The sequence below is a fragment of the Rhinopithecus roxellana genome, chromosome 5 (assembly GCF_007565055.1).
Source record: "Rhinopithecus roxellana isolate Shanxi Qingling chromosome 5, ASM756505v1, whole genome shotgun sequence".
Classification (NCBI taxonomy): domain Eukaryota; kingdom Metazoa; phylum Chordata; class Mammalia; order Primates; family Cercopithecidae; genus Rhinopithecus; species Rhinopithecus roxellana.
Window position 1 is genome coordinate 13,547,672 of NC_044553.1, and position 144,179 is coordinate 13,691,850.

General features: G+C 36.7%; 2 protein-coding genes across 3 annotated transcripts; one reads left to right on the plus strand and one right to left on the minus strand.

Annotated features, from left to right (window-relative positions):
• Positions 1-26,747: 26,747 nt before the first annotated feature.
• On the minus strand, positions 26,748-91,291 carry EXOC5 (exocyst complex component 5). Its single transcript, XM_010356234.2, has 18 exons — positions 90,905-91,291; positions 70,142-70,236; positions 69,225-69,372; positions 66,658-66,852; positions 62,422-62,486; positions 60,265-60,293; positions 58,633-58,742; positions 56,889-56,933; positions 56,643-56,783; positions 55,544-55,626; positions 54,387-54,596; positions 52,622-52,769; positions 45,365-45,473; positions 42,323-42,443; positions 41,012-41,098; positions 32,902-33,010; positions 32,515-32,730; positions 26,748-31,752 (listed from the first exon to the last, which is right to left on the minus strand). The coding sequence occupies exons 1-18, from the start codon at positions 90,929-90,931 to the stop codon at positions 31,564-31,566; spliced, it is 2,127 nt and encodes a 708-aa protein (XP_010354536.1). The 5' UTR covers positions 90,932-91,291; the 3' UTR covers positions 26,748-31,563.
• AP5M1 (adaptor related protein complex 5 subunit mu 1) lies at positions 91,150-116,499 on the plus strand. 2 transcript variants are annotated; one of them, XM_030929793.1, is made up of 8 exons: positions 91,150-91,352; positions 96,770-97,415; positions 102,660-102,887; positions 104,530-104,669; positions 105,374-105,459; positions 105,554-105,672; positions 109,762-109,858; positions 112,345-116,499. In XM_030929793.1, the coding sequence occupies exons 2-8, from the start codon at positions 97,353-97,355 to the stop codon at positions 112,425-112,427; spliced, it is 816 nt and encodes a 271-aa protein (XP_030785653.1). In that variant the 5' UTR covers positions 91,150-91,352; positions 96,770-97,352; the 3' UTR covers positions 112,428-116,499. The 2 variants fall into 2 exon arrangements, with proteins under 2 accessions (XP_030785653.1, XP_010354535.1); XM_010356233.2 differs by having other exon boundaries at positions 91,175-91,666; positions 112,345-113,618.
• The last annotated feature ends 27,680 nt before the right edge of the window (positions 116,500-144,179 follow it).

Below are 144,179 nucleotides of genomic sequence, written 5' to 3' on the forward strand. Positions count from 1 at the left end.
ACACCACACCCCCCCAACACACACACTAGCAGTGTGTCCTTCTCAGGGGGAGCCACCAGCATAAAAGTCTGGAATGTGCTTGGCTTTGCACCCATCACAGCAAGGCATTAGAAATATTGGATTTAGTGTTGTGCGTCCACAGATATAAAATTAGGCCGACAGAAGTCTGGATCTGGGCCTCACTCCATACTGCTAACTTGTAGGGCACCAGTAGCCAAAAGGGTTTGGAACGGTTGTCTCTCTACAGATGCTGCCATTCATTTCTGTGGGAACAAGACCACTTACATCTAATTACAGTTTCTGCTTAAATTAACAGGACAGATATGACAGCAAAAACTTCTTCAGACTAACTGGTGGGGAGACCTTTAGCTGACACAGCTTATGAAGTAGTTGGCTTGCAGCAAAGCAATGTCAATTTTTAAAGTAATTTAGAATTCATGATTCCACCCAGCAATTTGTGGCAGCAAAATACTTGGGGTGGGGAGGTGGGGCAGTAGGTGGGCAGGCAGGCACACACAACCTTTTAGAAAGAAGAATAGACTATCTTACAGAGTAGATGATTTGAGAAAGATTGGGTTATTTTATACATTACCATTACACACTAATAAGTGGTGGAGCTGCCATTTGAACCCTGAGAGCCAAATGGCAGAGCTCTTGCTTTTAACTTTGACTGCCTCCAGGGATACCTCAACCCCGAATGCATGTTGAAAATGCCACTAACAAACAATTAAAGGAGATTTTGTGCTTAATACTGGTTTGATGACAGTTTTACCAGCGTTCATTCTGGCCAGTCCACTTTATTCTATGGAATCCGAGGTGAACTGGATCCCTCAGGAACCTACAAATCCCTAGAATGGGTCACTGCATAACCCTCAGGATAGTCCTTATGAAAGCCTGCCTCCAGTCAGTAAATGGTGCAAGGGCAACTTTGCAAAGCGATATCCCAAAAGACATGAAATTCAGGATTCACAGAATTTGCCTCTGAACTGCTCTCTTATCAGTATTACACCTTGCTCCATCTTCCTTCTTTCAGTTTGCTAAACCTCTCTTATCCATCTACCTAACTTGTCCACTTGATAGCCCTTACCAGACTCCAGTTCTTGCATTCATGACCTGGGCTCTGATTACCATCTCTTTACTTTGATTAAACAACCGAGCAAATGACCACTTTGGCAGGGGGCAGTCTTAGCATAACAGATACCCACATACTGCCCTGTGGACAGCTCTCACCTGGAACAGACCAACTCTGGAATCAGACATATGCTGGATTTGGGATGTCTGTTTCACTTGGTGCCTACAGAAGGACAAGGAGGAACCCAGTCTTGTTATTTGTGAATGCAGCTAACAAAAATAAAGTTTGCAGCAGTCATTACAGAGTTTCCAGCATATTAGACAGGTATATTTTAGAAGCATAGATAACTGTATACAATGGAGATATACATATAAACATGCACATATGTGATACATTTTTTATGAGAAACAAACCCCATTTAAAAGTTGTATTTTTAAATGAATCACTTAAAATTTTCTTAATCACTTTCCTAATTCAAGAGCAGGAAGTCTCTCTTTTTAAAGCATAGTTCTGGAGACTGAATCACAGAAGTCAGAGATGTGAAGTGATAGCTTCTTGTCTACAGCTGACTGACCTTCATATTTTTCCTCCAAAGCAGAATCATATAACAAATTTACCCGAAAAAATTCTTTGATTAGAAGTCAGCAAACCATGGCTCTTGGGCCAAAATCTAGCCCACTGTTTTTCTTTGTAAATGTTTTATTGGAACACAGCCATGCTCCTTTATTTATATATTGTCTACAGCTACTTTTGCACCACAGTGACTGAGTTGAGCAGTTGTGACAGAGACCTTATGGCCCACAAAACCTAATATATTTACTATCTGGCCTTTTATAGAAAAAATTTGCTGACCTGTGTCCTAGATGAAAAATACAGGACACAGCTTGCAACATGGATTTTTATTATCAAAAAGAAGCTTCTTAGTAGGTCTACTCTAAGCCTTACAAAAACACTACACTTGATGTACAGAACTCAGGATACACTGTTCTAAACAGTTGATTTTTTATTCCTATAAAGTCAAATCATTGAAACTCAACCTTGAACTCAGATACTAAGATATTTTTACCAGTTTACTTTCTGCAGAGTGTATTCAAGTTATAAGATCAAATCATTCATTCTTTATTCCCATAGTCTCAGACTAGAAAGATTAATATTTGCCTGGTTGATTTAAATAATAAAGAATAAGTGAAGAAAAGCAATTAACAGGTTAATATAAAATCTTGCCTAGGCGCAGTAGCTTGTAATCCAAGTACTTTGAGAGGGCGAGGTGGGAGGATCATTTGAGCCCAGGAATTCAAGATCAGCCTAAGCAACATGGTGAGGCCCAGTCTCTACGAAAAATAAAAAAAATTAGCCAGGCATGGTGGTACACACCTGTAGTCCCAGCTACTCAGGAAGCTGAGGTGGGAAGATTGCTTGAGCCTGGGAGGTCAATGCTGCAATGAGCCCTGGCCGTGCCACTGCATTCCAGCCTGGGTGACAGAGTGAGACTTCAACTTAAAAAAAAATAATAAATCTCCATTTCTTTGAAAGTGAAGATAAAAGAATTGGGGAAATAAATAGTGATAAAATTGATTCTTCCTTAGAGGAAAAAAAATACTGCTTTGGACTACTTCAAATAATTGCTCATTTAAATAGCATTTGGCTATGTGATAATGAGACAGGTTAATGTTTTCCAATCCATTCCAATCTCTCCTAGACACAAAATAATTTCAAAACATTCTCAGTAAACAAAATGAAACACAGCTTTACCTATGAACTTAAAGAGGGTAACAAGGGGGACTTCCTGAAGTTGAAGCATACTGGGGTTGAAGAAGCAGAGCTTGGGAATTACAAAAGCATGTGCTGGACTCATGGCCATGAATAAAACCATCTCTGAAACTTTGGGCACATACATAAAAATCTGTCACCTTTTGAGTCCAATTCACATTTGTTATTTTAACAAAGTGTTTCTGTTTTTATTAATGCTAGACCATTGTTTGGACTACTTTGTGTGGGGGAGGAGAAAAAAATGGTCAGCATCTCAGATATGTAACTGACATGCTACCTGACATTCATTGCTTCAAAGTACAGGTGGAAAAGGATTTGGGCTAATCGCAAGCAGTTACTCTCATCTCATCTCCATTACTGTCTTGCTGTGTTATCTTGGACAAGCCATTTGCCTATTCTGTGCCTCAGGTTCCTCATCTGAAAAAAAGGAGATCATGAAAATGGCCACAACCTACCATCATGTAAAGCTGCAACAAGAAAATGAGATAGAGAATAAATTAAAGGTTTCATCAAAATTAGAATTTTTCTTTCAGGAGTATGTTACTTGTATTTGCAACTCAATTTAAACATAACTGAAGCATTTTCTTACCTCTAGTTGTGCTAGCAGTCTAAATAGAGAAAACCCTCATTATTCATTAGTTCGAATATACCAAGATTGGCATTCCCCCAGCCCTCATGCTCAGATGGGCCTGGGCAAAGTTCTTATCTTCCCTAGGAAAAGGGTGAGGCCTCAGGGAAAACTCTGGGAAGCAGGGACATAGAGAGTGGGATCCCACCTTCCAGGAGCCTCCCAGGCCAATCTCAACACTGGCCAAAGAAAGGAGAGGCAATCATCTGGGAGAATTTTGGAACTGCTGTCATTGTCCTGTCAGTCCTACACAGTCACCAGACTTAGAATTATTCCTATTGATAACATAAGTCAGAGTGAAAAAATCACCACGGGTGGTGCCAACCAAAGTTGGCAAAGGGATGGATTTGGATGGTTCATTTTTAGTACTCAGTAGCTAGTCGAACAAGTTTGCTCTGGCCATTTTCTTGTAACCCTGTGACCCATATTTTAGCCAATTTATTTTTTTCAGCCCCTATTTGTCACATTATGATGGGTAATGATGACAAAAGAAAGGCTTAAAATGGGGTGAAAGCCAGAGATCACTGTCTCTCTCTCTTAAGTATTTGTTGGTGAAGAAATGAAAGAATCTAGTATTTTCACTTTACCATTAAAGCTTTGATACAGGGCTTGTTACCACACAGCAGAGTCTTGAATTCATTATTAAATGAAGAGGGAAATCTTACTTAGTCTTGGACTTATCTCATAGAATCTTAGAGTTGAATAACATTCAGAAACTGCCTTTGAATTTGTAGGTCTTGAATTTCTCTGTCTTATCAATTAGAACCTGAGAAATAATCTTTTAGGACTCAAGAATAATAATAAAGTAAGAAAAGTGTTTTTCCTATGCCTCCCTAATGTGACTAGTCAGATGTTAATATCAGAGGGGTAATCATATGCAAAACAAGAAAATATACATTATTAGCTATTGCTAAAAAGTGCCATTTTACACAGATCTCTAGCACATTCTGAAAGCAGAAACTGACACAAAGCCCTACTTAGAGAATATGACCAGCAGTCCTTCAGATAGCCACTCCAGTGGGTAAAGTGATAGAAATGGAAATTTTAGCCTTTAGCACACTGGTACTATCCTCCTTGAGGCCACCAATATGCGTTATGATCAAAGGAAAGGCAATTTAAATTTGTTGGGCCGAATTTTTTTCCCAGCCTATGGGCAAACCTGTTTTATTTGCTTGACCCTCTCTACTCCTAAAACTATTTATGGTCAGATATTACGAAACGTGTGAAGAGCCACAGAACAAAATTACATTTCTTTTAACCAAGGGTAGGGGAAATAAGTTAATTTCATGCTATTTCTTGAGGTCAGATAACAAAATGCACATTTACCCAGGAAGAGAAATGATAGGCTTTTCTTCCCAAAATTGTGAGTCCTGAAAGTAAAAGCAGCTGAATCCAGGAAGTTGATGAAACGACACTTTGAGAGAACAGCTCCTCAGATGGAGAATCCTATGGCAGCCATTAAGTTTGTGCCATTAAGAGGGAAGCAGACAACTGAGATGAGTACCAAGTACTTTTGGGACATGGAGGAATTAATCCATGAACTTCAGAGCTGGAAGAGAGACCTGAGGGATCGTGGAGTCAAACCCCTTTTTACAATTGTGGGAACAAAGGTCCGGAGAGCTGCCTTGCCCACTATACACAGCAAGCTGGTAGGAAGGCAGGACTAGAACACATGGCTCTGCACACAGGTCAGTCTTCTTTCTACCAAGTTACATTGTCTCTAGTTCAGGAAGGTTAAAGTGACTTTAAAAATAAAGGAAATGCTTTCCACTTACATAACATTCTGATCAGAAATTAAACTCAATTAGGTAGGCTGCCCTGGCCTCTGTTCTTTACATGTCTAAACCTTGGAACTGAATCAAAATTATGACTCTATTGGTGGGAATGTAAACTGCTAAAGCCATCATGGAAAACTGTATAGATATTCCTCAAAAAAATTAAAAATAAAATAACCATGTGATCCAGCATTTACCCAAAAGATTTTAAATCAGTATGTGGAAGAGATGCCTGCATCCCATGTTCAGTGTAGCACTACTCACAATAGCCACGTTATGGAATCAACCTAAGTGTCTGTCAACAGATAAATGGATAAAGAAAATGTAGCATATACAGACAATGCAATGCTATTCAGCCTTAAAAAAAGAGCAATGTTATCATTTGCAACAAAATAGATGAAATTGGAGAACATTATGCTAAATGAAAAGAGCCAGGCACAGAAAGCTAAATGCCACATGTTCTCACTTACACATGGAGTCTAAAACAATCAAACTCATGGAAGCAGAGAGTAGAATGGTGGTTACCAGGGGTGATGGGATGGGGGAAATGTGTAGCTAATGGTCAAAGGGCACAAAGCCTCAGTTAGATATGATGAATAAGTTATTTTCTTTTGAGAGCTATTGCACAGTGCAGTGAATTTCAAAATTGCTCAGAGTAAATTTCAAATGTTCTCATCACAAAAATAATAAGTATTTGAAGTGCTGGGTATGTTACTTAGTTTTGCTTAATGATTCCACATTGTATTCATAAATCACGACATTACTTTTTACCGCATATATACAACTATAAAGTAGATCCATTTATAATAAAAATAAATTAACTAACTTAAAAAAACATTTTCTTTTTTGAAACAGAGTCTCGCTCTGTCCCTCCCAGTTCAAGCAGTTCTCCTGCCTCAGCCTCCCAAGTAGTTGGGATTACAGGTGCGTGCCACCATGCCCAGCTAATTTTTGTATTTTTAGCAGAGACAGGGTTTTACCATGTTGGCCAGACTGGTCTCAAACTCCTGACCTCTGGTGATCCACCTGCCTCAGTCTCTCAAAGTGCTGGGATTACAGGCCTGAGCCACCATGCCTGGCCTAAAATAACAATTTATGACTCTAATCAAACCCGTGCTTTGTCACAGCCAACTATCCAGGTAAACAGGACCCACAACTTCTTACTTCTCTGGCATCCCAATCATCCTCCCACTCCTCAATGGATTCATTTGTGAACTACAGAATTCCAGACAATGCCTCACTTTTTCCTCCTAATCCTGTCTTCCTCTCCCACTACTACCAACCAGGCTGAAAGTTTTGCCCTGGGATTTAATAGATTAAAAGAATTGAGGCATACTCTAAGAAAAGGCATAGTTTGCAAATTCAAGTAGTTTACAACTTTTTATCAATATAGTAGACAGCAACCAACACATTTCAAATAAAGCTCAATTCCCCAAGGGGCTGACTACAAGGAAGGTACCTGAGAGAATACCCTGAAGATCATCATCTCTACTTCTAAAGAACCAAGAGAAAACACAGGTGGCCACAGCTTCTAGATCAGTGGTTCTCAAACTTTAATAAGCATCAGCATCACCTGGACGGTTTGCTGAACACAGCTGAGCCTCACCCTCAGTGTTTGTAATCTGGGGGTGGGGCCAGTGATTTATTTGCATTTCTTACACATTATCTTGATGTTGGTGCTGATGTTGATGCTGATACTGCTGGCCTGGGCATCATACTTTGAGAATCACTGCTGTTTCAGATCAACACTAGGAAAGCCTTCGAATGGGAAAATATAAACTCCTGTTTCCTCCTGAATCGTATTTACGTGTCAGATTCCATCATATAATATTGATGAACAACCACAAATCCTAACAATAAAGCTCTTGCTTGAAGTTTGCTTCGTATTGAAGCCTTGGTAGACTCTCACATCCCCAGGGAGTTATATATCAAGAATGGGGTCCTTTAAGGGCTGAGAGACGGGTAGACTACAGCTAAGATGTTGATTCTAAGAGGAAACTCTGGTCTGACATCCTCAAAATCTACACAGCTCACTGTCTGATTATCACAAGCTAGAGTGACTTAATCTAGAGCCCTATCTAAAGTCAGATCAACAAAACCCAGTAGCCCATACAAATCTGATGCCAGATTCTGGGGCAGAGCATCCAATGGATGATGTTCCCAGAGGCTGGTGCCAATGACCCTTGAGCTGTGACCTCAGGCAGGCTAGACGATGATCTCAGTAATTCTGTTCTGAAATGATGCGCAGACCAGGAGCTGATGCTGTAAAAATATCCCCAAACAATCCAGGCTTTTTTCATGTGCTTCTGAAGAACTTTTAACAGTTCTTCCCTGTGGGATGGGCCAATGAAGGGGGAGAAAAATCCCTTGTACAGCATGCTATGGTTGACAGCATAATTTTCACATGTATTCTCATTCAATTCTTACGATTCTGTGAGTGTTAGTGTTAGTATCATTCCCATTTTACGGATGAGGAAATAGAAATCCAATAAAGTTTGCCCAAGGTCAAAGATCCGAGATTCAAACCCAGGCCGCACAAGCTCGATGCATGATGCCACACTGCCTCTCAGAGGCCGAGGAACAGATGTACAACAGCAGCCCTGAGAAATGGTTCGGAACAAAAGTCAGGAGAGCAACCAACAAAACTCATTAAAATTCTTCATGCCAAGCAAAGTAACAAGACAACAGGGCCAGGGGAAAGCTGTTTGGCTAACAAACGATGGAGAAGTAAACAAAAACAAGATATAACTGGAATGTTCTTTAAAAAAAAAAAAAAGACAGATGTTTATATAGTCATTTCACAATAATAGATTGAGACTTATTTCTCTGAGAGCACACTTAAAGGTTCTTACATAAACTATCCTGAGAGATCCTTAAGCAGAATGCTCACCACCACTCTCTCTATATTTTAATTCTCCATTTTGCTAAAATTTTTATTTTAGAGTTATCCAGGAAGAACAAGTGCTACAGGAACTAAAACTGCTTTAGTTGAAGGTGGTCAGTTTCCAGTGCTGGAAACTCAAAGAATAATTAAAAGAATACTTATTTGAAACAGATTTAGATATGTATTCATGGCTGGGAGCGGTGGGTCACTCCTGTAATCCCAGCACTTTGGGAGGCCGAAGGAGGCAGATCACCTGAGGTCAGGAGTTTGAGACCAGTCTGGCCAACCTGGAAACCTCATCTTTACCAAAAATACAAAAATTAGCTGGGCATGGTGGCGAGTGCCTGTAATCCCAGCTATTCGGGAGGCTGAGGCAGGACAATCACTTGAACCCAGGAGGTGGATGTCGCAGTGAGCCAAGATCACACCACTGCACTCCAGCCTGGGCAACAGAACGAGACTCCCTCTCAAAAAAGAAAAAAAATGTATTCATGAAGATGCACTTTTCTCATAAGCTCATTCTCCTCCTTGCTTCTTATCACTATTATGTCCTGAGTCGAGCCAGCCCTAGGCAAAACTGACAAACGTTTATTTTCAGCACTACCTCTCTTCCTAATCTCCACTTTCCCCATCTCTTATAAAAATCCCAGGTACTTCTTCCTACCTCCTTTTGGCTAAAGACTTAGTTTTCTTTCCTTCCCAGTCAAAATCTGACCTCCAGGAAGAATATGATGTTTTTCACACTCTACACCAATGGGTCCCAACTTTGGCTTCATATTAAAAATCACCTAAAAACAACAACAAATTGTTAAATTTGTTTTGTTAAACCAGTTAAATCAGAATCTCTGACAGTGAAGCTCTAGCATTGGTATTTAAAAACTAACAAACAAAAACAACTCCTCTCTTTCAAGTGATTCTAACATGCAGCCAGGGTTGGAAATCACTATACATACATTGATGAGAAGGCTTATTATATTACTCTTTCCCAAAATATTTGTATTTTATATCATAACAAAGTCTTAGTAGTGGGACATTTAGGCAGGCTACATGATCAATGAAGAAAAGAGGAAGAGTTAGAGAAGAGAAGACTCCTTTGCTGAAATTACTCCCTGCAGGCCGGGTGTGGTGGCTCACGCTTGTAATTCCAGCACTTTGGGAGGCCAAGGCGGGCAGATCACGAGGTCAGGAGATTGAGACCATCCTGGCTAACATGGTGAAACCCTGTCTCTACTAAACAAAATACAAAAATTAACCGGGCATGGTGGCAGGCGTCTATAGTCCCAGCTACTCGGGAAGCTGAGGCAGGAGAATGGTGTGAACCCAGGAGGCGGAACTTGCAGTGAGCCGAGATTGCGCCACTGTACTCCAGCCTGGGCGACAGAGCAAGACTCTATCTCAAAAAAAAAAAAAAAAAAAAAGAAAGAAAGAAAGAAAAAGAAATTACTCCCTGCAGAGGCGAATGTCATCTTAATTAGTGAGCTTCATGAGTTCAGCAATGAGGTCATTCAGACACCTGCATTTGGTTTAGAATCACTCTGTCTCATGGTTTCCCTCTCAGACACACCATCCTTTGACTGGTGTTCATGTTGGTGGCAAACAGACCGTTATTTCTTTTTTCTCTCCATGATGGCAGGCTATTTTCCTTCTTAGGTCTGACCAAATCTCTGTCTATAACTTTTAGCATTCAGCTAAGGGAGTAAAGTGCCCTGATTTATTTAACATAGTAAATGCTTTGGAAATGGTTCCCAGGTCATTCTCTAGAAGAGATGATCTGAGATGGCTGTCCTTTTCTTGACGAGCCTCATAGGATAGCAATTTGTTAGGATCACTGAGAAAGCAAGTTGTGGTTCTCAGTTTTGCAGGCTCTGAACCTGAGTTTTACTATTGCACCAGAGGGTGATCAGGCCCTCGTGAGCTGGCTCATACTAATATACCACATAAGTCATAACCCTGCTGTACTCCCTTTTACTGAGATCTCTGACTGCCAAACAGACTACTCCTCTTGGTCAGCCTAACAAAGTCAGGAGCTTACAAAGTCAGGAGCTCTCTTTGTGAGAATAAGGATGGAGCAAAGGTACATTAAAAAAAAGTACCTCCACAAAATCCTCCAGAGGTCCCATCTAGAACTTCTAGGAAACCAGAGACTACAACATTTTAGCCATACTCACTGTACTCCCTTCTTCTTGCCTTTGAAACAGAGGCCTGCTTACTGAGAGTTAGGCTTCGAGAGTGGCAGAAAGAGCAATCCAAGAGGATACCTTTGTTGAAAGGAAATTGCCAAAGAGTCAGTTATTCCAGGTCTGATGCAGTCTCTTCAACCAGACCAGTAGTTCTTAAACTCTTCTGCACATTAGAATCACCTGGGAGCTTTCAAGAATCCTGATACCTGGACCACGCCCCCAATCAATTGGATCAGAATCGCCAGAGATGGGAGCCCGTGGCATGAATATCTTAGGGATGCTAAAAATACTACAGAAATGTGTTGCCAATGAACTCAGATTATGGTTTTGGCAGATTTTTAAAACTACCACAGGTGATTCCAAAAAAAAAAGCCAAATTTGTGAAACCACTGAACTATGTCTGTGAAAATGATTTGCATAGCCCCAGTCAGATTCCCCTCTCCCCTAGATAAGGCTGGAAATAAATCCTTACTGTCTTTTTCTATCTGCCATCCTACTTAGGGGGTTTCAAGGTAAGGAAGGTTTGTATTTATATTTATATGCCAGACATAGAAGAGGCCTCTATGTACTTTGTCTCCTTAGTTCTGGACACAGTCTTCTCATCCCGATTCATAGGACTGAGTTACTTTAAAGTACATGTGTCAACCACAACCCTCCAGTTCTCCTTAATCAGAAACTCTGAGATTGGGTGCTGGGAATCTGAAGATTTTTTAAATTCCCCAAATGAGCTGATTCAAAACTAGGGCTGAGAATCTCTGAGCCAAGTAGATCACCTGGTTTTTGAGACATTTTTTGGCACTTGTCATAATATCATTTTTTATTCAAGGCCAGATTATAGGGTGGTTCAATCAGACAAATGCCTGTGGCATTTAGAAATGCTAAGAAAACAAAACAAAACAAAACAAAAAAACATGGAAATATGTTGCCAGTGAACTCAGTTCTTTATGCATCCTAACACAAAGGACAAAATATAACATGGTCCCATTTCTACTAAAGTAGGTCACCTTTCAGAAGAGATTAAAATGGAGAAGGGAAAAGAAAGGAAAACAGGCCGGGCATGGTGGCTCACACCTGTAATCCCAGCACTTTGGGAGGCCAAGGTGGGTGGATCACGAGGTCAGGAGATCGAGACCATCCTGGCTAACATGGTGAAACCCCGTCTCTACTAAAAATACCAAAAAATTAGCCGGGCGTGGTGGCGGGCACCTGTAGTCTCAGCTACTTGGTAGGCTGAGGCAGGAGAATGGCGTGAACCCGGGAGGCAGAGCTTGCAGTGAGTTGAGATCGTGCCACTGCACTCCAGCTTGGGCAACAGAGTGAGACTCCTTCTCAAAAAAGAAAAAAAAAAAAAAAAAGCAAGACAAAACATCCTTGCCAGTATTGATCACTCCTCACTAAATAAATGTTGAACCATGATTTTCAACATACTGGGTGCTTACGTATCTCAATCCAGCCCTAATACCATGTCTGATTTTCAATGATGCTATTTGGATTGGTTGTTCTGAGGGAGACCATACAATAAAATAACAAAGCCAATAGCACTGCCATTTATTGAGCACTTGCTATGCACCTGGTGGTAGGTGCTTACTGTAACTTCTTACTTACCATAGCTTCTTTCATAGAGGGGAAGCATTCATCACTCATTCATTCAAGTATTGACTGCCTCCTGTAGAAAAAGGCAGCAGAATATTTAATATTGCCAAGTACATAGGCTTTGGAATAAGACAGCATGGGTTTGAGTGCCTGCCCTGTGAGCTATTGGTTGTTACCTCTTCTGTAAAATATGGATAGCAATAAGATGACCATAAATGAGTAATTCATTAAAGCACTGAATGCAATGTCTGGTAACTATTCAGTAAAAGTAATAGCATCAGAGATGGTCATTGCTCCTATGTGTACTATGTGCTAGACACATGCTGGGTGGTGGGTACCCTTATCTCATCAGCAAATTCAACCATTCGTTTGTTTATTCATCTATTTTAGTAAGTCATTCAGTCAACAAACCATTATTTAATGCTGTGCTAGACTGTGAGAGCTCACAGGTAAGGAGGAGACAGACAGTAAACAAATCATGGAAACCAGAGGTGATGAGAGCTGTGTGGAGGGGTGTGTGTGTGTTTGTGTGTGTAGTGCCCTGGCAGTGGAGAGGAAGGGGCCAGGACCTTGGGGAGGGGGCAGTAGCCAAAAGCTTCATGGAGACACTTGAGCAGTTTCTGGAAGGAAGAGCTGCAGTGTGAGACCTGAGGGTGGGAAGTAGGTAGGAGAAGAGCATTCTAGGCAAAGGAAAAACCAGCAGTGTAGGTTTCTAGGATGATAGCCATCGCTGGCTGGAGAGAAAGGGCCTTGACTTTTCTCTGGATTTGGCAGTCTAAGGGGTTGGGATTTGATTTTTGAGCTGTAGATTTAGATCCAACTACTATACTCCTCTATATCCAATCTTCATTAATAAATTACCTATGTTGTCATTATGAATTAATTAAGCAAAGCTGAGGCAAGCAGTGTTTTCACTGTAGCAATCACCCAGTCATTTACTGGCACGAAACTATGAGTACACAGGCAAAACAAAATTTGGTTTGAAGAACATTTTGCAATGAATATATCAATAACATTTTCTTACTATCACTTGGATTTATTAGCTTTTAAATATCAAATGCATGATACTACAGCAAAATGGGCTTTTGAAATGTTAACAGAAAGAGGTATTATCAACATGCACTTACTAGGTTAGAGTATATTCTAAACACAAAGGATCCCATCACTGGGGTTTTAATAGAAAGCTCTGCTGACGCAGCTTACAAAACACAGACCAAACCTGTAGCAGGTTGTGTCACTCACATCAACTCCAGAGGAACCCATTTTGAATGCTTCTACACACTCCTAGCAGCCAGGATGTCTCCTGGGAAGTACATTTTAGCCCTGAAATCTAAATCCTTGCAACAAAATATAAGAAAAACAAATAGAAGATGATGCACAATAGTGACTGTTGGGAATGAAGGTAATGTTTATTTTCTTTTTATACTTTTCTGTATTTTCCAAATTTTTCTGTAATGAATGCATTTAACTTCTTAAACATTTTCCAAAAACTACGTAATTTAAAACATCATGAGAATACAGGAAAGACACTATATCACTTGGGCTTCACATGTAGTCTATTTCGCTTTGTCGAATGGAACTGTGACAAAGACATTGACCGCAGAGCTTAAGTGCCTCAAAAAAAAAAAAAAAAAAAAAATCACTCCTGTTAATTGCTGTAAAATTTGTCTGTTAACTTTCATTCCTGTATATTTTCCTTTCTTAATGATATCTTGTTTTGGAGTTTAGGATTTAACTAATTTTATTTTAATGTGTGATCAAATTATTGTCACAGCTGATAAAACAATTTTAATATAATGGCTTAACATTGATCTATTCCTTAGAAAAGTTTTGCTAGAAACCTAATAGGAGCAAGAGACTTGGAGGTAATTCATTAAAATTTCAACAAACAAACAACTTATAACAAACAAACCACATGAAGTCAATAATGACAACATTTTAATCATGTATAAATACCAACAGCTAATATCATAGTTTGATAATCAAATCAGAATTAATATAATCTTATAGACTGCTTCTTTTCTCAAGAAATTAAATTATACAGAAAAAAGTCATCTCCTAGTCATACTCTTACACAGCAAGAAATATTTTAATTGTAAATGTGCCTTTTAGAACCTTTAAATTTCAAAAAGATGAGGAGGAGGACAGATCCTGTGTACTTACTAATCTGTAAATAGAGTACCAGGCCAAGAATCAATTCTGAAATGCGGCATCAATTGCACAGGCTTCCACTTAGTTTTAGTTGAATAAAAGCCCTACTAGATACGCAAATAACATCAAACTTGCCGGATTAAAGAGCTGCCCCTCATACTCTAAATCATGATTGTCAATCATCACCCAGGATTAAGGGATATATTTTTAAAACCTAAAAGCAAGCGCTTCCTTTTAACTTCTGCCTACTGCGCATTTTGGATTATCGCCCAGAAATAGTATTACTTGAAACAAGACTGCCTCCCTCCTACCATCTATGAGAAGTGCATTGTTACCATCTGCTGTTGTCTATTTGGAATAAAACTCAGCAAGGCATGCAGCTTAATGTTCAGAGCCCTTCAGCAGACTATGCTTGTGTTTAGAACGCAGCTTCACATTTAAATGGAGCCGATTTTCGGTTTAGTCAGTGTTTTCTCAACATTGCTATCCTCTCCACCAGAAAGAAGCAAATTAGTCTAAGAACTAAGACGACCACAACATATTTACATTGTAAAGTGGAAACTTCCTTTAAACCCTGCAGTGACCAGTGAAGCTTTACTTGTAAACTCTCCAGATTTATTCAGGTGAATAATTTCCCCATTTTGTATTTTCTCATTAGCATTACCCTCTCCAGGCATCCATATTACTTTCACTATTAGAAAATATTCTTTTAAAAAGCATGTGTTCTTAGCAAATAAAACTCAAAAGACGTAATCATCAAAGGGCCTTGAAATAGTTGAGGCCCTTGTAGGCCAATAGTTAAGTGCAAATAGTATCTCTAAAGTATCCACAACAAACCGATAACAGGTTTCTTCATCTAGAGGTAGAAGGAGACTGAAAGTTTGGAGGGGGAAAGACATTTTACTTGTCTATTATTTTCTTGTGCTTTTTATTAACATGTAAATGTATTAATATTTTTAAATGTATTAAACATTTTTTAGTCATAACCAATAAGAATATTTAAAATTGTGAAAAAGAAAGAAAATATATACTGGTTCTTTAAATTAAAAAAAAAATCACATTCCAGGACCAATCTTATCAAGAAATAACATTTTAATAAGATTATTAAAACAAAGTATTAATTTCTGAAAAGTTCAGCATTCTATTAAAATACTAACAAAACACTGAATTACAACCCAACAGTTTGCTTCATTGAATTCATTCATCTGCTCCTGGCAAAGACATTCCAAATTTGAACTTAATTAATATTCCTTCTCCTGGTTTCCATAGTTTCTTTTTAAACATGAGTACCAGCAGAAACTGGTGGCAACTTTACCCATATTCTCAATAATAACCCCCTCTGGCTGTCAATATGCAGGAAAAGGAAAATTTTTTCCATACCCAGAAGAGCCGCCGTTTTCATGTCTTTTGTTTGAAAATATGCTGGTAACATTTCTTTCTCTGTTATTTCACATATGCAGTTTGACATACTTAATTCTTTCCCTGCCTGTGGTTCACTCAATGCTTAGCTGAGCAATAAATACTTAAGAGTAGTGTTGCAATTCCTGGATCTGAACAACACCCTCCCATTCTACCTCTCCATACCCTCAAATCTGCAGTGGTCTACAAAACTGGGGCCTGATAATTAAATGTCCTGGTTGGAATCAATATTATGGCTTGAAAGTTTGTTGGGTATGGAACACTTCTTTGTTTCTATTCTAACATCCGAATGAAGATTTTGACCACAGTAAACAAAGGAATTAGTAAGAATATCTGTATGAGTAAATGACAGGTGGATTCACTCAAGTGATTGGTTTAGGCACCACTAAAATGCTGTATTCCATACATTTTCTCTAATGCTAGGTATTTTCTCCTAGCCCAGAGTGGATAGTCAGTCTCAGACCTAATCTTGGGCTTCCTCTCTGTGCCTCTCCTCCTCTCGTTATCCCTGCATGTCCTAGCCTGGTTGATTGCTTTTGTGAATCACTATGCTGGAGGGCTGTAGCAGCATACTAAGCATTTCTGTATCCACTTCATTTTAGTCTAGAATGTCCACGTCTTTCTGCCATGATGCTGTTGCTCTTATTTTTCATCTAGCTTTCCCATCTCTGTGCCTTGGCACATTTCACACTGCGATGCAAAATATTTCTGCCAAGTAAATGTGTCTGTTGTGGGTTACAAGGTTTACAGCCTTGATCTGGCATGAGCTCCATTTCCTCTGGTTTGCACAAATCAGGTCTGGACCATACATCACATCAGCTCTTGTGGCCCCTGCTTGTGCTGCTCTTAGCATTCACTCCTCATTGGCCATCAGTGTCAAAAGTACATATGTAGACCCCACCCAAGAGGCCACAAGGTCAGTGACCTCTGGTTACTTCTCTTTGGTCTTGTTGACAACCACGGCTATAAGAAGTAACCACACGGGGCAGTCTGTTCTCATGGCCAGTACTGACCTTGTCTTATCCATTGCTACTCTATGAAACTCACTGATTCCTTTTCCTCTGAAAGGTTTTCAGTGAAAAAAATAAACTTGCAAGCAAAGGTCAGTTAGACAGACAATATGCCAGGAAACAATAGACTACTTTGTTTCTCATTGTATATTTCTCTAAAACTTTCTTTCTTCCCCTATGATTATATGTCAAAGGACAAAATGCTTGTTTTTAATATGAAAAAGATGGGGCTTGCATTGAAACAACTGTTTCCCAAAATCCTAAGAATAAACCCAAATGGAATTTTTTATTTATTAATTTAATTTATTTTTATTTTTTTTTTTTTGAGACAGAGTCTCGCTCACTCTGTCACCCAGGCTGGAGTGCAGCAGTGTGATCCCCGCTCGCTGCAACCTCCACCTCCTGAGTTCAAGCCATTCTCCTGCCTCAGCCTCCTGAGCAGCTGGGACTACAGGTGTGTGCACTACAGTGCTGGCTAATTTTTGTATTTTTAGTAGAGACAGGGTTTCACCATGTTGGCCAGGCTGGTTTCGAACTCCTGACCTCAGGTGATCCACCTACTTCAGCCTCCCAAAATGCTGGAATTACAGGTGTGAGCCACCATACGCAGCCCCAAAGAGAATTTAAATTCAAATAAATGTAAAATGTGCTTACCTTAAATTTTAAAAAAATCTAAACAATATCACTAAAGAACATAAAACCAGATGAAAAGTTACACTATGTTCTATGATAGAAATAACTTAATATTATAAAAATACCAATCTCCTCCAAATGAATATACCAATGTAGTTTCAATTAGAATGTCAACCAACATGGCAGACATGCATACTGTGCATATCTCCTCTGCTTGCTTACATGCTCCATTATCCCATCAGACTTCATTTAGCAGAACACAATTTCAACGATAAAATTATCAAGAATTTCAAGACAATGACAGCAGGGCATTAAACCAAGTATAGACTCTTCTGGAGGCTAGTGAGCCCTGGGCAACTGCACAGGTCACACAAATATAAGGCTTACGCTGCCATTCTGGTCACCATATTTAAAACTGAAACTCTTTCTCACCAACTCCTTTTTTTCGCTGATCTATTTTCCCCTCCCAAAACACTTATCACTTTCTAATGTATTGTAGAATTGGTTTATTAATTATGTTGATTGTCTGCTTTCACCTACTGGGATGTAAACTCAGCAATGTCTGGAGCCTCATTCACTGATGTACCTCACATGCCTAGGATAGTGCACAGTAGGTGCTCAATAAATATTTACTGACCTGAACAAATGATAAGATAAACCCTTGAATGCTAATCGTGCATCTATGCTAGGATAATAAGACCCTGTGAGGCAGAGTCTTGTGGTAATACTTAACTGGAAATGTGTGCATTGACTTCTGAACCTTTTGCACCCTTCCATGGAGAGCAAAGGAGACACTGGGGGCTCTACACACACACACACACACACACACACACACATACACACACACACGTTTCGTTGCTCATTTGCTGCTGTGTCAGAAAGCTGAGTAAAAGCAACTTTATACTAGGGCCAAGTTGTTGTTATTGCTCATCTTTAAACCTGTACCAAGCTTGAGGGTCTGGCAAACTAATAAAGCAAACTTCAGATCAGGCTCTGGGGCTGGCCTAGTCCAACATTCAGGCAACATTATTACCCACTAGCTCAGAAAGGAGCTTACTCTCTAAGTAAGGAAAGGCTTACTCCCTAAACTCTACATGTTTGTGCAGGTGTTTCTAACCTCTGCTCATGCTATGAAGGGTCACATTGGTATTAAACATGCTGTATATTTAAGCATGAAAAGCATGGATTTTCCAAGAGTAAGGAAGCGTTTTGGAAGCTACGTCAATTAAAATTTGTGACATGACTATTAACAGGGCTCAGCTCTGAGGGGCAGGATTATTGGAATTTTTCACTCTTAAAATTTTAAGTGATCTGCTTTTTAGGAGATTGCTGGATAGTTTGGGCTTCTGATAGTAGATACATCCATTACACTCTGAGAAGTTCAGTTTGTTTGAGGAAATTTATCCAGAATAGGCTCTTTTGTTATACAAAGTAAATTTATTAATTCATTAGTTAATCTTGAAGGAACATGTCACAGAAAATCCAAATCCCGAAATTACAATCTGAGCAACTGATTTTGCAAATGCAGCAAAGTGTTCAATAGAACAGGTGCCAATGTTTGCCCATGTTCAATCCTCTACCTGGTTGGATTCGCACTGGGTTTTACCTTCCTCTTCTGGGTGGATTCGCATTGGGTTTCTCCATGCCTCAACTCATGATAATAATGTTTGCATCTACCTCATAGAATTTTTGTGTAGATCTAATACGAAATCATTAAAATAGTATCTGGCACACAGTAAATGCTCCATGAGTGTTAGCTATCCTTATTAGGAGTTCCGTTTAGTACCTGGATATGGAGTTGGCTGTGCTGGGTTCTTGAAGCTCTGGAGATGTGCTTTCCTATGTGTAGATTTAGATAGTGTTCCTATGTGGTGATATTAAAATGCACTAACTTGAGATATGAGAAACCCACTCTACTGTGACTGACCTTCTGGTCCCATTTCAATCATTTTAAGGCAGAAAAATGAATGGGTCTTGAAATCAGGACTGACGGGATGGGGCAGAAAGAGCTTTTCTGAGTCTGGATTTGGAGCATAAAAGTTCTCAGAGAGTTTTATTGGTGGGCATTAAGTTGATCTCAACATCTGGAGCCTGACAGAAACTCCAGAGGGTGCCTGATATTAAATTTGGGGCTGTTGAACCTAAGAAAAATCATTGCCAATGGCAAAGTAAATCACTTTGGAGGTATACTGTGGTTATCCCCCAAGCATGCAGTAAAATTTTATTAACCACTAAAACCTTAGGTTTAGGGGGAATTCAAGGTGTTGGATTGGAGTTGTTACAGTTTTAATATTTGTTTAAAAGTTGACCTTTCATAGCCCAAGCCAATAAAGCAGGAATACACTACACTATCTATTTCTGGTTATACTATACTGCATATTTCTATAATGTTTGGAGTACTTACAGCAAGTATAATGAAAGGATAACAGAAAAAATATATTATTAATATAAAAATATTATATATACATGTTTTAATCCATCTACAGGAATTACTATAATAGTTCTTATGCTTTGAGGTCAAATTATGTTAATTATTAACAAGCAGTACAAGCTAGAAGTTGTAGTATACCCAGAAAGTTCTAGAAAATGTGCCTTTAGGTTCTATAGTATTTTTTACAGCACCATTAATGGCTATGAAAAGCTGAAGTAGTTATGTTTCAGTTACTTTTTAAAAATAACCCTTTTATTAGAATGTAACTTAAATAAGTGAACAAATTGTAAACGTATTATCAATGAATTATTACCAAGTGAACACACTCATGTAACTCTGCTCAGATCAAGAAATAAAACATCCTAGAAGCTACCATCTTGCCCTCCTCAGACACCATCCTTCTCTTCAAAGGAAAGAATGGAATTGCTGGGTATGCATATGCAGTAGAAACAAACATAGTTATCCAAATAGCAATATATCTATCTATTCTCACCAGAAACATATATATATATATATATATATATGTATATGTATGTATATGTGAGTTCCACTTGCTTCACATTTACAAACACATGGAATTGTTAGGGCTTCTTATTTTTTGTCATTCTGGGGATGTGTAATGGCATCTCATTGTAGTTTTAATTTGTAATTCTCTGGTGACCAGTGAGATTGAGGACCTTTTCATATGTCCATTGGGCATTGGATATTCTCTTTTGTGGATCAAGTCTCAAATGTTTTGCCCTTTTTTCTGTTGGATTGTATTTTTCTTAATGACTTACATACATTTTTCATATATTCTGGATATGAATCTTTTGGCAACTATATTTTATATTGCAAATATTTGTTTTGCCTTTCAATTCTTAAAATCCTATCAACAAAACTTTTCAAGAATCTTTATACCTCTAAATCCAGTTCCCCAACCTCTTGGCCCCAAAGATTCAGAGGCTCTTTTGCTCCCACTTCTTCACTCTTAATTCCAAAGTCTATTCATTTTCTGCCTTAGGATAACTGGGAGTGGGAATATTTTTTTTCCTTCCAGATGAATATTTTTTTTCCTTCCACCCACTCAAAGGGGGATCTGATTCCCACAGTCCAAATGGTAAAATTCTACCACAGTAGAAGGGATTTTTCAAAGCCAAGATGAGTCTACAAATTGATCTAAGCATAAGTTCCCAATTTTAATTTAGTTTTGTTGGTTTTGTTACCTATAAAGATATCTTTGTTTACACCATAATGAAGATATTTGCCTATGTCATCTTCTAGAAGCTTTATTGTTTCATCTTTCACATCTGAGTGCATTATTCACCTAGAATTTTTGTGTATGCTATTAAGAGGGGTCAAGATCTAGAGTGAGAGACAGCAGACCATTTTTAAAAAACTGCCTCTCCCCCACTACTGTGCAGTGCCAATTATGTCATAAATCAAGTATCTGTGCATTTGTCAGTCTATTTCTGGACTGCCTATTTTGCTCTATAGTTTTATTTTTCCTTGGCCAACATCAAATTGTTTTAATTATTGTAACTTTAAAATAAGTGTTGATATCCAGTGGCTATTATTGGACCTTTGCATTTTCATATGAATTTTAGAATCAGCTTGTCAATTCCCACAACAAACCTGCTAATTTTGATAAGGATTTTATTAAATGTATGGGTCACTTGGTAAAGAACTGAATTATAATATTGAGTCTTTCCATTCATGAATATGGCCTTTCACTCCCTTAATTTCTCTAAATGTTTTATAGTTTTTCACAAACCTATATATTTGATGTTTTGGTGCTTCTGTAATCTGTATTTTTTAAATTTTATTTCCAAGTTGTTTATTGCTGGTGTAAAGAAATAGTTTCTTGTATATTGATTCTGTATCCAGCAACCTTGCTAAATTCATTTAATAGTTTATCTTATATGAACTTTCTATGTACACAATCATACCTGCAAATAGAGTTTTATTTCTTACTTCCTCACTTATTGCATTGGCGAGGATCTCCAGTACACTGCTAAGCAGAAGTGGTAGCAAGGATCCTTGCTTCATTACTGACTTCTGGAAGAAAGCTTTCAATATTTCACCATTATAATGTTTGCCATATATTTTTTGCAGATATTCTGGCATATTAAGGAAATTTCTTTTGATTCCTAATTTGCTACGTTTCTTTAAAATAATAAATGCATATTGAATTTCACTACCTGTTTTTCTCCTGCTTCTATTGAGATGTTTTCCTAATTCTTTAAATATGGTAAATTTCATTGACTTATTCAAGTATCTAATCAACCTACTTTTGAAATAAGTCTGATACAGTTTCAGTGTATTCTCTATTTTATATACTACTGGGTGTGGGTTGCTAATATTTTGTTTAGGATGTTTGCATCTATGTTCACAAGAGAGACTGCTCTGTAATTTTCGTTTCTTGTAATGTCTTTGTTAGTTTTTCACATCAAGCTTATGCTGGTTTCATAAAATGTGTTGGGATGTTCTCTTTCCTTTAAAAAACTTTCTGAAAGGGTTTAACAATATTGGTATTATTTTTCCCTTTAATGTTTGGAGGAACTTATCAGGAAAGTCACTGGAGCCTAAATTTTCCTCTCAGGAAAGTCTTTAATTATGGATTCACTATTTTGGACATAGACTGTTAATATTTTCTATTTTTCTCTTTTATCAATGTTGGTAAATTAAACTTACATATATATATGTATATATATGCCAAATTACATATCATTAAAATTTCAAAATCATTCTCCTATGTTTCAAAGCCACAGATGGAGTTTTTTTTCTTTCTCCTGCCACCATTTCTATCAGATTACGAAGTTTAAATTTTTTACATGACCTGAACCAAGTTCTGGCAAAAGAGATGTTCTTTCAGTAGTCAGTGACATTCCTCCTAGACCTACTTTTCCTAATGTATATATTTTAAGTCCATAGTGTTGGTATTCACCAAGATATGTAAACTAAGAATCTCGGAATCATCTTTGATTCCTTTTCTTGCTTACTCCCCACATCTAATAAAGCAACAATTAATAAGTTCTATTGGTTTAATCTTCCAAATATTCCAAATATTTCCTGAATGCATCACCTCCTCTTCATTCCTGTGCTACTCCCCTAGTTCAGGCTTTCACCAGATTAATGCAGTAGACTGGTTTCTGTCCTCTTCTCTCCTGTAGTCCACTGCATACATTCTGACCAGTTCTCTTTTTCTAAAACACAAAATTGTTCATGTCATTCATTTACTTAATTTGCAATGGTTTTCTGGTTTTATATAAAGCCTAAATTAATTGGGATACCATTTTAAAGACTTTTTTTTTTTGAGACTGAGTCTTGCTCTGTCACTCAGGCTGGAGTGCAATGGCACAATCGCAGCTCACTGCAACCTCCACCTCCTGGGTTCAAGCAATTCTCCTGCCTCAGCCTCCTGAGTAGCTGGGATTACAGGCACCCGCCATTTGTATTTTTGTAGAGATGGCGTTTCACTATATTGGCCAGGCTGGTCTTGAACTCCTGACCTCAGGTGATCTACTCGCCTCGACCTCCAAAGTGCTCGGATTATAGGCTTGAGTGACCGCACCCGGCTTAGACTCTAAATAAGCTAACCCCAAACCAAATATTCATTTTAACTTGCCCTTTTTGATGGACCCCACACACTGAGCTCTACTCACACAGCCGTTTTTCCATTCAGTGATATACAAGTGACTCATGCCTCCACACCCTGCAAGTTTAAGTTACTTCTGCCTAGAATTCCACTTCTCCTCCCCTACTGATGAAATGCCACTTGCCTTTTTAAAGCACAGCTGAAATGTGACCTCCTTTGTGAAATCTTCTTAGAGGTAACAGAGCAAAGTGGTTAAAACATAGGCTATAGAAGTCTAAGGATATAAGTTTGAATTCTGATGCTATTACTTTTTAGATACATAATTTTTGTGAAGTTATTTAACTTCTCTGTGCCTCCATTTGACTCCTATTTCACATTCAGTTTATTGTAACATCTATTATAACAGATCTAGCCCAGAGACTCCTTTCTCACATTAAGTTTATCTTTCTTAGCATATATATTTTCTAATGGCCTACAAAAACAACAATTGTATAATCATTTTTCCTTTGAACTTTATTTGTAAAAATATCCTATTGGTATTCAGTACTTAATGGTCAGGTTTCCATTCATACAGTTTCTCTGATGCACTCTGTTATTAAATAGCAATTACAGTATCAAGGAGATTACATAATAGAAAAACAGATGGTATGCATTTCAAATTTAATTCTTTCAAAATGTAAGTTCTGTGTCTTGGGCATAACACTTTACCCCCTCTTCAATTCAGCTTTACTAATTTGCTCACTACATTAAAACAAACTTCCACCAAATATATAGTTGTTTCTGAGTGATAAATTGTAATTTTTAAATTTAATATTTTAAAATGTTTACATGATTTCTGCAATGACCATTCTTATTCCCTCAATTTGGTCCTAAAGCCAAAACTTTAAGAGCTATGTGAGATGAGGATGGTCTCCTCCTGAGAGAGGGGAAGCCCAGTACGGGGTATGGAAGCTCAAGTGAGGTGGGGAAGATGTTGCAGAGGGGAGCGTGTGTGCAGGTGTATATTTAAAATGTGTGTGTGTGTGTGTGTGTGTACACACATGAAGCCCCCTAGCATTATCTATTGAGAAAGAGTAGGGCCAGACATCTCAATAACAATAAGCACATCTCATGTATAAATCTTGGTTTCTAATTGCCAATTTCACTAAAAGGTAGAGGAATGGCTGATTCCAGAGCTAGAGCAAGTTAAGTACAAGATGAACTTGGAAAATCCTGTTGTGCCCAGAAGAAAGTGCTGTAAAAATGACGGGAACATGCCAAAACAACACAGGAGACAACCTGAAGAGGCTTCTTCTGACCAAATTGAGATAATTTGAGATTTGGTAAAATGACAGATTATAATCAACTGAACAAAAAACTATGAATACATAGTGATATCAAGAGAATTCTGATTAGAAGGATACATACACACACACATATAAAGGATGGCTGGTTAAGGTGGCTCACACCTGTAATCCCAGGATTTTGGGAGGTTGAGGTGGGTGGATCACTTAAGGCTAGGAGTTCGACACCAGCCTGGCCAACACGGCAAAACCCCATTTCTACTACAAACACAAAAATTGGCTAGGCATGGTGGCATGCGCCTGTAGTCCTAGCTACTTGGGAGACTGAGGTGGGAGAATCGCTTGAATCCAGCAGGCAGAGGTTGCAGTGAGCTGAGACAGTGCCACTGCACTCCAGCTTGGGAAACAGAGCGAGACTCTGTCTCCAAATACATAAATAAATAAACTACAGGGAATCTATATATGTCTGTATCTATTAACTAAACCTACCTCCAAAATATTTACAAAGGGAAAAGTAATAGTTTTAAAGTGCAGAAGCCTGGTAAACAGTACCTTAAGAAAGTGATAAAAATGAACATCATCAGAAATGGGGCAAATTGAAATTGTGTACTATGTGATAGGATGCAACGGTAACACAGAATTGCATCTGTGGTACTCCTGCCAAAAAGCATAACCAGAATCTGATTACAGGGAAACAGAAATCCAAATGTAGGGGTATTTTACAAAGGAACTTCCCTATAATCTATAAAAATGTCCGGAGTCACAAAAGTCAAGGAAAGACTGTGGAACTGTGTCAGAATGAATGAAACTAGAGACACTACAACCTAAAGCAACACATGATTTTGAACTGAGATCCTCAAAAGGAATTAGGACAGCTAGTACAACTCGATTGGGGTCTGAGGATTAGATAGTAATAATATGTCAATGTTACCTTCCCAATTTTCATGTATTGTAGTTATACCGAAGCATTCTTCTTGGAAATACAAAAGTATTGGAGGGTGGTGCAGCATCATGACAGCGACTTATTCTCAAAAGGGAAAAATTTTATTTGTACAGTATTTACAACCCTTCTGTTAAGTCTCAGATTGTTTCAAAATTTTTTCTTTAAAAAACAGAATTCAGAACACTAATCAGTAGATTCTTATTAGAGCTGATAAAGAAATTCAATATGATATATAACTAAGAAAATATAATTTTAATCATGGTAAACTTTGTTCAATTCCTGTGTCCACTGTGCACATGTTCTTCAAAACTGTTTTGGTTTTATTATTAATTTCCCTTGAAATTTTTCTCATGCATGACTTTCAAAATCTTGTTTACACACATGCACACACACACATAATTAGGAGAGCAAAATGTTCATAGATGCTGTAAAGTTATGTGAGTTCTATTTTTAAAATAAAAAAAGTACGTATTACTAAAAAAATAACTTCTCCCCCTTGTGGCAAACATTGAAAATACATTCTACTGGAGCACTATAATGGAGAGGCACTTGGGTATTATTCCTTATAAAATATTCTCACGTAACTTCATGTGAATCCCCCACGTTATCCTCTAAATGGTAACAGTATTTACAAACAATACACTTAGAGGTAGCTTCACAGTTTTCTTTACATCCAGCATTGTCCAGACTCTATTTGGATATTTTCTATAGCAAAAAGCTAAGGGTTATTTTTCTAAAAACAGGGACTCACTATGTTGCCCAGGGTGGTCTTGAACTCCTAGGTTCAAGTGTTCTTCCCACCTCAGCCTCCCAAGTAGCTGGGAAGCTGCAGACTTGATAAAAGTGCTACAATAAAAGGCCAGTTGAAAGGAACCAGTTACGGTATAAAGATTAAAATGATAGACAGGCAAAGAGGGATGGCCTCACTTAAAGGCACCTGCCAACTTAAGATTACAGGGGCATCAGGAAGACTTCTCATCTCTCAAAGTTTAATCTCAAAACTCTGGAAGTCCACCATTGGAGACTAATTCCTTTGTTAGTTCTGTCCAACCATTACTTAGTTTATTAACATAAAGATAACTGGAAAGGATACGACACTTTCTTCATTTAAGATTCCCAGTGGTGAAAACAAAGAAAGTCACTCATCTAAGCTATAAATGAAACTTAACTTTCTTATTCCAGGTTCCTACTTCCTTTCTTAACCCTCCATATTTCCTCCTATTAAGTCACTAGGCACTTATGATTCTATGTTTTACTGACCTTTCACTGATTATAAAGTAATTTAAGTGATTTCTGAAAGTAAACTTAATTCCAGTTTCAGACTTTTAAATTAAAAGTGGCTCAGTTGGATACTGTCTCTTAAACACAGTAATATAAATATTAGTATCTTGGCTAAAATGAATTATTGACAATTTTAATACATGTTGCACAGTACATATTAATATAGAAAAATACATGTTATCAGCAGCATAATGTTGACCATGTTCTAATCCATTCCACCTGCTCAAATATTAGTGCAAATAATTATATATTTGTAATGCATCACTGCTGTCTAGCAAAATCTACGCCTTCTGAATAAATGACTTTCCTCTGAGGTTGACTGCTATTTGAAGTATGATGTAATATATTCCTATTTAAACTGGCTTTGTATGGTGAGGCAGACTGCGACCTTCTAAACCACTTAGAAAATGGGCAAGTGTGTTTAATTACTCATCTTTCCCCCCAAAAGTAGATATTTAAACACAAAACAAAGGTTAATGGTATCTATCAAATAATAATGATAAAACACATTGCGTCTAGTTCAAAAATAGGAATTTTGTTAAGCCCACGGGCAGCCTAACTGCTGTAATTTGGCAATTAAAATCTCTATTCTCTAAATGTCAGGTTTCTGTCCCCTATACATTTGAACAGTTGTTTCTTCCCTAAATTTGTAAAGAGAACTGATTGATCAGTGGTAGAAATAAAAGGTAAGAGTTATAACAGCTTTTAAAACCCTCAACATGCAATTCTGATTACATGAAAATGACTATCTACTGTTAATACACTAAATATTTTGCCTTACACTTTCACTCCAGCATTAGTCATTTAAAAACTACCAATGTATTAAATAGTTAACACAATTGGCAAGCCTATGACATTTAAAATAGTTTTTGAACATAAAAACACTGATTTCTTCATATCTTCCAAGGTAGAGTTGTCATTTACTTCTATGTCACAAAATATAGTACAAAATATTTGGTCTCTTTCTATTGTGAAAATTATCAAGCTGGAAAAGTATATAAAATAATACCAATAAAGACTTGTGATAGACATATTTCTATTAGGTACAAACTTAACATTAAAGTTTCATGACCACTTATAAAATTTAAAAAAATCAAATTTAGAAAGTATGACCACACATTGAACATATTAAGAAAAGCACAACAGTAAATTAGATATTGACCCTGTATGCCAGCTCTGTAATATAAATGCTACAATAAGACTCATATTGGAAGAAACGATTAAGCAAAACTAATGAACCTACCAAACTAAAGGATCTATTTAATGTTATGTAAGGAGAACAGCATATAGAACCTAAAAGTGAGTGAGAAAAGATTTAGGTTTCAATCTGAGCATTTTACTAGCTGTAGACCTTCACTGGTCTACTTACCTTTCTAGGCATTAGGTTTTTCATCTGTCAAATGGAAATAATAGTACCCAAATCCTAGGGTTGCTCTAGAATCAAATAATATATGCAAAGGACTTATTAGCACAGTGTGTGAGACTTAAACCAATACATGTAACTATAATTATCTTTATTATGCAGTAAAATTTTTTAAATTGCTAACTTTTAACTTTATGTAGAATTATTCAGTCTGACAATATGAACTGATCTTTTCTTCTAAAGTACATAATAATGTATTACAGGATAGGTCAGAGAGAAATAGTACAGAAACTGAATACAGTTAAACTAATTGAATGAAAGCACAAAATGCTTTGTATGTAAAATTCAGCAATATATGGATAATATGCAGAATATTTTTGCATTAAAAAAAGTTAATCTCCCAGATGTTAGCTTTGTTAGTCATCAATGATTTATGTACCGACTTAACTGCTGTCTCTCAAACACAGTTCAAGCATGCCTTAGCCGCTACCTTGAGAACTTGATCACTTTAAGGGGTTTTGTGGCATTTCAAAAATCAACATCTCTTTATCCAGATCCTTGTAAATATTTACCATCATAGGTAAGAAAAACGCATTTTAGGGAAGCAGTGAATTCTCCACTTGGAATCAATCTACTGATTGATAATTAAATTATTTCCCTGTGAACCAGAAGGCTAGTACTCAGAAAGCAAAATACTTAGAAGTGAAAGAGGGGGAAAAAAAGAATGATCTACAATGTAATATAAATTAACCTAATTTAAATTAGATTTTAATTTAACTTACTTTGACAGTTCTTTTTAAAATAAGGAAGATTCTAAGGACTTGCAACTATGGCAATTCTCAAAATGGCACTAAATATTGTCTTGGAATGGTCAGGTGGTCATCTGTCTAAAGATCCATCCAGCTACTATTTAATAATTCTTCATAAGGACACTTCATCTACTCTGGTTGACTGTCATTTTCAACATCATAATTTATATAAGGTAGGCTTCCTTTATTAAACTCATATTCTGTATTTCAGATATTTTTCAATTTTAGAAAAACAATATGCAGTGTGTTAGAGCATATTTTCAACTTCATTCAATGCATTATGTAAATATTGCATATTAACTCATGTGGTATTGTGTAATACTGCAAAGATTGCATTTATGTAAATGTTGGTTAAAGTTACCAATTATACAAAGCTCCATTCTCTACCTAAAATTTTACCATGTGCAAATGAAAAACATTTTACTTATTGATCATCTCTTCTGAGCCATACACTTTGGGCAAAATTTTGTGATGGCTATAAATATGAAAACACTTAAAAAATCAGAATACAAAGAATGCATATTGCTTCACATGACACATTTTTTTTTCCCCTTAGAGAAAGACCATCTGTTTAGGATAAATTTCTAGTCTTATTTATATAGTCAGTATTTTTTGCTAAAAAGGAAAGTGAGAAGACCTATGCTGTGAAAACTTTTTTAAATCTTACATTTTTAAATAAAAAAATCATTTATAAAATTCAGGATGGATGGCTCTAAAATATAAAAAGAGTGAAATAAAAAAACAACTGCAGGGAATTTGTTTATTGAGCATTAATGTTAACACTTCTAAATTAAGTATTCACTTATGAATTTTGTCACTGTCCTATCAACGGACATAATAGAAAATATTGCACAGAACTCAAGCATGAAAATAATTAACAAAATAACTAAGCAACAAGTGTATGCTTTACATTTTAAAAATTAATCCAAACAAAATAATTTGAAGCACTTCTCTGATTTGGAAGTCTTAAAATGTTATCTCATGTTTTATTTGAGATTTTTTTTGTTTTTTCTTTTTTTACAAATTGACACTGTACAAAGAGCTTAAATGGCCAGTAAAACTACTGCCTTAAAATTGTTGGCTTTAAGTAACAGAGGTAAAATTTGAATTCACATCAGAGCTTTCTAAAATGGCAATAGTACAAGCATATGACTTTCTCTAGTATCCAAAACCTGTTCTGGCTTTTCCTTGGCTAGAAAACAGGACAGCCTTCTAAAGCTGTCATATATGTCCTAAAATTCTTTGAAAAAAGTTGGTATACTTCATTCCCTTGCTTACCTTGGTAACACTGGACTAAACAGAAAATGAAGAAAATTCAGTCAATAGTAACTTAAACAGTACTAAGTTAGCTCTGGACTTAGAAGGTTTGGTAAAGTTGATGACATTCAGATTAAGGTTCTCAGAAGAAAAGCAGTTTTCCAAAAACAGGCTTAAAAGCCTGTATTAAAGAAAAAATGCCAAGAGTGAGTAATACTTAAGTTTATCTGTTCCTAGAAGACTATGAACAACACGATGGGAGCTGAAATATTACATATAATTTAGAATGCATTCTCCCAGAGCAAGTTTACAAGGTTTATAGAATAGCAATGGCCTTTCTAAATTTTCACTTGATGTTCAAAATTTTATAAGTGATTTAATACATCATCAAATTAAGTCAATTCCATTAACTATATCCAAGTAGGAATAACTTCAGAAATGCTTTGAAAAAGGACAATGACAGACCTATAGACATGAAAAGCAACCACTCTTTGCAAAGCTCATCTCCAAATCTATCAATTCTCAATTCCTCTTAAAATAAAAGACTAACCACATATTCAGCCATTCCATCTTATTCAAGTTTAGCATTACGACAGAAAATCTTAAAGGGCTGCATTGTTGCTAAACACTATCAATATTTCTTATATGCACCATTTAGACTATACCTCACTTTTTTTACTTCCCTTATAATATTAAAATAATGAATAAATATGGTCCGTTAGTTAAGGTCCTCCACCTTAAGTGAAATATAAAATAAGGTAGTTTTATCAATTTCTTACTAGAATTGGCTTAAAATCTATTTACCAAACAAGAAATAGTAAACTTTTAAGTTTTACCCAGAAAGCAGTATTCTGATCCACTCCTAATGTCTACATAAAATATTTCATCATTTTAGTTCAGTTTATGACATTTTTTGGACTAGTACTAATGTTGTCCCTCAGAAAAAAATCCAATCAACCAACTACAGAAAGTAAACTTAATTGTTAACCTTTTGAAAGAGGCAAAAAAATTATTTATGAAAACCTAAAATAACCTGATTAACAATTGATGCTGAAAAGGTCATTAAAAACTGAGGAATAATAAATGTAGTTTTCCTGTATTTTGCCTATTATTAATGGGAAACAGAATGGCAAAATTTCTAAATGGAGTATGTTAAAAGTACAAGAACCGAAAACACTGGTAACATTTCCTTTGCCTTCTGACAGCAACATTTTCTAGGATGAAAACAGTGACATGTAGTTTTAAAGAATCTGAAATGTCTACATTCAAGAATGAAATTAAAATTCAACATACGGGGAAAAAAGCAAAATATAGTTAGTGGTATCCAAACTTTAAATAAAACCTCAAAGGTAAGTATGGCTGCTGTTTTGTTCCAGTCACTGTTTCACAAAATGTTGGCTGTGTCATAAGGTATCTCCTGTGCTTTCTATCAACCGAGGCCTGCTGAAGTACAAGAAATTCCTCTGTAAAGGAATTGACATTGAATTCCTTTGTAAATTCAATCTCAGCTGAAGTGTCGAGCAAGGCGGGCAGATCTATAATCAGCACGAAGTTGTACGAAGGAGTGAAGTATATTCTTGTCCAGATTAGCAAGTTGTTCTCCTGAGCAGACTTGCTTTAAATTATCTGGGGCAACTACCAGAAGATTGCAAAGAGCATGCAGAGTATCAAAAAGATGTAATACCATTGGAATCTAAATTGAGAGAAGAAAAAAAGTAACATTGAAACAAAACAGTTTCCAGTTTTACAATTAGCTTGTAACTTCTTACATACTGTCAGGTGGGACTTACTAGTGTGGGTGGAGTTCAACATATTAGAATTTTTTAAAGATCACAAAGCATTAAAACTTAAAGATTTCGTAGTTAAATAAACTTACTATAATATTTCAAAAAGATTCATATGTCAATTCTCTTCAATATAACAATCACATATACTTCAGTGGACTAAAACTAGTTATTAATATATAGTATTTTTCATAATTTAAATGTTACAGAAAACTTCAGAGGGACATAAAATGAAGACAACATTATTTTCCTAATGTGTGACATATACAGCATTAGTCATGGATGTCAATAAGTCAAAGACTGTGGAACTGAAAATACACTGTGAAGCAAAAATGTGTTTAATATTAAATATGTGGGCCAGGTGTGGTGGCTCATTCCTGTAAACCCAGCACTTTGGGAGGCTGAGGCAGCGGATCACTTGAGCCCAGGAGAGACCAGCCTGGGCAACATTGTGAAACCCTGTCTCTGGAAAACAAAATAAAATTTAAAATTTAAAATTAAAAGAAAATGACTGGAACAACACTGTTTCAGGTAGAATGTGTTAATCTATCTCATACAATATCAACAAAAGTTATAAACCTTTCACTAATTATAAGTAAATAGTGATTTTTAATGATCTGACTTATGTTCCTGGGCCTATTTGCAAGTTTGATGTTTTTGTGTATACATACCTTGAAGTCTTTGGCACACTTCCTATATTCAGCTACATCACAAATTGCCAACATGCCACCCATACAACTGTAGGAATATTGTTGAAGATGCTCATAGATAAGTCGATGAAAACGTACTCCAAGTTCCATCAAAACTGTATCCACATTCTTCCCATCCATGGAATTTTTAATCTTCTCCACTTGTTTTCTTACGTAAGCACAGACTTTTACACAGGCCTATAAAAGTTTTTCTACACTCATTATACAGAAATGTATACCAGCTTAGCTAAAGAGGAAATACATAGTTTCTCATTAATCTGTAAGTATAAAAGAAAAAATCTAGGGCACAGTAGGATACACCAATGAAAATGTTAGCAAAGTATTAACAAATTGAATCATTTTACTCACATTAGTATATTGAATCAAAACATTGTTTTCATCTTCTGGCTTAAAATCTGTTTTCTTTTGTTCTGCAGCCAAAATATGCTTCATCTGTCCAATCATACAATTTAATGTCCTAGAGAATTGAGACCACAACATTCTTTAACCCATCTAACTTATTCTATGTTTATATTTAATTATATTATTTATGCTAAATTAAATCAGTTATTTAATATCCTATCACCATAAAATTCTTTCACTATTGGTAAACTTTAGATATTAGAAAAAGTCAGCTCTAGGTCTTAATATGAAAGAGCTCTTGGTTTTATTATCTTTCTGCTCAAAACAGAGGGCAAAAATTCTTTGTGCAATACTTCAAGATTCAAAGATCTCAGAAGCCTGTCACTAATTTAATTCCTTAACAGCTAAGGATCTTCAAAGGCAAAAACCATATACAAGTTAACTATCCCTTTCTCAAAATTCTTGGGACCAGAAGTGTTTTGGATTTTGAAATTTTTCAGATTTTGGAATATTTGTATATACATAATAAGATACCTTGGGGATGGGACCCATTCTAAACACAAAACTCATCTATGTTTCATATATATCTTATACATGTAGACTGAGAGTAACTTTATAAAATATTTTAATAGTTTTATATATGAAACATTTATGTTCACTGAGCCATCAGAAAGCAAAGATGTCACTATCTCAGACACCCATGTGGGCAATCCATGGCTGTCTGGCATCACCATCATTCCTGACTCTGAATTTATATGCTACCAGTAAGCAATCATTTTCTTATACTTATTCACACATAAGTACTTAACAGTAAAAAAGATGACATGCCATTCAGAGAAAAAATAAGTTTAAGGTAACCAAACAGCACAGTAACATCACCACAATACCTGTATTGCCTATTAAACAACAACAAACAAGGTAGCAGGTTTTCAGTCTCCACCTACGATGCTGTGCTTTCATGAAAAGGTACTCTATCCTACATTTTATTTTTTTAGGTGACAAGAAACATCAGAAGCAGTTGAGAAACCAGAAAGCAGGACCTCTTTGGATGAGGAGATATTCTGCTGGATGGCTTCTTAAAAGTTTCCTCTGGAGTTATCTGACTCATTAATAATGGTTTTTGTCTAGAAGTCTCTATTTGATTTTGTAAACTGATATGACTTCTTGTTCTTTTACGAATGTACACTGCTGTACTTTTTTTTATAAGTCCATTGCACATTTTCACCATGTAATCTACAGGCATTTTTTCTGCAGTGTTAGCAACATTACTTTGTCACTATTATCACAATCACCTTGATTTAGAACCATTTTGGCTATTTCACTACCAGTCCATGAATGAGCAACTGGAGTCTCACTGATGTTAAAAATTATTTGATATTCACTTCATCCAACTTACTGACAGACTCTAAATCTATTATTTTTTGTATATGTAAGAAGTCAGACATCACTTTTTTCTCACTTGAAATATGGAAATCTTCAAAGTCACTACCTTGTTCATCCTCTTCACTGAACATAGCTGAAGGCCAGAGGTTGTGCCAGGCATGCATCACTGTCTTTAGTCACTGTGTTCCAAGCACTGGCAACAGCATATACAGCATCTTCCAAGCTCAACTCATTTTGAAAACCTTCCATACTCCTACCTCTGTTCACCGTTGCTAGCATGCTGTTCAAGAAAGTGTTCTGAGAGGCCGAAGTGGGAGGATAACTTGAGGGCGGGAGTTAGAGACAAGACTGGCCAACATGGTGAAACCCTGTCTCTACTAAAAATACAAAAATTAGCCAGGTGTGGTGGTGGGCGCCTGTAGTACCAGCTACTCAGGAGGCTGAGGCAGAAGAATTGCTTGACCCGGGAAGATGAAGTTGCAGTGACCTGAGATGGTGTCGCTGCACCACTCCAGCCTGGGCAAGACTCTGTCTCCAAAAAAAAAAAAAAAAAAAGACAGTGTTCTGAGACAGGGTCTCGCTCCATTACCCAGGATAAATGCAGTGTGATGATTGCTCACTGCAGCCTGGACATACCAGGCTCAAGTGATCCACCCAACTCAGCCTCCTGAGTAGTTGGAACTACAGGCACATGCCAGAACACCTGTCTAATTCTTAAATTTTTTGGGGGGTAGAGACAGGGTCTTACTACGTTGCCTTAGGCTGGTCTCAAACTCCTGGGCTCAAGTGATCCTCCTGCCTCAGCCTTCCAAAGTGTTGGAATTATAGGCTTGAGCCACCATGCCCACCCAAGAAAGTGTTTCTATATTTACTCTTCATTGATGTAAATATACCTTGGTCAGAAGACTGAATAAAGTCACATTTGGGAAAAAGTATGACACGAACAGTTGTCAAGGAATAACAAAATCTTGTAGTTGTCATCCAGCCCAGCCTTTCTGCAGTATGTGCAAGCCACTAGTACAAAACGTTTGTAAAACCAATCAGAAAAGACACCCTTGGTTATCCATGCCTTTCTGTTAGCATAACAGTGGACCCAACAAGAAATTCATTCCTTGGAAACAATGAAGATGCAAGCTTTAGCCTATTACAGCAAGCTTACACTTATACATGCCTGCTGTATTAGCACACCCCAGCACAGTTACTCTGCCCTTGGCATCCTCAATTTCTGTAAAAGCCATTTTATCACCTGTATTGTCAGTGTCTTCCTGGGGCAGTAATGCCAAAAGAGTAGTGTTTCATCAACATTATAGACTTATTCTCATACCAGATTTTCATCAGCAATAACCTTGGCAAACTCATTAAGGAATTTCTCTGCTGCTTCATGATGCTTTATCACAACAAACCTTTAAAAACATAATGCCGTGTCTGTTCTTAACTTTTGGCAAACAGCCTATTGAATAGCCATGATTCCCTTCAATTTTTAATTCATCGTGATAGATCTTTGTTTGTTTCATGATCACCATACCATTAAGTGGCAATGTATTCATTGCAATGCTGACAGATCCACTCTTTCAATACATAATCAAGATCTTCACTTTTAGCTTTATGTAGTGTTTTTATATTTTTCATTAACTTCCATTCATCACTTTCAGCACAGAGTTTCTCCTTCTGTTTCTTCAGGTAATATATGGTGGTCATTCCAATACCATACTCTTCTGTAATACATTTCACACTTACACCACCATCCTGTTTGTCCAACAGCTTTGATAAACGTAAGTGCTGCTAGGTATGGTGACTCATACCTGTAATCCCAGCACTTTGTGAGGCTGAAGTGGGAGGATCACTTGAGCCCAGGAGTTCAAAAACTCTATCTCTACATACAAAAAAAAAAAAAAAAAATGGCTGGGTATGGTGGTGTGCATCTGTGATCTGAGCTACTCAAGAGGCTGAGATGGGAGGACTGTGTGAACCCAGGAGTTCAAAGTTGCAGTGAGCTATGATTACACCACTGCACATCAGCCTGGGTGACAGAGTAAGACCATGGTCTCTAAACAAAGTATTTTTATTTTTATTTATTTATTTATTTATTCATTTTTTGAGATGGAGTTCTGCTCTTGTTGCCCAGTCTGGAGTGCAGTGGCGTGATCTTGGCTCACTGCAAGCTCTGACTGCTGGGTTCAAGCAATTCTCCTGCCTCAGCCTCTTGAGTAGCTGGGATTACAGGTGCCTGCCACCATGCCTGACCAATTTTTGTATTTTTAGTAGAGATAGGGTTTCACCATGTTGGCCAGGCTGGTCTCGAACTCCTGACCTCAGGTGATCCACCCACCTCAGCCTCCCAAAGTGCTAGGATTACAGGAGTAAGCCACTGCATCTGGCCACAAAAAAAATTTTTTTTAAAGATAAACAGGCTGAGTGCAGTAGTTCACGCCTGTAATCCCAGCACTTTGGGAGGCTGAGGCAGGTGGGTCATTTAAGGCCAGGAGTTCGAGACCAGCCTGGCCAACATGGCAAAACCCTGTCTCCACTAAAAATACAAAAAATTAGCTGGGCACGGTGGCGTGCACTTGTAGTCCCAGCTACTCGGGAGGCTGAGGCAGGAGAATTGCTTGAACCCAGGAGTCAGGGGTTGAAGAGAGCCAAGATCACGCCACTGCACTCCAGCCTGGGCAACAGAGAGGGACTCCACCTCAAAAAACAAAAACAAACAAAAGGATAAACTTCCTCTTTTTCTTATCATTGTTAACCACAGTGGTATCTGTAGGCCTTTTTGAGATTTCACATCTTTATACCACAGAGCACAGAATAAGGAGAAAAAAAAAGCACACACACAGTGAGTAATACACACAGGTCTTGGCTGCATGTGAGGCATTGTGAGCAACCTACCACTGGCATGTCCAGCCTACACACATGCCATTTTATTATTCTTTGTAGGCATGCTTATTGTGGGGGCAGGGGATTCGGACATGCACAGAAAATATTTATCACAACTGAAGAGGGTTGGGAGGGTCTTTTTTCCCTTGGGGGTACTCAAATAAACCATGTGCTGTGCATCTGTATTTTGACTGTGCCCTGTCATGAGATCAGGTGTAAAATTTTCCACTTGTAGGGTAATGTCAGCACTCAAAAAGTTTCAAGTTTCAAATTCTGAAGCATTTTTATTTTGAATTTTTGGATTAGGGATGCTGAATGTGTACAGAATGCTTCCAGTGGAGATAGGGAACTTATGAAGAATTGACAAGGTTGGGAAAAACAGGTAGGAGCAACGCTGAGTCGCACTGTGTAAGGACAATCAGAAGGATGGATAAGAGGTACTAAAGACTCAACTGAGAAGTGAAAGCATGGATTTGCAGTGGTACCAATAACGTACATGTTATGTGATATTCTCCAACAGCGAGGAGCCAACCAGTTATGGGAATAAAAGAGACTGCACCTGTCAGAGGTTAGGGTCTGTAAGACAGTTGTGTTTGAAGGAAATGTACTTTAGGGTATTTCAAGAAAGTAATTCAAAAGATGGACCAAGTGATATAAGCACAATAACTAAAGAAATAAAGCTAGGAAAAGGATAATAGATTGGCATAAGATGAAAAGATTAAGAGACAGAGGTCCTGCTGAAGTCAGAAAAATCCCAGGACCAGATGGTCTTACTAGTGAATTCTACCCAACATTAAACGAAGAATTGGCTGGGCGTGGTGGCTCACACCTGTAAGCCCAGCACTTTGGGAGGCTGAGGCGGGTGGACTGCCTGAGGTCAGGAGTTCACGACCAGTCTGGCCAACACGGTAAAACTCCGTCTCTATTAAAAATAGAAAAAATTAGCTGGGTATGGTGGTGTGTGCCTGTAATTCCAGCGTTCAGGAGGGTGAGGCAAGGGGAATTGCTTGAACCAGGGAGGTGGAGGTTGCAGTGAGCCAAGATTGTGCCACTGGTCTCCAGCCTGGAAAGACGGAGACATCATCTCCAAAAAAAGAAGAAGAAGAATTACCACCAATCGTTCTCAAACTTTTTCAAACAATGGAAGAACTTGTAACACTTTCAAACTCATTTTACAAAGACAGCATTACAGTGATACCAAAGCCAGAGAAGGACAATACAGGTAAGAAAATTACGGGCCAATAACCCTGATGAATACAGATGTTAAAAAAAAAAAAAAAAAAAAAAAAAAAACTAGCAAACTAATTCAATAGCATACTAAAAAGATCATACCCCATAATCAAACAGAATTTATCCCTGAGATTCAAGGATAGTTTAACATATACAGATCTATAAATGTGACAGACCACATTAACAGAATGAAGGATAAAAATCATATGATTGATAATGTGAAAAAAAAAACACTTCTGGTAAAATTCAACACTCTTTCATGACAAAGACTTGCAAACAAATTAGGTATAGAAGGAATATAACTAAAGATAATAAAGATCATATATGACAAGCCCACAACTAATATCAAACTCCATAGTGAAAAGCTCAAAGCTTTTCCTCTAACTAACATCAGGAACAAGAAGGATGTCCACTCTCACCACTTCTTTTCAGCACAGTAGTGGATATCCTAGCCAGAGCACTTAGGCAAGAAAAAGAAATAAAAGACATCTAAATTGGAAAGAAAGAAGTAAAACTGTCTCTTTGCAGATGATATGATCTTAGAGAAAACTCTAAATTTTAGACTCCATCAAAAAATAGAATAAAAGAATTCAGTAAAGTTGCAAGATAAATCATCACACAAAAATCAGTTGTTTTTAAACATTATCAGCAAACTATCCAAAAAAGAAAGAAAAAAAAATCCCATTTACAATAGCATGAAAAAGAAAATATTTAGGAATTAACCAAGGAAGTAAAAGACTTATACACCGAAAAAACTTTAGAACATTTCCAAAAGAAATAAGTAAATGGAAACATATCTCGCGTTTAGGGCTTGAAATAATATTGTTAACACGTCCACACTACCCAAAGCAATTTAGAGTCAGTGCATTCCCAATCAAAATTCCAATGGCATTTTTCACAGAAATAGAAAAAAAAAAAAACACTAAAATTCTTATGGAACCAGAAAAAAATCCTGAATAGCCAAAGCAATTTTGAGAAAGAACAAAACTGGAAGCATCGTACTTCTTGGTTAGAAAATATATTATACAGCTACAGTAATTAATGCAGTATGGTACCGTCATAAAAACAGATATACAGCCCAATGGAACAGGATATAGAGCCCAGAAATAAATCCATCCATTTATGGTCAACTGCTCTTTAACAAGGGTGCCAAGAACACACAATAGGGAAAGGATAGTTTCCTCAATAAATAGTGCTGGAAAACTGGATATCTACACACAGGAAAATGAAATGACACCTTTATCTTAGTCTACACCAAAAAAAAAATCAACTCAAAATGAATTACATTTAATACAAGACCCACAACTATAAAAATAGTAGAAGAAAACATAAGAAAAAAGTTTCTTGACATTGGTGTTGGCAATGACCTTTTGGATATGGCCTCAAAAGCAGAGGCAACAGAAACAAAGACAAATGAGATTGCATCAAACTAAAGAGTTTCTGTACAGCAAAGAAAACAATTAACAGCCTATGAAATGGAAGGAAATATTTGTAAACCATACATCTCAGAGGGGTTTAACACTCCAAATATAGGAACTCAACTCAACAGCAAAAAAATAAATGATCCAACGATTAAAGGCAAAGAACCTGAATAAAACTTTTTGAAAGAAGACATACAGATGGCTAACAGGTATATGAAAAGGTGCTCAACATCACTAGTCATCAGGAAAATGCAATCAATTATCACTTTACACCCGTTAGGATGGTTCTTTTCAAAAAGGCAATAGATAACAAGCATTATCAAGAGTGTAGATAAAAGAGAACATTTGTACACTGTTGATGGTGATGTAAATTGGTACAGCCATTATAGAAAAGTACGGAAATTCCTCAAAAACTTAAAAACAGAGCTACTATATGATCCAACAACCCCACTTCTGATTATCCAGGCATACCTTGTTTTATTCTGCTTTGTTTGATTGTGTTTCACAGATACTGTGGTTTGTTTTGTTTTTTTACAAGTTGCAGGCTTGTGGCAACGCAAGTCTATCAGTGCCATTTTTCCAATAGCATGGGCTCACTTTGTGTTTCTGTGTCACATTTTGGTAATTCTTACAATATTTAAAACATTTTCATTACTGCTAAATCTGTTATGGTGATCTGTGATCAGTGATCTTTGATGTTACTATTTTAATTGTTTTGGGGTACCACAAACCATACCCACATAAGACAGTGAACCTAATTGACAAATATAGTGTATGTTCTGATTACTCTAGTTAATGGCTATTTCCCTGTCTCTCTGCCTCTCTTTGGGCCTCCCTATTCCTTGAAACACAGTAACATTGAAATTAGGACAATTAATAATCCTACAATGGCCTCTAAGTGTTCAACTGAAAAATGTCACATACTTCTCATTTTAAATCAAAAGCTAGAAATGATTAAGCTTAGTGAGGAAGGTATGTTAAATGCCAAGATAGGCCAAAGTAAAAAACTCCAGGATCCAATAAAAACAACATTCTAATAAGGATGAAGGCAATATATAAAAATAATGTTTCTTTTTTTTTATCAAATGTTGTAGCAATATGGTGGAATTAAGATAAATATTTTTCTTCTCTACAAAGTATTTGCATGCTGCTATAATGTGGTGTTTTTATAATTTAAAAAAATGCAAGAGACAAAACCAACAACTTGCCTGTCAATGCCAGTATCCAATTTCATCTCCATTTGTTCAATTATTTCTTTTTTCTTCTGAAGGCATTCAGATAACTTAGGAGAAGAGCTATTGTATATTTAAAAAGGAAAAAGAGTCATATTAATAATCTGAGATTTTCTAAAAGTTTTTATTACACCGATGTGTATTACATTGTATACATTTATAAATACATCTGTATACATGCATTAATATTGTTAACAAATCCAAGAAGCATATAAGAAGCAAAGTAATTATTTAGCATTCACTATGCCCAATTCATTATAATAGACTAAGGAAGAGGACCACTTAAATTTGTTATTTTGATCTCTGAGGAGATATCTCTCAAGAATATAAATGTGACTTTAAAATTATGGAATTATTTGGTTTTCTTTATAAACAAATATCTAGTGTAATACCAACAAAAGTTATAGACTAGCATCACCAGAGTTTTAAGAATACAGTAAATCATACTCTAAAATTTGGAGGGTAACAGCCAATCCAGTTGTATTTTTAAAAACCTGACAATCATATTTGCCTTCTGAATGCTATCAGAATGTCAAAACATTCAAAATATTAAGAAACAGGCAACCCTAATAATTGTGTGAATTCTCTGCTATGTGGTATAACTGATCTTGAAAAGTAAATTTCCTTTCAGAGTATGATTTAGGGATTACAAGTGACTGTTATCTTTGAGAGTGTTTCTGGACTAGTCTTGGCATATCAATGTTTATAACAAAAAGGCAAAAAATTTTATATGAATATTTTTCCTCTTACATAATAGTTCTAAAGAGAATTTTGTAAAGCGTGTTCACATATACACCATCTTATTTGATTCTCAAATGTTTTATAAGTTCATATAAATTGATATGAAGCTATAAACCAAACTTTACTTAATGCCTCATTAAAATCTGTCCTATTAATCTTATAAAATTTTTTGTATGTCTTTATAACAAGTGGGTACATGGACTTTGTCTATCAGATCTTTTAAAAGACGTCAAATTTGCTGAGTTTCACTAAGCTGGAGGTCCTCTTTCACATGAGATTTCAGTTTTAGGTTTGTGACAGATTAAATCTTTTGAAATACACCAAAATTAATAATATAGTGGAAAGAGAAAACAGAAATGCAAGAAGAAACAATATTTAATGTTTTATTTCCTAAGAACTTTTATATTTTTATTTCATTCCACTTGTCCAGTCTGACATTTTTGTGAACATGTACTTTTTAAATTTAATGAAAATATACGTAGAATATTATGTAGAATGCTATAACAGTCACTGAAATATCAATGAAAATCAGATAATTTGACTAACCTTATTAGTGGCATAAGGTGATCATTAAACTGTTTGTCAAAAAGATGAAAAATAGTATTGGCCTGTTGCACAACATCCAAAAAATAAAGATTTGCATTCCTAGAATCTGAAGAGGGAATTCCTAAAACCAGAAAGCATACATATGTTAGAATCATCCTTGAAGAAATTCATCTTGACAACAGAAAAAAAGAATGTGGTTTTTTAATCTATAACATAAATGAAACCACTGTTTTAATACATCAATAATGACTTCTGTGGACAGAAGAGGAAAATCAAGCTAAGCTTGTACTAGTAAAACTCATCCAAAGTTATTTTTATGTCCAATATTCACCATCTACTTTGCCTTCATGATTCATGTGAGCCATGAATACATCTCCACATATTTCTTATAACCAGGCCTCTTTACCTCTGATAATAGTTCGAATAATTCTCTCATTGGTCTTTCTCATTCAAGTCTCTTTATCGTTCATCCTAGATACTGCTGCCATGGTAATATGCCTAAACCGACACATTTCACTTACTGTGCTCTACACTATTTTCTCAAAAATACTCAAAATGTTCTATCTACAGATTACATACCTGATTTTATTCTGGAATTTATTCAGAATAAAATAAAAAGGGAATCAAGCCACTCCATATTCTGACCTCAAAATGTCAGCTGACCTCTGGATTTCCATTTCCTCCTTTTTGTAAAGAATAACAGATGAACTCTAAGGTCCTAGATGTTTATGTTTCTAGCTAAAAGTAAAAGACTTAAGAGACTAAAGAAAATATGCATAGCTAATGTGAAAACACAGGCTTGACACCTAGAGTTCTTTACAGGACAATGATTTTTTTGTCTTAATAATGGAAAATAAAGGTGTTCTCCTCCCCTACCCAAGTAAAAGACAAGATTACCAACCGGTAAGAAAACTGAAGGCTCCAATAACAAATGAACTTTACAAGAGAAAAAAAATCAGTACATATGTAGAAAATATGAATCATTGTTATTAATGAAAGACATAAAAATTAAGGTAATACTGATGTACTTTTTTTCTTTATAGGCATCAGAACTCAGCTACGATGTATGTTTTTAACCATGAAATTAAAATTTTTAAAGAATATTCAATTACAGAAAAACTGGCACACACAAACAGTCCAGCAGTGGCATAAGTTAGTAGGAAAAGAAACCTTTAGGAAAACAGTTTAAATCAAAACAAAAAATTATTGAGAGGCTGAGGAGGGAGAATCGCTTGGAGTCAAGAGTTCAAGAACAGCCTAGGCCCCCATCTCTACAAAACAGCAAGACCCCATCTCCACAAAAAAAGAAAAAATTAGCTGGGCGCAGTGGCATGCACCTATAGTTACAGCTACTCAGGAGGCTGAGTCAGGAGTATTGCTTGAGCCCAGGAGTTCAAAGTTGCCACGAGCCATGACTGTGCCACTGCATGCTAGCCTGGGTGACAAAGCGAGACTCTGTCTCAAAAATAAAAATAAGGGCATATCAAAATTATTACATATACACACTTTAAAAATTTTTTTAATCCCTTACTCAGTTTTATTTTTCTTCACTGCACTTTCTAATCATTTGTCTATCTTCTCCATAAGCATGTAAACTCCACAGGTGCAGGAGTAGGCATTTAATAAGCATGTGTTAAATGAATGAATTCTGGTAAGTGAAGGCAGACATTAACAGATAAAAATTTCATTGTGGTAAGTGCTATAAAAAAGTTAATGCAATGATAAGATAAGGAGGATAACTGGGCTGGGAGAAGAGGGCTACTTTAGCTAGGGTGATCAGCAATGGTCTCTCTGAGAAGATAACATCTTAGCTGAGATCAGATGATTGAAAAGCCAGCCACGAGAAAAGCTGAAGCAAAAGGATTTTGGGGATAGGGAAATACCAAGTGCAAAGAGACTACGCAAGGAAAAACAATGAGGGTCAGAGTGACTGCTCAGTGAGAAGAAATGCAACGAGAAATGATGAATACATACCAGGCCAGATAAAAAGCATGCTTCTCTAGAGTTTGCTGTTGTTTTCCCCTTAAGAGTGAGAGGAAACCACTACAGACTTTTAAATAAGGAAATAATTAAACTGGCTGTTACATGAAGTCAGTAATGTGGAGAGGCAAGAATGTACACAGGGAGACCAGTTACAAGTTGTCAGAGATAATGGTGTTTAAATTAGGGTGGCATCAGTGAAGACGGAGAAAAGTACATGAATCTGACTTATGCCTGGAAGTATATTAACAGGATTTGCTGATGGATTGGCTATCAGGTGAAGAGGGAGAAAAGTACATGAATCTGACTTATGCCTGGAAGTATATTAACAGGATTTGCTGATGGATTGGCTATCAGGATTGATTTCTGAAAAGGAGGAATTAAGGAACTCCTGGGTTTTGTTGGGGCTTGAGCAAGTGGTAAATGGTAATGCCTTTCAAAAAACTGACATACAATAATCATGCATATTGGTAATGCCTTTTAATGACATGGGAAGAATGGAAAAGGAATAGGTTTAGAAGGAAGATAAAGAGTTTCATTTTGGATATGTTAAGTTTGAGATGACCACTAAACAGATGAAGTAGACAACTGAATTAATGAGACTGGACTCAGGTCATTATTATGCTACTAATACTAACTACTAAGACCAAAAGACCAAAAGCAAAATAAGAATTTTAATTTGAATCTATTTTTTTCCAGACTTAGTTTTTAATACTTTTCTTTCTAAATCTTACATTACTCAATTCCCCAATCAGAATTGTTTTTGCCTTCATTTTTGTTCCTTGACATTTTCTAAGTTACAGAATTGTAAGACATTGTATCATACATTGTAGTGACTTAGGTAGCTTATTATTCTATGATGTCGTATGTAAACAACATGAGAGAACCATTCTGTATAGTTTTTAGCACCTGGCAAATCTTTGCACTATAAAAGCTCCAACTTCATTGCATTGAACTGAATTTGACATACAGAGATGATTATACGGAAAACAACATTATGCATGTAGTTTAACCAAGCAGGATCAAAGGAATTTAACACAAGTGTAACACAAATATACTTACCAGCAAGTCCTGTTTCCAAAGCATAATCAATATGCTCAATACATAAAAATTCCACAAGAATGGTAAAAATTCTGAAGGCATTCCTTGGTAAGTCGGAAGGATCAGAGAGCTTAAAAACAAAAACCAAACAATTATCACTCCTCAAGTCTGCCTTTTGAAAATGCCAGTTTTTTAAGCAATTTTTTATAAGATGTAGTCAGTGTTTCAGGTATCAGAATAACTCGCAGCTCCCCCCATACTGCGCATGCATGCACAAACACATATACACACAATTATAACACTCCATATTTGCCTATAACTCTCCTGACTTAGAGCAATGTTTTTCAAACTTGGACTGCAATCCATTAGTGAAATCCAAGTACACTTTCATAAAATGTATACCTCCCCCATTTAAATATGTATACACAGGGTTAACATGTAAAACGCATTTCTTACTGTGGGTCAGAGGTTTGAGAGCCACTGACTGAGCAAAGAACAGTCTAGTAAAACTTAGAACAAAAAGAATTCTTTGTTTCACTGGGGAGTGGAGATGGAGAAATTAATAATAGATGCACCATAAAATATGACTGGCTCAAATAATGGTTTTATCATTTCCTGACTAAGTGAACCTTTGAGATGTTATTTAACCCCACCATGCCTCAATTTCTTCATTTGTAAGATGGGAATAATATTAATAGTACTTACATCCTAGCCTTGAGGTGAGAATAAAATATGAAATTAAGCATAAAGTGTTTTTAGCACAGTATTTGCACATAGTGAGCTTACAATATTCATTTTGGTGCTGTTGTTGCTGTTAAACTAGCTATTTAGTAAAATAATTATTAGTTATGCTGGGAAAATAAAATCCTTTTTTAACAGAAAATTACTCTTGACTTCTTATAATTGCTTTCCATATTATTTATACATTGATTTCTGCTTCTGTCAAACCTATCTGTAGTCTTCGTTCATGTATTCTCTTGGGGTTAATACTTATTACCTGATGTATTAAATTAGAAGTTGATAGGAATTCTACAACCCCCTTTGAATTCCCACTGATTATAATTTGGTATTACTCAGCTTCCTTCCTGGTCTTATTAATAACTACCCCAATCTTTACCCCTCCTTCATCAGTCTCTCTACTCCAATATATACCCTCCTCCTCTCATCACTGATGCTCAAAAAATGCTCTTACCTTCTTCACAAGCCATTCTTACACTCCTATTTACACCCAAACATTCATGAATAATAGACAGAAGAGGCAGATGGAAAATTGGTAAAGATATAGAAGACTTGAACAACATAATCAACTAAGCCTAACTGACATTTATACAATACTCCATCCAACAACATCAGGATATATATATTTTTTCAAGTGCATACAAAAAAGATGGACCATATTCTGGGCTAAAAAGAAACCACAAGTCTTAATAAATTTAAAATGGGTTCACATCATACAAAGTACATCCTCTGACCACAATGGAATCAAATTTAAAATTAGTAACAGAAAGATATCTAACAAATTCCTAAATATTTGGAAACTAAATAACATATTTCTAAATCACGTTTGGGCCAAAACAAATCAAAAGCAAAATTAAAAGGATTTGAACTGAGTGGAAATAAAGCACAACATACAAAAATTCTGGGGATGTAGCTAAAGTAGTATTTACAGGGAAATTTGTAAGACAAAACACCTGCATTAGATTAGGACAGAAGGAAGTTCTCAAATCAATGACCTCAGCTTCTACCTTAGAAAACTAAAACAACAGGGGGGTTGTGGTGGTGGGGGGGTATAAAACCCAAGTAAGCAGAATAACAGAAGTAATAAAGAGTAGAAATTGATGAATATAAAACAGAAAAACACCACAGAAAAATTAATGAAACCAAAAGCTGGTTCTTTGGGGGGAAATAAATCAGTAAAATCAGTAAAATGAATAAACCTCTAGCCTGACTGATCAGGAAAAAAAAAAAATGACATAAATTACTAATATTAGGAAAGTGGTGACATCACTACAAATTCTACAGATATCAAAAGGATAAGAAAATATCATGAATATAATTTTAGTCCAATAAATTCAACAACTTATGTGAACTACACAAATGCTTAAAACATACAAACTACCAAAGCTGACTTAAAAAGAAGTGGATAACCTGAATTGTTCTGTATCTACTAAAGAAGTTGAATTTGTAGTTTAAAATCCTCACACACAAAAAAATTCAGGCCCAAATGACTTCACTTGTGAATTTTACCAAACACTTAAAGAAAGAAAGAATACCAATTCTATGCAAACTCTTTCAGAAAATTGGGAGGGGTGGTGGAAATATTTCCCAACACATCCTATGAGGCCAACATTACCCTGATACTAAAACCAGACAAAGACATAAAAAGGAAAAAAAGCCAGGCGCAGTGGCTCACACCTGTAATTCCAGCACTTTGGGAAGCTGAGGCAGGCGGATCACCTGAGGTCAGAGGTTCAAGACCACCCTGGTCAACATGGCGAAACCCTGTCTCTATTAAAAATACAAAACTCAGCTGGGCATGGTGGCAGGAGCCTGTAGTTCCAGCTACTCAGGAGGCTGAGGCAGGAGAATGGCTTGAACTCGAGAGGCAGAGGTTGCAGTGAGCTGAGATCATGCCACCGCACTCCAGCCTGGGCAACAGAGGGAGGCTCTGTCTCAAAAAAAAAAAAAAAAAAAAAGGCCAATATCCCTCATGAACACAGATGTTAAAATTCTTTACAAAAGTTTAGCAAAACTAATCCAACAATATATAAATATGACAAAAGGTCAAAGGTCAATTGATGACCAATTGGAGTTTATCAAAGAAAGAATGCAAGGCCAACATTTGAAAATCAATCACTATAACTTACCATATTAACAGAATAAAAGAGTTTTGCACAAAATCTAACATCTAATCCTCATAGCTAAGTAGGATAAAATAATTTTCTCAATCTGAAAAAGAACATCTATGAAAAACTCCATTAGTATCATACTTAATGGTGAAAGATGAAATGATTTATTCTTAAGATCAGAAATAAAGCAAAGTGTTCACTCTCACCACTTCTATTCAGCATTGTACTAGAAGTCTGGCCAGTGCAATAAGGCAAAAGAACAAAATAAAAGACATCTATATTGGAAAAAATAAGTAAAACTGTATTTATGGGCTGATAATATGATAATCTATACAGAAAAGCCAGTGGAACCTACAAATAAAAAAAAAGAAGGCAAATAAAACTAATAGGTGAGTTTAGTTAGGTTGCAGGTCTGAACCCAAAAGTATCTGAGACAAGTCTCAATCAATTTAGAAAGTTTATTTTGCCAAGGTTAAAGACATTCCTGTGACACAATCTCAGGAGGTCCCACTGACATGTGCCCACCCTAAGTTGGTGAGGGCACAGCTTGGTTTTATCCATTTTAGGGAGACATGAGACATCAATCAATAGGTGTGATGTACACTGGTTCTGTCCGGAAACGCGGGACAACTTGAAGGGGTGAGAAGGTACTTCCAGGTTACAGGTAGGTAAGAGACAAACAGTTGTATTCTTTTAAGTCTGATCCACCCTTTCACTGAATATACAATTTGCATGTCAGAGGTGGGTAGAGGAATAATCACTTATACCTTAATCTGGATCAGTGAATCTACATTTTTACACAAACAATAGGACAGAGGAAACAAAGAGATACGCATTTGTCTTAGGTGGGCTGAGGGATGACTTGAGTTCTCTCCTTTGTCCTGCAACTGTGAAGACAAGCTATCAATTTACATTGCCAAGGTGAAATTCAAAAAAACGATTTTAGGGGAAAGATCTTGAGGCCCACAAGGAATTTCCTTGTGGATATAAGAGCAACATAAAGAAATGAATTGTATTTCTATATACTAACAACTAAGTTAAACTAGAAATTAAATATAAATTTTAAAAAGACCATTTACATATACTATAATGGCATCAAAATATGTCAATTCTCCCCAAATAGAACTACGGAGTCAATGAAATTCCAATCAAAATCTCAGACTTTTTCAAAAACGGACAAGCTATTATAAGACATAATACAAAATGATTTATATAAAAATGTTAGAGGACTTACACTACCCAATTCAAGACTTATTATAAAGTTACAGCAATTCAGTCAGTATAGTACAGGCATAAAGACAGACCAATGGAACAGAAGAGTCCAGAAACAGACCCACATATAAATGGTCCATTGATTTTTTGACAAAGGTTCTAGAGTAATTCAGCGGGGAAATGATAGTTTTTTCAATAAATGAAACTGAAACAATTGGATGCCTAATTGTAAAATTATGAACTTTGATCCACAATACTGTATAACTTAACTCAAAATTGATTATACATCTTAACATAAAGCCTCAAACTATAAAACTGCTAGAAGAAAACACAGGAGGAAAACTTTGTAACCTTTGGTTATGCAAAGATTTCTTATATGACACCAAAATCACCATCCAGAACAGAAATGTATTATTAAATTGGATGTCATCAAAATTAAGAACATCTATCCTTAGAAATACTGATGAGAATAAAAAGATAAGCCACAGGCATAAAAAAAAAGTGCAAATCACATCTGATAAATTGCAACAATACAGAGTGCTCAAAAAATAAGAAAACATGACTGATTTAAGAATGCACAAAAGATCTGAACAAACATTTCACCAGAGAGTATATATTGATGGCAAATAAGCACATGAAAAGATGTTCAACATGAATCATCATTGTATTAGGAAAATGAAAACTAAAACTATAATCAAATATCACTACACACTATTAGTTTCGCAGTTTCTTAAAAAAAAAACATATGATTCAGTCATATCAATACTGAGTATTTTTGAGATTTATTCATGTTGATACATGTAACTCTACTTCATGTATTTAAATAGTTGTATAGTTTTCTACTGTATGAAAAACACCAGTTTAATAATTCTCTTTTTGATGGACACTGAGAGTTTGCTTTTAATTTTTCACCATGACAAAAAATGCTGTTATGATGTTAGACATATCACATGAACCTATGAGTTTCTCTAAGAAATTGCCAAATTAATCCTCAAAATAACCACATCAATTTCACTCCCGTTGGTGGTGTGTGACAACTGCTATTGCTCCACTTCCTTAACAATACTTGGTCATCAGACTTCTTAATGTATCCCAACCTAATGAAAATGGGATGGTAATTCTCTTATTCTAAGTTGCATTTCCCTATTAGTAAGACTGAGTATTGTACTAGTGATTTATATTTTCTTTCTTGCAAACTGTGTACGTGTATCTTTGACTTGTTTTCTATTGATTTATATTCACATGTATAATTTAATTTACTGTCTCAATATAAATGTAGATTATATACATCAACATTAATAATTAAGACTGCCTCAACTCTCAATCCACTACTTAAAAGTCATGTATTTCAGTTCTTTATTTGCAAAATAACAACCTCAAGGGTGGTTATATGATGAAATAAGTTTACATACATACATACACATACACACACACACACCCCCGTACGTAAACTACATACAAACAAGATACACACACACACACACACACACACACACACCTCTCTCTTAAATGCTTAGAAGAGTATCCGGCACTTCTCAAAATAAGACATTTATGCAGCCAACAAACATGAAAAAAAGCTCATCATCACCGGTCATTAGAGAAATGCAAATCAAAACCCCAATGAGATACCACCTCATGCCAGTTAGAATGGCAATCATTAAAAAGTCAGGAAACAACAAATGCTGGAGAGGATGTGGAGAAATAGGAATGCTTTTACACTGTTGGTGGGAGTATAAATTAGTTCAACCATTGTGGAAGACAGTGTGGTGACTCCTCAAGGCTCTAGAACCAGAATTACCATTTGACTCAGCAATCTCATTACTGAGTATATACCCAAAGGACAGTGTTTCAGGAGCATCAACATCAATACAAATCATTCTACTATAAAGACACATGCACACATATGTTTACCGCAGCACCACTCACAATAGCAAAGACTTGGAACCAACCCAAATGCCCATCAGTGATAGACTGGATAAAGAAAATGTGGCACATGTATACCATGGAATACTATGTAGCCATAAAAAAGGATGAGTTCATGTCCTTTGCAGGGACATGGATGAAGCTAGAAACCATTATTCTCAGGAAACACACACAGGAACAGAAAACCAAATACCGCATGTTCTCACTCATAAGTGGGAGTTGAACAACGAGAACATATGGACACAGGGAGGGGAACATCACACACTGGGGCCTGTTTGGGGGGGTGGGGGGGCTAAGGGAGCACTAGCATTAGGAGAAATACCTAATGTAGATGAGAGGTTGATGGGTGCAGCAAACCACCATGGCACGTGTGTACCTATATAACAAACCTGCACGTTCTGCACATGTAACCCAGAACTTAAACAAAAAAAAAAGAGTGTCTGGAACATATTATGTACTATAAAATTATTGGTTACTATTATTTGTTTCATACAATCTTTTGCTAGTAGTATCATTTACAAATACTTTATCATTCTGACTTATCTGTGTTTATTAGAGAAGAAAATCTAAGTTTTAATAGAGCCAAATCTTCATTCTTTCCCTTTGATGTTGATGCTCCTAAAACACTGTTCTTTCCCTGATGCACCATTTCTTCAAGAGAAAAGTCTAACTGTCCCTTTCACATCTTCATTTAATCTTACATAACAAAAATTTGATCTGGTCAACTTTAAAGTTATTTTAAATGTGAATTTAAATTCACATTTATTCCTAATTTTAAAATTATTCTGATCTCCAAAACAAAAATCCTATCTTTTATTACAAAAAACAGTTGTTCCTAATCAGAGAGTAAATTTGTATCTTAGTAAAACAAGGTAAGACTTAAAACACACAATTATATAGTCAATTCTCCATATCTGTAAGTTCTGTATCTGTGGGTTCTGCATCAGCAGATTCAACCAGCCACAGATAAAAATATTCAGGAAAAAAAAAAGAGAATGGTTGCAGCTGTACTGAAGATGTACTGTCATCATTCCCTAAACCCTAAAGTTACAACTATTTACAGAGATTTACACTGCACTAGGTAATGTAATAATATATATAAACAATTATAAGTAATCTAGAGATGAATTAAAGTATAAAGGAGGATGTGCATAGGATATATGCAAATACTACACACTTTATACAACAGACTTGAGCATCCACGATTTTGGTATCCTTGGAGGTTTTGGAATCAACTCCCCACAGATATCAAGGAACAACTGTATACGTAAAATAAATTTATAATCACTCTTACCCTATGACATCTTTCAAAGGCTTGTTTGGTTTCTTGTAAAAGATTAACCACCACTTCTTGGGACAGAAAAGTTTCCCCATGAGTGTCAATACTTGGCCCAAGTGGTAAGTTGGTACGTTGTCTAATTCTCTCCTTCAAATCCTGAATACTAGTACATCATAAAGAAAAATGAAAAAAAGAAAACATTTAACTTAGATTTCAACTTCGAGTATTCCAAACTTAGTATATATCAACAACAACAACAACAACAAAAATGGACCAATAGCCAAGACGCCTAATTTCTAATTCCAATAACTAGTTTTGTGAAATAGAGTTAGCCTTGATCTCCAAACGGAAGATTTTCATCTGATAAATGAGTAGATTTGGATTTCTAATTTCTGAAGTTGCTGTACAATTCAGCCTTACAATTGTGACTCAATAGTAAAACTTGTTGGGTTTCCTTAGAAAGTGAGCTATTCCAAACAGGTTAGCATTCTAAGTGACTAAATAGTCCTGTTTAAAAAGAACACTTTAAAAGTTTAACAATTTTAAAATATAGTCATTTTAAGATTCTGCACATTTATTCATGATATTAAAGAAGATATATTAAACATAATTTAGCTATTCTTAATTACTGAGGGTCACCTGAAACACTTAAATGGGGTATCTTTGGAGGGTTAGACATTTTTTGCTCCTAGGATATGTAACTCCAGACTACTGTAAACTCACACACAAACACAAAAAATTCCTATTACTCATTAGTTTTTCTCTTCCCTTCCTTGCTACTACCTTTCAGGTATACCTCTTACTACTAATTTTAACTCTCTCTAATTATTATTTAATACACAACAAAATGGGAAACAAGAAACTGGTTTGGATATATGTGTGTGGGGATTCTGGATTCTCAGTCCACCGAAGTCATTCTGTCTCTTTTTAGAATCTGGGTTCCAGGCAGTTAAAGCCTGGTAGCTGAGATGCCAACTATTCTTGGAGCAAGTTACTTTCTTCTAGTCTGTAAATAATTGCAGGCTTTAAGGTATTCATTTAATAGTTTTTTTATGCTAAAGTCTCTGAACAAAACTCACCAATTCAAGGTACTTAAACTGCAAACTATTTTCTATTTTTTTCACACCTGCAACAGTAACAAAAAAAAGATGTGGTTCCTGGTCAATAACCTGGAACTTATTCTATCTAGAAAAAAAAAATGAAAGAAACTATGGAACTTTTTATATTACTAGTGTTCTGTTTGATAGTTTTAAAAAATTATTTTTTTATTGACAAATATCTGCTTTACTTTTTTGTGACGTAGAGTCTTGCTTTGTCGCCCAGGCTGTATGTAGTGCAGTGGCGTGCTCTCGGCTCACTGCAGCCTCCACCGCCTGGGTTCAAGTGATTTTCCTGCTTCAGCCTCCCGAATGGCTGGGATTACAGGTGCCTGCCACCATGCCCAGCTAATTTCTGTGTTTTTAGTAGAGATGGGCTTTCACCATGTTGGCCAGGCTGGTCTCAAACTCTAGACCTCAGGTGATCAGCCCACCTTGGCCTCCCAAAGTGCTGGGATTACAGGCGTGAGTTACTGAGCCCGGCCTACATTTTAATTATATTATGTTAGGTCATTTCAACATTGGGTTTAAGAGCAAGATTTGATCAATAATATACGAATCTGGATTAAAAGAACTCTTCATAAAAAATTCTAATGATAGTCAACATTTGATAAATTTGCCCAAATATAATGAAGTTATTAATGTCTTCAGTTTTGACAGTAGTATTTAACAAAAATACTCACCCTCCTGTGCCAATGGATCTCTTTTGATGGTTTTTCGAATCGTAATAGCGCTGCAGGATCATAGCACTTCTGCTTTTCAAATATCCAGTCTCCACCTCAATATAGTTCTCCAAATAGGAAATGAAAATGGATTTGATAAGCTTAGACAAGAAAGTCTGTTTATCAGTACCTAAATTAAACTCCATCAGCTTGCTGGAAAGATTGGTGGTTCTTTTCATGAAAAAGGGGGAGAAAAAGATTAATATATGTTTTAGGTATAGTAACAATATTAAGGAATACAAATTTTTACAATGTGACTTTAATGACTTATGTTAAGCCACCATTTCTTAAACTCCGGGAGAGTACTTACGATGCAGAGATCAACTCTACAGGGTTACATGTAAAAGTACAGTGAAATATTATGAACAACTTTATGGTTTTGAGAACTGTTACAAATTCCTAGGAAAAGAAATTGTGAGGCAATGAACTAGTCCAGAAATGGCGACAGTGGCAGATTGGCCTCAAGTATGTCTAATGCCATTCATCACATGTGACCCAAAACAGAGTACTGAGAGAGCTACTGTCTGTTCACCCTCTTTTGTTTTGTTCTTGTGGACTTTCCCTTTAATTTTCTATTTCCCGTTGCTGAAGATAGGGTCAAAACAGTGTTGTTGTTGAGATGGACTTCCTCATTACAGTAACTTTGGAAAAACCTTCTCCCAAAATGAAGACACTGAAGAAGAGTAATAGGGTGGGGAAAAGTCAAGGGAAAAAAAAACCCACAAAACTCCGTATGAAGCTTCTGAGACAATCTCTAAGAGTAACACTGACATTTATAAAAGCACAAGAAAAATTCCTACATAAGACTTAGAGCTGAAACTGTCGTTTAAGATTACATCACTTCCTTTTGCAGTTTCTAAAGTTTTGACTGCAGATAAATGTAATTACACTAATGCTTAAAGAAAAGATAAAGCCTAACATCCAATTCCTCAAGTTAATGTATTAAGAATGTTGTACAATACAGTCTTGTACAATAACTAGTCTATACAGCTAAGCATTTAATGCTAAAAGGTAAACTGGTGATAAACTTATTCAAAAATACCTGAGTATTTCCTCATTTTCTATCAAAAAAATAAAAAAATCTGTTATCTATTATTTTCTAATCATTAAAAATTTACCTTGTATAGAGATCATAGAGATTTTTGAGATACTGCTCTGCATCAGACTTCCTACATTCTTCTAATTGCTCTTTCACAAAACTCTAAAAGAAAAAGGTTAATATTCTGTTAATTAGGCAAATATTAAATTCTGTAACTTCTCAAGATATTCTTTTAAAATTCACTCCACAGTTTTGAACCTTTCTGACTTACAATCCAATCAAAAAGGTAATGTACAGAAAACAGACCAATCATAAAATATTTTAAAACAGGTTTTAAAATTTTACAGCTTCTTGTATTTACCTGTAGGGGATCTATATCAGTCTCAGGAATAAGTATTAAGAATTTAGAAATACCTTTCCTTTTAAATTGGCCTATTCTGCTCTGTGAGGTAGATCAAAAAAACAAAACTGAGAGTACAAATAATAGAGTCAATTCCTTAAAGCAGCATTTCCCAAACTGAGCTCCAGGTAATACTAGTGTTCTTTCAGACATCTACAGGCATTACTCTAAAACAGGGTTTCTTAGACAGTAAAAGTGTGAAATGCTGTACATTACATCCCCACTTCTAGAGAATGACAATACTATCAAAATTCCTGAATTGTGTTAAAAAAAAAAAAAAAAAAGGCAAGCATCTATTGAATGTTGTTTAATCCAGTAGTAAACACAGTTTAGGAAATGTTATCTGAAAGTACAGTGATATGTGGGTAAATTAAATTTCTGTGTTTTCCCTTTTCATGTTAGTACCATATTATTAAAAATGCTACAGACTGCTCTTGGAATTCTTGTTCAGTTTCACAAATGATACCTATTGGTGAAGGCAGAGGCCAAAAAAAAGAAAAGTCTTCAAGGCTATCTTACCACAATATATTATATTACTACTACGAATACTACACAAATTTCAAGCATGTTCTCTGATTATACTTACTGATTAGCACTTTCTTCTTGGTGAATAACAAAACATTTTTTAAAAAGCATGAGGATTCCTTTCTCCTTAACTAGATGACTATTTCTAAGGTCATTACATAAGTAAACTAAATTTTAAAAATACTTTTAAAATACAGGAAAAAAATTACATATTGCCTTAAGAACTATTTACTTTGTTACTATTTAAAATTACCTGTAGTTTGATTTCAAATACATTTTGAATAAGTTTAGCCAGGACTGTTTCTGGATTACTGAAGATATCTCCAACTTGTTTGTTCACTCGTTGACAGAGTATTGCAGCATCTTCAAATATATCATTTCTCAAATAAGCACCCTAAACAGCAGAGGTATTTTACACAGTGAACATATTGATTCTAAATGATTTTAAAACACCAAATTAGCAAAAAATAATATCCAATAAAGTGTACTGTTACGTTACCTCCTGGCACTGCTTTATATAAACATCAACACAATGGGAATAACCCTACAAGGAAGAAACACATTGTTATTATTCTGGTTCAATTATAATAATTATTATTTCAATAAAAGAAGTGTTATATGTCATAAAGCTATGTCTATTTACCAGTAAATGGCTGATAGCAACACCTGTTGGACTTAAATAAAATTAACTGTAGAAAACCAGTAACTTGATAAAGGTATCGTCTCCCTAGCCACTTTCTATGATAAAATTTATCAGTTGGTACATATCCTTGTTGAACTTTAGACTGAAACAAGAAAGATGAAGTATGTAACTGAGTTCTTCAGAGTGATTTTTGTCCTATGATCATCTAGCCATCTCCTCCAACTCCAAAACATACCCCTCACACCCACCCACCCACCCACATGCATATACACACACACACACACACACACACAGAGTCAAGATCTTGGGAAAAGGTTTTACATATATATAGATATATATAGATATATATATATATATCTATATATATGTGTGTGTGTGTGTGTCTTATATACATATAAAAATATTTATATATATTAAAACGTGTGTATATACATATATACGTGTATATACATGTGTGTGTGTATATATACATATATATGTATTTTTTTTTTTTTTTGAGACAGGATTTCAGTCCCGTCACCAGGTTGGAGTGCAATCGTGTGATCTTGGCTCACTACAACCTGTCTCCCAGGTTCAAGCGACCCTCCTGCCGCAGCCTCCCGAGTAGCTGGGACTACAGCCACATGCCTCCCCACCAGCTAATTTTTGTATTTTCTATAGAGACGGGGTTTCACCATGTTACCTAGGCTGATCTCGAACTCCTGAGCTAACTGATCCACCCGCCTCAGCTTCCCAAAGTACTGGGATTACAGGCGTGAGCCATTGCGCCTGGCCTTTCTCTAGCATTTAGTTTTCCTTGCAAGAATCTGGACAGTTGTATTCAGCTGGCAGTTTGGAAATTTACTTTTTAAATGGAACCTATTTTAATAAAATGTGTTTTAAACAAACTAATTTGTCATTAAGCTCAACATAATGAGATTTTTGCCTATTAATAAATCATACATAAAAACCAGTAAGGAAAGCAATATGAAGTGCACTACTGTCTCAAGAGCCATTCTCAATACTCATTCAGATTTTACCAAAATGAAAAGTCCAACAAATAGGCTTCCCTTTCCCTAATCTGATACAAATCAAAGAAACAGACTGAAGGAAGAACCATTTCTTTAAGCACTTCTTTGCAGAAATATACTCCTACACAGGGATTCTCTCCTCAGTTCAAATTCTAGGAAAACAATTCTGTAATACAAGGTCCTGAGGTCCCCTGGATTTAACTCTCTTACTAGTCATATTCCATCTACTCTCTGGTTCCTATATTCTACCAGATATTTACAATCAAATTTTCTTTCTTTTCACCTGTATCATAATATGTGAAAGCAAAAAGGCAGACAATATGATTTTCCTTATCAAACTATAAAAATTCATCAATATGTAATTGATCAATTAATTTTAATTCAATATAAAACCTTAAATATTAAATATATAACATTTAATACCATTTACAGAGTATAAAATGTACAAATTACTCAAAACAATGAAAATTATCACTGTGATATATATAGTTATATAATGAATGGGGGAAGTCAGAAACTATAATATATAGAACTTACACAATTTCCATAGCCTTGAACACTAGTCTTCATTTTTAATTCTTAGTATTTACCTTAAAATGAAGTAAAACTGCTGCTACTTCTCTCATTCTGGAGATTTCACCTCTTCTTTGAGCACTGGTAAACTCCTGAATCAGCTGGCATTCTAAATCATGGTATTTACCTAAAAATAAAGTCATTCAGCTACACTGAAGCATACAAGGCATCCACGTCATTTAACAGTATCTACATTACTTACAAATATAACGACTATGAATATAAATTTCTTTTGAAGGAATTACAAAAACTAATGCGATTATAGGCAGTGAACCTAGCCCCTATAATACACTGTGGCATATAAATCTGTATTTTCAAGACAAAAAACTTCCAAACTGGCAAAACTACTGAGCGTTTCCAGAGTCTGACTGTCATATGCCATTGTTACTTAAACCAGTAGCTAACTGGAAAAAATCCTCCAGATGTTATTTCTGATAGCAACGCACATGAAAAATCCTACATACGGAAAGGGTGAAGAGGACTACAGAACTCTTTACTAGTGTTCTGATGCCTCTACCTTGAATAATAGTGGACTGATGACTGAACACCAAATCTCATCCTGATAATATGCAGTATTTATATTTTTTTCATTTTCTTTTTTTTTTCTTTTTTTTGAGACAGTTTCTCTCTGTCACCCAGTCAAAGTGCAGTGGCGCAATCTCGGCTCACTGCAACCTCCACCTGCTGGGTTCAAGCGATTCTCTTGCCTCAGCCTCCCGAGTAGCTAGGATTACAGGCACCCACTACCATGCCTGGCTAATTTTTCTATTTTTAGTAGAGATGGGGTTTCACCATGTTGGCCAGGCTGGTCTCGAACTCCTGACCTCAGGTGATCCACCCGCCTCCGCCTCCCAAGGTGCTGGGATTACAGGTGTGAGCCACCATGTCCGGCCCTATTCACTATATTCTTGAGGCTAGTATGGTTCTCAGTGAACACCTGAACTTCACACTACTCTATTGTGATCAAAAATATTCCCAGGAAGTCTAACTAGCTGTGTCACCCTTATTCTAAGACTTTTTGGGAATACAGATGAATCTTTGAATCTTCTATGCAGTGGCCTACTCTAAATAGTGACCCCGGCTACCACAGAGCCTGCAAATTTAGTGGTCTTTTCAAAAACCTAGAATGATCTAACCTAAAATAAAATCCAAGACTGGCAAGAACCAACCTAATCATGTAAGGACTTAAACAGATACTGAAATGCTTACATAACCTTAAAAAAAAAAAAAAAAGAGAATCTTATTCAGAGATAGATGTATGGAAAGCACACAATTTCCAAAATGCACTGTTAAATTAAAAATGCAAGGCATAAAGCTATTTATGTAGTATGGTAGCAATTATTTAAAAATAAATGAGGGTAGAAGTGCATATAAATATCTATACACACACATATATATGTACACACACACATATATAGAATTTATGTCTTATGCTTGTATATCCATAGATTATTCTGCAAGAATATCCAAAAAATTGGTAATGGTTGTTTTCAGGGAAGAGAAATCAAACTCAGGGATCTTCTATGCAGTGGCCTACTGGGGTAGAAGATGACATTGTTCCTGCTTTTTCTCCTTTCGCTATTTGTGTCATTTTTACACACGTAGTTTTTTTACTTATTAAAAAAAGGTAAAATAAATACATCACTTACTTGCAATTTTGGATTTAACTTCTGAAAATCTGAAAGACAAAAACCAACGACGAGGTTCGTTAGTTGTGACAAACATCCTATGGCAATGTAAGATGCTAACCAAAGGGGAAAATGGGTGCAGGGTATATGAGAACCATCTGACTATCTTTGCAACTTTTCTGTAAATCCAAAACCATTATAAAGTTAAAAGGTTATTGTAAAAAGAAAAAAGACCAAATCAGAGGAGAGAATACTGATAGGAAGCACGCCAGGTGATAGAACTTAATGTAGGTAATTCATATGGGGTAGCTGGATCTCAATTTAGGAAACTTACATTGAAAATCAATTGTCTTTTTAAAGAATCAACTGCTCTGCATAAGACACTAACAATCCAGCCAGTCCCAAAACTGACTTACTGTTCTTACTTATATTTGCTGGCATTTTAAACACACTTTATTATCTGTCTCCCTCCCCACTCCCATGGTTGGTATTTTTAAAAATAAAGTTCAAACATTATTATTCAAAAGAAAAAGATGATCAAATAATATACTATATGATAATGATTGTATTAATGACAAAAGATAAAAAGACCCAGCAATGTGCCTAGCAGAGTAGCCATTCGATCTTTACAAATTAAAAAACTAAAATACCACACAGTAGGATTTTTTCAAGTTTCAAATATCTAATTGAAATGCATAGCATGAAAAAGAAATGTTTTCAGATTGTGTGCAATTGTTTGCAGAGAGAGGAGAGTGGCTGGCAAGAGATGCCAAAGACAAATGAAGGAAATAAAAATCTAGACTGTTATACAAAAATGATGTATCAAAGTCACAGTAGATCAGATCACATATAAGGCCATATTAATCTGTGTGCAAAAAATTGAATCTAATTAGGATATATATTCAACTCCAAGGCTTGGTGAAGAGGCTAAAACAAAACTGTAAGAGAAGTATGTTCCTGAGTGGTGGTGAATATGAGTGTGTGTGTGTGTGTGTGTGTATATATACACATATATATTTATATATGAAAGTGTGTTCTGGAGTAGAAAAATAGAATGAAGACAGGGGAGGGGAATGCAGTCAATAATTATTATGAGCCTATTTTGAGCTAGATATTTTACTCATTTAAGTAAATAGTTCAATTCTGAAACGAGATAAAGTTAAAGAGAAGTTTTGGTGGGTGGCTTTAAAAATTATTACAGTAAGTTAAATCATAATGCTGGGCAACTACCAGATTATTATTAAGAATGACAGAATGACAGATGATCATTATTGCTAATTCTTCATGATAATCAGAGTTGAGAATAAAATAGACACATTTTTAGGGGGAATTCATTACATGTTTGGGAGATAATGGTTAAGCTTTAAGTATAGCAATATGTCCATACTTCATCTGTTCCTGAATATCTTCAAGTATCAACAAAATAACATGTCTATTAATATGTATCATTTGTAATATAGTAAATCGTATTTCTTTCAAATATTCACATGGAGGAAGTACTAATTTACCAAGAGTTTATTAAAGAGTCTGACATTCCATACACTAGAAGAAATCATGAAAAAATTTCCTTCTCAGTGGATAGTTTATTTTAGGATGAAATCTAACTTAGTAATGGCTCTGGGGACTTGCATTTAAAAAAAAAAGGGGGTTCTTAATGTGAAGTCCCTAGGAAGAGTTCTGTGGATAGGCTAGAGTCTAAAACACCATGAAATTGTATACAATAATCTGTGTGTATCTTAATTTCCTGAAGAAAGGTGATAGTGTTCATCAGCTTTTCAAAGGTGTCCAAGGCCTCCAAAAGCGTAAGAACCTTCACCAAGAAATAGGAAGTGTTCTCTCTCTCGTCTACCTGCTTCTCAAAGTCCAAAATGTGAAAATCCAAATTTTACCTCAGTCGATTTCAAAATTCTCCTACAAATTTTTTTCAGAAGACAGGGATTGAAATTATTTCAAGACCTATCATTAAATTTAGATATTAAGAAAAGACTGTATTTTTTCAATAAATTATTTTATACTGCATCTTGTACAAAGTGAATAAACTAGCAAGTAAATGAACCAGCAAGTGCTCAATAAATTCCTGTTTAATTAACGGGCAAAGAAAATCATACAGGAAAAGACACAATTTTATTTTATAAATTATACCATACATTCAAATTAGCTCTTAAGAAATGAACTTGCCTATCAAAAGGTAACTCTTGGGCAATTAGGTGCAACTTCTGAATGATGTCTGCTGCTTCCTTTATCTATTAAAAAATAAATAAAAGCAATCATTTTAAAAACATTTAGGTATATCAAAAAATAATTACCTATTTGAAATTAGTAATATCGCCCTGCAAATGCCCACAGTCCCTTCCCTAAAAAAATTTCCTTTAAAAATACACAACAAATAAAACTTTATGAGCAACAAGAATACATTTGGGGTGTTATCAATAATGAGTCAATAAAATATAAACATTTATCTTTCTGGTACTGAAATTCTGTGATTTTTTTGATGCCATAATCCCTTCCCAATGAAACCCATAGTTCAAGTTTATTCCAAAGAAATTCAAATCATTGCTCACTGAAAGCCAAGTGTAAATCTCAAAATTCTAAGTTTATGAACCCGAAAAGGATAAACAAGATTTATAAAAATAACTTAGAGCATACTGCCACATATATCCTACTTTAAGCTAAATGCCTGTCATTTACTGACCATATGAATTTATAACACTTGTTCTAAAAGAAAAGATAAAGTTTAATGTAAAGCCCCAAGATGAAATATAACATAGAAATGTGTATATTTCTTTTCTTTCTCTTTTTTTTTTTTGAGACGGAGTTTCACTCTTGTTGCCTAGGCTGGAGTGCAATGGCGTGATCTCTGCTCACTACAACCTCTGCCTCCCAGGTTCAAGTGATTCTGCTGTCTCAGCCTCCCGAGTAGCTGGGATTACAGGCGCATGCCATATGCCTGGCTAATTTTTGTATTTTCAGTAGAGACGGGGTTTCATCATATTGGTCAAGGCTGGTCTTGAACTCCTGACCTCAGGTGATCCACCCGCCTCCGCCTCCCAAAGTGCTGGGATTACAGGCGTGAGCCACCGAGCCCAGTCAGAAATGTGTATATTTATTTAAGTTGTGGAAGTAAGGAACTTAGGCAAGAGTTCTAAAATTCTTTAATGCAGATATCTGTGCTTATTTACACAACAGTGTAGAGGAGTTCTATAATGTTCATTTATTCTTTAAATTTCAAATTAGTTCTCAGTTTTACTTTGGCACAATTTTAATAATTCACTTTATGAAGATTCATTTTCTTTTACATTTGAAAAGACAGTGAGACTCATAAATATGAAGGAAGAGCTAAGAACATCAATATATATATTTTTTCTTTTCTCTTTGAGACAGAGGCTTGCTCGGTCACCCAGACTGGAGTGCAGTGGTATGATCTTGGCTCACTACAATCTCCGCCTCCCGGGTTAAGGCAATGCTCGTACCTCAGCCTCCCAAGTAGCTGGGATTATAAGCATGTGCCACCACACCCGGCTAATCTTGGTATTTTTTTTTTAGCAGAGATGTGGTTTCACCATATTAGTCAGGCTGGTCTTGAACACCTGGCCTCAAGTGATCTGCCCACCTTGGCTTCCCAAAGTGCTGGGATTACAGGCCTGAGACACCATGCCCTGCCCAATATAGATTTTTCTAAGTAGGCATGTCAACTCTGACAAACAACTGCGAATAACAACAGCAGAGCCTCTTCTCCCTTCTTGCTCCAAATTATATTGAATATAGCATTTCTACTTCAGTCATCTCTTTTCTCCTAGTCAGCAGGTCACTGTCATTTTCAACTACCAAACACTCACTCTGTTCTGCTGTATATGGGCACAAATATTACTGCAGTATCTGTCCTCACCATGCCATTTAGTTGTATTAGCAAAGTCCATCATTTTCTCCTCACCAATACCCCCTTCAGAAATAATACACTTGACACACAGCCTGCTCTATGCTTCCATAAGGAGTTTGCTTTTGTTCTTCTAAGAAGTCGTCATCATCATTGTGCTGTTTGCAAACTTTGTTTAATGTACTAAGTAGTATAGAGGTAAATGGCACTTGTTTATATTGAATTTCCATAGCAAATTATTTTATAGAAATTGTGTAAAGCACAGGTATCTCTTAAGGTTACAATATATGACATTTAGTCAGTTAAAACATACTACAACAATAGGTAACAAAAGCTGTCAAAACTATATTCTAATAGTTACTGATATTTGGGCGAGGTGAGAGACTACCCTTGCTAATAGTGTTAAAGATAATCACAGTCATCAAGTATTATCCACACGAGGTACAGTAAGCTGCCACTCTAGGTAAAAAAGAGAAACAAACACAAAAAACAGCATATATGCAAGGACAGAGGTAAACAAACAATAGGTTTTTTTTTTTTTTCCAGAATATGAGAAGATTCCTTTTTTTTTTTTTTTCCTTGAGACAGAGTCTGTCTGTCACCCAGGCTGGAGTGCAGTGTGGCTATCACAGCTCACTGCAGCCTCAACCTCCCAGGCTCAAGCAATCCTCCTGACTCAGCCTCCTGAGTGCTAGATCTATGGACGTGTGGCACAACGGCCAGCTAATATATATACACACACATACATATATATACACATATATATACACACACACACACACACACACATATATATATATTTTTTTGTAGAGACGGGGTTTCACCATGTTGCCCGGGCTGCTTTCAAACTTCTAAGCAATCGTCCTGCCTCAGCCTCCTAAAGCGTTGGGATTGCAGGCCTAAGCCACCACACCCAACCAAGATTCTAAAAAAGAACAATTAAAAAAAACAAAAACGACTAGGGGGCGAGAAGAAAAAGAATATGATGTGTTGATATCTTAATCCATCCTAATTCCTCCCACAATCACACATTGGTCTAGCTCTGTGGGTGCTCTCTCCTTTTCTTTCCATTGGGAAGGTGACTGGTCCAGAGTCCAGAAATTGATATAGCTAGGAGTTTATCTAATAATTGGCAATCTAATACTACATGAGTTCTTAAGGATGGCTAACTGGTAGAACCAGGCCAAAAATTAATTTACTGCAAATATATGGAACCAACCTAAGTGCCCATCAACCAACGAGAAGATAAAGATAAATATGGTACATTTACACCATGGAAAACTACTCAGCCACAAAAAGGAACAAAATAATGTCTTTTGCAGCAACTTGGAGAGAGCTGGAGGCCATTACTCTAAATGATGTTACTCAGGAATGGAAAACCAAATACCATGTTCTCACTTACAAGCGGGAGCTAAGCTATGAGGACAAAAAAAACATACAGAGTGATATAATGGACTTTGGGGACTCTAAAGGCGGAAGTCGAGAAGGGAATAAGGGATACAAGACTACATATTGGGTACAGTGTACAATGTTTGGGTGACAGGTACACTAAAATCTCAGAATTTAACACTAAACAACTCATCCTTATAACCAAAAACCACCTGTACTCAATATACTAAATTTTTCAAAAACGCCTTTTCTTTAGAGGAATTATCTGTACACACATAACTATTTTCCAAAGAATTCTAAAAATTACACATTCTGTAACCCTATAGAGTTATATTAAAAAACTGTTGCTTAATTCAAAGTGAGTGTCAATAATACTTAGCTTTTACATTCCACTATCTGAAATATTCTATGGAGTAAGTCTGGAATAATTCAGGAAGTCTGTATTCAATAGGAGTGGACAATGTTGCTATGTACACATACGATCCATAAGAATGTCCATTTTCTCACACATTTTGATTTTTTTTTTCCCCTGAGGGGAAAAAACTGAGCTAAATTACCTTCTTTTAAGATTGTAGAGCAACCAATACCATGTACCCTTAGACCAGGAGTCAGTGACTAGTGCTATGAAAAGGATTAACATAAACAATTAATTCAGAATTTTTTTTCAATTCTCCTTGGTCCAAACTGCTTTAATTATTTATAAGAGATCTTTATTCAAGTAATAAAAACCAGAAGTTCTGAATTCCTTCTTCCTTTACAGAAAAGCATCTCAGCTGATCAATGATTTAGGTCAGACTACCCCACCACCACCCAACAGACTGTCCCTATTTAAAGACTACAGAAATTCCGTTAATATTGAAAGAAATGTATGGTAAACAGATACTTATGAATACAGTTACCACAGCATTTTTAAGCCACAAAAAAGTTCATTTAAAAAAATGCCAGGAAACCCAATTAAAAATCTCAATATTAACACTTCATCAGCAATCTACAAGCGACTGTATTAGTTTACGTTTCAGAACAATAAAAACTTTTAATAAGTCAGCTTCTCAGTGATTTGAAGTCTAACTCTGGAAAGCAATTAGTGTAGTTCATAATTAGGGCACTGTTATTAATGCTGTGATTTGGTTTTATCCTCTGACAGCACTTACCTTTTCAGAATTCGTAAAAACATCAGATTTCAATTCTCCATCTAGAAACTCATTAAAATATTTCATCAATTTCTGAGCCTCCACTGCCCGTTGTCTGGGTGTGTTTACCCCCTCTAACTGGTCTCCAAGGTGACAGACTTTAGTTGCTACATAGCTAATGTGCTCATCTAGTTCTTGGAAATGTTGGAAGGCAACCTAGGAAAAATGTGCATAAGCATAAAATACAATCAGTGTGCTCAGTTTATAATCTAGACTACTAATCTTATTGCTACTAACTAAAGATAACGGAAGTTATATATGAGATGATCTACAAAATTCATGCTCATTAGTGTGACATGATCTGAAAATCTGTTAACCAAATTGCAAACTTTTATACCATTAACTATTAAAATAATATTTATCATGAGTACATTCATCAACAAAAAAGCAAACAAAAAAAGCTGTTTACTCCTCATCCTGTTTTAACAAAACACTCAATACCATTTAGCCCCAAATAATGATTCTGAAAACAATTAGCTAAGTATCAAAAGGATCAGACATCTAAAGAGCTCTCTTGCTACTAAACTGAAAAGAGTAAAAAATATGTCAGTAGGAGGCCAAGGCAGGCAGATCACTTGAGGTCAGGAGTTAGAGACCAGCCTGGCCAACATGGTAAAACCCAATCACTACTAAAAATACAAACATTAGCCGGGTGTGGTGGTGGGCCCTGCAACCCCAGCTAGCTGGGAGGCTGAGGCAGGAGAATTGCTTGAACTAAGGAGGCAGAGGTTGCAGTGAGCTGAGATCACACCACTGCAGTCCAGCCTAGGTAACAGAGCAAAACTCTGCCTCAAAAAAAAAAAAAAAAAAAAAAGTCAGTAGTAAAATATACCAATTTATTTTAAATATTTGAAAATGTGATATTTATATATAAAGTAAAATAGTTCTTTCCCAATTTTGAAAACAGAAAGGTAGCAACTATTCTACTAAGGCAAAGGTATATTACTTTCTACAATATTCTTTCCCTTCTACCCGGGTACACTGATTGTCCTGTGGCGTATTGAAATTGAATGCAATCAATGCCTTGTAATTGCCAACAGCAGAATTGCTGATAATCTAGTGTGGGACTTTTTTTCTAACCTTAAATTGAGGTGGGGAAGAGCTGTAAACATTTATTGAGGACTTTCTCTGTGCTACACTAGACACTGTTCTAAGCATATTACATATATTTACTTATATAATACTCTCAACAACACACTTTACAGATTTAAAAAAAACTGAGTCGTGAAAAGGTTAAATTGCTTGAGATTACACAGTTCATAAGTGGCAGAGCTGAAACTAAAACTCAGGCAGACTGGTTCCAGAGTTTATTAGCTTAACTATTAAATTATTATTACTAGCAAGGGAAAACTGCATTAGAAGTGTTTGGAAACTGTGACCTTAACTACTTAAAAATGCATTCCTTACCTTAAATTACTGACTTTCTTATTCCTCATAGCCGCATATGTTTAAGTAAAGCAATCTTAAAAATTGAAACGTTAGCAGAAATCAGTGTGCTAATCCCTAACACTAAAAAATTAACGATCCCTGGGAGGCAGCAAAGCTAAACAATATTCCAAACTACACTAAGGGCAATCAAGGCCAGCAGCAGTAGCTCACACCTGTAATCCTGGCACTTTGGGAGGCCGAAGCAGGGGGATCACCTGAGGTCAGGAGTTCAAGACAAGCCTGGCCAACATAGCAAAATCTCTACTAAAAATACAAAAAAAATTAGCTGGGTGTGGTAGCATGTGCATGTAATCCTACTTACTCAGGAGGCTGAGACAGGAGAATCACTTGAACTTGGAAGGTGGAGGCTGCAGTGAGCCAAGAAAGTACCACTGCACTCCAGCCTGGGTGACAGAGTGAAACTCTGTCTTAAAAAAAAAAAAAAAAGACAGGGCAATCAAATTTCAGATAAGGCCCAGCCTGTGAATGGGATTCAGAGGTTCCAGATTAAGTCTAGGACCTAAGAGTGACTAAGAAGTTTGGTCTGCTTAGCCTCAGGACCAATCTAGTGACCTGGTTTTACTCCAAAACGGATCAAGGCAGTTTTTCCTATAGTTACACTAGAATTCTCACTGGAGCATATACCTCATGACTTTTGTGAAACTTCCCAGGGAAGTTTTTTCTCTAGGGAAAACCTAATCCAGACAATAGTTGGTTTCATATTACTTTGTTTTATGATTAAAGAGAATGCAAATGACTACCTAAATATCCAAGCTAATAAAGAGTCCCTAAAACTAGGGGTCTACTGAAGTGTCATTCTTGAAAGTTTGCATTATTAGAGGAGAATCAAGGACCACACTCAACTGGATACCACTCTATCCTGAGAAGAGTACCATGATCCTAAACCAACACTATGGAAAGTCAATGCCAAGAGTACTTGATAACAATTCGTTAACATTTTACCCCATGGGACTGAAGTAGTAGAGAGAAATCTTGACAGTTACTATCATGTGACTAGACTTTTTTAAGAGCTTAAAACTGGAAGGAAATAAAGATATTATAGCCTATATAAAATACCCATTTCTTAACAAAATGTTTACCTGATTGCTTTTCTGGAGCTCTTGTACCTTCTTGGCAAATTCTTTCGCTTCTTTCTGACATTGTTGCTCTAGTTTCTCTACTTTCCTTTGAATCCTTTCATCCATTATCTGGAGTTCCTGAATATGATTTACAAATTCTTCTAATAATCTAACAGAGGAAAGTTTGAATATGTATCAATCTACCTATTATTAATCCTTAGGAACTGACCAGTTAACTTATAATCATAAAGTCTTAATAAGAAGTGTTCCTTGAGCTTGAAATGATGATGTGAATTTTTTCTTTGGCATCTTGTTAGAAATTTCTTCATCAAAAGATCAAGTCTTTCCGTAATTTCATAACTTCCTTATAGTTGTGTCCAGTCCACATGGCTTTAAAGCAAACATGACGTTTGAAAATACGGCCAGGCTTTAACTATTGACTTTTTGGTGGAATATCTCAGAGGTGAATGAAAGCCTCACCCAGAATCCCCATTAAACCCCTACAATAGAAATACATTTTATAGCCTATTTAAAACAGTCAAGAAGGTAAATGTACTGTATAAAAATAATAATATACATTCCAGAGTTCAGTGACTTTGTTCCCCTAATTTACAACTATATTTAAAACAATGTATTTAATGTTTTTATTTTAGAAGTATAACCATTTCTAGTTTATGACTCATTAGAAGAAATGTCAAATTCTTACACTCAATAAAATTACTTCCTGCATACCAGTAAAACTGCTTCATTAAAAGAATGTCAAAGAAAAAACAAAATCTCAAACTTTTAATGCTCTGTTGTATTATGTCTTTTATTGGCCAATTGTTAACTAAAATCCTTGTAGAGGAATGTTGAAAGCAATCTCAACAGTCATCTCTATTTTAACACTAATGTGTACCAGATTAGATCTGTGGGGAAAAAAATTTTTTTTATTTCACCTTTTAGGATCAAAAGCTTCAGGTCCACCTCTAGAGCCTCCTCCTGGGGTTCTCCATACAAGACGTTCAATATATTCATCTGCCACAAAAGGCTCCTAGTTTACAAAATAAATACGCTTTAACAAAGTTTCATACACAAGTACTTAATATTTATAAAATTAAAACAGCTTCTACTAGGTAAAAACTTAAAATGAAATTACTGTTTAAATACATCTATATTAAAATGTACAGTTTTTTTCAATTAAAAAATCTTCAATAAACAAAACAAACTACTTAATGAAAATTAGGATATTAAAATATTAGAACAGCATTAATGACCAACTGGAACAACTCAACAGAAAAATGAGCAAAGTAAACAAACAAGTAATTTATAGAAGAAATAAAATGGTCAAAAAAATTATTTTTAATGTACGGCCTTACTAGTAATCAAATTATCCTTTTTTTTTTTTTTTTGAGCTGGAGTCTCGCTCTGTTGCCCAGGCTGGAGTGCAGTGGCACGATCTCGGCTCGCTGCAAGCAGCTCCGCCTCCCGAGTTCACGCCATTCTCCTGCCTCAGCCTCCTGAGTAGCTAGGACTACAGGCGCTCGCCACCACACCCGGCTAATTTTTTTGTATTTTTTAGTAGAGACAGGGTTTCACCATGTTAGCCAGGATGGTCTCAATCTCCTGACCTCATGATCTGCCCACCTCAGCATCCCAAATAGCTGGGATTACAGGCATGAGCCACCGCACCCGGCCTATCCTTTTTTAAAAAATCTCACAAACTGACAAAGTTGTTGTTGTTTTTCTTTAAATTATAACAAGCAAGGCAGGAAAGGATAAACTGAAATTTATACTCTCATTATTGTTAGAAATGTCAACAGTTATAATCTTTTTGGAGGCCAACTGGTATTAGGTAACATCAATAGTGTTACAAATAGCTCGTATACCCTAACAGTAATTTTATTTTTAAAATCTAAGGGAAAAGCATATATGAATGCAAAAATTTCTGCAGAATGTTCATTGAGCATTATGTACATTACTAAGAAATTGTTTACATAAATAATATTCACAAAGCCATAACTGACAAATTAGGGTAAACTTACAGGATGAAAAACAATGTTCCTATTAAAATCATGCTCATGTAAAGAGTTTAGAAAAGAGAAAAAGTCTAACATATGATAGCCGATGAGAAAAAGCAAGATACGAAATCTTATAATTTTCTTAAAAAACCCATTTTTTAAAAAAGGATATTAGAAAAGGCTCAATCAAGAAAATAAAACTTCAAATGTTCACCATCAGCAGATAATACATTTTTTAGACTAATACACACTAATTTATACACTTTTCATACTACCCTCTTTCATGTAAATGGATACCACATATTGCCTCCTACCTAGCATGTAACTTAAACTAGTGATCAGCAGCATTTGCTGGTGATTACAATTTGAACTTTCATATCTGCAAAGTTTTTTCTTAAACTTTTAAAGATATAAAGTGCTGACATGTTTAAGAATTAAGTTCCAAGGATGAATTAATATCCTTACAAAGAAAAAAATATGGCACCCTGAAATACAATGAATGCATTTAGCAACATATAATCGTTTAGATAATCAGCCTCTAGTCTGCCTCACTTCTGTTGAAACAAGGGTTGATGCGAATCTAAAGATTTTTAACATCATCTAAAATTGAGAAATATGGACTCAAGATGAACTTATATTTAGAACTACTTAGAACTTCAGAAACTAAGCTACTTAAAAATTTTAGAAAACTTGGCCATCACATGAAATACTCCTATACAATGAGCTGGTGATGACAGCTAAAGTTTTTTAAGTACTTACTATGTGCCAGGCATTGCCTAGTATTTTACATACTTTATCATATTCAATATGTACTATGGTAAGTAGTAAGTCTACAAGGTAGGTTCTATTAATACCAATTCAATTTACAGTTATGAAATTACTTTAGGAAGTAGTCAGCCCTTTCAAAAATCTACAATACTTCCATTAAAAAACTTCATATAGTAATCATGTACCTTTTCCCTATCATTTGCTTGGCATACACATTTGTATAAATACTTAATAATCTTCATTCTTATGTGTTGTTAATTTTATTTGTTGAGTAATCATAGTTTTCAATTAAACACGTTATACTGTTCATCAATTTTAATATATTAGTTTTATTAAATGACATACACTAAAAACTTATAAATAGCAGATATTTACTGACATAAAAAATTAAGCAATTTTTATACAAAATATTTTCAATTACCTGAAAATACAGTATTCCTTCATTCAGCAAATATTAATTGAGCACCTACTGCATGCTAGAGACTATGCTAAATATCCAGGAAATAGTAAAAAAGGAGGAAAAAAAATCTCTGCTCCTCTGGATCTAGTGGAGGAGAGTGACAGACAAACGAGCACAAAAAATGATAGTGGAATAAGAACCATGAAGAAAATGAAAGAGGATACAGAATGATGGATAAGAGTGAGATGATGATGATGATGATGATGATGATGATGATGATGTTTTTTGTTTTTTTTTTTTTGAGACCGAGTTTCGCTCTTATTGCCCAGGCTGGAGGGCAGTGGCATGATCTCGGCTCACCGCAACCTCCACCTCCTGGGTTCAAGCAATTATCCTGCCTCAGCCTTCCTGAGTAGCTGGGATTACAGGCATGCACCACCATGCCTGGCTAATTTTGTATTTTTAATAGAGGTGGTATTTCTCCATGTTGGTCATGCTGGTCTTAAACTCCCGACCTCAGCTGATCCGCCTGTCTCAGCCTCCCAAAGTGCTGGGATTACAGGCATGAGCCACCGGGCCTGGCCAGAGTGAGATTATCTTTGAAAGAAGTCACCAGGCAAGGCCTTTCTAAGAAAATAAATTTTGAGTAAAGACCTGTATGCGGCCAACTAATAAGCTATCTGAGGGAGGAAGACTCTAAGCACAGGGAACACTCTTGGTATAAAATCAATGAAAAGAGGCCAGTGTGACTAAAAGAGAGTGAATGCAGGGGAGAATAATTGTGGATGAGGTCAAGAGAGGTAATGAGAATCCAGAGTTTATACCAAAGTCTTACAGGATGTACTATGATATATTTCCTGTTATTGATTGAAGAAAAGGCCAGGTTCTCAAGAAGATAGGTATTACCTTCTTCTTGGGAATGCCAATACACAATAATAATTCTCCTATTCCTTCTTCCAAAAGAAGCTACAACCATTTACTTTAGTACACTAAGGAAAGAAAAATATGCAAATATTTTGAAGTCTGTTGGACATCGGGTCCTAGTTGGCACTGGCACTTGGCTGACCCAAAGCATCATGGGCCGTGTCAGAGTGAGAACATATGGGGGCCAGGTAATAGATTCCTGGCCAAGATCTGGCAGAGTCAAACCAGTATGTCCATGAGCATACCTAGTGGTGATTTCTGCAGTCTACAAATGTTTAACAGGTATAGACACACTTAGTGGTTGATATGACTCCAACATTGGGTCCTTGGTCTACAAAATAAGAACTATTATAATGAGGAAGCCCAAGTAAAAATCCCTAAAATTGCCCCTGTCCAGTCAAGGTAGTTAATCATGTAGGATGGCAAAAAGTAATGCTACTCTTAAGAATACAAAGTAGAGATCAACAATTTTTTCTCAAAAGACCAGATAGCTAGTATTTTAGGCTTGCAGACCATACAGTCTCTGTTACAACCATTCAACTCTGCCACTGGGTTGCAAATGCAAACATACACAACACATGAACGAGCATGGTTATGTATCAATAAAACAGACAGGATTCTGGGAAGATGGTGGAGTAAATCTGTCTCCCCATCTAGGTAACAACTGCACTGGCAGAATCTAACTATTTTGGAACTCCGTAGGCTAGTGAAGGCTTGTATCTTCCCAAGTGAAGACTTAGACAAGAAAATGTGGTAATTTTGGTAAATTTCAGCTCTTAGCACAATAGCAACTACCTAGGTCCCACCCTAGCCCTGTGGCAGAGTGCTATACACAAATTCCTGGAACAACCTGCACACAGGTTGTAGGGGCCAGCATGACCAAAAAGGACCCTGTCCTCTAACTATCTGGGATCCCTGCGCTGAGGGCTAATTGCTGCTTCAGACCACAGAGGCATAAAAAGGCCTTTGTTGTTGTACCTTCCCCATTTTTGCAAGCCCCTCTCCCTCTGGATAAAGTGACTGTCAGAGGATTGAAGTAAACGGATCAAAGAAGAAATTACAAGGGAAATTGTAAAATACTTAAGAAATTAATGAAAATAAAAACACAACATAGAAAAACATAGGACACAGTGAAGGCAGTGCTAAGGAGTAAATGTGCAACTAGAAATATTTATACTAAAAAATAAAAAAGACCTCAAATCAACATAACTTTAAAACTTAAGTTACTAGAAAAAGCAGTATAAACTTAAGTAACAAGAAAAAAAAGAAAAACTAAAGCCAAAGCTAGCAGAAGGAAGGAAATAATAAAAACTGGAGCAGAAATTAACAAATTAGAGAATAGAGAAACAATAGAAAAAAAAAATGAAACCAGAAGTTGGCTTTTTGAAAAGATCAACAAAATTGAAAAGCCTTTAGCTAAAAAGAAAAAAAGGGAGAAGGCTCAAAATACTAAAATCACAAATGAAAACGAAGACGTTACTACCAATTTTATAGAAACAAAAAGGATTATAAGACAGCATTACAAACAATTGTATACCAACAAATTTGATAACCTAGATGAAATAGAAAAACTCCTAGAAACATAAAATCTACTAAGGCTAAATCCTACAAAAATAGAAAATATGAATAGACCTATAGCCAGTAAGGGGAATGAATCAGTAATCAAAAATCTCCCGACAGAGAAAAGCCCTGGAACTCATGCCTTCGCTGTTGACTTTTGCTAAACATTTTACAAAACTAACACCAAGCCTTCTCAAACTTTTCCAAAAAATTGAGGAAGAGGAAACACTTCCTAATTCACTGTATGAGGTCAGCATTACCCTGATACACCAAAGCCATGCAAAGACTGTGCAAGAAAACTATAGACTAATATCCCTTTATAAACATTCATGCAGAAATCCTCAACGAAGTATCAGCAAACCAAATTCCATAGCATTATTAACATGATTATATACAACCTACAGGAGAAAATATCTGCAAACTATATATCTGACAAGGGGTTTATTGAAAATATGTAAGGAATTCAAACAACTCAATAGGAAGAAAATAAACGACCTGAATTTTTAAAATGTGTGAAGGGCAGAAACAGATATTTCTCAAAAGAAGACACATGAATGGCCAACGAGTATGTGAAAAAATGCTCAACACCATTAATCATCAGGGAAATGCAAATTAAAACCTCAGTAATGTATCACCTCACACCTATTAGAATGGCTATTATCAAAAAGACAAAAGATAAGTGTTGGTAAAAACGTGGAAAAAAAGAGAACCTTTGCACACTGTCGGTGGGAATGTAAATTACCATAGCCATTACGAAAAACGTTATGGAGTTTCTGAAAAAACTAAGAACAGAAATACCATAATGATCCAGGAATCATACTACTAAATATATATCTAAAGGAAATGAAATCAGTATGTCAGAGGTATCTGCACCACCATGTTTATTGCAGCATTATTCACAATAGCTGAGATACAGAATCTAAGTGTCCATCAATAGACGAATGGATAAGGAAAATATGGCGTATATTCACAATGGAATACTACTCAGCCATTAAAAAGAAGGAAATCCTGTCATTTGCAAAAATATGGATGAACCAGGAGAACATTATATTAAGTAACATAAGCCAGGAATAGAAAGACAAATACCACATGACCTCACTCATATGTGGAATTTTAAAAATGTGATCTCATACAAGTAAGAGTGGATTGGTGGTTACCAAAGAAAGGCTGGGAAGGGTAAAGGGGAGGTGAGGAGGAAGAAGACAGCCTGATTAACAGATACAAATACATAGTTAGATAAAAGAAAAACTGAAAAATTAGTTGCCATTTCTATATACTAACAAGGAACAATCTAAAAAGGAAATTTCTATGAAAACAATTCCATTTACAATAGCATCAAAAAGAACAAAGTACTTAGGAATAAACTAAGAATTAGCCAAGGAGGCTAAAGACTTGTACAATGCAAATTATAATACTTCGAAAGAAATCAAAGAAGGTACAAATAAACGAAAAGACATCCTATATTTACAGACTGGAAGACTTAATATTGTTACAATGTCAATACTACCCAAAGTGATCTACAGATTCAACTCAATCCTTGTGAATATCCCAATGACTTTGCTCTATTCAAAAATAGACAAGAAACCCCAAAGAGCCCAAAACAATTTTGAAAAAGAACAGAGTAGCAGGACTCACACTTCCTGATTTCAAAACTTACTACAAAGCTACACTGATCAAAACAGTATATGATACTGGCATAAAGACAGGGATACAGAACAACTGAACAGAATAGAAAGCCTAGAAAAAAACCCTCACATATTTGGTCAAACAATTTTGACAAGGGTGCCAAGACCATTCGAAAGACAAAGGACAGTCTTTTCAGCACTTTGGCAGGCTGAGGCAGGCAGATCTCTTGAGGTCAGGAGTTCGAGACCAGGTTGGCAAACATAGCAAAACCCTGTCTCTACTAAAAACACAAAAATTAGCTGGGTGTGGTGGCAAGTGCCTGTAGTCCCAGCTATTTGGGAGGCTGAGGCAGGAGCATCACTTGAACCAGTGAGGCAGAGGTTGCAGTGAGCCCAGACCACTCTACTGCACTCCAGCCTGGGTAACAGAGTGAGTGAATCTGTCCAAAAAAAAAAAAATATCCAACATTACTAATATTTAGGGAAATGCAAATCAAAACTACCATGAGAAGCCACCTTACACAGGAAATGGCAAAAGGCCTAGCTATCAGAGAAGTAAGACTGGAAGACCAAGGACAAGGAAGTCTAGAGTAGAGGCATATGGACGATACAATGAAAGAACTGTCCTGCCAAAATTCATAGGTTGAAGACCTAACTCCCAATGTGTATTTGGAGATGGGACCTTTGGGGAGGTAATCAGTGTTAGATGAGGTCACAAGGTACAGGCCCTCATTATGGGATTAATGTTCCTACAGGAAAAAGAAATCTCTCTCTGCACACACAAAGAAGAGATTACGCAAGCACAAAGCAAGATGGTGGTGCCTACAAGCTAAGAGAAGAGGCCTTAGCATGACAACTACCTTGCTGGCACTTTGATGGTGGACTTCTCAGCCCACAGAACACTGAGAAATAAATTTCTGTTGTTGAAGCCATCCAGTCTATGGAATTTTGTTATGGAAGCCTGAGTTGACTAATACAGACAGATAGATGAGACTGGATGAAAAGTATGAAGTTCTCTGTATAACATGTTAGCACCAGAAAACACACCATGAAAGAGGAACTAAGCAACCAAACAGAAAAAATGACTCTGCTTGGCATTAGCACTCTGAGCACATGAACAAAGCAGACACAGTACAGAGACAACACGACCCCAACTGCAAGGGGTCCTACTTACCAAGGCTGATCAAGCTACTGTGAAACCAAATATCTAGCCTAACAGTGACAGAGACCAACTCTAAGCCCTTAAAATAGCCCCATTCAAGACTAATCGTATGGTTGGCAAGTTGACTACACTGGGCCCTTTCCACTCTAGAAGAAAGAATATTTTACTTTGATAGAAAGAGAAACATTTGAGTTGGATTTGCCTTTCCTCCGAGAGAGTGTTTGTTCCTGTGGCACAGGACTTCACATACCACATCACACCAAAGGACCCAGGCACCCAGTTTACAGCAAAGGAGGTAACCATGGGATTCACTGGTCATATCATAAACCACACCAAACAGAGGTAGGCAGACTAACAGAGCACTGGAACAGCCTGATGAAGGCACAGCTGAAGCACCAGTTCAGAGGGTGTACTCTATCAAGATGATGCACTGGTCGGGCGTGGTGGCTCATGCCCGAACTCAGGAGTTCGAGACCAGCCTTGGCAACACAGTGAAACCCTGTCTCTACTAAAATACAAAAAATTAGCTGGATGTGGTGGCAGGTGCCTGTAGTCCCATCTACTTGGGAGGCTGAGGTAGGAGAACTGCTTCAGCCCGGGAGGTGGAAGTTGCAGTGAGCCAAGATCACACCACTGTACTCCAGCCTGGGCAACTGAGCAAGACTCCGTCTCCAAAGGCAAAAAAGAAAAAAAAAAAAAAAAGCAGCACTATCCTCCAAGATGCAGTATATATTCTGAATTAAAAGGCTTTATATGATGCTGTGACTCCAATACGAAAAACACAAGAGTCTGGCAACAAGGGGTAAAAGCAGAAAGTGGGTTCACTTATCATGCATGATTCCCAATTTGTGCTTGAGATATCTGTGACTCTAGGTTCTTCAGGAATAGTCTTGGTCCCCAAAGAAGGAACACTTTTGCCTACAACATAGTATAAGAGTATCATTAAACTATAACTACAAGTACTGCCTGGTCATATTGTTTCCTTATACCTAGGGAATAAGAAGAGGAGTGATCATCTTTGGCTGGGGCAATCAACCATAATGATCAGGATGAGGCAGGGCTGCCAATACACAATGGGTGTCAACAGCAGTATGTTTGGCACACGGGTGATCCTCTTGGGGATCTCGACACTTCCTCAACCAATTCTGAAAATGTATGGACAAGTGTTACAACCCTGGCCTAAAAAGGGTATTGTAACCAGTTAAAACACCAAGAACATCAGAGGTACTAGCTGAAGGTAAGGCAGAGTTACAATCGATAGTAGAGGTGAGAGATAGTGAATATCAGTTGCCACTCTGAGACCAGTTATAGTAGTGGGGGCCACAGTTCATCTCACTAGCCTTCTTCTTTGAATTTTCCTCCAGGATAAGACTCAACCAGAATGTCAGAAGAGCTACTCCCCAAATGTATATGAAGAAGTGAAATCTAATAGTGGAACAAGGGTGGTCTGTGGTGAACACAATTATGTGCCATCCAGCTCGCCCTACAAGAAGGGACTTGCCCTAACTGCTAACAGTGCTGCCAAAAAAAAGGCTTCATGGGCAGTATTTTCAGGGACTTCATCAGATGCAAAGAGCCACTTGACCCAATGTCATGCCTTTTCCAATGTGATCCATAGCCAATGACTGGTTAAGATGGAAGTATAAGGGCCAGACTACTTTGGTCCAAAGCAGGACAACTCTGACAGGTCATTTTAGTTTCAGACCTCCCCACAGGAGCCATCAACACTGCCACTGGACCAAAACCGTAACTCTGTTTCTCCACATGCCCAATCTTGTATCCTTGCTCTGCCCCCTCATAAATGTTTATCCGAGGTTACTTCCTAATAAATATTCTGCATGCTAAACTGTCTCAAAGTCGGCTTCCCAAAAGACCCAACCTACAACACCTTAGTAGTCCAGTCAAGAGATGGCAGTGACTCAGATGAAAGTGGCAGTGGATGAGGTGCTGAGAAATAGGTTCATGACGTTTTAAGACACACATTCATATAAGTTGCTGATAGACTGGATACGTGGAAAAAGAAAAAAAAGGAATAAAAGATTACTCATAGAGGTAGAGGTTTGCAGCCAGGACGACTCTGTGAATGGTGGTGCTAATTACTGAGATGGGAAGATCAGGGAAAGAGATGGATGAGGGAGCAGTGAAACAAGAGTTTTGTTCTGCATATATTATATTGTAGATGCCTATTAGATATATAAGACAAATATAGAGCACATAGATGGAAAAACAAGTTCGTACTACACGGAAGAAGCTGGAGCTTCACAAAATTTGAATCATCAACACATAGATGGTTACCGAAGGACTGGGTGAGATCATCTAGGAGGAAGAAAGGCATGCCAACATTTGGAGATAAGAGGAAGAAAACAATCCAACAAAAGAAAGCAGGAGGCACCAGTGCAGGCGGAAGAAAATTAGAGGTCAGTGTCCTGGAAGCAAAGTACACGTTTTATCCTCAGAGACAAATTACCACTAGGGTTTAAGAGAAGTCAGTGATTGATCCCCAAGGGATGGAAGTTCCAAAAAAGCAAAAAATAAAAATAAAAATAAAGAATTCTGCTTATATAAGCAAACAAATCCTAATGCCTTGCTTTCTAATACTTTACCTTGCTGCAAAGACACTTACAGTGAGAAAAAGCCAAATTAACAAATCCTAAGACCTCCAAATGACCAAGTCCTCCCAAGAGACTTCTCAAACAATTCCCTGTAATACAAATACCTGTAAAAAAATTTTTTTAATCCTTTAGAATTTTATAAGCCTGACAAAGGTTTAGCTTCACTTTCTGTTTGCTACAGTAATCAAAAGCAAAAATTACCAAGCCAAAACAAAAATCTAGAACTATGCACTAAGACACTATGATATGAAACTTAGCTTCACATAATTGGTTGTTATATTGCTCCGTTAAACTGATTTTAAATGCTTTACAAATGTTACCAATTGTAATATTAAAATATGGTATTTGTCATTGTGGAAGACAGTGTGGCGATTCCTGAAGGATTAGAACCAGAATTACCATTTGACCCAGCAAACCCATTACTGGGTATATACCCAAAGTATAACAAATCATTCTACTATAAAGACACATGCACATGTATGTTTACTGCAGCATTATTCACAATAGCAAAGATTTGGAACCAACCCAAATGCCCATCAGTGATAGACTGGATAAAGAAAATGTGGCATATATACACCACAGAATACTATGCAGCCATGAAAAAGGATGAGTTCATGTCCTCTGCAGGGACATGGATGAAACTGGAAACCATCATTCTCAGCAAACTCACACAGAACAGAAAACCAAACACTGCATGTTCTCACTTATAAGTGGAAGCTGAAAAATGAGAATACATGGACACAGGGAGGGGAACATCACACACCAGAGCCTGTCAGAGGGTGGGGGACCAGGGGAGTGATAGCATTAGGAGAAATACCTAATGTAGATGAGGGGTTGATGGGTGCAGCAAACCACCATGGCATATATATACCTATGTAACAAATCTGTAAGTTCTGCACATGTATCCCAGAACTTAATGGTGTTTGTGGTCATTTCTACTGAAAACTCACTTGGATGTCAATCCCTTGGACGGGAATACAAATCCCTAATTTAAATAATGTTGCTTCCTTGACAAAAATTCAAATTTTTATATTTTCTTATATCTCCATTCCCAAAAGTAGATCCAATACAATGGATCAATACATTGTGTTGGAATACACCCACAAACTCAAAGAAAATCACAACACAATACAATGTGTTGGAACCACCCACAAACTCAAAGAAACTAGGATATTTACCCCAGCCTAGCTAAAAAAAAAAATAAGTCTCAGATCATTTCAGAGAGATATTTCTGTATCCTGTTAAACCAATTAACCCATCAGTTCAAAAGTACTGCCTATCATGTATTTTCCTTAAATTGATTATGGATACCACTGTCTAACAGATCATTAAAACACTACCTCCTTTTAGTGAGAAACTTCCCTATATAATTCCTATTACACTATCGAATTCACACACCTTTTTTTTTTTTTTTTTTTTTTTAAAGATACAGTCTCACTCTGTCTCCCAGTCTGCAATGCAGTAGTACAATCTCGGCTCACTACAAACTCCGCCTCCTGGGTTCAAGCAAGTCTCATGTCTCAGCCTCCTGAGTAGCTGGTATTACAAGTGTGCGCCATCACGCCCGGGTAATTTTTGTATTTTTAGTAGAGATTGGGTTTTGCCATGTTGGCCAGGCTGGTCTCTAACTGCTGGCCTCAAGTGATCTGCCTGACTCAGTGCTTGGATTACAGGTGTGAACCACCACCCGCAGCCAAGTTCACACTCATATCTACCCTTTAGGGTTCTTATCTTGTACCACCTACCCAAATTTCTCTGTACCTCAAAACAAACAGCCACACTTCCATCAGACTACGCCAGTCTTCTTTTTAAGCCCATGTTACTCCTGCTTCCTAACCTGTGGCCAGGTAACTCACCCTACTAAGTATGCCCTTTCTCCTCCAAAACTTCAAAGACTGCTATACCATTACTCAAAGCCTGGCTCCATTCCCATTTCTTCTTTGAAGGGTTCCTTCCCTACATGGTCTCCATTAATTTCTCCACTCTTAAACCCCTATGAAGCTTAAAAATTCAAATCCCAACACAGAATATTACTAACTGTCATTTTATCATTTATTGATTTAGAATCATTTTCATAAGTTTCACTCTTTTCTCCACACTTAAACTGAAAGCAAGGGGAGGCTGTGTCATACATTTCTCTTGCTTTCCAGCTGCAGTCAACAGAACAATGCTGAGCATACCAAAACACTAGCTAGTTGGGGCCATGGCTGAAATCCCTGCAGAGGGTCTTGAAAGTCATGCTCTTGATCCATATATCCAAAACCAAAAAGGCAGGACCACCACCCCACAACCCAGAAACAAAGAACAGGCATTACATGGTACTATCAATCCAAGATTCTAACAGAAACCAAATATGAGCCTAATACAATTCTGGCACTACAAAGAACTAAAGAATTTTACAATATTTGGCCTCTACTTTCTAACCCCATTTTCTTTGATTTTTCAGTGAGATTCTTTATGTGTTTTCTGTATATTAATAAGTTATATTTATTGACTACTGATTTTTTAAAAAAGCACCACAAAATATTTTGTCTCCAGCTAACAAAATGGATTTCAAAAGTAGTATGAAAAGGTAGAAAAATAAAGCACATTAAGACACAAATATAACTAAGGCAAACTTTGAAAAAGTATTTTGAAAACTACTTGCACAAACACTACAAAATAAATAATTTTACGTTTTAAAATTAGTCCATTTTAACATTCAATCTTGAAGCCCTTTAAACTATGAAATTGGCCAAATAATCACGTCATCAAAATTGTTTTGAAGACTATCTAAATGATGGTAATTTAGAATCTTATAAAATATTTTAGATTCTCTTAAGCAAAATATTTTTCCAGGATAGAATATATCTCATTTCGAACCGTAAAGTAATATATATGTGTATGTCCAAAAGGGAGAGGTAACAAAATGTTACAATTCCTGTTATACTAGTCTCAGCAGAATCATATAATTAGATTTAAAATGTATAATGCAAGAATGTTCTTTAAATATCATCACAGCTCAGCTCTTTCATCTCATTTTTACATATGAGGAAACTAAGGAAACGAAATTTAAGTCTTATCAAGGTACTAAACCAGTATTCTAACCCAGATATTTTTCCCACTCTATTATAGAGACTTTAATATAGACTGTGAAATTACTTTAAGTATTTAATAAAATCTGCCATTAGCATTTCAAATCAAATTAAGCTATTTACAAATATACACGTTAAATATTCTTACAGGCATTTAATAAACACCTTGTAAATGAAATTAAACAAGTAAGGAATCATTGCTTCTTTCGTTTATTATACCCTGAATAAGCAAAGATATAGAAATAACTGTATTTTCTTATTTTCATATTTCAGCTTCAAGGAAATAGCATCAGAAAAGTTTGCTAAGTTTTAAAAATATATATATATACATAAAATATTAACAACCAAACTTTTAATTTATCACTCGACTAGAACTTTCATTTAATTTGTAGGTTATATGTTTATTTGCAGGGTGTTACGTGCAATTGCAATCCACTTTTAAGAGAACAAGGCAATCACTCTTTCAAATCTCTCTCACACATGTGGGCACACACACACCTCAACTATTTAATTTCCTGGGAACACCAGGGATTCAGTATTTTAGATTAATTATACACACATGCAGTCCATAATACTGTCCTCAATTTAATGACTTGCTTATTCCAGAAGTTCACTTCCAAGTTGGTTTGACTGGAGAACTCCAAAGCATAAAACACTTAAATGCAACTCTATTACTCTAAGCATCAACCTCTACCTCTACCACTCTCTCCACTAACACCAGTAGAAGGTAAGAAATTGATTGGCCTCTGTTTCAGTTATCTATTGCTGCCTAACAACCACTCAAATAGTTAGTGGCCTAAAATAACAATAATCATACTGTTCACAAATCTGATTTGAGGAGGGCTCAACAGGGAAATCTGGTCTCTGCTCCACATGAAATAAGCTGGGGCTGCTCAACTTGGCTAGAAAATACTCTTTCAAGATGGTAAGTTGGTGTTTACTGTTTGCTGGGAGTTCAGCAAGAGCCAAGGGTGAAGGGCCTTGGTTCTTTAAAAGGGCTGCATGGGCTTTCTCTTGCTATGGTTGCTAGAGTCCAAGAGGTTAGGTCATCAAAGGTAATACATCTGGCCCTCTATGGGGCCTAACCTTGCAAATCACTACGTAGCAACACTTGTATAGTCATAGGCCTGTACAAATTCAAGAAGTGAGCAGAGACCCTACTTCCCTATGGGAGGGGCATAAACATCACGATGTGGGATGGCAGATCTTGTGACCATCCTGAAAAATATAACCTTCCACAGCCCCTTTTTGTAATCCTCTCCTACCATAATCTCCTACTTCTTGGATCATTTACTCTGAGTCAGCCTAAGACCGAGAAGGCTGAAGGCTTTCCTTCCCTGATAGATCTTTAATCTAGTTCTCATCTCAATCCACTTAAATTAAAAGTGACCGACACCTAATTTTTAAAAATGGATACTACTCTTTTAATAGTATGCTCCTAAGCAATTTAAATTTCTCAATTCAATTTAGTCATCAAAAAAACCTTCTGAAGTAGATACTACTATTTCCCCCATTTTACAGATAAGAAAATTGAGGTACAAAGAGGTTGGGTAACTTACCAAGATCACACAACTAGTAAGGGGCAGAGCTGAGAGATGTCATCCACCTCCTGACTAAATTACCACCCACATAATGTGAGACTTCCTAAACTGTTATCTCTAACTGTGATCTCTTTCTGAGTTACTAATTCATATTTCCATTTGCCTAGTGGACTTCTTTACCACGGTGTCTTGCTAAAAACTCAAAGTGTAAAACAATATATATACATATATATATATATTAATGAATATATTACTTCTTTCCCCTGCAAAGGTCCTTCTAATTTTCTCTATCACAGTTAATGAATCACCAACCACCTACTTTTCAAAGTTTACAAATTTGGAATTTTAACTCCTCAGTAATTGAATTATTTTAATTCTTCCTCCAAAATGTCTTTTCAAATTTCTTCTCTGTTGCCATTGAATTAGGTTAGAATTTCACCTGGCTAGATTAATCAGTCAACAGATAATTCTGGAACACTTACCAAATGACAACAATTATGTTAGGCTGCCCATGATCCCAATTTTCCCAGCTAACAATTTCTTCCCCCATCGACGGCCATTCTTCACACTAACATTAAAATTGCCTGTCTTCCTGACCCTTACCCAAAAAAAGTAAGGTCAGCCCTCTTGCATGATCTATAAAAAGCCTTCTTAAAAATTCCCCCGGGCTGGGCCCAGTGGCTCATGCCTGTAATCTCAGCACCTTGGGAGGCCTGAGGCGGGAGGATCACTTGTGTCCTGGAGTTCGAGACTAGCCTGGGCAATATAGTGAGACTCCGTCCCTACAAAAAATAAAAAATTAGCCAAGCATGGTGGCACATGCCTGTAGTCCCAGCTACTTGGGAGGCTGAGGTGGGAGGATTGCCTGAGCCTAGGAGGTCAACATTGCAGTGAGCTGTGATTACACTACTGCACTCCAGCCTGGGTGACAGAGCAAAACCCTGTCTCAAAAAACAAAAAAACTGGCCAGGCACGGTGGCTCATGCTTGTAATCCCAGCACTTTGGGAGGCCAAGGCAGGTCGATCATGAGGTCAGGAGTTCGAGACCAGCCTGGCTAACACAGTGAAAGCCCATCTCTACTAAAAATAAAAAAATTAGCCAGGCATGGTGGCAGGCACCTATAATCCCAGCTACCCAGGAGGCTGAGGCAGGAGAATAGCTTGAAACCAGAGGCGGAGGTTACAGTCAGCCGAGATCACGCGACTGCACTCCAGTCTGGGCAACAGAGCTAGACTCCTTCTCAAAAACAAAAAACAAAAAGCCGAAAAACTGCCCTCGAACTCCTATGGTCTCAATGCCTTGCCACCACTCCCTGTTCTTAAAATATGCATATACACATCCTAACTCTTCTCAACTGCCTCACCTTACAACAAACTGGAGTCATCTTGTGTCTCTGCCTCGGAATACCCTTCTCCTGTTTGAAAAATCTCTACTCATCCATCAATATCCAATTTCTATATGCCATTACTAAATGAAACCTTCCCTAATAATCCCTGGAAAAGATTCTAACTCCCACTGCACTGTATTAATGTATTAACATGTCTGTCTCCCTCAATCAGATGCTTAACTCAACATCTTTTAACTCTAGTACCTGGAATAATGTCTGGCCTACACATTCATTCAATGTTTGCAGAATGAATACATTTTATCATATACATGACACTACAATTGGTAGCCAATGTCTATAAACACTTAACAACTAATATGGTTAAAATAAATAGCATTTCAGCACCTTGACAGTTAACGGGGGGGCTCCTTACTTGTATATCTCATGCTCATTAGTATACACCTGGCTAGCTAATTGAACAAGAGACATCATTTTCAACAAGTCTATTTAAACAGCTTTTGTAATTTAGTTTGAAAAATTAAGAGACAAATAAATGTGGGAAAATGTGTTCTTCAATATTCATACTCTAATTTGGAAGTCAAACAGCCATTACTATCACAGCCAAATTACCTGACCTCAAGCACTATTATCAAGGAACCTACATTTACAGAAAGAAAAAAAAAAATGAATTTTTAATCCTGGTATTTAGGATCTCCAAAATTAAGCCCCAATTTACCTTACATGCCACTACTCCTCTTTATGTGTGCTATACTCCAGCCAAAATGAATGTTCCCCTCATCTCCAGGGCCTACAACCCTCCCTTTATGTCTTAGCTTTCATTGTCTGCTTTACTGAAAAGTCCCTCCACCCAGTTCCAAACTCAAATCTAATTTTTCCTCTGTAGATAATTCAAATGATAATAATTCCTATGTAGATAATTCTAATCCTTTCTTCTAGAGGTAATCTTCCCGTCCTCTTGACACCTATGGCACTTTATCTAGACCTCTTTGAAACCACTTATAACCTTATTTTTAAGAGTATAGTATCATATGTCTACCTTCTCTCCCTCTATTTGCTAAGGACAGGTTCTATACTTAACTCAACATTTTCCAAAATATGTACCTTATAATTCACAAAATTAAGTTAACAAGCAGTGGAAAATAAAAGTCTCTTAAAAAAAGAAAAGAGTCTCATGGTGAAAAAAGTTTGGGAAATGGACTTATCATCTTTAACATATTAAGGTACACTGCAAATCTCCAAGGAAACAGACTATGCTCATTTCCATAAGTTATTTGGCCACTGAACCCTGTTAGTTTTTTTGCGACACATCTCGTAGGATTAATATTTCTATGGCATGCCCTTTGAGGCATGCAGATAAAGTTCAAGAACTTTACCTTGAACCTTATAGGTACTCAACAAATATTTGTAGAATGAATGAATAATTAACCCTAGTTATTAACCAAGAACTCTCCCATAACGGTAGTCTAAACAGAGAAAAGGGAAGATTCTTGAAGAATTATGGGGAAAAAATAAGCAAATGAGAAAAGAATGTCCTCGGTAGTACAATAAAAGGAGAAAGGAATATTTGCAACAATATAAAAAGAACTTCTGGAGGGGCATGGTGGCTCACACCTGTAATCCCAGCACCTTGGGGGGCCAAGGTGGGCAGATTGCTTAAGCCCAGGAGATCAAGACCAGCCTGGACAACATGGTGAAACCTTTTTTCTCCAAAACAATTTTAAAAATTAGCTGGGCGTGGTGGCAGGCACCTGTAGTCCCAGCTACTCTGGAGGCTAAGGTGGGAGGCTGGATTGTACCTGGAGGGTAGAGGCTGCAGTGAGCAGTGATTACCCAACTGCACTACAGCCTGCGCAATAGAGCAAGACCGTGTCTCAAAAACAAAGAAAAGAAAATTTAAAAAGGAATTTCTGAGCCCAGCCACTTTGCATATGTAGAAGATACAATTTATCTACACCAGGTAAGAATCCTTATTCAGAATATCTATCCTGAGAAGATTTAAAAACACTGTACACGGATCTTTTCAGAAAGATCTGTCAACAAAAGTTGAAACTAAGAAGGTATTCTGAGAAACTTTCAGGATATACACTATTACAATAGACAAATCATCTATTACTAAATCATTTCGGTCAACTGAGGAAATATATTACAGTCCGATTTTGTTATATGAAGTTGTTTTCATTAAGTGTCATGGGACCAATAAGATTTTAAAAGAAGCATAGTTAACACAATGAAATTTCATGGATTCAAAAGCTTAATTTTGTTTTCATTTAACTTCTCTTAACATGAAAAGTGAAAGTACAATTCTATTTAATAGTGCCTGAAAATCAAGATGAATAAAAACCAAACATCCTTGACTACATCCTGCCTTCTGTTTTCCACAGTTCTCCAGCTGGGACTAAGAAAGGGAAGCAGGGGGAAAAGATACTTCCTTTGACTTGTACTACAATCTAGATGCTATGGCAGTAGCTACAGGAAACTGAGCAGTGACAAGATTTGTTTTTCCTCTTCCCTCCAACGCCAAGACATCAACTTTTCACTCGGGGATGAAAACTTACTCAAGAGTAGAGTCCACTGTAGGGCTGGATTCATAGCAGTACCAGAAAAAATAAATGCACTTCTTAATTATAACTACTAAAATTTAATTATAACTATTATGCTTTTAATTTTGACGAAGCAACAAGCTACACATAGTCAAGAAAAAAAGTCACATAAGTTTTACGACCCATAAATGTTTAAATTTGTTCTAAAAACCCTCTGGCCTAAGGGTAGTCTAAGGGCTACTGCCTCTATTATCACTGAATCTTACTGGCTACCATGTAACTAGAGTCACTAAATTACGTTAAATCCTAATCTGGTTTAACTACTCAACCTAATGGCAGGACCCCAGAAAGCAAAATATGTATTTCCCCACCTCCTCCCCTTCCCCACCAGGGAGAGGGAGAAAAAAAATCAAACATGTTTCCAAATAAGTTACCGAAATACTGCGGTCAAATATTTAAATAAAAATATACATAAGATGGTCCAAGGTACAACTGGAACTGGATTAACTCAAAGGATAATGTCTTATGAACTGTATGACAACATATATAATAGTTTTCTGTTAAGACCTGGCTTGTCAGCAAATACATTAATTGAAGATCTCATACAACTTCATCGCGTTCTCCCTCTATAAGATGTGAAAAATAAAACAAGGAACCACAGCACTACTTAGTACCCAGGGACACAGTAAAAGTTCCTAGCAGGAAAAGCATCTCCCCGATCTTGTGTCAATAAACAGATGGCACAATTTTGGAATTACAGAAATTAATGTAGCTTATCTCCCAACACTTAACTGAGAAAATACAGTATCTCTGAAGTCTTTCTTGTAATTACGATCCTTCATTCACAAATTACTGTCTTATTACAACTTATTATAACAATAACATATATTATTCCTCAAAAAAAGCACTGTCTATCCGAAAGCTGACTGATGTGCAAAATATAGTAACAATAACAAATGTAAAGTTCCATTTATTAAAACTGTGGCATTCAAATTGTAAGCCACAAAAACTGCTGAATCTTAGGCAGGAAAAGGATACCATTTTCACTTATGGAGACGTTCCCTATTGTGGATTACAGTCTTCTCAATTATTACACTTTTGTTATTCAATGTGAAATACAAGCACACACACACAAAAGGGGTCTTTCTTTCCTTTTTCTTGTGTGTTTTCATTTATTTCACAAAAGGAGATGCTTTATAAGTTTCATTGTTTTGTAGTCCCATTAGTTTTCCTATTCTATTATCTCAAACTTTTATCACAGCTTCTTACACCAGACTTCACGAAATTAAATTTTAAGGTTTAGATACTGAAAACGCTCGAGGAAAGACAGTATTCTCACTGTTACGTATTAAGGATTCTCCAGCTTGCAGTTAGGTGATTTTATAATACACGTAAATGAATATAATACACTTAAGGTGCATTATATATATGAAACGAAGTGTTCGTTTTATAGTGTTCATTTTGGTTTTATTTTATAATACACGTAAATGCCTTCAGTATATTATTATGTATTATACGAAATAAAGTGTTCACTTGAATTTTGCCTCCCTTCAGTCTAAAGAGATAAGTAGGCCTTTATTGTACCAAAAGAAAAAAAAATTGTCCCAGCCTTTTCAAATGTAAGGTTAAACTGGCAGGCCTATGAATGCCACCTGCAGCCTTACTAATGCAATAATTATTCAAAACGAGAAGCCCCCAAGAGTCACGATCTTAAGTGGCTTCCTGCTATTATTCCCGCAAGAATCCCAGCGACAAGACTCGCTCAACCTGAGGCTCCTGGCTCTCTTTCCTCGTCCTGAGTCAGCCCTTCCCACTACTCATCCCGAGTAGACATCTTCCAACACCCGAACCTTCCAGACTCCCCCTCTTACCCCCACAGAGAAAACCAACCCTCCTCCCTTCCGGCACCCGGCTTCCCCTCTCGGCCGACCGGTCGCCCAACCCACCTCGGCCCCAAGCACCCCTCCCCCATTTCACGCTCCGCCCGCGCTAACACGGAGCTGCCACCCCAACCCTTCAGTTTCGCATCTCTCTCCCGAGTGCTCCTCCTGGGTAGCCGGCAAACGCCCGCTCCTCGGCCCGCCCACCTAGCTGCCTACAACCCCCCCCCGAGCCTGCCACTCCCTGAAGAGCCGCCGGGGCCCACCTCGAAGAGCTCGGCCGTGGTAGCCATCCCGGCCGGCTGAGAGGCTCGCCCTGCACTGGATGCCGTCTCCGCTTCACATGCTGCGCCTCAGAGGCGCGGCGCACAGGTCTCCGCTCGGCTCGCCAACCCTGGCTCCGGGCCGCCGCGGGCTCCCCCACTCCCCACAGATCCCAGGCGGGGCGGGAGAGCTGCCATGAAGCGAAGCCGCAAACGCCTGTCAGCTGCCTCCCGGCGCCACCCGCGCTGCTCCCATTGTCACCGCCTCATACGCCGGAAGTGGAACTGCGCGCGCCCCGGAGGTTGTCGGGAGGGGCCAGCGAAGAAAACTAGCGGCGGGCAATCCGAAAGGAGTCTCGACGCTACGGTATGTGAGGAACTTTGATCCTTGCCGGCCACCATTCCGGAAGTGGAATTTAGAGGAAGAAAATACCAGAGCTGCTGGGGATAGGTAAATTTCTCAACGTTATAGGTTGGGGTTCTTAGAACTTTTGTGGTGTGTGTTGGGCTAGAGCGACTCAGAAGTGTTAGTCACCTCACCTAAAAATAACCTCTCTGCTGAGCGCGACCGGTTTGTGGCGCAAGATGAGCCTCGGGGCTTCTGGTAAGAGTCCGTCTGAGAAAGCCGGTCTGCACTGTTCCTCGGTGGCGACCTTAATTATGAGATGAGCTAATGCTTTACTGACTTACCATGGCGCAGCGGGCAGTGTGGCTCATAAGTCACGAACCGGGAACTCCACTTTGTGGCACCGTGAGATTCTCCAGGTAAATGCAAATCTGAATCCTGATCGATGAAGTAGCATAGTTTTGTGGTGCTTCGTGGCCCAGGTTTGCCACGAATAGCTGCGTGACCTTGGGCTAGCCAGTTAACAGACCTCTGTTTTGTCTGTTAAATGGAGATTTTAATAGTCCTACCTTACAGTGTTGTGAGAATTGAGTTGATGACTCGTACATATTAAGTATTACGGTGTATGTTTAGTATTAGTATTGGATTTTAAAATGACCTCCGTCTGCTTAGGATTACAATGGAGATGACTAAGGGTAAACGTAGAAAATTTACTGAGCACTAAACATGTTTCAGATTTTTCAACATGCATTGACAAAATCATTCAGGAACATTTTATTCTACTGAAAAATCCATGCTAAGTTGCATCAGACTTTTTTATGTTGTTATTATTGCTATTTTTTCGAAACGGAGTCTCGCTCTGTCCCCCAGACTGGAGTGCAGTGGCGCAATCTCGGCTCACTGCAAGCTCACGCCTTTCTCCTGCTGCTCAGCCTCCGGAGTAGCTGGGACTACAGGCGCCCGCCACCACGCCCAGTTGATTTTTTGTATTTTTAGTAGAGACGGAGTTTCGCCATGTTAGCGAGGATGGTCTCGATCTCCTGACCTCGTGATCCACCCGCCTTGGCCTCCCAAAGTGCTGGGATTACAGGCGTGAGCCACCTTGCCCGACCCAGACTTTTATTTTTATCCTGTGAATTTGTGTCATTGGTAGAAATCATCTGTTTACAGTTCCTAATTGTTGAAGAAAATAGAAACAAAAAAATTAATTCGCTTTTTCATATATTGTGTTAAGTTGATCTGGTCCCACTTTTAGAATTTGCCGTGTGTAATCAAAATAGCTCTGTTAAGAGAATTATACAGTAACTCATTGTAAAATGTTGGTGGCAATCGACTGGGTCTGTTCACCTTTTTTTCTCTGGCCATTGATAGTTCTTTTTTGTCACAATTCGTTCTTCCCTGAAGAAAGCTTATAGTGAAGTAGCACCATAGTAGAATTGAGATCGAGGCAGAAAAAAAAATGATTGTAATTTTAAATGAAAATTGGTTGGCAATGAGGATATGAAAAATTCCTTCTTTGCAACCTAAACAGTTTTTGTTCCTGAGGGCATCAGAGTTGGAGTTTACCATTTCCCCGCAGGATTTCTGGCTGACACTAACCCCAACATTTGTTGTTGGACCTCAAATACAGGAGATTATATATATTCTTTAGTACATACTTTACCAGGAGCATCAGTCCATCCAAAGTATCTCTCATTTTACTTTGGTTACATATTCCCTTTGGTTACCTATTTCTAACTGCCGTTCCCCTCCCCTTGACAGGTAGCTCTTACGTCTTGGATGTTACCCTTTTTCATTGTATGCATTTTTCAAATTACATAATTAAATGTGCTTTAGACTTCACTTCCTAATGTTACATTTGTCAGATTTCTCAGCACTATTTTAAAGAAACATCCATGATACTTTGTGTTCATCTAAGGCAGCTTGCCCAATAGAATTCTTTATGATAATGGAAAGGAGAAATGTTCTTAATTTGTACTGGCTAATACTGTAGCCACTAGCCACAAGTACCTATTGAGCTTTTGAACTGCAGCTAGCATAACTGAGGAACTCAATTGTTACTTTTGGGTAATGTTAATTAATTTTTATTTAAGTTTAAATAGCCACATGTGGGTAGTTCTACTGTGTTGGACAGTGCAAATCTAGGCCATTGTTTTTTCTTGCTCTGTAGTACTCCGTGGTTCACATCCTACACATTTTACCTATCCCCTTTCCCTAGTGACGACCTCTCCCAAATTTGCCTCCAAAGAACACTGCCAAAGTATGCATCCTCAAATTGGTCCATGGGGCATGTCTATGCCGATTTTGACTAAAGACTGCCAAATAATCTGCACTTTCACCCACCTACGCACTCACCAGCAGCAAGAAGGAGTTCCTATATCTCCATTCTTTCCTAACATTTAATTTTTGCCAGTAAAGGACATCTTATTTTTGTTTGCATTTCTGTGTGTAATAATGATTGTTAGTCCTTTAAGTTTCCTTTACTGTGAATTGCCTGTACATGTCTTTTTTTCTTTCAAAGTTGCTTATTTTTTCCTCTGAATTTGTAGGAGTTTGTTTTGTATTCTTAATATTAGTCCTATGTCATTTTTAGAAAGTACTGATATTTTCTTTAATTTTACCATCGTCAATTAACTTTATGTTTCCCTTGATTAAACAGAAATCACTAATTTTGATGCAATCGAAGTAGTCGCTTTTGGGAATTTGTTGAAGTTTTTTCTTACCCATATTTCCCAAAAATATCTTCCTACAGTATCTTCTCTTAACTTTATAATTTCGTCTGTTACATTTAGGTCTTTAACCCATATGTAGTCCATCTTTGGATATGGCGTTAAGTAGGAATCCCATTTCGTTTTTCTCTGTACTGTGGATCCGTTTTTCTGACACCATCTTTTAAGCAGTATGTCATGTCTTCATTAATTTGTGAGGCTATTGATAATGTTAGTTATGTCTCCTCATATAAATGTTGGTTTGTCTCAGTTCTAGTACTTTGTCTTTCTTGTGCCAATAACATATCTGTTGCTTTTGTAGCTCACCTTAATATCTCATAGAGGTAAACTTTTTACTGCTTAAAAAAATAAGTTTCTTAAATCCTAGTTTTCAGAATGAATTTTAACTATGATCAGGATATTATTTCAGAATAAAAAGTCAGATAGGTCTGGATGGGCTTTTCAATACATTTATGGAGGTAGCAAGTTGGGTTCAAATAATTTAATTCTGTATCATTGAATGACTTAGTTAAATTTTATTATATTTTCAGTTTTCTAACTTCTTGGGGCAGGTGTTAGAGCTACACAGATATGCACTGACATGTTATAAGTGTCAATAAGTGGCCAATATTTAAGATTTAAGAAGGCAAATGATATTTTCTCTAAGTACGTATTTCCCATAACAAAACTTGGTTAAAATTCTGGTTTAAAGGTTTCCTTTCCAGATAATAATGGCATCCAGTTACCTCTGGCTTAGGTCAGTATCATACCCCATAGTTGGTAGATTCATTTAAGCTTTGAATCCTGTTTTAGAAAAAGCATATAATAAATTAGAAATGATAGGTTGAGTCATCCAACAAAATATTCATTGAACACATATTGAGACATTGTATAAGGTCCCAGATTAACTTATCTTCACAGGCAGTTGTGAAATTTTTATACTTAAGAACTTTAATGTTCCTCCAGAAAATTAGATAATAAGAGATTGGACTACAGTTTAGTCCAGAGAGCTCTACTATTCATATGCAGAGATTTAGATAAACAAATGGCATTAACCTGCTATGCCATGTCATTACTGGTGTGCTACCTGATTCTTCCCCTTTCTCAATCAAGAAAATGTATCAGAATGTAAGTGAGATTTACCTACACATGGGTAACTGCTTTTGGGTTTTTTTGGTTGGTTGGTGGTTTTTTTGTTTGTTTGTTTTGTGTTTTTTTTTTTTTTTTTTTTTGAGATGGAGTCTCACTCTGTTGCCCAGGCTGGAGTGCAATGGCAAGATCTCGGCTCAGCTCACTGCAACCTCCACCTCCCGGGTTCAAGATTCTCCTGCCTCAGCCTCCCGAGTAGCTGGGATCACAGGCATGCACCACTACACCCAGCTAATTTGTGTATTTTTAGTAAAGACAGGGTTTCACCATGTTAGCCAGGCTGGTCTCAAACTCCTGCCCTCAAGTGATCTGCCCACCTCAGCCTCCCGAAGTGCTGGGTGAGCCATTGCACCCAGCCTACATATAGATAACTTTGAATACATTCTTATATATTTTTAAAATATTAGTAAACATCAATATTTTTTAGCAAATCTGCTTTAGCCAGGTATGTTTTTGACTCTCGGTAAAAACTGCTGATTTGTTGCCACCCTTTTATTTACAAACAAGAAGATAGGCTAAGGGAAGTTAAGTGATTTACTCAAAAGTTAACAGCTGATAAATGACATTGTTCTGGACTTTGGAGTGGAGATAGAAGGAATGAGGAAAAGTACATATTTTGGAACTGAGAAACTGTGATCTAACAGATTTCTGTAAATAAGCAAAAACATCTTCTGTTTCTAACCAAAGAAAAGATAAATTAGTAACTGCTTACTGTTCAACTTAGCACATGCAAAAACATTCTGATTTTATTCTTTTTTTTTTTTTTTTGAGACGGAGTCTTGCTCTGTCACCCAGGCTGGAGTGCAGTGGCTGGATCTCAGCTCACTGCAAGCTCCGCCTCCCTGGTTCATGCCATTCTCCTGCCTCAGCCTCCTGAGTAGCTGGGACTACAGGCGCGGCCACCTCGCCCGGCTAATTGTTTGTATTTTTAGTAGAGATGAGGTTTCACCGTGTTAGCCAGGATGGTCTCTATCTCCTGACCTCGTGATCCGCCCGTCTCGGCCTCCCAAAGTGCTGGGATTACAGGCTTGAGCCACCGCGCCCAGCCTATTCTTTTTTGTTACCTAAAAGTATCTTTCAGGGCCATAGAGATAAACCATTATTACTAAAATGATCTTCCTTGTTTTTGTAGGGATTGGCAAGAAGACTCAGGGTACCTGTCATTCACTATAGGTTGAGTAGAATAGAACATTCCTTTTAAAATTGTACCATCTCAACTAATGAATCCAAAATTGTGGAGGGTTAAATTGAACCACTTTGTTAGTCCTGCTGTAGCTATTAAGACAGAATCAGAAGAAAAAAAGTTATTATAGATGCCTAAAATGGTTCAAGTATATACTCCTTGCTGACCAAGATGATATCTGAGTGGCTGAGAGACAAGGATTTTGAATTAGAATCATGTACTCTACCTAAACTAAATAACTAAATTGAATTAAGCATTTTCAATAATGGATTATATACCAAATATGAAAGTTACTCTAATAGTAATTTAATGGGCATTATAATTTTTTGGTTGTTGGCATTTGTGGTTGTGTGTATGTATTTGTTTCTCATGTATTTTATTATTATTACTGTTTGCCTTATATTTGGGAGTTTTAAAAAAATTCTTTCATCTTGGTTTTACTTGGAAGAATCACTTATAATGTTTCTGTTTCCATAATGCAGGCGGTATCCAACTGTTGAAAAACGAGCCAGAGTCTTCAATGGAGCAAGTTATGTGCCTATTCCCGAAGATGGTCCCTTTCTTAAAGCACTGCTCTTTGAACTTAGATTATTGGATGATGATAAAGACTTTGTTGAGAGTCGTGATAGCTGTTCACGCATCAATAAAACATCCATTTATGGGCTCTTGATAGGAGGTGAAGAACTCTGGCCAGTTGTTGCTTTTCTGAAGAATGACATTATATATGCTTGTGTTCCACTAGTTGAACAAACTCTGTCCCCTCGTCCGCCATTAATTAGTGTTAGTGGAGTTTCACAAGGCTTTGAATTTCTTTTTGGGATACAGGATTTTCTTTATTCGGGTCAAAAAAATGACTCTGAGCTAAATACAAAATTGAGCCAGTTGCCTGACTTGCTTCTGCAGGCTTGTCCATTTGGCACTTTATTAGATGCCAACTTACAGAATTCATTAGATAATACCAATTTTGCATCTGTGACTCAGCCACAAAAACAGCCAGCTTGGAAAACTGGAACATACAAAGGAAAACCACAAGTTTCTATTTCTATCACTGAAAAGGTAAAATCCATGCAGTATGATAAACAGGGTGTAGCGGATACATGGCAAGTTGTTGGAACAGTGACTTGCAAGGTGAGATTTTTCTCTGGTATTTGCTTTATTGTTTTATTTAACATATGGAGAAAGTTAAATTTGCTAGTTGTGTTTTAAATAACATTTTTTATTTTCATCTTAGGCAGCAGTTGTTAAATGGGAGAGTCATGTAAAATTTTATGTTGTCTTTGTATTCCTTACCAATTATATTAGTTATCTGTGGCTGAGTAAAGAATTGTCTCATTGTCCCCAAAATAGACATTTATTATTTTCCTAGTTTCTGTGGGGAAACTCTACACTGGGAACTTTCAGTGTAGTCACTCATGAAGTTGCAGTCAGGTTTTCAGTTGAGACTATAGGCATCTGAAGGTCTGACTGAGCCTGGAAAATCTACTTGCAAGATGACTCACTCACATGGCTAACAAGTTGGTCCTAGTTATTGGAGGAAGGCCTTAGTTCCTTTCCACATGGACTTCTCAACTGGCTGCTTAAGTGTCCTCACACTTGGTGACTGGCTTCCCTCAGACCAGATGATCTGAGAGAGAGAGAGAGAGAGGAGAGAGAGACGGACAGCCAGGCAGAAGCGATTATTTTTATTACCTAGCCTGGGAGGTTACACTTCCACTACTTTCTGTTCAGTAGAAGCAGGTCATTAAGTGGTCCATATTCAAGGGGCATGGAATTAAGCTCCACCTATGAAAAGAATAACATCAAATAACTTCAGAACATACTTTAAAGTCACCACTACTATTTTCCATTTTCTTTAGGGGGTGAAATTGACATCTCTGGCATATCTAAAATTATATTGAAGGACTCTTATTTAAATAAGTCATTAGATTAATATTGGGTTCTCTGTAGAAATAGAAAATAGGAGAAGACAATGGAAATAACAATACAGTTAGTGGTGATTAATGCCATGTTGAATAATGATTGAAAATAAAATCCTCCAGGTAAACTTTCTACAAGTTTATATTAATAGTGTTCTCGTTTCTTTATTTTTCTTTCTTCCTTTATTCCCTGCAGTTACATATATTTTTTATATGTCAAATTTAATGTGTGGCTGTAGATAAATCTGATAGATAAAACTAGAGTTCAAGAGCAGAGAATTAGAACAGTCCTGACGGAAATATTGGGTCTATCTTTTTTTTTTACCCTGTTTAACGTTAAAGTTATGTAAAAGTTTTTGTGCCTATTTTAAACTCATATCTATCGTAGTCAAAAATACACTCCAGTTACTCACTTTCTTAGAAATAACTATTGTAAATGGCTCCAAAATTGAGGTGTTCATGGATTATGTCATTCTTAAGTTTTAAAGTAGTTGAATCTTTTTTCTCATAAGTTCAATGAAATGAAAATAGAAAAATAGGGCCCGGCACAGTGGCTCACTCCTGTAACCCAGCACTTTGGGAGGCCAAGGCAGGCAAATCATTTGAGGTCAGGAGTTTGAGACCAGCCTGACCAACATGGCGAAACCTTTCTCTACTAAAAATACAAAAATGAGCCAGGCGTGATGGAGCACACCTGTAATCCCAGCTACTCAGGAGCCTGAGGCATGAGAATCACTTGAACCTGGGAGGCAGAAGCTGCAGTGAGCCAAGATTGTGCCACTGCACTCCAGCCTGGGTGACAGAGGTAGACTCTGTCTTAAAAAAAATAAAATAGAAAAATTCACCAATTCTATTTTTTTTCCATTCTGTAGCAATAAATAGGGAATATGTTATTTATGATATAATGCTAATTAATACCATGGCATTTAATGTCTCTGTTCGTTGATAGGCTGACTGCAGTTTACTCTTAGGAGAATTTGAGATTGGTTCCTACTCTTAGTCCTGATACAGATTATCATGATGGGCAATTTTCTTATTTAAAAAATGTTCTTAAGGGAAAAAAAAGGGGGTATACCTTAACCTACATGCTAAATGTTTCTTTAAGGTTGTATGTACATAATATAACTGTTAGCCAGACATTCTTTAAGTACTTCCGAAACTTACTGTTTAAAGGAATTTTATTGTGAAGCCCAATGTAAATGGAAATAATCATCTTCATTTTATCCTACTCTGGTAGAAAACCAGAGCCAAAGGCCAGTGGTCCAAAGTTCTAGACCTCATTCTTCCAGTAATTTTCTGTATGTCTTTAGAAAGTTACACAATTTTGTGAATCTTTTCTCATTTTTAAAATGAGATAAACTCTTAGGTGCCTTTTTTTTTCTTTAATAACTTTTATTGCTAAAGTTGGGTTTACATATGCCAGATTGGTTTAAAGGGTAGTACACCAATTCCTTCTAGAATGGATGTTCTCATCCTATAGTAAATAACTGGTGATCCGGCATTTTAAGTGCCCAGATAGATTCATTGGCGGGTTCCATGATGGCTGATGTTTCTCTGACCCTTTACAAATGTTAAGAGTAAATACCATTGTAATTTAATAATATTCAGTTTATACTTAGTATAAATTAAGTATAAATATTATTAAATTATAATGGTATTTACTATTGATGTTTGCTTATTTTGTCTCCATAAATATCTATCAAAAACAAAACTACTTTTCATTTGTTCTTATTAGTTCACATATAGAAAATAGCAGATGGTTTGAAAGTTAAAACCCTAAAAATTTTTTTTAAGTTTTAAAGTAAGATTATATGGCATATTTATTTTTAATGTGACTAACATTGTTGTAATTGTCACTGACAGACCTTATAAAGGCACTAATTATATGTAGTACTCTTCGTAATGCCTGCCTGCTAAGTACTTACATTGTATAGCAGATACGTAATGAATTCCCACACATGTCAAATATTAGATAAAACATTAAAAGTGAAACATTTCATGTTAGAAATTGAAAACAAAAGTAGGTTTATAATTAGAAAAAGATAGCCACTCAGCAAACATTTTTTATTACTGTTTTCTATGCATAGAAATGTGTCAGGCACTAGAGGTACTAAGAAAAATGTAACAATTCTTGTTTCAAAGAATTTAAAGCTTGAAAAGAGAAATGGACCAGATACCTGTAGATAGTGGACAGTTAATGCATGGTGCAATCTATGTATATGATAGTGCATTAGGAGCTAAGTGTTATGCTTTCAGAGTTCACTAACTCTTAAAATATTGTGTAGTTCTGGTGAAACAGAAGATACCAATAATTATTATGGGGCTCAGTTGGTCAGTTTGATCCAGGCTTTAATAGAGGTGAATTTCAAGAGAGAGGTACAAAGACCCTGACTACCTACACAAACGCAAGTAAAGTATGTCAGTCTGGTTGGGCCAGAAGAAGCCACTGTAAGATTTATGGGAGTAAAGATGTTTAACATAGAAATTAGGGCTTATTCAAGAAGCACTGAGGAAATAAGTCTTTGATCCTCTAGCTATAGCCTTTCAGAAACAGTCCCTGAGGAGATAGTCAAATCAAAAGTTCACAAAGAAGTCTGAAAAACTGTCATGTCTGTCTGTTAATGACCTCACAGAGGAAATTCAAGGAAAGGTCCGCAGAAGTGTAGCATCTGGCCACTTTGGCCTTGAAGTAGGAGTTCAAGGACAGGTTTGAGAAGCTGACCTATCTGGCTTCAAGGAACTTTCAAGAAAAGTTACTTCCTTTCCTCTTTTCCCTTGTGAATCTCTCATGAGTACCTCTCATTGGCAAACTAACCCAGACTACATAGGGAAGAAGATCCTGGGCTTCTCTACATAGCAAAGGTAGGCTGTAGAGGTGATACAGAGTGTAATACTTCACAGAGAGCATCAAATGAGCTAAGACATGAAGAATGAAAGCATTTACAGGGAGAAAACATTGCAGCTGGGAAGGAATAGCACATGCAAAGGTGCATTTGGAGGTATAAGACAGTATGGTTTATTTAGGAAAATGCAAGAATCCAATATGACTACATGTAAGTTGCAGGGTAGAAAATTATTAAGGAGGTAGATTTAAAAACAACCCCATTGAAAAGTGGGCAAAAGGCATGTACAGACACTTGCCAAAAGAAGACCTACATGCAGCCAACAAACATGAAAAAAAGCTCAACATCACTGATCATTTGAGAAATGCAAATCAAAACCACAATGAGATACCATCCAACACCAGTCAGAATGACTATTATTAAAAAGTTAAAAAACAACAGGTGCTCACAAGATTGCAGAGAAAAAGGAACACTTTTACGGTGTTGGTAAGAGTGTAAATTAGTTTAACCATTGTGGAAGACTGTGGCAATTCCTCAAAGACATTGAGGCAGAAATACCGTTTGACCCAGCTATTCCATTATTGGGTATATACCCAAAGAAACACAAATCATTCTGCTATGAAGATACATACACACGTATGTTCATTGCAGCACTATTCACAATAGTAAAGACATGGAATCAACATAAGTGCCTATCAATGATAGATTGAATAAAGAAAATGTGGTACATATACACCATAGAATACTGTGCAGCCATAAAAAGGAATGAGATCATGTCCTTTGCACGGACATGGATGGAGCTAGAAATCATTATTCTCAGCAAATTAATGCAGGAACAGAAAACCAAACACCACATGTTGTCACTTATAAGTGGGAGCTGAATGACGAGACCACACGGTCACGGTGGGGGAACGACCACACTGGGGCCTGTTAGTTGGGGAGGTTAGGGGAGGGAGAGCATCAGGAAGAACAGCAAATGGATGCTGGGCTTAATACCTAGGTGATGGGATGATCTGTGCAACAAAACACCATGGTACACGTTTACCTAGGTAACAAACCTGCACATCCTGCACATGTACCCCAAAACTTAAAAGTTGAAGGAAAATAAAAAGGAGGTAGATAAGAGCCAAACAATGAAAGGCTTTACAAGTAATTCAGAATTGAAGTAGAATCACTGAAAGAATTTGAGCATGGAAAAAGTATAATAAAAATTATGTTTCATTAAGATAGCTCTGGCATGGAGAGCTAGGAGGATGGAGGATTAGAGGACCGATTATAGGAAAACAAGTCCAGAAATATTTAGTGGGCTGTGGCAGAAATTGTAAGGGCCCGTATTAATGTGGTTCAACAGGAATGGAGAAAATTCAGCGGATTTAAATTATCTTTGTAAGAGCTTTAGAGATAAGCAATGGAGTCTATGAGGGCCCTCCTGATCTCTGGCTTGGGTGTGTAAGAACATGATAAAACCATTAATAAGAACACAGAAAGCAAAGAGAATAATACCTAGAGAAAAGTGAGTTAATTGGGGAAAATGACTTTGATAAATTTTGAGAAGCCTGAAACAGACATTTGCTTCTGAGATTTTGGTGATAATCTTTCTGTTTGCATTTCAGTGTGATTTGGAAGGAATCATGCCAAATGTTACCATCAGCTTGAATCTCCCTACCAATGGATCTCCACTTCAAGATATTCTAGTTCATCCTTGTGTAACTTCTCTTGACTCTGCAATTCTGACTTCTAGTAGTATTGATGCAATGGATGACTCTGCATTTAGTGGGCCTTACAAATTTCCATTCACTCCACCTTTAGAGTCATTCAACTTATGCTACTACACTTCCCAGGTAAACAACCCTAGAATAGTTGAGAGTTTGCTGATCTTTATATTCATAAATACTATTGATAAGTAAATGATTCATACTCTTGGTATGAGAACTTAGAAAAAGTTCTATTTATCAGACAATAATTGATGAATGAAGATGAAGATTGAGGCCAGGCACCGTGGCTCATGCCTGTAATCCCAGCACTTTGGGAGGCTGAGGCGGGTGGATCACTTGAGGTCAGGAGTTCAAGGCCAGCCTGCCAACATGGTGAAACCTTGTCTCTACTAAAAATACAAAAAGTTAGCCAGGCATGGTGTCGTGCGCCTGTAGTCCCACCTACTTGGGCGGCCGAGGCAGGAGAATCGCTTGAACCCAGGTGGCGGAGGTTGCAGTGAGCCAAGATTGCACCAGTGCACTCCAGCCTGGGTGACAGAGTGAGACTCCATCTCAAAAAAAAAAAAAAAAAAGATTCACTTCTTTGAATGAGATACCTCTTATCTTTGGTGTTGGTAACTACTTGTAAATAGCTTTCAAAATAATTGAATTTCTTTTTTTTAATGTTCCCTAAAAATGTTCACGGTCATGGGATAGATTTTGGTATGATTTAGTAGTGGTTTTAACCATGAACATAATAAAATACCCCTCATTGCAGGCAACCTGAATTACAAATATATATTATTATTCATATCTATTTATTTATTGAATAACTGCTTGTGTGTTAGACATTGTCCTAAGCACGTTACATGTATTTTCTCTAGTACTGTAGTACTGGTAACAGCCTTTAATTAGACATTATCCCCATTTTACAGCTCAGGAGAGTCACCAAGAAGTGAAATGACTTGCACCAGGTCTGTAGTTGATAAATGGCACTGCCTGGATTTGAACCCCAATTTTTCAGACTCCCAAACCTCTTTTCTACTATACCATTTATCTCTTGTCCTAGTTGTGGATGAGTAGGTTAGAAAAACCTACTCAAGCTAGCTTAAGTAGAGCGAATTTATTTTGAGAATGCAATAGGCAGTCTCATTGCCATTTAAGAGTAAGAAAAGAAGCAGACACAGTTCTTATCAGCCTGTACTCAAGGTCCACCTTGTCTGTCACATGTCTGCTTCTCAGTCTCCTCTTTCAGCTGGCTTTCTCTGCTTACGCATCACCTTACAGCTCTAGGGCTTGCACTGTATAAGTAGTCTTTCTGTGTCTTACTTCACATGTACCAGAAATAATGGTTGGCTCACCCCAGCCTACAAGTTGTTTCCTTCAGTCAGTTATTGATGACCAACCAAGTAAGTTACTGCTGAACGAGGGGATTGGAGAACTCATGGGATTCAATTGGAGCAACAGAGCTGTGGGCAGATTGGCAGTGCCTGCTGCACGCCTACTGCGTACCGTATGCTGCAGGTCAGAGAACATGGAGACGGGGAGCCTGGATGAGCAAGTATAGGAACAAGAATGCATTGTACACCTTTGTAAAGCACTTTTCTCATCTCTGAAAACAGAAAGAGAGAAGAATCCCTATCCTTATAATGAATATAGATTCATCATTGCTGTTACTAAAACAACTTGGAATAACCTCTAAGTCATTAAAAGTAACTCTTCTCAGTTACTTTTGGTGTTTTAGACCCATTAACCTGAGAATTATATAGACATTTATGTTTCTTTTTAGGTCCCTGTCCCACCAATTTTGGGATTTTATCAAATGAAGGAGGAAGAAGTACAACTAAGAATAACCATTAATTTAAAACTTCACGAAAGTGTAAAAAATAATTTTGAATTCTGTGAAGCTCATATACCTTTTTACAATAGGTAGGAATAAAATCTGTATTGCCATAATTTCTGTCTTCCTTAATACATTCCCACTGCTCCACAATAAATTGTCTTTCTCTTTTACCTTATTTTTAAGGTCTGAATAATTTTGTTCTATTCAAATGAATGCTGATTTTCATGATATAGTCATAAAAATAATCTGTTTGCCTTTAAATATGCCTTTATCTTTCTAGTAAAACTTACTAGTAAATTATACACTTAAACCAATGTAGCTTCCTCAGGAATTATTTTTCTACTGGATTTATTTCTAGCAATTTTTCCGTATACAAGTCAAACCAAACTGTCAACAACCTGGTGAATTAGCCAATTATAATATTACTTTATTATCAGTTCTACTTTTAAATTTATTCTGCAGCACAGTTTTTTGTCAAAGTATATCTACATATGTAGTAAAATCATAGTCTTAATGTTATAGCAACCCATGTGACTGTATTAATACATTTTGTATGATTTCATAGTTGTCTTAAGGACTAATAATGAAATACACATCATCACCAAAAATGTTTATATGTGTTTTGTTGTTTTTCAAGATTTAATATTCATTATTTTTTCTATTCTGCAAACTTGAATACAGATCTGCTTTTATGCTGTCCTTGTATTAAGTAACAGTGGCCAAGTTTGACTTAGATCTCAAAACTGTTACATCTGTGATCTTTTTCTATTTTGTCCCTTTCTTTTTAAAGAGGTCCAATTACACATTTGGAATACAAAACTAGTTTTGGCCAGCTCGAAGTATTTCGAGAGAAAAGCTTATTAATCTGGATTATTGGTGAGCAAGTTTTGTTTATTGATTTCTTTTTTCTTTACATTTACTGTAGAATCTACTTGATTTAGAATAGTTGATTGGTATATTTGTGTTTTAGGCCAGAAGTTCCCAAAATCAATGGAAATTAGTCTTTCTGGAACTGTAACTTTTGGAGCCAAGAGCCATGAGAAGCAGCCATTTGACCCAATTTGTATTGGAGAAACAGCATATTTAAAGGTAAGCATATTTATATGGCTTACTACAGTAGAGCCCTTCCTTTGTTTTTCTGTTTTGTTTTTTCGTTTTGTTTTTTATTTTTTTTTGGGGGACAGAGTCTCACTCTGTCGCCCAGGCTGGAGTGCAGTGGCCAGATCTCAGCTCACTGCAAGCTCCGCCTCCCGGGTTTACGCCATTCTCCTGTCTCAGCCTCCCGAGTAGCTGGGACTACAGGCGCCCACCACCTCACCTGGCTAGTTTTTTGTATTTTTTTTAGTAGAGACGGGGTTTCACCGTGTTAGCCAGGATGGTCTCGATCTCCTGACCTCGTGATCCGCCCGTCTCGGCCTCCCAAAGTGCTGGGATTACAGGCTTGGGCCACCGCGCCTGGCCTCCTTTGTTTATAAATTGCGTATTTCTACTTGATTTTTAATGTTTTCTACCAATTGTTTTAGAATTCTATTCTTTTTGTCTGGGATAAGTTCTCTTTTGGATTTTTGATTTTTTGTTGTTGTTTAGTATTAGTCACTTCTATTTCACTTAATACTTGAACATTTTAAAAAGCCAGGCATATAGGCGGGGTGTCTGTAGTCCCAGCTACTGGGGAGACTGAGGTGGGAGGATCACTCAAGCCCAGGAGTTCAAGGTTACAGTGAGCTAAATTGTGCCACTGCACTGCAACCTGGACAACAGAATGCAACCAGATCTCTTTTAAACAAGGGTTTTTTGTGTTTTTTTAAAAGGGAACCAGCTAACCTAAATACCCCAACTCAGTCTAATTCTACTCAGCTATTGGTTATCAAATTTGAGATTTGGGCCAGGCATGGTAACTCCCACCTGTAATCCCAGCACTTTGGGAGGCCAAGGCAGGTGAATCGCTTGACCCCAGGGGTTCAAGACCAGCCTGGCCAGCATGGTGAGACCCCACCTCTACAAAAAATAGAAAAATCAGCTAGGCATGGTGGTGCACACCTTTAGTCACAGCTTTTTGGGAGGTTCAGGAGAATCACCTAAGCCTGGGGAGTTCAAGGCTGCGGTGAATCATGATAATGCCGCTGCATTCCGACCTGGGTGATAGAGTAAGACTGTCTCAAAAAAAAAAAAAAAAATTGAGATTTGTGTACAAAAAATAGAAAATGTAGTCCTTGCCCTCCAGGAATTTTTCAGTGTTGCACATCAACAATTTATCAGTGCTAACAGCTTTGGTATTTCAAGAAAAAGGTGCTACAGCTGAAGTTATTGTGGAAAGCTTTACAGGGGAGGTGAAGTTTAAGCCAAACTCTGAGGCCTAGATATGCATGAATATGAAGACTTGAAGACTGACTAACAATTGTTTAGATAAAGAAGTTACTTAGAAGAGTAAAGAAGGATAAACAAGGCATGCTTAGAAACCAGTGCTAAAAATAGTAGTACTACAAGAGACTGGATATATAATTTAGATTAAGATTATGGAGTGTTTGAATCTGACTTTTATTACTTTGGTTGATGGTGTACTTCTTTAAGTAGGGGAGTAGTCTTTCACAAGTGATACTTTATGAATGTTAATCTGGAATGGATGTAAGGAAGGTGAGTAAAAAAACTAGAGACAAGGCATTCTATAACATATTAATATTCCATATGAAAGGACAGTATTATAATAAGTTAATAATGCTGAGTTAGTGTGGTGTCAACAGAAAGAGAAAAGAAGGGAGAAGGGAGAAAAATGAAGGGACTGCTGTAAAAGCTGTGATGAAAGTAAAGCCTCGACTACTAATTAAATACAGAGACAAGAAATGGTGTTCAAAGATAGTATTGTTCAAAAAAAAAAAAGGAACTTAAACCAAACTTGACGCTTTTTAAGAGGGTAGAGACATGTGAATCTCATTCGTTCATTGTTTTATTCCAAATATCTAGTCCAGGACCTAGCACATAAATATTTGCTGAATGGATGAATATACCTAAATTATTGATATGGAGAAAAATGGGAAGAAATGGGTTTCATATCATATTTTTGGCTGGTAATAGCAATATAGCCCATTGTAAATGTTCGGTGGGTAGCTAAAAATCTAAAGCTTGGTTCATAAGAGAAGGCTCAGCTGTATATAAGCATGTAGGAATTATCCACAGAGAAGAAATGGTTGAGGCAGTGGAAATAACAGAAAAAGATAAAATAATACAGGAAGATTCAGAAGAACAAGTGAGGGAATTGAAGGAGTGATTAGAAAGGTAACAAGAAAACCTAAATAAAACGTATTAAAGAAATCAAGAGAAATACAGGCAATTAGGGGAAGTGGTAGTGAAGTCAGAAGTATACTGGTGATAATTCATTTCTTCTATCTTGGCTTCACTTGTGTCCAGAAGCTTTGTTTCAAGGATTATTATAAAAATTCCTACTTCAGGCCGGGCGCGGTGGCTCAAGCCTGTAATCCCAGCACTTTGGGAGGCCGAGACGGGCGGATCACGAGGTCGGGAGATCGAGACCATCCTGGCTAACACGGTGAAACCCCGTCTCTACTAAAACATACAAAAAACTAGCCGGGCGAGGTGGCGGACGCCTGTAGTCCCAGCTACTCGGGAGGCTGAGGCAGGAGAATGGCGTGAACCCGGGAGGCGGAGCTTGCAGTGAGCTGAGATCCGGCCACTGCACTCCAGCCTCGGGACAGAGTGAGACTCCGTCTCAAAAAAAAAAATTCCTACTTCAAATACCTTTCAGAAAAAAATGTGCAATGTTACCACACATTGTATGTCCTTCAAGGGTAGGAATTACGATTTTTCTATTCATTCCTATCACCAACCATTTACACTCACATTGAAAGCATGTAGCACATATTTTTGTTGACTGAATGATCTAAGTGTGTTTTACAGATTTCAGTTGTATGGGATATCAGTCTGGTCATAACTTATAACTATACTTAACGTTGTATTGAGAATTATACCAGCATTGAGAATTATACCAAAAAAACAAGCAAAAGCCCTTTATTATCAGAAATAATTTGAGTTGCAACAGGAAAAAAAATTGCTGAGAAAGTCTGAAAATTACATTCTAAATCACATATTATGCATGTGATCAGTTAGTTTTGTAATTAATAGAGAAAGTTGGGAAATGGGAGAAATTTTCTGGGAATAGAGATAGGAGAAAAAATATATAAAAAGATCTCAGGATGCTGCAAAAATCTGGAGCATTTAGCAGCAGAGATGAGGAGAATCACAGCAAAGGAGAACTGGAGCTCCATGAAATGTAGATTTTTTCATAGGTCATGTGAATGTCATTGTAACTTAGGGGCACCCTGGCCACTGCACTGCAACCTGGACAACAGAGTGTGCTATGTTTTCAGAGAAGGTACTAATGATTCACTCTCTTACAGCACAGTGTAATAGTTGGCATTTGTAGTGATAGCCCCACATTGTCAATGAAATCCAGGAATTATGGAGTATGTTTTAGAAAGGTTTTCTAGGTAAGGGAAAAGGTAATTCCTAAGCTTAGCTCTGTAAAAGTTAAATTTCACTCTTCTGGAAAATTAAGTAGTACAGCTCATTCCCCCTAAACACAAGATAAACTGATGTTTCTGTTTTCATAATTACATTATATTTTGCTAGAAGGTTTATACTTTCTTGCCTGTAAAAGACTTGTGATCTAGAATATATCATAACCACATAGCCCTAGGGATAGAACAGAAAATACGGCATACAAGACAGCAGCACAGTGGGAGACAGCACCAGCTTTTGGAGTCGGTGTGGTCTGAGTTCAAATGCTAGCTCTGCTGCTTATGTGCTGGGATACCAGTTGCTTCCATCTTTGAATCTCAGTTCATTCAGCATACCTTGCAGTATGGATTAGAGCTGTTAGTGAAGTGCATATTGTGTGTTAAGTACTTCATAATGACAGCCTTACAAAGAAATGGCCCTAAGGCAAAGGGAAAAAAAATTGTGTGTGTGTTTCTGTATACATATGTGTGCACACACACATGCACACACCCACAATTCAAGTTTAAAACTTCTGTATTAGACTTTTTATTTTATTTTGTCAACTGTGTAAAATAAATTCCCTAAAACTGGGTCAAGGGAAAAAATGCAACCATCCTTTTTACCAAATAATCACCTTAATTTGTTATATTTCTCTCTTCTTTCTAGCTTCATTTTAGGATCTTAGATTACACGCTTACTGGGTGTTACGCAGATCAGCATTCAGTTCAAGTTTTTGCATCAGGAAAACCAAAAATAAGTGCATGTAAGTTATACAGATTCAAACTAACTTAAGGGAACTAAAATGGTGTTTGCAGTTATTATCTAAGGTAAAATTTGAATGTAACAGAACTTAGAGATTATAGAATAATCCCAATTTATAAAATTCTGGACTGATCCTACCCCACATAACTGTTTGTATACTTTACACTGCCCTCTGCCTTCTTGTTTATAAAGTGGTCTGGATGAGCAAAGATTGGGATAGAGGTGAACTTTAGTATAAAATTTGATTTGTTTTTCTCTGGTTATTTTATTCAGAGATGGTTCACAGAAACTGTGGTGTTGAACAGACAGGACTTAAACCTGGCTCAGCCATTTCATTAGCTGTATAACTTTGGGCAAATTAGTGAACTTCTTGAAGTTTTAATTTTCTTGTCTATAAAATGGAAATAATAGTGCGATTTGCCTCAGGCTTGTTATGAGGTTTAAATAAGATTATATTGACTCAGTATGATACTTAGCATATAGTATGGATTTAGTAGATACTAGAGATGGTTCTTATTTAAAACCCTTTTAAATATCTTTAGCAAATGTTGCAATCAATAAGCGTTATTTAGCACCTTCTCTATTCTATCAATAGGAAGACAATAAAAAAGACGTTTCCTGATTTTAGTATGTTTAATGGTTGGTAAAGTATAGATCTATATGTGTGTACACACACACACAAAACGTGAAAATATAATGAGACAAAAAACAATTTATAAATGAATCAAAATTATTTAATTCAGATTAAATAGAAATATGTAACATAGAATAGTAGCTAATATTCTCCTTGACCCAAGGAGAATAAAGCTGTTATATATGTGGACAAGAATGATCCCAATTTACACACATTTTTATTATTATAGTTAGATTAATATTTCTTAAACTAAGGATTAGGGTTCCTAAAACAAGAAGAAGAGGAAAGGACTCTCCATGGACATTTCAGGAGAATTAGAGAACTTAGAACTACAGAATTGTAAGCAGCTACTGTGCATGACAATATAACTTCTATGTAGTATAACCAGAGTAAACCAGTATTCTTTACTTCCCTAGGCTTGCCCTGTGTTTTGTCTTACATCATTTTTTTGTTGTATATATGGGAGACTGAAAGCAAACAGACCAGTATTTTAGATTGTCTATGGGAAAATATTTTAATTTATTTATGTTAACTAAACATACTACAGTAATTTCCAGAGAGCATAATACAGGATGGGAATATACCTGCTTAATACAAAATATGTTGAATGAAAGAACTCATTTTAAATTAATATTACGACCCATCTTTTCTTCCTCTGTTAGTTTCAGAATGTGACTGCCAGTTTGTGCAATTATGTAAAACTTTATTTTGCCATCATCTTGACAATAAAATCTATTTTCAAAATATACAACTTAGTTTAAAAATAGTAATAATAACACTTTAAATAATAATGGCTAATTTAATTAATTTAATAATAAATTTAAATAATAATGGCTAATAGTAATTTAAATAATAATGGCTAATATTTATTGCTTACTATATGCCAGGCAAAGTTCCAAGTGTTTTATGTATATTATCTCATTAATCATCACAGCACCCTATGTAAGTGTTGTTATCTCCATTTTACAGATGAGGACACTGATGGAACTGAGAGATTAGGGTCCCATAGCTAGCAAATGGCAGAACTGGGAGTCAGATACTCAAGCATTCTCGCTCTGGAACCTGTCCACTTAACAGTATGCTGTCTTGCCACTCATTGTTAACTGGGTTTGAGTACTTTGAAGAGAACAAAAAAGACAATATAGTCTATATTATTTTCATTTATGAAGAAGGGCATGAAGAAGAAAGGTAGAAAAGGCTGAACTGGATAATTAATTATATTTAATCGCATATTTAATTATATATATATAAAGAATTTACATATGTAACTCCAAATGAACATTATTATCTCTTTACGTATCAGAAAACTTCAGTTCAAATAGGTTGCCATTTTTGTAGGGTTTCAAAGCTATTTTTAAAAAGGCTTAAATTGATCAGAACTATAATAAGAAATCAGTGAAGCAAGCCGTTTAGAATGTTGCTAGGAAGTTGGGTGTTAATTTATATCTCTGACATTTTGGGTAAAGAATAGCAAGACCCAGAATCAGGGCCATCGTGATAAGGTTATAGAAGAGAAACCAATGAAAAAATTTTAATGTTTTTACAGTCAGAGTAATGGTCCATATGAAAAAGATTTTAGAGAAAATGTGAAGATAAAATTGGCAGATTTGGCATAAATGAGAGATATTTCATGTAAGGTCAAAGATGGATTGTTCACATATTTAATGAGTCCATATTTGTAAAATGATAAAAGTTATAATAAAGTCTTGATAATATCAAATTAAAATGAATATTTCAAAGTATTGCCTTGAAATAACTGCATTCCACAATTTCAAAAAATCATGACTTTGCTCTCGTTGAATTTTTGCTAAGATAAAATAGTCTTATCATTAATTTCTTTTTCTTTTCTTTAGACCGGAAACTAATTTCTTCTGATTATTACATCTGGAATTCTAAAGCCCCTGCTCCAGTAACATATGGATCATTATTACTGTAATAGTCTCATGTTTAAATGGGATTATATAATGATAACAGTTTGAAGGAAATCATAATCTTATGTTTTTAATGTGGATGCATATAACCTGTGAGTGAAAAATCACTGAATGATTTAATTATAAAAGTAGTCTTATTTAGTGTTTGTAGTCTGATAGAACTTGAAAGGATGTTTTAAAAGCTAATGTCTCCAATTTTGTTAACCTTTGATTTTATGCCAGTATAATTCAGAACATAGAAAAGTAATGATTCACTTGGGCTCATTTTAGACTAGTCCTGGGTCACCCTGCCACACTTGTTTCTTAGTGTTTCTGTGGCAAACATTGCTAATCAAGTATAGCCCTTTTCTGTACTGAGCGTTGGATAAAGGGTCAGGCTCCTTTTCAAAAGTTCAGAGATTCAGGGTTGTAGATGATGTGCAATATAAAAACTATTTTCTCTTCCAAATCTAAGTACTAAGCTCCTAGTATAAGGTGTTGTTGCAGAATACCAGAGGTCATGTTAGAAACAACTACATCTCTTCAAAAAACAGCCAACAGAGACAAAGGAAAAGTGTTTAAGTAGTAACCTGTTCTTCTTAATCAGAACTATCCTATTGACTAATAAAGAATCTGCATAATTCTACTTTTCTACTTAAGGTGTGTAATCTCTGTTCTAGAGTTAGTTTTTAAGTAAGCTTGTTAATCTGCCACAATGACATTTTGCTTAGGATGTCAGTAGCCATATTAAGGTGTGTGGAATAGCTTCAGAAGATGATCATAGTGTTTTGTAATCGTTTAATGTCTGCAGCTAAATTTTTAAAGGTAATTTAGATCTAATACTGCTCTTTCTGTGTCTTATTATGTTAAAATTAATGAATGAATTCTGGTAAAAATTCAAAAGGCACTCTGTGGGTAGAGAGTATCATTTAAGCTTATTTTAGTCACATGTAGTATATATCTCCTTAAAGCTGTCACTCTCACTTTCTTACCATTCTCTTGATTTCTTCAGAAACCATCTAATCATCATCTTTATTCTCTACTTACTTCTGCAATTATATGTCATAATTATGTTTTCAGAGCAGTTCATTGTCAAGTTGGACTTTAAGTGACCATTCAAGAAAAGATGAAATCTCACGAACCTCAAAACTTCATTCATGTTTTTTTACAGATTAGAAAAAAATACGCATTAAAGATTAATGCTCAATTTGATAATATCTTGGGTTCTGTTTTTTAATGAGTCTTCTAAGGAAAAGCTTAGAAAATCTGCTAACTCCTCAAAAAAGAGCATGATAGTTTAAAGGGATAGTGCATATAAATTTAGGATTTGAAATATGATTTTTAAATTAAGGTCAGTCCTACTCATAAACTCATTTTCTGCAAAGCATTATCATGGCATAAGGTTCTATGTTCAAAATTATCCCTGCCTGACCAGGACTTTAACTTGTTATTCTAGCTTAATCATAGATAATCAGCAGTGAAAACTTTCCTTTAGAAAGAAGAAAATATCATTCCCTGTAAGTTATTTGATCTCTTTTAAACTCAAATAAAGCTTAACATTTCACTTATGTTGATAAGTTAATGGTAATGGAGCCATTTGGAATCTTGATTGTATAAATGTTTACCAAATACACTAAGGTAAGCAAGAGGCATTTATCTAGTGAGTAGGCAAAGATTTAATATAATAATCCCCTAGGCAAAAGTTTATAAGCAGTTAGAAAAATCAGTGAATCTTCTGTTTGACATTTCTAGAAACCGGAGGAAAATCTAGGGTGTCCTGGAAAAGTGATGAGGTGTTGGGGAACCTGATGCCATCTGTTGCCATTCCATTCTAACATAGTGCTACAGAACTGAACCAACTTAGGTTTTCATCCCATTGAGATCAGCTGGGCACACTGTGATGCTTTTGATTTTGTCTAGAAACCTGTCACTTCAGGATAATTTCTGAAGACAAAGTCTGTTTCCCGTTTGGTAGGTGACCTGTTTAATGTTTTCCCTGTGTCTGGGAACTCCTTAGTGTAATTAGCGACCTTTGAACTCCACAACTAATCCTGAGCTATTTTGTATTCCTTACTCATCTTTAAGGCTGGACCTTTCTTTTCTTCAGAGTCCGCTGCCACAATTAAAGAAGAAACAGCTGCATTTCAAAGGGATTCCGATTCCAGAAGCTTAATCGTGATTGACATGTTCTTATTCTAAGCTATAAGACACTCTAAGAGTCCTTTCTTGGGTTAAAACTTCAATCATTTTCTAAAAAATTATCTCACTATGGATTTTATTCATTTTCTTTGATAACTATTCTTTGCCTTTTTAACTTGAAAGATGCTTTGCGTTTGCAGTGAATATGAGCAACTACTTCCAGTGAAAGATTTGGATAGTGTCAGACTTTCTCTAGATGCAAAATTGCTAAATTCCCTTTTACTGCCAAAATATGATTATGAAATCTGATGTCTATCACATAGGTAGTTATTCTTCAATAAATTCAAAAGGTTAAAAAAAAAAGTGTTAAATTTTTTAGAATGAACTCCAGAAAAGATGGTTCATGATTTTGTAAACTCTTATTTTCTCTGTTTTTTACTAAACAATATTTTAAAAACTTTTTAAAGCCAGCAATATAGTACTCAGGCAATACACCCTTACGGTAGTGGCATTTTTTTTTTTTTTTTTTTTTTTTTTTTTACTTTTTAAGTAATTGATTCAAATGTCAAGTTTGAAGTAGTCTTGTCAGGAATTCCGATGACAATTTGTTTAAAAAAATTTTGTATTAAACATTAGTCTGTCCCATAAAATAGTTTCATTTTTTCACACCAATTCAGTATTTCTATTGGATTAAAATTACGGTGTTTTTATACATTGTATGATTTAAGATCTTTCAAGGCAGACATTTATACTTAGTAACAATTGCCAATTTTTTTTCCGTTTTTTGTTATAGTATTTCAAAATACTTCATAGACATTGATAGACTCCTACACTACCCCTGGGAGCTAGGTAGGTGGAATTATCATCCAGGACTTCTGTAGGGACTGCTGCCACAACAGAATGGTTGTTCCTAAGACAAAGGTCAAAAAAAGGGGTGTTAATAAACAGTCCTCAGGTTTAAGGGACTTTTTTAGGATTACATCTTAAATTCCAACAAATCAGATTTAGGAGTTACTGAAAGTGAAATTGATCCATCCCTCATCCAAACTTTGCAATACTTTCCTGTTCTGACATCATTTAGATAGTTAGCTGTATTATCAGATTAGAAACCATTGTACCAGGCTGCTGAAAGGAAAAGGAGGCAAAAAGCTAAACATGGGATGAATTCTGAACCTTTTAACCTGGCTGAAGTACGTTGGTCCCTGTTATGCAAATACCTTCAATCCTCTGCTAAGTTCAGTGGAAATAATTTTCTTGAATGACAGGTTTATTCAGCAAGGATTCAGTTGGTGATTAATCCCCCTTTGATCTAGGGTATTTCACTTAACTACCAGTTACCTCGTTCTGACAAAGTGCAACTGAGATTAGGGAGATCACTAGAACACTACCAGGGTGTGCGTTTATTCTCTATAACCTTTTAAAGCAAGGGCCAAGAATGCAATTTATTTTCAGTATTTGAAGATGTAAAGTCCTGTCTGCTAAGTTAGAAAGTCAATTGAATACCAAATGAAGTTTATTTCTTACGTAATAGAACAAACATTTCTTTTTGCTTTGCCTAACAATGATATTAGGAAACATAGGCTTTGAAGAAAGAAGAAACAAAGACTACATTCTAAGTATTGCTTCTAGTTTTGTTTCATGCACTAGAGTATACTTACTGGCCCTGAGATAACCCAAAAATCAAAGCAGTGGCTACAACTTAGGCTGAGAAAATGCTTCTGTTTCATTAAGCTGCATGGTTTCTTCTCACCTTTCCCCCTACCACCACCACCACCATTAGAAAATGTCATACTGTGTGGTAAAGAAATCCAGTTGAGGAAAATGTGTTGTAGTACACGGTTATCCACCTTAAGACTAATGATTTTGAAGCTTTGTTAATTATTTCTTTTCTTGAGGCAAAGGAGCTTCTTATGTTTCCATTATAAGAATAATTGCATTCATTTTCAGAACGCTTTTTTTCAAAAAAAAAAGTGACAGCATTACCAAAATACTCGAGTAATTAAATTTTTTCTGCCTACCTTTCTCTCCGTTATGTGAGTACCTCTTCTTCCATAATTTTAAATTTTGAAATATTACATGGAATTTTGCACAGTATTTTGAGAAAAAAATTTAAGATAATGTTTCATGCTAGGTTTCTCAATTTGCTGTTTAAAACTGTTTCAATAGTAATGTCAATCTTTATCTTGTAAAATGTCAAATCAGAGGATTTATTCCTCCAGTATATTTTAAGACCTTTTAAAAAAAAAGTATAGTGATTTGTTACAAAATAGTTTTTAAAGATTAGATTTTGATTAATGATTGAATTATAAGCAAAGCATTTTAATGCTTAGCAATTACTATTGTAGTAGCATTTTACAAGACAAGTGATGTATTTAGACTATTATACTTTTTTTTGGCTCAGACTTTTTGCGATCTAATTTATAAATTGAAACAATGACTCAAAGAAGTGCATATCTAACTTATGTTTGTGCCAAGCCAGCCTCCTCTAGTTTCAATTTAATAACTAGTTTCAAAATATATTTTCATAGCAAGTTCCTAAACCACAGCAAAATTGCGGATCAGGAAAAATATAAGATACAGTATTCTATAAAGATAGAGGGCAGGTTCCCATTGGCTATGTTGCTAAGAAACTAGTGTTTTTAATCATTACACTCTGTGCAGTTATATTTATTCAATAAAACAGGATATATTTTGAAATTGACCATCATAGAATATGTATATATACACACAACATACATATACAAGTATATGAATTTATGTAAATATATACAACACTAGTGTGTCTGACTTGGTGGGTTTCCCTGTGAAACATGTCGGTATCATGTAAGATGAAGAATATTTTAAGGTCAAATATTCAAATATCTTTCCTCCAAACACAGTATTAGTTAATAGTAATGAAAGGATTCATTAAACTGAAAATGAGTTTAATAAACTCATGAGGTCCTTGGTGATTGAAACAAAGTGATTAAAACTCTTACGACCTGAAGTCTTTCCAACTAGCCTCCAACTTTCCTCACCAGCTGTTTTATGGATATAACATTAGTGTTTGTGTATAGCCTGGAACAATACAAGGCTGCACCTGTATCACTAGTTTCTTGCCTTATAAGCAGGATACTGCAAGGGCTGGTTGATTTTTCTAATGCCCTGGCCAATCTGCATAATTGACATCAGTGTAATGTTAATGTGTGATGCACAAGCATTTACAGATGGACAAATACTCCGCACTAAAAACCACCTGCTGAATTTTTTTTTCCAGTAGGATGTGAAAATTTGCATTTCTAATCTGTCAGACATTAAAGTCAAAACTGCATGTTTCCTTTAAATGGCCTCTTTGAAATATATTATGTTTATAAATTTTGTTATAATGAAAAAATTTTAAATTAGTTATTCCTCTTAAATTTTTACTTTTTCCTTCAAGGGACTTGGGTGCCCTCTGCAGGTTATAAAGAGATAATTAGTGACTATATTTTAAAACCCTGTGATTTTTCTCTTTCATACACAAAGCCTGCTTACACCCAATTTCGAAGAAAGTGTGAACTAATTTATTTATGTTAACTCTTATTAATTTGCCAGTGGTTGAAGTTGGAGTTTCTTTTCTCCACTAGTTTTATAGGTGTGTTTAGTGTGAAGAATGTGATGCCACTGAACTTCAGACTACTTAGCTGGAGCTCTTGAAAGGTTGGAACTGTAGTAACACACATTCCCTCACAGAAGGGAGATTGGGAAAATAGCTATTTTGAAATTTATTGCAAATGTAGGGAATAGCTTGTTTCCCGTTACGTTTTTAGAATATTACACATTTGGAGTAAGCCTTGCTTTTTCAACAGTTGTCATGTAAAATTACATGAAAGAAAATAATTTGAAAATTACACAAGATTTCTCTTTCTTGCTCTTGTTGATGATGATGATTGTGTTCTAGCTCAAAAAGCAGACCTTCACAGAATTTCTTATTTTTTAAAAAAGTGAGTACTAAACAGATAATGCATAGGTACTGCCCATTGCAGACATAGGTCTACTAAACTAAAAAGAGTATTTGAAGAGCAAAAGGCAAAGGTTTCCTCACCATCCTGTGGAAATACATGAGTTACTCATTTCAGTACACCTATACTTTCTCAACAGGTGTAGCAGATTTGTTTCTGAAGGACATAGGAGTTCATTTTTTATATGAAACTGTAGAACTGGAGTGGTAATGGCACTTCTGATTCAATTAACTTACTTGGTGAAGCTGCCAGGGAAGCTAAATATGATGAGAACAAGAAGAATGACTGGATCAAATTAATAGAAATAGATCTTTTTGCAAGCAACATAATGATTCTGATCATCAACCTTGAAAAGTAAATTAGAACAAGCAAATTGCTGTTGAAAAATTCTTTCAGCACTCTGCTGTTGCTACTCAGCTAGTCATAGCTCAGCCAGAGGGAAGGAAAAAATGCACTCAGTTTTGCATTAACAAAGGAAACATTATTAAAGTGAATGTTTACATTGTGTTTATTGAAGTGTTGAAAGAATATTTGTTGCATCTTCAAGCAACCTGCTGCTCTCCAGACTTACAGTGCATGAGTGATAATAAAAATGAGTCAGTCACTTGTACATTTTAGAAAATAAATAACTTTTAACATAGTATTTCTCAACTATGTTAGTTCAAAATATTTAAGTGCCAAACTTAATGTTACCTTCTCTGCTACAGATTTTTGTCTCTAGGAAATATATTCCATTAAAAAAAAAAGAAAGAAAAGAAACTCTCATTTATTTATTTATTTGAATATACCTTCCAGTTACTTCCAGATGCTTTATGTAACTTTCCTCCCAGAAGCTACAATACATAAGAAATAATAAGCTGAAAATAATCAAAAAATGAAAACAATTGTGAAAATACTGAAATGAGTATGTAATATATGCATTGGAGAAATACCAGTTGATTATTGTGATAACTTTTGAGAGCTACAGTTATTTTGAACTACCTCATAAAGACTACATTGAGAATGAAAAAGTCATTGAACAATAGGTGTACCAATTTGACCTTTAAAAGTTCAATCTTTATTATATGCATTGATAAGTGGGAAAGTTAATAATTAAAAATTTAGAAAGAATTTTAGCCTTTACCTTTTTCAAATGAACTATTTAAATCACTCTTACACTTTAGAAATTGAAATATAGTATTTAACAGGGATTAAAATGTTTTACTTGGTCTCTTAGTGTTATTGAATACAAGTTTAGTATTCAGTAATCCCTTGTGGATTGGCTGATTTTTGAATAACTATTTTCTTAGATTTACCAACAGGACAAGTTGTTGGCCTTTTCCCACATTTCAACCTAAAAATGGTATCTATCGCAGTTATCAAAGATTAGCTCTTAAGAAACTCTTAGCCTGTTACTTTATTACTCACCATTTCTATAACATGTACATTTACAGAGCATCATATATTTATTTTAAGTCTAGAATCAATAAAAAGTTGTCTTTGTCAATAATCAAAAAATTCTTAATCTAAAATAAAGTAGATGCCACGCTTCTAATTCTGCTTTTGCTAAGGCAATAATCAGTAGAAGTGGTTGGTAGTATTTGTAGCTTGTTAACTAACTGGAGCAAGAGGACTTTTTAAATACTTACGGCACGAGACCACTGTTATTCATAAGTATTTATTTCCCTCATACATATTAAAATAGCACATTATTTTATTTAATATTTAAGGCCTAAGCAATTGATCATAAGGTATGGCTTGAAATTTAAAACTGCTGAGCAGTATGGTTCAGAGGGAGACCTTAATTTGGTCAATAAAAAATCGTAATTAATGTTAAGCTTTGTGCTCATATTATATGCTACTCTGGGATTAGACACAAAGACAAAAAACAGTTCCATATTTTGAAGGATATATTCTGCCTCCTGCAATGTATTAGTATTGTAGTGTAGAAGACTATTTCTATATGTTGTTAGTACAGAAACTGCCCAAAAAGGTGATGGTGGAAGTTCACCTGCCAGTTAAAGGGCACGCCGCGGGGGCAGCGTATCTCCATGGGTCTATCTCTAGCAAACGGAATCCCGGAAACTTGAGCACCTGATAGAGCAGAAGGAAAGAAAGATTATAGTAAGTATATTCATGAGAGGGAATTTGTTTTTGCCTCCAGATGTTTGGGGTTTGGATACGTAGGGTAAATATAAATGTCTAATGAAAGTGATTACTATTGCATTTGATTTGATATTTATTATACTGAAATACTAAATTAAATACAAAAAAACTCCTACATACTGAGTATACGTTTCTCCCATTGATCCCCTCCTGCCTCCTTCACTGATTTTGAACGTGTGCTCAATTTGCTAGTATGAGATTTACCTGTGCCTTACTAGTGAAGAAGAATTATAGAATGTCTATATAGAATTATAAGGAAAATATATATGTGAAGAAATGTTTTGTAATCTAACATTTGTATGCTAATGTGTCTTAGATTTACCAACTATCCTAATGTGTACTCCATTGATAAACTAAATTTTTCTTTAGGATAGTTCACATCCAGTAGAACTTCTACCTTGGAACACATTCTTAGCCTTGTTAATTTTGAATATGTGTGTGTGTGCATGGGTGGAAAACAAGAAAAATACAAGCTCTAGAGTAGTGGCCTCACACTGATTTATATTAGTGTGCCGGTCTTTCCCCTACCTCCCTAATATTTCAAACCTCTTGTGGACCATGACATTCATTTTCATACCTTTATATTCCCAGTGCCACCAGAAACACAAAAGCAGCTTAGTGTTGATTTAGTGAAGTAGCAAAATGTTAAATACATAATAAAGCAGATTGTCCTGTCACCTAAAACAAATTAGTGATGTTTGAGTAATTAGGGTTTTGCATGTGTGTATAGAAAGGCCATTGTGCAAACAGTGGTTCATTCCGTATTGGGCACAGGTGAATTCTGCCCTGTGATTGCCATCTTTATAGCACTTTTCAGAGAATTTGTTGCCATTTATGACACTGATCTTCAGACACACTTTGTAGTGCCTTGGCTTAAACTGTCAGACTGGCAACAGCTGAGGCTGCCCATCATAGGACACATTGCTTGCAGTTACGCTTCAGTGAACCTTAAAACATTTGGCACTCGTATCTTAGAAATGTCCTTCTGAAACTCACTCTACAACAGCTTTGTGGGCTCCCTGCTATTTACTAGAGTCAATCCTGATTTTGTTTGGCATAATACGACCTGGTATGCTATGACTCCCCTATAAAACCACAGCTTTCAGCGGTCCCCCTACACTAATGAAATGGAGTCGCCAGTATCCAAAAGTTCCAAGTGATTATTTAGAACATGTCCATTAACCATAAAGGCAAAGTGGTATAGAGAAAATAATACAGTCTTTGAAGTCACACAGGCCTGATTTCAAATCCCAGCTCTTGCCATTTACAAGCTGGGTGGTCCTGGATAAATTACTTAACCTCCGTGGTCTTCAGTTTCCTCCCAACTTTGTAGGGTTATTGTGAGCCTTGAATGATACTAAGTTATAAGTGCATAGGTATTCAATCAGTGTTCATTCCCTTCTGTATTAAAGATTCATAATGGCCTTTTCATGGAACTGTCTCTACCTATAATTATGTGATTGTGCCTTCAGATTATCAAAATTAGATGAATTGTCCATGTGCCCTTGGTTTTGAATGTTCAACTCTGTATTGCAGAATGCCTACTCAGTTGCTTGAATGGGTCTTGGAGTTAATAAAATGGCTGTAGAATTGAGTGGGCGTAAGTGTTTGCTAAAGTTTGCTAAAGTTTAACAATTCATCATTATTCATGGAAAGACATTTACTCAAAATTCACGAATTATAAGAAAACAGTTATATTCTACCCAATGTGGGACTGAGTGAAAATAAAACTCATCCACAGGAACATTGGACAAATGTGGTAATAATGCACAAACTATTAATAGAGCTCAATTAACTTCTGGAGGTCTTTTATATTGTCCAACATATGGTCCGTACCATTCATAACAAATTGCTATTTGTGGAAGTCATTTCTTTTTAAGATGAACCATGATCATACCTGAGTTGGATGTCTGGTAAAGAGATGAATATGTTCAGAATATTCTAACACACATTACGTAATATACTGTACTAGGGCCTGGTTGGGTTTGCGGGGGTGGCAGGAATGTAAAATTAGAATAAGTACCTGCTTTCCTAAAATTTACAATCTAAAAGATGTAGAAATGCTTGAGTACCAGCTATTATCTCTTGGGGTTTCTTGACTTTTTTTTCACAAAAAAAATAGAAAAATATTGGCAATATAAAAATTTTTAATATCAGATTGCTTGATTTATTCATGTGGTGAAACATTTGAGTTATCAAATTTTGCTTCCTGAAAATCTGAAGTTTCTGAACAAGGGCACTTAAATCTCAGTAATGCTAAAGGGAGTGGTAATTTGTTTTCATCTCACAGAAGAGACACATTTTGTTTTGTTCTACCAGCATTTTCTCCAAATTTGCTCCATTGAATAAGGTATCCTAGGCTGCAGCTACATATTTCTGATGGCAGTGGGTATATTCCTTAATCTTCCCTAGGGTTGCATCTCTGCCACAATGCCAAGTTTCTCTCATGTTTGAAAGGAGAAAAGTAAATGACATCGAAGCCTAGATTTGACCCTCAGAAACTCCCGGAGACCACTCCCCTACACTCAAGGAGCTTCCTGACTTTCCAGTCCTGCATAAGAGGGCCCCTGCCCTCCAGGGAGGCACAGTTGGTAGTGCTGGAGAGCTTCGTAGGAACTACATGTGTTCCCGTCTTTTAATAGTTACTTCTCTGTGTCTTCTATTGCTGGCAAACACATTGGTTTTACATTTTTAATAGTGATTTAAAGTTTTCTTGAAATAAATTTAAAATGAATTCATAAAAAGAAAATTAGTAAATCGTTTGGGTAGAGTATAGCTAACATAAAGGTTAAAACTCAAATGAGTGCACAATAATCTTGGGCCTTTGTGAAAACCAAAGATTGATGCTTAGGGAATCCAAAAGAAAGATAACGTTTTATTATGCTACCTATTGATAGTTTCTCAATAAAGCCTTTGGTGGGTTTAGTAAGCAGTGTAGTCAGTGGAGTATGTATTCTGGCTGTAGCATTAGGCAGGCTACAGTTCAAATGCCATCTCTGTTTAAGGAGGTCTCCTGGGGCCCAGGGACCTCATTTATAAAATAGGAACCTTACCTCTTCAGATTGGTGTATGAATTAAAGATGTAGCACATACAAAATGAATGCAAAATAGCTGATACCTTTTCATTGCCTCTGATTCCCCTCGAATATCAATGTCAGCTGTTTCTATTCATGACTTATGAACTGAAAATAGGTCATAATTATTTACATCCAATTATTGTTTGTAATGTATTCTAGTAAAATAGGGAAAAGCCAAGTGTTAAATCCTCATGTTTACTGCAGCACATAGAAATCAAAAGTTTATGTCAATGGCAGAGTCAGGTTTAGATTTTCATCTAGTTAAGCTAACCAGTGCCACTTCCCCTACACACACACACACACACACACACACACACACACATATTAGTGTATATATGTTTTGTAACAGATTGTTTTCCTCTCTGGTTTGATAACTAGGAAACTGAGAGCTGAAATGCGGATCTTTATTAGAGGTGTGCAGACCCTTTTCATGTACATGCTTTGTTAATAGCTTTGTATTGTCTTCATTTTTCTATTCTTTCCTGATTTTCCCTTTGCCTCATTTTTTTTTTTTTTTTTTTTTTTTTTTTTTTTTTTTTTTTTTTTTTTTAGCTAGGGTCTTGCTCTTTTACCTAGGCTGGAGTGCAGTGGTGTGATCACAGCTCCCTGCAGTCTCAATCTTCCAGGCTCAGCATTTCTCCCGCCTCAGCCTCCCAAGTATCTGGGACTACAGGTGCCTACTGCTATGCCCAGCTAATCTTTAAAACATTTTTTTGTAGAGATGGGGTCTCGCTGTGTTGCCCAGACTGGCCTCAATTTCCTGGGCTCTAGCAATCCTTCCACTTCGGCCTCCCAAAGTGATTACAGGCGTGAGTCACCTCTCCCACCCTTAATCTATTTTTTTATGTTGCATCCTATTGTACTACCCTATCATATTGTACTGATCTTTATTAATGATGTACTACTATATCCTTTATAGTTTTCGCAAATCATTTTTGGAATAAGGCTGAGGATAATTATATATACAAAATAATGTCAACCCACTGCTGAGTGATGTTCTAGGCCAAATTTAGAAAAAAAGATTGGGGAAAATGTAGTGTGATCCTGAAACGGATGTCAGATAATTCCCTGGTGGCTTCTAAATTTAAGCATTTCATTCTTGCCCACACACAGCTGTGTTATGCCACTGATTGTTGCTTCACATCAATAGCCATTAAAATCTATTTGACTATTAAAAGAAAAAGGAGGACTCACATCATTAACAACTTTACCAGTTCAAATACATGTCTTTCAAATTAGCCTCCTCTGAATATGATTCCAGTGTATCATAGCTAGAAAAGTATTCAGGGTGCCTCTCTTACAAAAGCCTTCATAGCTAATTTAGAAGCTACAAAAGAAAAATGAACCTCATAATTCCCTCTTCTGTTTAAATAATAACCATTTTATCTAATAATTAACCACCTTATATTCATGAGGCTCAATACATCAAATGTTTGGAAGAATATGCCACATGGTTTAAAGGCCATTCACAAGGAAAAAGAAATTCCCAGAAAGATTTGGCACAATGGCAGAGTTACTGGAATAAGTGTAGTTAACCAAAAGCTACTTTGAGGCTCAGTTGCAAGTTCTGGTACGTTTGTTTTTAAATGAATCTCAATAGGACACCCCATACAGCATAATCCTACATGTTTCTAGGAAGCCAAAATATTTTAAATATCAAGATTTATTTGGGTTCTGTTTGTACAAAGCATAAAGATAAATTATAAAAACAAAAATATTTAGAAGTCTTTTATAGCAAATATCTATTTTGGCAGGAAAATTACAGCAATCGTACTTGTAGTGTATAGTCTAGGACTGGGACTGCTTTGAATGAAGGGAAAATAGAGTATTTGTGTATGTGTTTTCATATTCTGATTTGAAATACTCTATCAAGAGAAACTAAAAATTATGTTTTACAGCTCATTCTCATTCTTATGACAATCTTGTGATTATTTTTATTTAATGTTAAATATTTTCTGGCATTTTTTTACTTTAATTATTTTTAGCTATTCACCCACAATTGCAGTAAGGCTGACATAATTACCTCCTTTAATTCACAAAAGACATGTATTTACCTATTTGTTATAATGCTTCCTATGCTAGCATGCTGTTACTATGACAAGACTATTCTGAACACACAGTAGGTAGAATGATATCGTATATTGCACAGCAACCCCAATAACTGAATGTTAATTTAACCAATCAAGACAAAATAACTGCAATAATAAGAACTCTTATCTTTTAACTGAATTAAATGGAGCTCACATTGGTCTTAAGTAGCTCATTGCTTTAGCAATCACTAAAAATATCAGCCAGTGAAGGTACAAAGTGTATTTGCAAAGCTGCAGCTAATTAAGAGATCCGAGCAGAAGATCTCATTGTAGTACCAGTGTTGTAGGTATTAGTGTCATATCTAGAGTATTTGACACCTAAAGTGGATTTTTTTTAATACCCACCTTCACAGGACAAAATTGTTTTCAGTAATAATCATGAAAGGAACGAGAATGATGGCTGAAAAAGGAGTGCAGATACTGAAAATGGTCTTTTATTGAAAATGTGTGTGTGTGCGCGCGCGCGTGCGCGCTCGCGCATAATAATTATGCCAGTACAAAAATTTAAAAAGGAAATATTACAAAATAAAAAATATCATTATTTTTAAATTACATTATATATCTCAAAAAGAGGGGAGACTTTATACCTACATGTTAGTCTGTCTCAGTAATACATACTAACATTACAGTAATTGATAACTGAATTTTAGTAAAACCAAAACATCTGCAAAAGGTACAATTTAGACAACTAGATTACACCACTGATGTAACATTCTGTTTTCTTGAGTTATTCTTTAGTTGAAAAAAAATGGTTAGACCAGACACGATGACTCACACCTGTAATGCTAGCACTTTGGGAGGCTGAGGTGGGAGGATATCTTGAGACCAGGAGTTCGAGACCAGCCTGGGCAACATATAGGGAGACCCTGTATGTTGGGTATGTATTATTGTCTCTACAAATAATTTTTAAAAATTAGCTGGGCATGGTGGTGTGAGCCTGTGGTTCCAGCTACTTGGGAGACTGAGGCAGGAGGATTGCCTGAGCCTGGGAAGTGGAAACTGCAGTGAACTGTGATTGTGCCACCGCACTCCAGCCTGAGCAACGGAGCAAGACTCTGTCTCAAAATTAAAAAAATAATAATAATAAAGTAGTAGTATTCAAATTTAGTAAAAGACGATGCTTGAAATAAAATTTGCACTTGTCAAAAACATTACACCTCAGACTTGGCATGCTGCTTCACTATTGTAATAAAAACTACACAGAATGACCTAATTGAAGTAACTCAGGTTCTTCATCTTAAAATCACAGCGCTAAATTGTTCATTTCAATTATACTGCTTAAATATAGAAGTTGCCTTCAAAGCGAATTTCAGCACTTCTCAATTGTTACTCTCAAAAAGAATGGGTATAGGAGAGCCCTTTTGTGGGGGATTAACTGTATAATTGGAAATTCTCCAAATTAATTTACACGTAGGATACAATGTTTATTAAAGGATAAGTTATCAAGATATGGTTATTTGAAACTTTCATATGTTTTATTTCAACTCAACCACAACCTGGAGCAATTGTTTAGAATTTAACACAAGGTAGTTTACAGGAGGATTATTTTATTATTTGCATAGTTTAGAATTGGTGGCACATAGTGATAATGAAAAGCAGACAAACTTTTGGTCAGTTGTATTATTATGTACTTCTCTACAGACATTGCATCCCCTTTTGCCTGCATCAGGAGGGGACTACCCTGCCCGCGACACATTACTGCATACCCTCATTTCATCTCTCTCGACAAAAACGTGCTTTGTTTTGTGCCAGGGGCATCCAGATGCAGAAAACCTTCAAAGATGTGCTACACCAACCTTGAACGTTGTATGTTCATCAATATTCACTTAGTGAGAAGGAGATCCAAGGATGCTATCTATTAGTAAATTAACAATTCTCAAATAATTGTGTGTCAACCACATGCTTCCCAGGGCCTTTATACAACATGATTAGTTCTGCATCATAGTCCACCATTAACACTATGCAGGCTTGTTTGGCCCATTTTCCTGGGGAGGACATTCATAGCTGGCCTTAGGTGGGCAGTTGACCCTCAGCATTTTTGCTTTCTCTTTGAGTACATTACTAGTATCCACTTTGCCCCTTCTCCATACCTAAAATCTCAGTACTTCTGTGTGCCTAGATTTTGGGAATCACTTCCAAGTCTCTGTGTCCCCACTAAAATATTATGGATTTCACGTGCTCTAATATTAGAGTATTTGCCTTTCAGATAGAATGTTGCAAAGTGAATAAAGCTGAGCAAAAAAGGCAATTTCTGACATTGGAAGTGTTCTGTATTTTGGGCTATAGGGCCTCCATACTGTTAGATACCTTTCAAACTATGCTACATCAGCAGCTCCTTATTCATCCTACTCATGTGGTCCATCCACCTTGATAAAGGGACAGCCAAAATTATTACTCGTGACTGCAAACAGGGAATTAGGGTTCATGAGCTTATGGGAGCATCTATCCTCATGAGCACAGGTTATCAAATCTTTTTATAAAGTCACAGGGCTTTTCTATCTTAAAACTAAAACAACACTCCCCCACTCCCCAAGATCCACACAGTGCAAGTAGCTGTGCAATCACAATTATATCTATTTTCAGTTTCTAAATCTGAAAAATGTGGAAACAGGGCAAGATGATTAGATGATCTGTTTTTTACCCATCTCTTTTTAAATCTTTTAAAAAGTCAATCTCTGTTTTTTAAATTGGGTCTCTTTTTAAATTAGTGTAGGTATCAAATTTTATTGTTAGTAGCCATGTAATTTTGAGAGAGAAGACAATAAGAAAAAAGTAATGGTGACAATGATGATAGGGCTCAGAGTTAATTAAGGAAGTTGAGTTATAAAAATCTTCACCTATAATTTTGGAGGTTAGGTCACAATTTTAAAAATTCATACATTTTACCTATAGATAACTATTTGTTGAACGTCTACTATGTACCAGGCATTATTCTAGTCTCTGGGGATCAGCATGAATGAAACAAAATCCCCTGATCTCAAGGAGTTTAACTACAGTAAGAGAAGGTAGAAAATAAAGATGTAAATAAGTAAAATACATAGTATATCAGGTGGTGATAAATTCTTTAGAGTTAAAAAGAAAGAGGGGAGGGGTAATCAGGACAAAGAGTCCTAGGAATGGAAGTGGGGTACCATTTTTAAAATGTAATGTATAATGGTCACAAAATGGGGGAGAGCCAGGTAGCAGGGGGCAAAAGTGAACCCTCTAATGATTGGGAAAAGAGAAGCACATGCTGTGAAAGGCAAAATCCACACACCAGGAAAAAGAAGTGACCCAAGCTTAATCATCACAAGGACATCTAGGCGTCACAGGACAAGTAAAGGTATCATTGAGAAGTACTTCTATTTCTCAAACTCAGTATCTTGCTATTTTAAAAGATCTTTTAAAAAAAAAAGCTGTTGTAGTTTCACAAAACACCTAAAGCCTAATTGCAATTGCCAACTACCTTCTGAAACATCAGCATAAAATCCACAGGTATGAAAGATAATGCTTGAAATATTGTATCCTAAGCAAGACTGCTTCTCAATAAGATAGTCTGCTATTTGACTTTTTAAGCTTTCTATTAGTAACTATAATTGGAAGTCAGAGGTTGGAAATTTTCAATTCAGGAAATCCATTGCGAGTACCTTGACAAAATTGTGGGGAGAGGGAACTGCATTCATGAGGTGACTGATCTAGAGTTGCTGAGGCCAACTGCTACCCTGGACGATGTGGGGTATAAAAGAGAAAGAGGCATACGTTAGAGCTGCACCGTGGTCAAAGTCAGCTCCAAGGAAGAGAAGTTGGGCTTTGTCTAAGAACTGCTTTGTCTTGCCCAGAGAGGTAGGCAGTAGACCACCCACTTTTCAACAGGCTCTGGGCTGCAATAAGTAGCAAGAGCAGTAGTGGACTGGTGTGCTCAACATCAGTATTCCATGCAATTGACTAGAGAAGTTGGACCAAACAAAAACCCCTTGTGTTTTGGATAATGGAGGGAAAAGTCCATTATTTGCCCATATTTATCCATATATTTATGAGCAATTTGTAGAACAGTTCAGACATATTTCATCTCCAAATTGTATAAATATTCTGTACTAATTCTTAAATTGAGAGGATCTTTTTTTTTTTTTTCGCCCAGGCTGGGGTGCAGTGGCCGGATCTCAGCTCACTGCAAGCTCCACCTCCCGGGTTAACGCCATTCTTCTGCCTCAGCCTCCCGAGTAGCCGAGACTACAGGCGCCCGCCACCTCGCCCGGCTAGTTTTTTGTATTTTTAGTAGAGACGGGGTTTCACCGTGTTAGTCAGGATGGTCTCGATCTCCTGACCTCGTGATCCGTCCGCCTCGGCCTCCCAAAGTGCTGAGATTACAGGCTTGAGCCACCGCGCCCGGCCCGAGAGGATCTTAAGTAAACTATTTAATTACACACACGTAAAGTTTGAACATGGAAATTTTGGCAAAGGATATGTTGAGAGTATTCATTATCACACATATTTACTTATGCTATACAAATGCATGGTGTTGTAGGCTAATTGTGAACCTAGATAATAATACCTAACATTTGTCAAGCACTTACTATTGATTAATCTCTATGGATTTTCTCTTTTAATCCTCCCCAAACCCGTGGACGTTTGTTCTATTGGTACCTCCATTTTGCAGAGGAGAGAAATAGGGACTTGAGGAGCGTAAGCGGTAGAGCCAAAATGTGAATACAGGACAGCCTCTCTGGGGAGCTTGATTTCTTCTCCCTCTAATACAAGTCCTGTCAGGAGCAAATCTGACTCTTTGACAGCTGCAATGCCAAGACTTACATCTATTTTTATTCTTCAGTCGTCTTCTTTCTAGCGCAAATAACACGAAAGCTAAAGTACTGACATTGATCCAGTTCATCTTTTCCCTAATTAGGTTGGTATGAGCATTTCTCTGCAGATCTTTCAGCTTTCTTAACCCTCCGTTTTACTAATGGGGGCATTCAGTTGATGGGTGCTCTCTGGCAAGCCTGCCAATGATGCTTTGTAATCATCTGTAAAAGAAACTTTCGCCCTGATCCCTCCATTTCCACAAGCAAATGACTCACTCAAATTTCAGAGGCAAGAGGTGAGAAAAACATAAATGGGATTCCTTGAAACGTTTCCTTCAGGTTCAGAGACCATACCTGGCAGGGGCTAATTGTCAGAAAGTTTAATTGTTACCCTGCAACTTGAGCTTCCCTCCTGTGCTGGGGCACACCATAGGTGCTAATAGTGAGGAAATTTGTGGCTCTGCCGTGCTCTCTTCATTAAGCTAATGGAACATTTTCCTCTCATTTTCTCCCTAGGGTGCCTGTAGGAGTACAACCTTATAATTGTTACTCTTACAGTAATTGGAGGTAGTAGGAGTATATATAATCTTACTGTCTTTTCTGTGTGAGGGTAGTTTATTTATGACCTATTGATAATTCCCAGCCAGCAGCAGAAATCAGTATTACATTAGCATTCCCTCCTAGGAGAGTGACTACTAAACAAAGACTATTATTAACCAAAAGAACACACATGAGGGATGGCCCATCATCCCAAATATAAACTTCATTACTGCAAACATTGACCTCTCTGGGAATCATGGGCATTCATTTCTTCTGCTAGAATTCATAAAGGCTTAATCTTGACCTTTCTTTAGATATATGACTAGGCTTCATGAATCATTTTGGGAGGCTCTCAAAGTCCACTGCACATTCTTCAATATGGTAGCGTGTTCTGTTTGGTCATCAAAGTCCTTGGAGTATAATAGGCAAGGAGAAAAACATCAAAATTCAGCATTCAACCCCTGAATCAGAGCCACTGGGCCATGCTGAGTATAATTTTGGGCCAGGAGGACCCTCCCCAAAAGAAGGACACTGGGATGCCCTTGGAACCTGTTAACCTAAAGACAAATGGGGAGATGTGCTAAGGTACAAACACCCTTACTGCCAAATCTTGACCTGCAGTGTACCTTGATGAATTAACCCTTTCATTGCCATGTATAAGGTGGAACATTCTTTAGGACATTGAGTATTCTCTGAAAATTCTCCACAATCCATGTGTTACATTTGGTCTTCGTTACAGAGTAGCTGAAAAGAATGTGCATGTTGGCAATTTTGCTGCTTAAAATAGTTCCATCCAAGGACGGCCCTTTATTTTTGGATAGACAATCTCTTTCAAGATAAGTACAAAGAGCTCATAAGTATAAAAAATTAGGTTGGTATTCATGAGAATATAATATTACATATTCTGCTCTACCAGGATATGAAACATCCAAATATGGAATGCTAGACAGGATGCATGGTCAAACATCTGAATTGATAAAACTTAGAAACTTAAAATCAGCATTAATCAAGTATCTATTATGTGGCAAGCACAGTGCTAAGAAAATTCACAGATATTAATTCATTTTCTACTCTGGTGGTAGGTAGAATAATGGTCCCCCAAAGATGTTCATATCCTAGTCACCAAAAACTGTCAGTATGTTACCTTACGTGGCAGGTATTATTAAGGATTTGATAAGAAAGATTATCCTCGATTACCTGGGTGGGCCAGTGTAATCACAAGGGTCCTTATAAAAGGGAGGCACAAGGGTCAGAGTCAGAAAAGAAGATATAACCATGAGAGAAGTCAGTGATATGACCATGAGCCAAGGAATGTAGGCAGCCTCTAGCAACTGGAAAGGGCAAGGAAATGGCTTCTGCCTCTAGAACCACCAGAAATAATCCAGCTCTGCCAACCCATTTTGGGCATCTGACCTCCAGAACTGTGGATAATAATTGTGTGTTGTTTTAAGCTACATTTGTGGTAATTTGTATTGCTATGCAGTAGTAATGGTCACAAGCTATTGGCCACAAACATGGCAACCCAATTGACTAAGTAGGATACTGTCTTAATCCACTTGGGTGGCTGTAACAAACTACTGCAGACTGAGTGGCTTACAAACAACACAAATTTATTTCTCACAGTTCTGGAGGCTGGGAAGTCCAAGATCAAGGTGCCAGCAGATTTGGCATCTGGTGAGGGCTGGCTTCCTGGTCCATAGGCAGACATCTTTTCATGTGGCAGAAGGGAACAGGAGCTCTCTGGGAGTCCCCTTTATAAGGGCACTAATTCCACTCATGCAAAGGTCCCAGCTCCCAACACCATCACACTGGAGGTTAGGATTTCAACGTACGAACTTTGTGGAGAGAGATAAACATTCAGTCTACAGCAGACACTAATGCAGCTCCCAACAATTTTACAAAACAAAACTATCATCTCAATTTTAAAGACAGAGAAATTGATATTTCAAGGGATTCAGGTGGCTTGATTCAGCCTTCAAGAGAGAATTTAGGTACACTCAAAAATAGCCACACCTTATGCATTGTGAGAGCAATCAGTTCTTGAAGCAGGTAAGTTTTCCCCAGGTACTGAAAAAGCTGCAGGATGCATAAACTAGCAAACTCACTGACAGAACATTCATTCTTTTGTCTTCAGTCATCAGACTAGATGACTTTTTAATGAACATAGCTGAGTTTTTATTTTTGAAAAATCTGTTAAGTTGGTGAAGATTAATTCAGCATTTCTGAAATCAGAGCTTGCTATATTGCTGCTTCTATTCTCTCACCATTTTAGTTTGGGCTCTCAAACCATGTATACCTGAGTGAAATAAACAGTCTGTGAGGAAAAGGGGCTTACTGTGTTTCCTGGTATGCAAAATGGCAACTTTAATCAGGTAGGAGCCTAGGAAAAGATGTCATATTCTAGTCTCAACTTTGCAGCCTATGTAAATCGAGAGTGTATTTTTGGATGATTAATGGTCATTTTCCATGTACCTGGCATCTTGCAGTTCACTGAGTTCTGCAGCAGGTCTTTAATAAAGATCTGAGCCACCAGGATTTAGGAGGGTTGCTTTAACTTTGAGCCCATTTGGTTCTATAATAGATATGTGTTCATGGCCCATGACCCCTAGCTTGGGGGAATATCCCTGCCCTTTCTATGTGGTACAGATGAGGACAAGTTAAATATCCCCATGTGACCTAAGCCTAGCCAATCAAAGTGCTCTACCTTCTGATCATAATGATTGGTTCAGGAATCAGGGATGGGTATGTAGCCTAAGATGATCCGGAGTTCTTTTTTGAACTTTATTACCAAAGAAGAAAGATATTTTTTCTTCCTCCTTGGCAATCTATAATAATAGATTGTAGCCACTGTAGGCATGTGACTCATGCATCTTGCAACCATTTTTCCAGAACCTTAGGGGGCAGCCATCTGCTGTAAGAGAATGCAGCCAACACCCTCAAACTGAGAGTTGAGAGTTAGGGAGGAAAGAAAACAAAAGCAAAAAAGTCCTAATTTATCCAGCCATGCCTTATGCAGCTAGTCCTGCTCCTGGACTCTTCAAGTACATAGGGCAATACACCACCCTTTTTAAACTTAAGTTATATTTGATATGGATTTGTGATTAAAATAGAATAGGTTTTGTTTTTTGTTTTATTTGAGACAGAGTTTCACTCTTGTCGCCCAGGCTGGAGTACAATGATGTGATCTCAGCTCATTGCAACCTCTGCCTCCTGGTTCAAGACATTCTCCTGCCTCAGCCTCCTGAGTAGCTGGGATTACAAGCATGCATCACCATGACTGGCTAATTTTTTGTGTTTTTAATAGAGATGGGGTTTCACCATGTTGGCCAGGCCTGTCTCGAACTCCTGACCTCAAGGGATCCTCCCGCCTCGGCCTCCCAAAGTGCTGGGATTATAGGCATGAGCCACTGCACCTGGCTAAAAATAGAATAATTTTTAATTTAACTTTTCAAAAAGATGATATCATAACTCAAGGAAAAGGTATATAATAAACGCCTTCTCTCCAGTTTGCTCCCATCTGCCCGCTTTCTTTCTTTTTTTTTTTTTTTTTTTTTTGAGACGGAGTCTCTCTCTGTCCCCCAGGCTGGAGTGCAGTGGCACAATCTCCGCTCACTGCAAACTCCGCTTCCTGGTTTCAAGCCCTTCTCCTTCCTCAGCTTCCCAAGTTGCTGGGACTACAGGCCCCACTACCACGCCCAGCTAATTTTTTTTGTATTTTCAGTAGAGACAGGGTTTCACCGTGTTGGCCAGGATAGTCTCAGTCTCCTGACCTCGTGTTCTGCCTGCCTCAGCCTCCCAAAGTTCTGGGATTACAGGCATGAGCCACCGCGCCCACCCATCTGCCCAGTACCCCACAGGTTGTTCCTAAGTTTTAAAATGTAACCTGTTAGATTTTCTTAATGCATATACAAGCACACTAGACATTTGTCTTCACCTTGATTTTTTTCACCTAAGAATATATTGGCAGTCCTTTCCTATCAATGGATAGAGAGCTTCTTCACTCCTGTATACAGCTATACAGCATTGCAAGATCAATTCTGATCAGAGGCCGGGTGCAGTGGCTCACACCTGTAATCCCAGCACTTTGGGAGTCCGAGGCGGACGGATCACGAAGTCAGGAGATCGAGACCATCCTGGCTAACATGGTGAAACCCCGTCTCTACTAAAAATACCAAAAAAGTAGCTTGGTGTGGTGGTGGGTGCCTGTAGTCCCAGCAACTTGGGAGGCTGGGGCAGGAGAATGGCATGAACCTGGGAAGCAGAGCTTGCAGTGAGCTGAGATTGCACCACTGCACTCCAGGCTGGGCGAGAGAATGAAACTCCGTCCCCCTCCCCGCCCCCCCCCAAAATCAATTCTGATTAGAAGGACTGTGGAAAAGCAGGTTGGTTTTGAGAAACTGAGTCAACTCTATGTGAAAAAATAGTATAACTCTTATGGCAAAGAGTATATAGGATTTTTGGCCCACATTTTTAATAAGTCAGAATCTCCCATTTTTGCATCCTACTAAGCCTAATATTTCCCAGAGATGAACATGAATCTTTGGGGCTACTTTTGCCATGACAATTATGAATGACCCTATATAATCTTGAAAAATGAATCCAGGGCAAATAGAAGACTATGGCACAGGTTGCAAACTGGAGACCTACAACTCAGCCTGCTTCACAAACACATTTTCTTTGCTGTGCACACTATTTTTTTAAAAAAAAATTTAGCTACTTTTTGATGTTTAAAATGTTTTAATTGGGCTATTTCATATTAACATTTCAATATTTTGTTTTAATATCTTTTTTAAAATTTCATATTAAAAACACAGATTTCTGGTTTCCCTTGACAACTTGGATAGTTCATTTCCACAAGGCAGCAACAGGTTGAAGTTCAATAGTGAGGACCCTCTTTAAATAGGGCATTCCCTTTTCAGTTCTCCACAGTTCCTACTGCTTTTTGTGGTCCCCCAACTGTAAAGTCAAGGGTCTTCTGCCATAAAGTATATCTCTTGCTCTATTGCTTCTCTTTATTTACACCCAGGTAGCTTCTATGGACATTTGACTGTGTGACCTTAAGTTTATTATGTTTGAACCTGGGGGGCTGTAACACCCCTTCAAAGAAGAGTTATTTTCACAAGACTATCTTGGAAATGCTCGGGGGGAAAAAAAGTTTTTCTCTTTTTCATCTTCATTAGTTTTTTGGGTTGAATAGTGAAAGAAAAGAAGAAAAAAAGTATCACAAAATATAGACATCTCAATACATAAAGTACCTAAGGAAGATTTTCGTACTCATTCTAACAGTTACTACACCATGTTTTTTCCATCTTTGATTTGACCTCAATCATGGAAAAGTAGCATCTTGAATTACTCAGTCTTTCCTAAGGCCAATTCTAAATTTCAGGTTAAAACTGAGTCCTGACAGTGATTCAATTTCATGACTCGAGGGAACATATTTATATTCCCCATTGTTCCTGGCACAGTCCAGTCCATGGTAGGCCCTCTATAAAGACATATTGGATTTCCATCTAAAGATGACAGGTTGAACATATGCATGTCTTCTGTCAGCCTTAACAAAACACACAAAAATAACAGGAAAGGTTTTTTTTCTTTAAAAAAAACAAGAGGCACCCTCACGCAGTGGCTCATGCCAGTAATCCCAGCACTTTGGGAGGCTGAGGTAGGCAGATCACCAGAGGTCAGGAGACCCTCAGGTCAGGACAAATAGAAAACATAAGAGCATTTATTCAAAAATTAGAGGAGAAATACAGGAGATTCAAAGGAGATAATCAGATAACAGGGAAAATGGAAAGGGGAAAGGTAGAAATCACCAACAAAAAACAGTCATGAGAATTTTCCAAAGTTGAATTAAGAACATGACTTTCTGCATTCAAAGAGCCTGGTATATGTCCAGTCCAATAAATAAAAATACATTTATACATGGCTCATAATTTTGAATTTCAGAACTCAGAGAACAATGAGAAGATCCACAAAGCTTCTAAAGGGAGAAAACATTAGACATAAACAATCAAGATTCAGTATTGGATCAGACTTCTTAAGAGAGCACAGAAAACTAGAAGAAAGTTGAATAATGCTACAAAATTCTGAGGGAAAATAATTTACATTCTAGAATTCTAGGCCCAATCAAAATATCACTTGAATGAGACATTTAGAGATTCAAGTTCTCCAAAATGTGCTTCCTTATGTATTCTTTTCAATGAAACTACTAAAGAAGTCCTCCATTAAAGAGAGAGAGAGAGAGAGCCAGTTTAAAAAAAAAACTTAGAATTCAATAGACCAATAGACTGGGGATGGATCCTACACATTTGAGAGACAAAGGTAATCCCCAGCACAACAGTAATTACAGGTGCCAGTCCAGGTTATATCAGAATCACAGTTCTAGCCTATGCCAGATGAGGCAAATCCATCACATTAACCATTAGCTTAACACAAAACATGGACTTCTTCAAACCCAGTTTACAAAATGATCACTAATATCCGGAAGGGTAGAAAGCTTTGGGAGTGGGTGTGGCGGGGAGGTATTTTTCACAAATCATGTATGCTTTTTGGAGAGAGAATTAGTTCTTGTGTCACAATTTCCTATCCTCCATCTCCAATTTCCTCCCAAACCTATCAAGATCTATGTAACAGAAATGAAGTATTAAATACCTTTTCTTTTTTAAACAAATTTTTAAATTTTAGAATAGTTTTTGACTCACAGAAAAGTTGCAATAATAGTACAGAGTTCCCTTATTATACCCTTCACCCAGTTTCTCCTGGCTCATTTGTCACAACTAGGGAGCCAACACCAGTACATTACTATTAATGAAATTCCACAGTTTGTTCACTTTCACTAATTTTTGTTTTCTATTCCAGGATCATATTTCCAGGACATTGCATTATATATAGTCATCATGTGTTTTGTAGAATGTCTTTCAATTTGGGTTTGTCTGACTTTTTTTTTTTTAATCATGTTTAGTGTATTAGTCCATTCTCACACTGCTATAATGAAATACCCAAGACTGGATAATTTATACGAAAAGAGGTTTAATTGGCTCACAGTTCCACAGGCTGTACAGGAAGTGTGGCTGGGGAGGCCACAGGAAACTTAATGATCATGGCGGAAGGCAAAGGGGAAGCAGGCACGTCTTACGTGGCCAGAGCAGGAGGAAAAGAGAAGCAGGGAGGTGCCACACACTTTTGAACAACCAGATCTTGTGAGAACTCTATCATGAAACAGCATGAGGGGGATGGTGCTAAACCATTAGAAATCACCCTAATGATCCAATCACCTCCCACCAGGCCCTACCTCCAACACTGGGGATTATAATTCAACATGAGATTTGGGTGGGGACATAGAGCCAAACTCTATCAGTTACACTGGGGTTATGAGTATTTGGGAGGAAGACAATGAAGGTAAAGTGCCATTCTCATCATATCAAGAAAACATGCTATCAACATGACTTTTCACTGATGATATGTTGGAGCCAGATGATACATGTCCCTGCTATAGTTACTTATTTCCTCTTTCCACATTCTACTTCTCATAAGAAAGTCACTAAGCACAGCTCAAAATCAAGGGGTGGAGAGTTAAACTACCTACTTGAGGGGTGGTGTTGAGCTGCTCCTATTTGTTTGTTTATTCAAGCTTTGACTCATGAATATTTATTTTATACTTTGGGTTGTAATTTAATACTACCTTATTTATTTATTCCAGGTTTGTCCACTGGCAGCTTTAGTTTAACTCCTATGTTCCTCTGACATGCCTGATTTATATTTTTTGTCTGTTTTTGTGTTTGAGCACTATCTTACCCTCTAGTTTTTTTTTTTTTTTTTTTTTTGAGACGGAGTCTCGCTCTGTCGCCCAGGCTGGAGTGCAGTGGCTGGATCTCAGCTCACTGCAAGCTCCGCCTCCTGGGTTCACGCCATTCTCCTGGCTCAGCCTCCCACGTAGCTGGGACTACAGGCGCCCGCCATATCGCCCGGCTAGTTTTTTGTATTTTTTTTTAGTAGAGACGGGGTTTCACCGTGTTAGCCAGGATGGACTCGATCTCCTGACCTCGTGATCCGCCCGTCTCGGCCTCCCAAAGTGCTGGGATTACAGGCTTGAGCCACCGCGCCCGGCCCTCTAGTTTTACAAGATGCTCTAGGTTCATCTTGTATCTTCTCTGCATCAGCTCTCTAATCAGTCATTTTTCTAAGGAGCCTGGCTCCTTTAACTAGAGTCTATCATGTGCCTCTTCTTTATTGCTGTTATTTTTTTAAGGCTTGACTCCTTCTGTAAAGTTAAGAGCTATTTGGATGATCAGGGAAGGAGAAATACATTGATTTCTTTCCTCATGATTAATGTATAATTTATTTTAACATCTTAATCTAGCTTCCTACAAGACAGAGACAATATTAATTGTCACTTATCCTAGGTAAACATTACTAGAAGTTGAAATTTTCATTATTAACCTTATTCCTTTGGAAATATTATTTAACTAGCAATTTACAATCCATCCGAAGAATGCTAATCAGGTATTCGAAGAATTAGATTCTGTGTTACTAAGTATCTTAAAAGCAAAGGCCACATAAACATATATGATAATTAATATTCTTAGTCTTCACATTTTTATTAAGAATATCCAGCAGACCAGCCTGGCCAACATGGTAAAACCCTCTACTAAAAATAGAAAATTTTGCCAGGCATGGTGGCAGGTGCCTTTTAGTCCCAGCTACTTGGGAAGAGGCAGGGGAGTCGCTTGAACCCAGGAGGCAGAGGTTGCAGCCGGCTGAGATCACACCACTGCACTCCAACCTGGGTGACAAAGCAAGACCTTGTCTCAAAAAAAAAAAAAAAAAAAATCTAACATACTTTACAAATTCAATACTCTGAGTCATTCCATCTGTACACAGGTATTGTCATTTATTTTTTAACTTATCTTACGGAAAAAAAGATATCTTCATTCTACACATAAAATGCATGACCAATACTAGGCCTAAACAATTACTTCGTAAAGGAGCAGTTAAGTTAAATTAATCTGAAATCTATGCTATGTAAATGCAAATTCAAAGTTAATTGTATTTTTTCCCAAAAAGCTACATTTGCAATTACAGATACAGGGCTCAACTCAACTGTCTGTGTCAAATGACATAATCTGGTTATTAGATTTATGATGGGATTTAAACATTTTAGTGAGAGGAGAAAAATAAAATATTCTTTTGTTTAAATTAAGTTTGCAATTCAAAGGATTTGTTCATTTGGTTCTCCAAGTTTTACCTTTCAACATGAGAGAGTCTTGAAAGTAGTATCTTTGCTTCAATTTGCTTTCAAATTTAACTTTTACTTTGAAACGAATGGCAAAGGAACTAAGTGTATCAGAACCATACCTAATCCCCTAGGAGTCAGCATTGCATCGAGTTTATTAAAATTAAACATTCCTCTTTTTTCCTCTCCTTCGCAAATAGATATCTGGCAATAAAAAGCAAATCAGCTGGGCTAGGATAAAACAGGAAATGTTTTTCCTTCACTAGTTCATTTGGAAAAGTCGCTTTGCTAATTGAGAAAAATTTTAATGAACTTTACTTGTATTAAAATAAAGATGATTGCTTCATGGCAACAATGTACTCATTTGAGAAAGTCATTACATTTATGTAGTGTGTTGTCATGTAAATACTTTTGCCAAAATGTATTAACAAGAAATATAATATTATGGTTCATGGTTCATGTAATATCTGAAGAGAATAATTGTATAACTAATCAGTGAAAACAAAGCAAACGTTCCTCTTGGGTTTGTACAATAAAAATGGAATTAAAATTATTCAGGCTCAAAAATGCAAATATAACACATCTCCACCAGCAGAAAAATAAAATTTTAAAGGCAAAACTTGTACGTTCAGTTCCTCTAAAAGTCTTAGTTTGATTCCCAAGCCTTTCTCATCAAAGTTCACTGTATGCATTTTTACAAAGTAATCAAATATTTCATTGTTTTAAAAACAATAAAATTATTATTCATTGTTTTAAAAACAATAAAATTATTATTCATTGTTTTAAAAACAATAAAATTATTATTCATTGTTTTAAAAACAATAAAATTATTATTCATTTTCCTGAACAAGGTCACTGATATTCAGAACACACACATTCTGGGAAAATTTAACGCTAATCAGTGCAGTGGCCGCAACCAAAATGGCACTTCAATGTATTAAACAGTAGCATAAGATTAAATTCACAGTAAACTTAACAGCAAATAGCCAATATCAATGTAAACACATTAAATCTTGGGAAACGGGAAAGATTAGAAATGATCTGAAGTAATAACCAAATTCTCTTGCAAAGTATAGGCCTTATATTAGACAACAGCACCCCCTACCGGAAGCTTGAGTCTGCAGGGCCTGATGGGCCAGGGGAAGGGAATCTGTGAGGCTGGCAGGTGGAGCCACCGTGGAATTCAAGTGCATCATCAGTCCTAGAATCATTTCTTTTCTATTGTATAACCACAAACTTCAGGTTCATCACCTAGAACTTTAATGATTCCCTCAACTGTAAGTGGGCGAGAAATTGATTCAGAATGTTTTATTAGTAAATATTTGGTATGTCTTTTTATTTAAGAAGGCTAAAATTCTGTGATAAATACCTGACATTAAAAAAAAGATATCTGGTCATGCAGTGATCTTGATTAGACTTCCTTGGAATTTCCCCACAGTGCTCAAAATTGTTTCTTTTCTCAGTAGATAATATATTTCTGAGGGTGCTTTGTTCTGATACCCCACAAGCATGCATGGTGGCCATACTTACACATTTATATACAAATATTAGTACATGCAAATACACACATACACACACACACCATATACACACAAGGTGCCACTATGGTTCAAAGTGGAACATAGCAGCCTAGAAGCCTCAGTAAAATGGAAAGTCTTTGCCATCAGTTTACCCTCCAGTGTTCAGGTTTATGGCTTTTTTCTATGATATTGTTTGACTGAATACACATCCTTAACAATCACTTACAAGAAGAAATATGAATACTTCTGAGAGATGATAAAAGGCAGTAATTTGACAGACTAGCCATATCTACAAAAATACCATCTTTAAAATATTAATATAAGCATAGGTGATCTTTAGACTGAAAAAAATACTAACATGAAATGCTCAACAGTGTTTTGAATGCAGCAATTAAATAAATCAAATATCTAAACTGGGTTATGTCCTATAACTGAAGGAAACCTCAGTCACGCTGACTTGCTAAACATGTACCTGCCACAAGCAGTAAGCACAGTGATCAGAGAAATAAACTGAGGGAAAAAATCAGGAGGGATCATTTTTTTACAGATGTTGCAGATCCATAGAGAGAATGGAAGAAACAGGAAAACAGAAGCAAGACTTAAAACCAAGTTGGGCTTGAAGAGCAGTCCATATGACTATGAAAAAAGATGGGAACAGCTCTGAGCTTTGTATTTTACTTTATGAACACCCACCCCACCACCTCCAGCACCACCTGCTTTAGTTTCGTGACTTTCATGTGAATGACTTTTATAAAAACACACCAAGGAGACCCAGTACCTAACGAAGGCAATCTGATCTCAGACCATGTTCATTCTCCTAGCCAAGTGAGAGGGGAAGCTGACGTTCTTTTCCTTCCTCAAAAGTTTTGGAGTGCACAGAGGAGGCCGGGGCAGCCAAGTTGGAAGGCACTCTGTTTAACCCTCCTGCTTGAAATACAGAGTAAAATCATTTCAGAGAAAGGTTAAACATCTATTCAAAGTTGTCTACAGGTGGGAGTGTTTGTTTCCTGAGGTTAGAAGCACATCATGGGCCAGGCGCGGTGGTCCATGCCTGTAATCCCAACACTTTGGGAGGGTGAGGCAAGTGGATCACTTGAGCTCAGAGTTCAAGACCAGCCTGGGCAACATGGCAAAACCCGATCTCCAGTAAAAATACAAAAAATTAGCCAGGAATGGTGGCATGCACCTGTGGTCCCAGCTACTTGGGAAGCTGAGGTGGGAAGACCGCTTGAACCCAGGAGGCAGAGGTTACAGTGAGCTGAGATCAAGCCACTGTACTCTAGCCTGGGTGACAGAGTAAGACCCCATTACAAAAAGAAAAAAAAAAGAAAGAAGAAGAAGAAGAAGCATTTTATGCATTTCTCAAAGAAATACAATCAAAAGTATTTGTAGTTACAGGTATTTGAGGGGCAGCCATGTAATAGTTGGAAAAAGCATGGAGTCAGGACCCAGGAGCCCAGGATCCTGTCCCACTTTGGCCCCACTGTGCCCCTGCATGTCATTCCACTGCTGTGTGCCTTAGTTTCTTCATCTGTAAAGATGAAGACACTTGACTACATTTCCATCTCAGCCTTTGATGACAAAGAAGTTTTAATGAGGATTTAGTGTTCAGACAAGACATGATCTAACAGTGCTTCATAAAATGATCATGGTGTAAAAAGGGAGAGGCGTCACAGGATCAAAGAACTATAGTTATGATGGATCTTCCCTGGATTCACTCATTCATTTATCCTTCTGTGGGTGTTTATTAAGGGTCTATTATGTGTCAGACTTCAAACCAGGCAATAGAATACAAATTTGAATAAGACTTACATCTCTTCTCTCAAAGAACTCACAACTTAATGGGGAAGAAAGACAAATCAATCTGTATTCACAATACAGGGCAGGGAGTTCTCTACTAGCATATGCTGGAGTGCTGGGGAGCATGTCTGGAGGACCTCAAGCAGGAAGGAAAGGGTGAAAGCTGTCACCAAGGAATGCTTGGAGGAGGCAACCACAAGCCTGACCTTAAAGCATGAACAGGAGTTAGGAAGAAAAAAGAAAGGAGGGGCATTTTAGGCAAAGGGAGTAGTCTTTGAACTAAAGACTGAACCAAGGAGAAAATGTAGAAGATTCTTGCAACTTCAAGTAGTTCAGTGTGGCTTGACAGCAGGGTGTGTCCCAAGAAGCTGCTTCAGATGGAGTGGAAGTGCAGGCTGAAGTGCTGAAGGAAAAAGCTCATTCTACCCAGCATGGGGGTGGGGACAGGATAGAATAGACTGGAGGTTTTGAAGACTG

Coding starts and splice junctions, on each gene's coding strand:
- AP5M1 (XM_010356233.2), top strand. CDS start 91,593: ATGGCGCAGCGGGCAGTGTGGCTCATAAGTCACGAACCGGGAACTCCA. Junction 97,416..102,659: donor TTGGAACAGTGACTTGCAAG/GTGAGATTTTTC, acceptor TTTGCATTTCAG/TGTGATTTGGAAGGAATCAT. Junction 104,670..105,373: donor CATATACCTTTTTACAATAG/GTAGGAATAAAA, acceptor TTCTTTTTAAAG/AGGTCCAATTACACATTTGG.
- EXOC5 (XM_010356234.2), bottom strand. CDS start 90,931: ATGGCTACCACGGCCGAGCTCTTCGAG. Junction 62,487..66,657: donor TTTTTACGAATTCTGAAAAG/GTAAGTGCTGTC, acceptor ATTTTTTAATAG/ATAAAGGAAGCAGCAGACAT. Junction 58,743..60,264: donor AGTTAAATCCAAAATTGCAA/GTAAGTGATGTA, acceptor CTTTATTTTTAG/GTAAATACCATGATTTAGAA.